Source organism: Bufo bufo, chromosome 5 (genome assembly GCF_905171765.1).
Source record: "Bufo bufo chromosome 5, aBufBuf1.1, whole genome shotgun sequence".
Classification (NCBI taxonomy): Eukaryota; Metazoa; Chordata; class Amphibia; order Anura; family Bufonidae; genus Bufo; species Bufo bufo.
The window spans coordinates 560,294,458-560,438,636 of record NC_053393.1 but is presented as its reverse complement, the minus strand read 5'-3'; the positions used below and the strand labels follow the sequence as shown (position 1 = coordinate 560,438,636).

The following is a 144,179-nucleotide window of genomic DNA, read 5'->3' as shown; positions in this document are numbered from 1 at the left end:
CACCAATGTAACGGATCACCTGGCACCCGGACTGAGTACCTCCGTTGACGGATGCGCCTAGCGTTTTCCTGAGGTTTCCAAGCACTCTGGCAGACACCACAATCACCGAACCGAAGCAGCATATAAATCCTCTTCAAGCCTCTGAATGCTGTAGGCAGTTGAATAGGAAACCATACGAATAGGTTTTCACTCCTAGCAGTCAAACTGGGACAGCATGCAATAAATCCTCCCCCAAGAATGAGACGACACTTCACCTTGAGGGTTAAAACAGGAACTGCCTTTATTTTAACACAAGCATTGCTTTATACACATCTTCCAACAATGTTACCACCCACAGGCCTTTATAAAAACAGCCAATCACATGCATTTACAGTATTCAACCTTCCCAGCAATTGTACACAAAATCCCCTTCCCTCTGTCTGTAACGCAATAAACAAAATGCAATGAGCATTGTCTGAGACGCAATTAACTAACACAATGAGTATTGTCTGAGACGCAATCCACAAAATACAATTACCAAACGTAATGGACTAACTTGAACCCTGGTCTAATTCGTGTGGGTGAGAGTTCAAGTTAGTCCAAGTCCTTTGTGAACAAATGAGGCCTGGCTGATGAGAGGGCCAATATTCCTGGGGCAAGAGGCGGGCACGCAGCCGCCTCCAAAAGCTCATGGCAAACTCTGGCAAAAAGGTGAGTTTGCTACAGTGATCAACATGGTAGGCTCAGAAAAGAACATCGAAAGTTGATAGAGCAGATATTCAATTGGATCGTGGACATCACGGGGACGTGCGACATGGTGGGGCAGTAAGTATGCACATGCCTACACAAACTGACTGACAGGGGTCAGCCCCCTTCAACTTCTGGGTCTACAAATTGGGCACATGGCCTGAGCTTGCCCTTTACGCCTTGGAGGTGCTGGCCTGCCCTGCAGCCGGTGTATTGTCTGAACGTGTGTTTAGCACGGCTGGAGGGAGTTATCACAGGTTATATTTCCCAATGTTTTGGGGTATACCCTAATTTAAAAAATAAAAAATAAAACCAAAAAGCAGTGTAGGCTACCTCCTCCTCCTCCACCGCTGCTTCGACCTACACCGCCACATCCACCGCCTCCTCAACCCCCTGCTCCATATGGACCTCGTCCTCCAAGATCAAGATTATTATATTTTATTTTTACGTATTTTATGTTATTTGAAGTCATTTCCCTATCCACATTTGTTTGCAGAGCACTTGCCATGCTCTTAACCACATTTTGCTGCCATTTGCAGCCCTCTAACCCTTTCCACGACTTTTTTACAGCCATTTTAGTGCTCAAAAGTTCGGGTCCCCATTGACTTCAGGGGTCAAGTTCGGGTCCCGAATTTAAACTTTTTTGTGAAGTTTGGCCAAACCCGTCGAACCCGAACATCCAGGTGTCCGCTCAACTCTACACATAACACATTTCACCACTACGTAATTTGGCCCATACCGCAAAAGGAGGAGTACATTCACCCATAAATTTTCCCCAAAAAAGCCAGTTTCACATAAAAAATTCACCAACACGTAATTCGGTCCATAACGCAAAAAGGCCTTCACCACATATAACTGCACCTCTGAACGGCAAATAGGCCCTAATTTTTTTCCACCTTTACATATACAAAAGGCTTTTCAACATATAAATGCAATGCTGGACGGAGAAAATATTTGTATTTCGCCACTAATACACGGCAAACAGGGGTGTAGAATATATCACTGCACCGCAGAACGGCAAATATATTTTTCTTTTGCCACTAATACACGGCAAAAACTTAACATATAACTGCACCGCACAAGGGCAAATAAGACATACTGTAGAAATATTTTCTTCTAATAAACCCTGGAAATGGCTGTAACACCCCTAATGTGGGTCCGCAGTCAGTGCAGCAAGGTGTAATAGGATTGGTCCTATTACCCAGGCTGTAACCTCCCCTACTGAACCCTGTTCTACAGAAATGCTGTGGAATGATTCCTCCCTATCCTTTCTCTACACCTTGAATAATCTTTCCCTGAACTTGTAAATCATTTTTTTTAGCACAATGAAGGTTTTACTATCACTGTCCCTAGCGCCTGCCTACGTCTCTCCCTGCACTAAGTACACTGGCAACTGGCAGAATCCAAGATGGCTGAGGCTATTTATAGGGCTGTGACATCACAGGGCTGGCTGGCTGCTGATTGGCTGCATGCATGGCATTATGGGTCATCCCGCCTTCCCAGAGTTCCTTTCTCGATGTCCTCACACGTGAAGCAGCCATTTTAGGAAAAAATGTGATTCGTTACCACGAAGCACAAAGGAATTCGGCTTCGGTGCAATTAAAATTTTTCCTGAAATTCGGAACAAATTCCACTTCGTCAGCTTCGATTCGCTCATCTCTAGTCTTGACTTCTGTGCCGGTCATCCCTCTACACTCCTCCATTAAAAGTAAAGTCATGGCATGAAATCTAATCACTTGACGTTAGCATGCAACATCTCCTGAAGCTCGTTAACATCACAAACAGTAGGACAAAATTGTCACCCAAATTGGGTGTGACGTTCGTCTCGGCCTCCCTTGACACACAGCTCTGTTCCATTCTGTCTGTTCATGTGCCACAAGCCAACTCCAGTGTAAGCCGCAGCCTCGCTCCCTAACAGCTTGTTTTACGACCCCTGGGCACTGTTGGTCATGACATACTCCAACCTGGCACAGGACAACAGAGAAAGAACATGTGCTCACCAAAGCGAAAGCACCAGCAAAGGGAGGTCCTCAAGCAACTGGGTAGCCAAAGGGTTAATGGAGAAGAGGCAAGGCACAGACTATACTGAATGTAAGGAAGATCTCCACCCGAGTGTCCAAGAAGTAACACGTAGACTATACTTAATGTAAAGAATACATATGGCCTTGCGGTTCGCCCGGCTGTCGTTTCATGGCGAACTTTGCTCGTTCACGATCCTCCAAACATGCGACCATATGGCGATGTCCGCCGGCGCCATATTCTTTTGCATTTCCCCGTGCATTTGACTCATGACACATCCATCAGGTGGGACAGGACAGCCAATTGAGACATTTCAGCACATGGATATACTCCCTACCTTATAACAGAACCCGATCTGGCAGCCATTTTACATTCTGTGTTTTGCCAGTGTAGGGAGAGATTGCTTTGTGGAGCAGGGACAGGCTGTTAGGGACACCAAACGCTAGATAATAGGGCCACAAAAGTTCTTTTAAGGACTGGTATAGGTGTGCTATCGATAGGTGTGATATACAGAGGGGTGTAATATACTTATAATATACTTTCTAACATAGAAAGCATATTATAGAGCATTTGTATTGTGCAGCAGCTGTGTGCGGTTCTGCTGCAATGCTATATAGAGGGACAAGCGCTATTGGAACAACTATTTGCAACGTGTGTAATATACCTGTTGCCCCAAAAAATACTGATTGACGGCTGCGATATACCTGTTGCCCCAAATAGGTGATAAACCTGTTCTGGCAAAAAAAAAATATTGAGGGGTGTGATATACCTGCTTCCACAAAATACTGATTAAGGGGTTTGATATACCTGTTTCCACCAAATATTGATTGAGGCCTGCGATATACCTGCTTCCAGAAAATACTGATTAAGGGGTTTGATATACCTGCTTCCACCAAATATTGATTGAGGCCTGCGATATACCTGCTTTCACAAGATACTGATTAAGGGGTTTGATATACCTGCTTCCACAAAATACTGAATGAGGGCTGCGGTATACATGCTTCCACAAATACTGCTCTAGGCACTTAGGCACAGGGTAATTTTGAAAATGACAGGCAGAGGAAGAGGCAGGCTGTTCTGCAGGGGTGGTAGGGGACAGGCAGGTGCACAAGGCCGGAGCCTAAGTGGGAAATTGGAGAAGGCGCGTGCGATTACTTCAAAGGACGCACCAGAGTTGGTTGAGTGGCTCATTCAGCCTTCCGCTTCTGCACCCTCCTTATCTTCTGTATCTGCACCCTCCTCACTCTCTGCTATGTGCACCCTCAAAGACACCACCATATCCCCTCCGCTCGAGTCAGAGGAATTATTTTCCCATTTATTCCCAGACCTTACCGATGCGCAGCAATTGTTGGCATCGGATGAGGAAGAGGAGGTAGCAACAGCCGCCACCCAGCGGTCTGACGGTAGTACCCAGATCAGCCCAAGGAGGGTGGTCCCAGCTGTTGCTGCCCACTGCGAGATCTCAAATGTCAGTGGTGGTGAAGGTGACGATGATGACATGTTGATGGACGTCATGTGGTTTGGCAGGCGCAGGACTATCAAGTGCCTTTTGCTCTGTGGCATTAGAATAATTTTGATATCTCTGACTTTTAGTCTAACCAGACTGTCTATTACTCTGTATTTCCTCTAGCGCCGTTCTATGGAAACAGTAGGTTTAAAGAGCACACCAAATGCTTGAAATAACTTCTTTATTAACTTCCATGTACAAAACACGTGTTGAAAAGATATCACAAAATGGCGGTATGCAGGTAGCAGTAACTATTTTCAGATTGGTTGAGTATGATTGTTGAGGAAGGGTTGAGACTAGAGTTGAGCGAACACCTGGATGTTCGGGTTCGAGAAGTTCGGCCGAACTTCCCGGAAATGTTCGGGTTCGGGATCCGAACCCGACCCGAACTTCGTCCCGAACCTGAACCCCATTGAAGTCAATGGGGACCCGAACTTTTCGGCACTAAAAAGGCTGTAAAACAGCCCAGGAAAGAGCTAGAGGGCTGCAAAAGGCAGCAACATGTAGGTAAATACCCTGCAAACAAATAGGGAAATGAATTAAAATAAAAAAAAAAATAATTAACCAATATCAATTGGACAGAGGTCCCATAGCAGAGAATCTGGCTTCACGTCAGCAGAGAATCAGTCTCTTCATGCCATAGCAGAGAATCTGGCTTCATGTCAGCAGAGAATCAGTCTTCATGTCATAGCAGAGAATCAGGCTTCACGTCACCCACCACTGGAACAGGCCACTGTCACATATTTAGGCCCAGGCACCCAGGCAGAGGAGAGAGGTCCCGTAACAGAGAATCTGGCTTCATGTCAGCAGAGAATCAGTCTTCATGTCATAGCAGAGAATCAGGCTTCACGTCACCCACCACTGGAACAGGCCACTGTCACATATTTAGGCCATGGCACCCAGGCACAGGAGAGAGGTCCCGTAACAGAGAATCTGGCTTCATGTCAGCAGAGAATCAGTCTTCATGTCATAGCAGAGAATCAGGCTTCACGTCACCCACCACTGGAACAGGCCACTGTCACATATTTAGGCCCCGGCACCCAGACAGAGGAGAGAGGTCCCGTAACAGAGAATCTGGCCTTATGTCAGCAGAGAATCAGTCTTCATGTCATAGCAGAGAATCAGGCTTCACGTCACCCACCACTGGAACAGGCCACTGTCACATATTTAGGCCCAGGCACCCAGGCAGAGGAGAGAGGTCCCGTAACAGAGAATCTGGCTTCATGTCAGCACAGAATCAGTCTTCATGTTATAGCAGAGAATCAGGCTTCACGTCACCCACCACTGGAACAGGCCACTGTCACATATTTAGGCCCAGGCACCCAGGCAGAGGAGAGAGGTCCCGTAACAGAGAATCTGGCTTCATGTCAGCACAGAATCAGTCTTCATGTTATAGCAGAGAATCAGGCTTCACGTCACCCACCACTGGAACAGGCCACTGTCACATATTTAGGCCCAGGCAGAGGAGAGAGGTCCCGTAACAGAGAATCTGGCTTCATGTCAGCAGAGAATCAGTCTTCATGTCATAGCAGAGAATCAGGCTTCACGTCACCCACCACTGGAACAGGCCACTGTCACATATTTAGGCCCCGGCACCCAGACAGAGGAGAGAGGTCCCGTAACAGAGAATCTGGCTTCATGTCAGCAGAGAATCAGTCTTCATGTCATAGCAGAGAATCAGGCTTCACGTCACCCACCACTGGAACAGGCCACTGTCACATATTTAGGCCCAGGCACCCAGGCAGAGGAGAGAGGTCCCGTAACAGAGAATCTGGCTTCATGTCAGCACAGAATCAGTCTTCATGTTATAGCAGAGAATCAGGCTTCACGTCACCCACCACTGGAACAGGCCACTGTCACATATTTAGGCCCAGGCACCCAGGCAGAGGAGAGAGGTCCCGTAACAGAGAATCTGGCTTCATGTCAGCACAGAATCAGTCTTCATGTTATAGCAGAGAATCAGGCTTCACATCACCCACCACTGAAACAGGCCACTGTCACATATTTAGGCCCAGGCACCCAGGCAGAGGAGAGAGGTCCCATAACAGAGAATCTGGCTTCATGTCACCAGAGAATCAGTCTTCATGTCATAGCAGAGAATCAGGCTTCACGTCACCCACCACTGGAACAGGCCACTGTCACATATTTAGGCCCCGGCACCCAGACAGAGGAGAGAGGTCCCGTAACAGAGAATCTGGCTTCATGTCAGCAGAGAATCAGTCTTCATGTCATAGCAGAGAATCAGGCTTCACGTCACCCACCACTGGAACAGGCCACTGTCACATATTTAGGCCCCGGCACCCAGACAGAGGAGAGAGGTCCCGTAACAGAGAATCTGGCTTCATGTCAGCAGAGAATCAGTCTTTATGTCATAGCAGAGAATCAGGCTTCACGTCACCCACCACTGGAACAGGCCACTGTCACATATTTAGCCCTAGGCACCCAGGCAGAGGAGAGAGGTCCCGTAACAGAGAATCTGGCTTCATGTCAGCACAGAATCAGTCTTCATGTTATAGCAGAGAATCAGGCTTCACGTCACCCACCACTGGAGCAGGCCACTGTCACATATTTAGGCCCAGGCACCCAGGCAGAGGAGAGAGGTCCCGTAACAGAGAATCTGGCTTCATGTCAGCACAGAATCAGTCTTCATGTTATAGCAGAGAATCAGGCTTCACGTCACCCACCACTGGAACAGGCCACTGTCACATATTTAGGCCCAGGCAGAGGAGAGAGGTCCCGTAACAGAGAATCTGGCTTCATGTCAGCAGAGAATCAGTCTTCATGTCATAGCAGAGAATCAGGCTTCACGTCACCCACCACTGGAACAGGCCACTGTCACATATTTAGGCCCCGGCACCCAGACAGAGGAGAGAGGTCCCGTAACAGAGAATCTGGCTTCATGTCAGCAGAGAATCAGTCTTCATGTCATAGCAGAGAATCAGGCTTCACGTCACCCACCACTGGAACAGGCCACTGTCACATATTTAGGCCCAGGCACCCAGGCAGAGGAGAGAGGTCCCGTAACAGAGAATCTGGCTTCATGTCAGCACAGAATCAGTCTTCATGTTATAGCAGAGAATCAGGCTTCACGTCACCCACCACTGGAACAGGCCACTGTCACATATTTAGGCCCAGGCACCCAGGCAGAGGAGAGAGGTCCCGTAACAGAGAATCTGGCTTCATGTCAGCACAGAATCAGTCTTCATGTTATAGCAGAGAATCAGGCTTCACATCACCCACCACTGAAACAGGCCACTGTCACATATTTAGGCCCAGGCACCCAGGCAGAGGAGAGAGGTCCCATAACAGAGAATCTGGCTTCATGTCACCAGAGAATCAGTCTTCATGTCATAGCAGAGAATCAGGCTTCACGTCACCCACCACTGGAACAGGCCACTGTCACATATTTAGGCCCCGGCACCCAGACAGAGGAGAGAGGTCCCGTAACAGAGAATCTGGCTTCATGTCAGCAGAGAATCAGTCTTCATGTCATAGCAGAGAATCAGGCTTCACGTCACCCACCACTGGAACAGGCCACTGTCACATATTTAGGCCCCGGCACCCAGACAGAGGAGAGAGGTCCCGTAACAGAGAATCTGGCTTCATGTCAGCAGAGAATCAGTCTTTATGTCATAGCAGAGAATCAGGCTTCACGTCACCCACCACTGGAACAGGCCACTGTCACATATTTAGCCCTAGGCACCCAAGCAGAGGAGAGAGGTCCCGTAACAGAGAATCTGGCTTCATGTCAGCACAGAATCAGTCTTCATGTTATAGCAGAGAATCAGGCTTCACGTCACCCACCACTGGAACAGGCCACTGTCACATATTTAGGCCCAGGCACCCAGGCAGAGGAGAGAGGTCCCGTAACAGAGAATCTGGCTTCATGTCAGCACAGAATCAGTCTTCATGTTATAGCAGAGAATCAGGCTTCACGTCACCCACCACTGAAACAGGCCACTGTCACATATTTAGGCCCAGGCACCCAGGCAGAAGAGAGAGGTCCCATAACAGAGAATCTGGCTTCATGTCAGCAGAGAATCAGTCTTCATGTCATAGCAGAGAATCAGGCTTCACGTCACCCACCACTGGAACAGGCCACTGTCACATATTTAGGCCCAGGCAGAGGAGAGAGGTCCCGTAACAGAGAATCTGGCTTCATGTCAGCAGAGAATCAGTCTTCATGTCATAGCAGAGAATCAGGCTTCACGTCACCCACCACTGGAACAGGCCACTGTCACATATTTAGGCCCCGGCACCCAGACAGAGGAGAGAGGTCCCGTAACAGAGAATCTGGCTTCATGTCAGCAGAGAATCAGTCTTCATGTCATAGCAGAGAATCAGGCTTCACGTCACCCACCACTGGAACAGGCCACTGTCACATATTTAGGCCCAGGCACCCAGGCAGAGGAGAGAGGTCCCGTAACAGAGAATCTGGCTTCATGTCAGCACAGAATCAGTCTTCATGTTATAGCAGAGAATCAGGCTTCACGTCACCCACCACTGGAACAGGCCACTGTCACATATTTAGGCCCAGGCACCCAGGCAGAGGAGAGAGGTCCCGTAACAGAGAATCTGGCTTCATGTCAGCACAGAATCAGTCTTCATGTTATAGCAGAGAATCAGGCTTCACATCACCCACCACTGAAACAGGCCACTGTCACATATTTAGGCCCAGGCACCCAGGCAGAGGAGAGAGGTCCCATAACAGAGAATCTGGCTTCATGTCAGCAGAGAATCAGTCTTCATGTCATAGCAGAGAATCAGGCTTCACGTCACCCACCACTGGAACAGGCCACTGTCACATATTTAGGCCCCGGCACCCAGACAGAGGAGAGAGGTCCCGTAACAGAGAATCTGGCTTCATGTCAGCAGAGAATCAGTCTTCATGTCATAGCAGAGAATCAGGCTTCACGTCACCCACCACTGGAACAGGCCACTGTCACATATTTAGGCCCCGGCACCCAGACAGAGGAGAGAGGTCCCGTAACAGAGAATCTGGCTTCATGTCAGCAGAGAATCAGTCTTCATGTCATAGCAGAGAATCAGGCTTCACGTCACCCACCACTGGAACAGGCCACTGTCACATATTTAGGCCCAGGCACCCAGGCAGAGGAGAGAGGTCCCGTAACAGAGAATCTGGCTTCATGTCAGCACAGAATCAGTCTTCATGTTATAGCAGAGAATCAGGCTTCACGTCACCCACCACTGGAACAGGCCACTGTCACATATTTAGGCCCAGGCACCCAGGCAGAGGAGAGAGGTCCCGTAACAGAGAATCTGGCTTCATGTCAGCACAGAATCAGTCTTCATGTTATAGCAGAGAATCAGGCTTCACATCACCCACCACTGGAACAGGCCACTGTCACATATTTAGGCCCAGGCACCCAGGCAGAGGAGAGAGGTCCCATAACAGAGAATCTGGCTTCATGTCAGCAGAGAATCAGTCTTCATGTCATAGCAGAGAATCAGGCATCACGTCACCCACCACTGGAACAGGCCACTGTCACATATTTAGGCCCCGGCACCCAGACAGAGGAGAGAGGTCCCGTAACAGAGAATCTGGCTTCATGTCAGCAGAGAATCAGTCTTCATGTCATAGCAGAGAATCAGGCTTCACGTCACCCACCACTGGAACAGGCCACTGTCACATATTTAGGCCCAGGCACCCAGGCAGAGGAGAGAGGTCCCGTAACAGAGAATCTGGCTTCATGTCAGCACAGAATCAGTCTTCATGTTATAGCAGAGAATCAGGCTTCACGTCACCCACCACTGGAACAGGCCACTGTCACATATTTAGGCCCAGGCACCCAGGCAGAGGAGAGAGGTCCCGTAACAGAGAATCTGGCTTCATGTCAGCACAGAATCAGTCTTCATGTTATAGCAGAGAATCAGGCTTCACATCACCCACCACTGAAACAGGCCACTGTCACATATTTAGGCCCAGGCACCCAGGCAGAGGAGAGAGGTCCCATAACAGAGAATCTGGCTTCATGTCAGCAGAGAATCAGTCTTCATGTCATAGCAGAGAATCAGGCTTCACGTCACCCACCACTGGAACAGGCCACTGTCACATATTTAGGCCCCGGCACCCAGACAGAGGAGAGAGGTCCCATAACAGAGAATCTGGCTTCATGTCAGCAGAGAATCAGTCTTCATGTCATAGCAGAGAATCAGGCTTCACGTCACCCACCACTGGAACAGGCCACTGTCACATATTTAGGCCCCGGCACCCAGACAGAGGAGAGAGGTCCCGTAACAGAGAATCTGGCTTCATGTCAGCAGAGAATCAGTCTTCATGTCATAGCAGAGAATCAGGCTTCACGTCACCCACCACTGGAACAGGCCACTGTCACATATTTAGGCCCAGGCACCCAGGCAGAGGAGAGAGGTCCCGTAACAGAGAATCTGGCTTCATGTCAGCAGAGAATCAGTCTTCATGTTATAGCAGAGAATCAGGCTTCACGTCACCCACCACTGGAACAGGCCACTGTCACATATTTAGGCCCAGGCACCCAGGCAGAGGAGAGAGGTCCCGTAACAGAGAATCTGGCTTCATGTCAGCACAGAATCAGTCTTCATGTTATAGCAGAGAATCAGGCTTCACATCACCCACCACTGAAACAGGCCACTGTCACATATTTAGGCCCAGGCACCCAGGCAGAGGAGAGAGGTCCCATAACAGAGAATCTGGCTTCATGTCAGCAGAGAATCAGTCTTCATGTCATAGCAGAGAATCAGGCTTCACGTCACCCACCACTGGAACAGGCCACTGTCACATATTTAGGCCCCGGCACCCAGACAGAGGAGAGAGGTCCCGTAACAGAGAATCTGGCTTCATGTCAGCAGAGAATCAGTCTTCATGTCATAGCAGAGAATCAGGCTTCACGTCACCCACCACTGGAACAGGCCACTGTCACATATTTAGGCCCAGGCAGAGGAGAGAGGTCCCGTAACAGAGAATCTGGCTTCATGTCAGCAGAGAATCAGTCTTCATGTCATAGCAGAGAATCAGGCTTCACGTCACCCACCACTGGAACAGGCCACTGTCACATATTTAGGCCCCGGCACCCAGACAGAGGAGAGAGGTCCCGTAACAGAGAATCTGGCTTCATGTCAGCAGAGAATCAGTCTTCATGTCATAGCAGAGAATCAGGCTTCACGTCACCCACCACTGGAACAGGCCACTGTCACATATTTAGGCCCAGGCACCCAGGCAGAGGAGAGAGGTCCCGTAACAGAGAATCTGGCTTCATGTCAGCACAGAATCAGTCTTCATGTTATAGCAGAGAATCAGGCTTCACGTCACCCACCACTGGAACAGGCCACTGTCACATATTTAGGCCCAGGCACCCAGGCAGAGGAGAGAGGTCCCGTAACAGAGAATCTGGCTTCATGTCAGCACAGAATCAGTCTTCATGTTATAGCAGAGAATCAGGCTTCACATCACCCACCACTGGAACAGGCCACTGTCACATATTTAGGCCCAGGCACCCAGGCAGAGGAGAGAGGTCCCATAACAGAGAATCTGGCTTCATGTCAGCAGAGAATCAGTCTTCATGTCATAGCAGAGAATCAGGCTTCACGTCACCCACCACTGGAACAGGCCACTGTCACATATTTAGGCCCCGGCACCCAGACAGAGGAGAGAGGTCCCGTAACAGAGAATCTGGCTTCATGTCAGCAGAGAATCAGTCTTCATGTCATAGCAGAGAATCAGGCTTCACGTCACCCACCACTGGAACAGGCCACTGTCACATATTTAGGCCCCGGCACCCAGACAGAGGAGAGAGGTCCCGTAACAGAGAATCTGGCTTCATGTCAGCAGAGAATCAGTCTTCATGTCATAGCAGAGAATCAGGCTTCACGTCACCCACCACTGGAACAGGCCACTGTCACATATTTAGGCCCAGGCACCCAGGCAGAGGAGAGAGGTCCCGTAACAGAGAATCTGGCTTCATGTCAGCACAGAATCAGTCTTCATGTTATAGCAGAGAATCAGGCTTCACGTCACCCACCACTGGAACAGGCCACTGTCACATATTTAGGCCCAGGCACCCAGGCAGAGGAGAGAGGTCCCGTAACAGAGAATCTGGCTTCATGTCAGCACAGAATCAGTCTTCATGTTATAGCAGAGAATCAGGCTTCACATCACCCACCACTGAAACAGGCCACTGTCACATATTTAGGCCCAGGCACCCAGGCAGAGGAGAGAGGTCCCATAACAGAGAATCTGGCTTCATGTCAGCAGAGAATCAGTCTTCATGTCATAGCAGAGAATCAGGCTTCACGTCACCCACCACTGGAACAGGCCACTGTCACATATTTAGGCCCCGGCACCCAGACAGAGGAGAGAGGTCCCGTAACAGAGAATCTGGCTTCATGTCAGCAGAGAATCAGTCTTCATGTCATAGCAGAGAATCAGGCTTCACGTCACCCACCACTGGAACAGGCCACTGTCACATATTTAGGCCCAGGCACCCAGGCAGAGGAGAGAGGTCCCGTAACAGAGAATCTGGCTTCATGTCAGCACAGAATCAGTCTTCATGTTATAGCAGAGAATCAGGCTTCACGTCACCCACCACTGGAACAGGCCACTGTCACATATTTAGGCCCAGGCACCCAGGCAGAGGAGAGAGGTCCCGTAACAGAGAATCTGGCTTCATGTCAGCAGAGAATCAGTCTTCATGTTATAGCAGAGAATCAGGCTTCACATCACCCACCACTGAAACAGGCCACTGTCACATATTTAGGCCCAGGCACCCAGGCAGAGGAGAGAGGTCCCATAACAGAGAATCTGGCTTCATGTCAGCAGAGAATCAGTCTTCATGTCATAGCAGAGAATCAGGCTTCACGTCACCCACCAATGGAACAGGCCACTGTCACATATTTAGGCCCCGGCACCCAGACAGAGGAGAGAGGTCCCGTAACAGAGAATCTGGCTTCATGTCAGCAGAGAATCAGTCTTCATGTCATAGCAGAGAATCAGGCTTCACGTCACCCACCACTGGAACAGGCCACTGTCACATATTTAGGCCCCGGCACCCAGACAGAGGAGAGAGGTCCCGTAACAGAGAATCTGGCTTCATGTCAGCAGAGAATCAGTCTTCATGTCATAGCAGAGAATCAGGCTTCACGTCACCCACCACTGGAACAGGCCACTGTCACATATTTAGGCCCAGGCACCCAGGCAGAGGAGAGAGGTCCCGTAACAGAGAATCTGGCTTCATGTCAGCACAGAATCAGTCTTCATGTTATAGCAGAGAATCAGGCTTCACGTCACCCACCACTGGAACAGGCCACTGTCACATATTTAGGCCCAGGCACCCAGGCAGAGGAGAGAGGTCCCGTAATAGAGAATCTGGCTTCATGTCAGCACAGAATCAGTCTTCATGTTATAGCAGAGAATCAGGCTTCACATCACCCACCACTGAAACAGGCCACTGTCACATATTTAGGCCCAGGCACCCAGGCAGAGGAGAGAGGTCCCATAACAGAGAATCTGGCTTCATGTCAGCAGAGAATCAGTCTTCATGTCATAGCAGAGAATCAGGCTTCACGTCACCCACCACTGGAACAGGCCACTGTCACATATTTAGGCCCCGGCACCCAGACAGAGGAGAGAGGTCCCGTAACAGAGAATCTGGCTTCATGTCAGCAGAGAATCAGTCTTCATGTCATAGCAGAGAATCAGGCTTCACGTCACCCACCACTGGAACAGGCCACTGTCACATATTTAGGCCCAGGCACCCAGGCAGAGGAGAGAGGTCCCGTAACAGAGAATCTGGCTTCATGTCAGCACAGAATCAGTCTTCATGTTATAGCAGAGAATCAGGCTTCACGTCACCCACCACTGGAACAGGCCACTGTCACATATTTAGGCCCAGGCACCCAGGCAGAGGAGAGAGGTCCCGTAACAGAGAATCTGGCTTCATGTCAGCACAGAATCAGTCTTCATGTTATAGCAGAGAATCAGGCTTCACGTCACCCACCACTGAAACAGGCCACTGTCACATATTTAGGCCCAGGCACCCAGGCAGAGGAGAGAGGTCCCATAACAGAGAATCTGGCTTCATGTCAGCAGAGAATCAGTCTTCATGTCATAGCAGAGAATCAGGCTTCACGTCACCCACCACTGGAACAAGCCACTGTCACATATTTAGGCCCCGGCACCCAGACAGAGGAGAGAGGTCCCGTAACAGAGAATCTGGCTTCATGTCAGCAGAGAATCAGTCTTCATGTCATAGCAGAGAATCAGGCTTCACGTCACCCACCACTGGAACAGGCCACTGTCACATATTTAGGCCCCGGCACCCAGACAGAGGAGAGAGGTCCCGTAACAGAGAATCTGGCTTCATGTCAGCAGAGAATCAGTCTTCATGTCATAGCAGAGAATCAGGCTTCACGTCACCCACCACTGGAACAGGCCACTGTCACATATTTAGGCCCAGGCACCCAGGCAGAGGAGAGAGGTCCCGTAACAGAGAATCTGGCTTCATGTCAGCACAGAATCAGTCTTCATGTTATAGCAGAGAATCAGGCTTCACGTCACCCACCACTGGAACAGGCCACTGTCACATATTTAGGCCCAGGCACCCAGGCAGAGGAGAGAGGTCCCGTAACAGAGAATCTGGCTTCATGTCAGCACAGAATCAGTCTTCATGTTATAGCAGAGAATCAGGCTTCACATCACCCACCACTGAAACAGGCCACTGTCACATATTTAGGCCCAGGCACCCAGGCAGAGGAGAGAGGTCCCATAACAGAGAATCTGGCTTCATGTCAGCAGAGAATCAGTCTTCATGTCATAGCAGAGAATCAGGCTTCACGTCACCCACCACTGGAACAGGCCACTGTCACATATTTAGGCCCCGGCACCCAGACAGAGGAGAGAGGTCCCGTAACAGAGAATCTGGCTTCATGTCAGCAGAGAATTAGTCTTCATGTCATAGCAGAGAATCAGGCTTCACGTCACCCACCACTGGAACAGGCCACTGTCACATATTTAGGCCTAGGCACCCAGGCAGAGGAGAGAGGTCCCGTAACAGAGAATCTGGCTTCATGTCAGCACAGAATCAGTCTTCATGTTATAGCAGAGAATCAGGCTTCACGTCACCCACCACTGGAACAGGCCACTGTCACATATTTAGGCCCAGGCACCCAGGCAGAGGAGAGAGGTCCCGTAACAGAGAATCTGGCTTCAGGTCAGCACAGAATCAGTCTTCATGTTATAGCAGAGAATCAGGCTTCACATCACCCACCACTGAAACAGGCCACTGTCACATATTTAGGCCCAGGCACCCAGGCAGAGGAGAGAGGTCCCATAACAGAGAATCTGCCTTCATGTCAGCAGAGAATCAGTCTTCATGTCATAGCAGAGAATCAGGCTTCACGTCACCCACCACTGGAACAGGCCACTGTCACATATTTAGGCCCCGGCACCCAGACAGAGGAGAGAGGTCCCGTAACAGAGAATCTGGCTTCATGTCAGCAGAGAATCAGTCTTCATGTCATAGCAGAGAATCAGGCTTCACGTCACCCACCACTGGAACAGGCCACTGTCACATATTTAGGCCCAGGCACCCAGGCAGAGGAGAGAGGTCCCGTAACAGAGAATCTGGCTTCATGTCAGCACAGAATCAGTCTTCATGTTATAGCAGAGAATCAGGCTTCACGTCGCCCACCACTGGAACAGGCCACTGTCACATATTTAGGCCCAGTTACCCAGGCAGAGGAGAGAGGTCCCGTAACAGAGAATCTGGCTTCATGTCAGCACAGAATCAGTCTTCATGTTATAGCAGAGAATCAGGCTTCACGTCACCCACCACTGGAACAGGCCACTGTCACATATTTAGCCCCAGGCACCCAGGCAGAGGAGAGAGGTCCCGTAACAGAGAATCTGGCTTCATGTCATAGCAGAGAATCAGGCTTCACGTCACCCACCACTGGAACAGGCCACTGTCACATATTTAGGCCCCGGCACCCAGACAGAGGAGAGGTTCATTCAACTTTGGGTTGCCCCGCAATATAATGGTAAAATGAAAATAAAAATAGGATTGAATGAGGAAGTGCCCTGGAGTAGAATAATATATGGTTAAGGGGAGGTAGTTAATATCTAATCTGCACAAGGGATGGACAGGTCCTGTGGGATCCATGCCTGGTTCATTTTTATGAACGTCAGCTTGTCCACATTGGCTGTAGACAGGCGGCTGCGTTTGTCTGTAATGACGCCCCCTGCCGTGCTGAATACACGTTCAGACAAAACGCTGGCCGCCGTGCAGGCCAGCACCTCCAAGGCATAAAAGGCTAGCTCTGGCCACGTGGACAATTTGGAGACCCAGAAGTTGAATGGGGCCGAACCATCAGTCAGTACGTGGAGGGGTGTGCACAGGTACTGTTCCACCATGTTAGTGAAATGTTGCCTCCTGCTAACACGGAACGGTATCAGGTGGTGGTGCAGTTAGCTGTGGCGTGGTGACAAAACTTTTCCACATCTCTGCCATGCTAACCCTGCCCTCAGAGGAGCTGGCCGTGACACAGCTGCGTTGGCGACCTCTTGCTCCTCCTCTGCCTTCGCCTTGGGCTTCCACTGGTTCCCCTGTGACATTTGGGAATGCTCTCAGTTGCGCGTCTATCAACGTGCGCTTGTACTCGCGCATCTTCCTATCACGCTCCAGTGTAGGAAGTAAGGTGGGCACATTGTCTTTGTACCGGGGATCCAGCAGGGTGGCAACCCAGTAGTCCGCACACGTTAAAATGTGGGCAACTCTGCTGTCGCTGCGCAGGCACTGCAGCATGTAGTCGCTCATGTGTGCCAGGCTGCCCAGAGGTAAGGACAAGCTGTCCTCTGTGGGAGGCGTATCGTCATCGTCCTGCGTTTCCCCCCAGCCACGCACCAGTGATGGGCCCGAGCTGCTTTGGGTGCCACCCCGCTGTGAACATGCTTCATCCTCATCCTACTCCACCTCCTCCTCATCCTCGTCCTCCTCGTCCTCCAGTAGTGGGCCCTGTCTGGCCACATTTGTACCTGGCCTCTGCTGTTGCAAAAAACCTCCCTCTGAGTCACTTCGAAGAGACTGGCCTGAAAGTGCTAAAAATGACCCCTCTTCCTCCTCTTCCTCCTGGGCCACCTCCTCTTCCATCATCGCCAGAAGTGTTTTCTCAAGGAGGCATAGAAGTGGTATTGTAACGCTGATAACGGCGTCATCGCCACTGGCCATGTTGGTGGAGTACTCGAAACAGCGCAACAGGGCACACAGGTCTTGCATGGAGGCCCAGTCATTGGTGGTGAAGTGGGTCTGATCCGCAGTGCGACTGACCCGTGCGTGCTGCAGCTGAAACTCCACTATGGCCTGCTGCTGCTCGCACAGTCTGTCCAGCGTGTGCAAGGTGGAGTTCCACCTGGTGGGCACGTCGCATATGAGGCGGTGAGCGGGAAGTCCGAAGTTACGCTGTAGCGCAGACAGGCGAGCAGCGGCAGGGTGTGAACGCCGGAAGCGCAAACAGACACTTTATGCAGCAGCTCTGACATGTCGGGGTAGTTGCGAATGAACTTCTGCACCACCAAATTCAGCACATGCGCCAGGCAAGGGATGTGCGTCAAACCGGCTAGTCCCAGAGCTGCAACGAGATTTCGCCCATTATCGCACACCACCAGGCCGGGCTTGAGGCTCACCGGCAGCAACCACTCGTCGGTCTGTTGTTCTATACCCCGCCACAACTCCTGTGCGGTGTGGGGCCTGTCCCCCAAACATATGAGTTTCAGAACGGCCTGCTGACGTTTACCCCGGGCTGTGCTGAAGTTGGTGGTGAAGGTGTGTGGCTGACTGGATGAGCAGGTGGAAGAAGAGGAGGAGGAAGCTGAGTAGGAGGAGGAGGAGACAGGAGGCAAAGAATGTTGCCCTGCGATCCTTGGCGGCAGAAGGACGTGCGCCAAACAGCTCTCCGCCTGGGGCCCAGCCGCCACTACATTTACCCAGTGTGCAGTTAGGGAGATATAGCGTCCCTGGCCGTGCTTACTGGTCCACGTATCTGTGGTTAGGTGGACCTTGCCACAGATGGCGTTGCGCAGTGCACACTTGATTTTATCGGATACTTGGTTGTGCAGGGAAGGCACGGCTCTCTTGGAGAAGTAGTGGCGGCTGGGAACAACGTACTGTGGGACAGCAAGTGACATGAGCTGTTTGAAGCTGTGTGTGTCCACCAGCCTAAATGACAGCATTTCATAGGCCAGTAGTTTAGAAATGCTGGCATTCAGGGCCAGGGATCGAGGGTGGCTAGGTGGGAATTTACGCTTTTTCTCAAATGTTTGTGAGATGGAGAGCTGAACGCTGCCGTGTGACATGGTTGAGATGCTTGGTGACGCAGGTGGTGGTGTTGGTGGTACATCCCATGTTTGCTGGGCGGCAGGTGCCAACGTTCCTCCAGAGGCGGAGGAAGAGGCCGAGGCGGCGGCAGCAGCAGAAGAGGCCGAGGCGGCAGCAGCAGAAGAGGTGGCAGGGGGAGCCTGAGTGAGTCCCTTGTTTTTAAGGTGTTTACTCCACTGCAGTTCATGCTTTGCATGCAGGTGCCTGGTCATGCAGGTTGTGCTAAGGTTCAGAACGTTAATGCCTCGCTTCAGGCTCTGATGGCACAGCGTGCAAACCACTCGGGTCTTGTCGTCAGCACATTGTTTGAAGAAGTGCCATGCCAGGGAACTTCTTGAAGCTGCCTTTGGGGTGCTCGGTCCCAGATGGCGGTGGTCAGTAGCAGGCGGAGTCTCTTGGCGGCGGGTGTTCTGCTTTTGCCCACTGCTCCCTCTTTTGCTACGCTGTTGGCTCGGTCTCACCACTGCCTCTTCCTCCGAACTGTGAAAGTCAGTGGCATGACCTTCATTCCATGTGGGGTCTAGGACCTCATCGTCCCCTGCATCGTCTTCCACCCAGTCTTGATCCCTGACCTCCTGTTCAGTCTGCACACTGCAGAAAGACGCAGCAGTTGGCACCTGTGTTTCGTCATCATCAGAGACGTGCTGAGGTGGTATTCCCATGTCCTCATCATCAGGAAACATAAGTGGTTGTGCGTTAGTGCATTCTATCTCTTTCACCCCTGGGGAAGGGCTAGGTGGATGCCCTTGGGAAACCCTGCCAGCAGAGTCTTCAAACAGCATAAGAGACTGCTGCATAACTTGAGGCTCAGACAGTTTCCCTGATATGCATGGGGGTGATGTGACAGACTGATGGGCTTGGTTTTCATGCGCCATCTGTGCGCTTTCTGCAGAAGACTGGGTGGGAGATAATGTGAACGTGCTGGATGCACTGTCGGCCACCCAATTGACTAATGCCTGTACCTGCTCAGGCCTTACCATCCTTAGAACGGCATTGGGCCCCACCAAATATCCCTGTAAATTCTGGCGGCTACTGGGACCTGAGGTACTTGGTACACTAGGACGTGTGGCTGTGGCAGAACGGCCACGTCCTCTCCCAGCACCAGAGGGTCCACTAACACCACCACGACCATGTCCACGTCCGCGTCCCTTACTAGATGTTTTCCTCATTGTTACCGTTCACCACAATAAGAAAAATATTATTCGGGCCAATGTATTGAATTCAAATTCAGGCCTTTTTTTTACAGACACCTAACACTATCTGGCTATCTATTTAGGTACCGTATTACACTAATACAGGCACAGCAGTAATGACAGATTTAGCTGAATATAAATTTGAGGCCTATTATTTAGGTGCTGGGTGACAGGTATAGGTTTACGGACAGAATTAGACTTGTATCTGCACGGTAGCGTGTGTGTTAAGTTTTTGAGAATGACACTATCAGCACCATGAATCTAATATACACTTTTAGGGATAGATTTAAAGTAGGCCTGTTACAGCAGAAACCACAAATTTTGAGAATTGCAAATTTGGGAATTATTTTTCAACCCAGAACAAAAACTGTGCTTTTACGGTCACTACAAATAACTTGACCAGCTAAAGCAGTAATGACAGATTTGGATGAATATAAATGTGAGGCCTATTTTTTAGGCGCTGGGTGACACAGGCTCAACTTGCCCCTCATGTAGTATATGGCCAAAAAATAACCACACTATTGATGGTTAAATGCACTTGATGAAAGCTTGACCCTGATGTAGGATATAGCAAAAAATAACCACACTATTGATGGTTAAATGGACTTGGTGGTAGCTTGTGCTGGCGCACCACAAGCCACAAAATGGCCGCCGATCACCCCAGAAAAAAGTGACTGAAAAACGCTCTGGGCAGCCTAAAAACACTGAGCAATTGAATATCAGCACTTCAATGATCCACAGCTGTAGATCGATCACTGAATGAAGTCTTTTGGAGGAGTTAATCTGCCTAATCTCGCCCTAACGTCGCAGTTGCAACCTCTCCCTACACTTGTATCAGCAGAGTGACGTGCAGCGCTACGTGACCCAAGCTTATATAGAGGCTGGGTCACATGCTGCACTGGCCAATCACAGCCATGCCAATAGTAGGCAAGGCTGTGATGGCCTCTTGGGGCAAGTAGCATGACGCTTGTTGATTGGCTGCTTTGCAGCCTTTCAAAAAGCGCCAAGAAAGCGCCGAACCCGAACCCGGACTTTTACGAAAATGTTCGGGTCCGTGTCACGGACACCCCAAAATTCGGTACGAACCCGAACTATACAGTTCGGGATATAAATATCAGTCAGCCCTGCACTCAGGGGTTGTTGGAGCCTGCAGCCCGGACCAGGAGGACCCCCCTAGAGACGAGCAACCCCCTGGAATACGAGCAACCCCTTGGAAGACGAGCAATAAGTATCATTAACCTCTAACTACCCTATCCCACCAACGAATATACCTGTAGCCCCTACAGACCCCTATATAACCCCTATTCATTAACCCTCCCTATACCACCAACCCTCCCTATACCACCAATGATTTAACCCTATACCAACCCTTATCATCTCTCTGCAACCCTATCCCACCAACGTACACTGATTTACCCCTATTTGCCCCATCCCACCAACTACCTGTAGCCCCTACCTACCCCTATTATAAATCCCTATACCATTAACCCCTCCCTGATAAACCCATTTCCCTGCTGTCCTACCATTAACCCCTACAATCCCACTGCTATCCACTGCTACTGTGGTATTTAATCCTTCATTGCCCTGTAGGGGTAGTTCCAGTGCAGGTTGGGTGGGTTACTAGTGTGTGTGTGTATTATAGATAGTGTGTGGGGTGGAATTTGGGATTGTGTAGTGGCATTTAGTACTGTATATTTAGTGCTGTATTTATTGCACTGTATTGTGTGTATTGAGTACTGTAGGTTGATAATAAATATCTTGTATTATTTGTATTATACCTACTGTGTAACGTGTGGTTATTAGCGGTAGCTAGCTCAGTTAGGCACTTGCAGCTAGTTTAGTGATTAGCGTAAGGCAAAGTGAAAGTGTTATTAATATAAAGGTATAAATAGGCGGAGTCATTACTAGACGACTCCTCCTATTTATGAATATTAATTATTATATTTGCATAAATATTGGTAATTAATATTCCCCCATTACAATGATCTTGTATGGTTGTATGCAATTTGGATTGCAATATGTTTGTATGGTATTTGTAGTAGTTCACAGTTTGCAACTGTAGCTGGAAATTTGCAATTTATATTTGTTCTTTGTAATTGAATTTGTATGGTTGCAATTGGTGGAACTGTAAGTAAACACACACATACATATATATATATACACTGCTCAAAAAAATAAAGGGAACACTTAAACAACACAATGTAACTCCAAGTCAATCGCACTTCTGTGAAATCAAACTGTCCACTTAGGAAGCAACACTGAGTGACAATCAATTTCACATGCTGTTGTGCAAATGGGATAGACAACAGGTGGAAATTATAGGGAATTAGCAAGACACCCCCAATAAAGGAGTGGTTCTGCAGGTGGTGACCACAGACAACTTCTCAGTTCCTATGCTTCCTGGCTGATGTTTTGGTCACTTTTGAATGCTGGCGGTGCTTTCACTCTAGTGGTAGCATGAGACGGAGTCTACAACCCACACAAGTGGCTCAGGTAGTGCAGCTTATCCAGGATGGCACATCAATGCGAGCTGTGGCAAGAAGGTTTTCTGTGTCTGTCAGCGTAGTGTCCAGAGCATGGAGGCGCTACCAGGAGATAGGCCAGTACATCAGGAGACGTAGAGGAGGCCGTAGGAGGGCAACAACCCAGCAGCAGGACCGCTACCTCTGCCTTTGTGCAAGGAGGAACAGGAGGAGCACTGCCAGAGCCCTGCAAAATGACCTCCAGCAGGCCACAAATGTGCATGTGTCTGCTCAAACAATCAGAAACAGACTCCATGAGGGTGATATGAGGGCCCGACGTCCACAGGTGGGGGTTGTGCTTACAGCCCAACACCGTGCAGGACGTTTGGCATTTGCCAGAGAACACCAAGATTGACAAATTCGCCACTGGCTCCCTGTGCTCTTCACAGATGAAAGCAGGTTCACACTGAGCACATGTGACAGACGTGACAGAGTCTGGAGACGCGGAGGAGAACGTTCTGCTGCCTGCAACATCCTCCAGCATGACCGTTTTGGCATTGGGTCAGTAATGGTGTGGGGTGGCATTTCTTTGTAGGGCCGCACAGCCCTCCATGTGCTCGCCAGAGGTAGCCTGACTGCCATTAGGTACCGAGATGAGATCCTCAGACCCCTTGTGAGACCATATGCTGGTGAGGTTGGCCCTGGGTTCCTCCTAATGCAAGACAATGCTAGACCTCATGTGGCTGGAGTGTGTCAGCAGTTCCTGCAAGACGAAGGCATTGATGCTATGGACTGGCCCGCCCGTTCCCCAGACCTGAATCCAATTGAGCACATCTGGGACATCATGTCTCGCTCTATCCACCAACGTCACGTTGCACCACAGACTGTCCAGGAGTTGGCAGATGCTTTAGTCCAGGTCTGGGAGGAGATCCCTCAGGAGATGGTCCGCCACCTCATCAGGAGCATGCACAGGCGTTGTAGGGAGGTCATACAGGCACGTGGAGGCCACACACACTACTGAGCCTCATTTTGACTTGTTTTAAGGACATTACATCAAAGTTGGATCAGCCTGTAGTGTGTTTTTCCACTTTAATTTTGAGTGTGACTCCAAATCCAGACCTCCATGGGTAGAAAAATTTGATTTCCATTTTTAAATTTTTGTGTGATTTTGTTGTCAGCACATTCAACTATGTAAAGAACAAAGTATTTCAAAAGAATATTTAATTAACTCAGATCTAGGATGTGTTATTTTTGTGTTCCCTTTATTTTTTGAACAGTGTATATATATAGTTCAGTATACAGTTCTAAACACAATACTAACAATATGAACATTATATAACTGTTTTAAATACCTATGTTGGCCTCTTGTTCCCATAAAACTCAGCTCTCAGTGGAGTGAATGTCTTTTCAGCTCCTGTCTCTGGTGAATAATGATTCTAGCAGCAGGAGCTAGGGGAATTCCCAGACAGGCTGTGTGTGAGGCTGGCTGTGATTGGTGAAAACTCTTGCTGTGTGAGAAGCTGGCTGTGATTAGTCTAGATTTCTGCCCAGCAACAACAGATTAACACTATACTTTCTGTTGTTTCTGCTGTGTCACTGAGTTTACCTTTCATTACAAAGTGAATCTTAAAGGCATATTATCTTTTTCTGCTTCTGTGAACACAAAATATAACAGTTATATGACATCCAAAACATGATGTCACAGTAAATAACTCTGCTTTTGTCTTTAACACATAAACATAGGAACTGTATTAAGGTTATTAGCAGGTCTAGCTGTATACACTGTGGTAATGTGAACAGTGCTGGAAGGTGTGTTGTCCCACTTCAGGTACCTGAGATGAGTGAGACAGATAAAATCCAGAGAGTGGCAGTAGTCTCAGCAAAGCATAGTTTGCTGAGACATTTTTGTATACATTTTCTGGGCTGGATTTTACTTGGACTGGTGGCTAGGCTTGGTAGAGGGAGTTGCCAGTCCACACCCTTCCAGTATGGGTTTTCCTTTCTACCTGAGGTGATCGTAGGGGAGGCCTGCTATAATCAGTAATGTGATACTGGAGCAGAGGCTCTGTGTGTGGTCTCAGTCAGGAGGACTGAGGGGCCACAAGGCTATGCGAAGCCTGATCTCTCCCCTGTGTGGACTGATGCTTGATGAGTGGAACCTGCTAAGGCTTGGAGCCTGAGACCCTGACACTAAGCAGTACTTAGAGGTGAGTCAGGGAAACCTATATGTTTAGGTAGAGCCCAGACGGGCAGGAGTTTATTTTTGGTTTGGTTTATGTTTTGTGGTGCTGGACCTTCACCTTACCCAGTGAATCATAACTGGGGTTGCCTATATTGCCGGAGTGTGATAAATAAAGCAACACTTGGACTTTAACCCTGTGGTCTGCAAGAGAATCTGTCATCGCCGCCCTACCTGAGAGTGTAACCCCTTACAACACATATAAGCTATATTAGCAACCTAGGACAGGTTCTAGCTGGCCAACTACAGGTGGGTGCCCACAAGAGAGTAAGAGGAGGGGATTTTAGAGGGAGAGACGGAGCAGCAGACAGGGAGGAGAAGAAGGAGAAGCAGGCAGAGCTCGCAGGGCACAGGAGGCAAAAAGCAGACTGCAAATGTATCTGGATTGAGCCATCCACAATGCACGGTCACATCTGGAGCTCCCAGGACGCCTGCACATGGCTCCACAGTGTGGGCTTTTTTGAAACGTGTCAGCTGCTGACAATAGTATTGCCATCTACAGCCTATGCTGTCAACGCATAAGTCGCGGTAAGCCCAACACTCACCTAGGGATGACCGCCTTAAGAAGGCACCTGGCCTCCCATCACCAAGCCCAGTGGGAGCAACGCCGTCAGAACCCACAAAGCCACACTACAGGCACTCCACGTCCTGCCTCTTCTCCTTCTCCTCTCTCCTCCCATTTGTCCTCCACTCCACCTTCCACCGTGCCATCGTCGTGTTCATCTGGCAGAAGGCAGGCTTCCATGGCCCAAATGTTTGAGCGTAAAAAGTTGATGATGCCGGATAACCCTCTTGCCCAACGGCTGACCGCTGGCTTGTCAGAACTCCTAGCCCGCCACCTACTATATAAACTGGTGGACTCGGAGGCCTTTAGAAAATTTGTGGCCATTGGTACAACGCAATGGAAGGTCCCCGGATGGAAATATTTCTCCCAAAAGGGCATCCCAGAGCTATATGGCCACGTTCAGGGGCAAGTGAATGTATCTCTGGCACACAGTGTCAGTGCCAAGATACATCTGACCACAGACAGGTGGTCTAGCAAACACGGGCAGGGAAGGTACATAACTTTTACTGCCCACTGGGTGAACCTTCTGACGGCCGTCAAACATGTAACCCATGGCACCCGTGTGGATTTGGTGTTACCGCCACGAATTGCATGCAGGCCTGCCTCTTCTTCTCCTACTCCATCCTCTGTCTCCACCTCGGCTGACTTCTCCTTTTCTACTGCTACGACCTCTTCCGCTGCACCCCCCAGCTCCCCAGAACCTATTTGACGTGCCAGGTGAGAAGTTGCCATGCTGTGCTGCGGCTGTTGTGCCTGGAAGCCAAGAGCCACACCGATCCTGCACTGCTTTCAGATGTGTGGTCACAGGCCGATCAGTGGCTAACCCCGCTCAATTTGACAGTTGGTAAAGTGGTGTGCGACAACGGTGCCAATCTGCTGAGCGCGCTGAAACAGGGCAAGATGACACACGTGCCGTCCATGGCACACGTCCTGAACTTAGTCGTACAGCGATTCGTTGCCAAATACCCCGGGGTCCAGGACGTCTTGCGGCAGGCCATTTTAGTAGATCTTACACGGCCATGGCTCGCCTTGCTGACATTCAGCGGCGGCACCACTTGCCCGTTAGAGGTCTGATTTGTTAATAGAAAATCGCGGCACACGGCTTTTCTCTGCAGTTCATGGCATTTTATTCATGCTACATCATACAAAATTCATGTTCCGGTAATATCTCTGAAGCGCAATTAATTATAAGTGTTAGATTAGGTGATATTTCAGCCTATCAAGGCCTTCCTCGGTGGTCTATTATCTTAGTGCGGCTTTAGTGGTGCTTTGGCGCTGGATCACCACTATAGCCGCACTAAGATAATAGACCGCCGAGGAAGACCTTGATAGGCCGAAACGTCCGGTCACCTAATCTAACACTTATAATCAATTGCACTTCAGAGATATTACTGGAACATGAATTTTGTATGATGTAGCATGAATAAAATGCCATGAACTGCAGACAAAAGCCGTGTGCCGCGATTTTCTATTAATTTACTACGACCGACGAGTCCTCGTGGCACCGACAACCACGGTGTGCGGTGCTCTACTTCAATAGCGCAGACGTCTGATTTGTGACAGCCCGACGCGATGGAACTCCACCTTGTATATGCTCGATAGGCTGCTCCAGCAGAAACGTGCCGTTAACGACTACCTGTACGAACTCTGCGGCAGGACAGGTTCTGGGGAGCTTGGTTTCTTTTCACCGCGCCAGTGGCTGTTCATGCGCGACGCATGCAGACTTCTGCGGCCATTTTATGAGATCACCAAACTGGTCAGTCGCAGCCAGGGCGCCATCAGTGACATTGTACCTTACACCTTCTTTCTGGAGCGTGCATTGCGTTGTGTCATTGATCAAGCCGTCGAGGAGCAGGAGCTTGAAGATGAGGAAGTCGCAATGCTGGATGAATTCCCAGGGGGGGCTACTTCATCTGAGACAAGTCAGCAGGAGTCTGAAGAGGAGTCAGAGGAAGATGGTGGCGGGGTGGAGGAGGAGGGGCAAGAAGAGCAGACCTTGAGGGGGACTTTAAACTTTTAGGGGATCCCTGGTGTTGTCCGTGGCTGGGGGGAGAAGACCGAGGATGACATTCTCCTGGACGATGAGCAGGAGCCAGGGCGCTCCACCTCTTCCAATTTAGTGCAAATGGAGGCCTTTTTGCTCCAGTACCCGCATATAAAAAGCATAAAGGGCAAGGACCTGTACTGGGTGGCAACGTACTTAGACCCCCGGTACAAACACAAAATGGCGGACATGTTACCAGCATCACAGAGGGCTGTCAGAATGCAGCATTCCCAGGGCTTGCTGCGAGAGATGCTGCATTCTGATGTTGCGGGCACTGGCAGAGGAATTTCCATCCACAGCTAAACAGTTGCGGGTACCAATCCTACGGCGCCTGCAAGAAGAAGGCGGTTTGAAGATGTGTTGGTCACTTCGGATATGAGATCATTCTTGCAGCCAAGCCATCGACAGCCGCCCTCCGGATCCCGCCTCAGGGAACGCCTAGACCGACAGGTGTCCGACTACATCGGGTTACCAGCTGATGTGGACGCTCTGAGAAGCGAGGAACCCCTGGACTACTGGGTGTGCAGGCTTGACCTGTGGCCAGAGCTGGCACAATTTGCCATGGAACTCTTGGCTTGCCCCTCATCAAATGTCCTGTCCGAAAGGACATTCAGCGCAGCAGGGGGGATCGTGACTGATAAGCGCATTCGCCTAGCTCATAACAGTGTGGACTACCTCACATTTCTAAAAATGAATGAGGCTTGGATCTTGTAGGAATTCAACACCTGTAATGACCACGTGTTATTGAATTTCCTCATGCCAGCCCACACGTATCTGTCACTACCCAGACTGAGTTTCCCTTTAAGACTCCAGATTTAAAAAAAACATATTTTTTGTGGAAATTTTTGTCATTGATCCCCCTCTAGTATATCACTGTCCATGTTGTGGGACTATTTGTGCACTTCTAGTAAGTATTTGGTGGCTGAAAATATGACCTGAAGGTTTTTCAGGTACGCCTGCCATTAAAGAGAATGGGGCCCGCCGCAAACGAGCGGTTCGTGAACATTTGATCGCGAACGCGTGTTCGGGAACCCTCCCGGCCGATGTTCGCCCATCACTAGTAAAGAAAATCGTCCAAGAAGTAACACACAGACTATACTGAATGTAAAGATCTCCACCTTCAGAGTGCCATATATTTGCCTTGCAATTATGTGTAAAACACCATGTTACATATGTAATTTGATATGTTGGGTGAGGCGTATACTGATGGAAAATGCCACAGAGAAGGTTTTGCACTGAGGAGGGTAATCGCCCGTTGCGCACAGGTCTGGTCATAGCTACGCTCCAGGACCCCATGCACAGTGGACAGCTAATCGGGGAGGGTGTTCACCAATACAATACTGATGACCTATCCTAAGGATAGATCATGAATAGCAGAAACACCAGCAACCCCTGGTGCTATATTTGTCTTATGCCACTTAGACAGTGCACCTAATCAGCCTGTTGCCTCTGACTGAGCCTGTGCGCTCTTTGAGAGACTGTAACAACTAAGCTCGGTGCCTGAGAGACTATAACCACTAAGCCCGGTGCCTATCATAGACTGGTGAAGTTTAAAAATCCTGAGCTGATTTAAATAAGAGAAATAAACGTCTGAAATCCGGAGGCAGGTTTGAAGTGTTCCTTTCATCAGCATAAATGCCTGGAAGTGTTAGACTGGTATACAACTGCTGCAATACCTGCTTGCTGTTTAAATGCTGAGCATATCTGCCTGCAGTGTGACATGTACCTGTAATGATGCTGATATGCCATGTTTTATATGTAATGTGTGCATCTTATACTGCTGGGGTGCTACTTCAATGGTGTTCCCCCCTCCCCCTCCAGGGGGATCGGGTCCCAGTGGTTAGGAATGATGAGTGGCATGTTGTGGCCCTAATAGTTTGTGTCACGGTGCTCCCACCTAGATACTGTTAGGTGTCAGGCTCTGTAGCAACAAAAGAGTTGTAGTTGGTGGAGTAAGTAGAGTCCAGACTTGGTGAAGTTTAACGATTTTTACTTGAATAAACTTGCAATAAACTTGTGTCATCCAAACAATACTTGACCTTCCTATTGGAACCAGCAGGCTAAGGGTTAACTGACAGGTGACCTTGAATACTTTGCTTTATCCCTCTCTCTGCTGTGCTAATCCCTGGCTTCAATCTGGTTCCTATCAGCTTCAGTTACTGTTTCTTGCGAGAGTGAGTTATTGTGTGACCCGCTTTACTGAGTAGGGGTCTTTGGCATCGTTTTCCCTCTCAGAGGTACTAAGTCCTTTTATATGTCAGAAATGTGCTGCTCTCTGAGCTACTTTCCCAAAGCTCCTGCAGCAGTGAGAGGAAACGCTCCCTCACCACACTGCTTCACTCTCTAGCTCCAACTCTCCACACAACTTCTCAACTTCTCCACTCTCAACTCCACTATCTTTTCCTCCTACCTCTTACTTTATAGGAAGCAGGACTAGCCCACTTCTGCTCCATTCTATCTAAAGATCTGTCTCTGCCAGATACACTGCCACCTGCTGGACAACCAGGCACATTACATGTCATAACAATACAGAAGTTACAGAGCAATGTCACCTCACAGCATCAGAAGACCTGGAATTAAATTAGGAAAACACCAACAACCATTAGGATTTATTGAATGGATACTCTGTCACGTATATATCAAAGGGGATTAATCAACTAAAGAAAGTGACTTTTTAAAATTACCTTTATTATATTAGAAAGGGTATAGGTATATATGTACCACTACAATGTACAAAAAGACATGCAAATACTTGAATTTCTTACAGGGAAGTCGTAACCCCCATGAAGACATTCATAGTCACAGGATAGAAGAAAGGGGTTTGAGGAGCAGACCAAGGTCTTATAGAGAGGGCATGGATAGACAAATCTCACCCTAGTTGCCCTACAGACTACTTAGCCCAGGGCGACCCCCTGATGGTGGAGGTTCCCTGTCCCCGAATCTAATACTATCCAGTCCCTGTTAAACCCTAAAAAGGGGAAGATAATTCAATAAAGAGTGTCAATGGTAATCCCAAAGAATGGGTACCACTGAAACACTCCAAATAGAGAAAAGAGATCCCGACGCGTTTCACCTAGAGCTTTCTAGGCTCATCAGGGGGTGATCTCAATTAAGTCATAGATATACAAATATGATACTGAATATGATACTTAGCTCCAAGCAGGATACAAATGGTTTTGTTGACCACCAGAAATAGTGCTGTCCTACTGTAGGTACCTGGAGAAGATATATATATATTCAATAAGAATAGAGCCGGCATCATCTAGAGAAGATATCTATTCATAGGAAGCCAAGGTACATCCAACCAAAGAGAAAAGCCTACTTACATGTGGACAAATGATACAGTCCCAAAACCAAATTGCTTGAGCCATAATGTGCCTGGCCGCAGTTGCGCTATTTATTCGAATTGGTGCGCTTGCCCAGAGCTGACGTCCGGACGCTGGAAAGTTCTTATACGTCACTTCCGGTTTTTTGGTGGAACGCATACTGAAACGCAGATTGCCTTCAAGAATGCCACGGACAGCGTAGCGATAATATATTCATTATTAGACCATGATCTTATTAACGAGGTAAGGATTGTAGATAAAGTCCATGTTTTAGCATTCGCTACTGAAAAAGGCCAGGAAAATAATAGGTCATGCACTGAAAAATGTCTCCCATAGTTATCATGGATGATCGCAAAAAGATAACATACACTTGGGTCACCTCCTTGATAACAACAAGAGAAGGGGAGAGGACACCAAATTGTAAAAGATATGGCAAACTAATATTTGTTCGCCAATTTCAGGATGCTTCACGCATCTACACTCACCTAAAGAATTATTAGGAACACCTGTTCTATTTCTCATGAATGCAATTATCTAGTCAACCAATCACATGGCAGTTGCTACAATGCATTTAGGGGGGTGCTCCTGGTCAAGACAATCTCCTGAACTCCAAACTGAATGTCAGAATGGGAAAGAAAGGGGATTTAAGCCATTTTGAGCGTGGCCTGGTTGTTGGTGCCAGACGGGCCGGTCTGAGTATTTCACAATCTGCTCAGTAACTGGGATTTTCACGCACAACCATTTCTAGGGTTTACAAAGAATGGTGTGAAAAGGGAAAAACACCCAGTATGCGGCCGTCCTGTGGGCGACAATGCCTTGTGGATGCTAGAGGTCAGAGGAGAATGGGCCGACTGATTCAAGCTGATAGAAGAGCAACGTTGACTGAAATAACCACTCGTTACAACCGAGGTATGCAGCAAAGCATTTGTGAAGCCACAACATGCACAACCTTGAGGCGGATGGGCTACAACAGCAGAAGACCCCACCGGGTACCACTCATCTCCACTACAAATAGGAAAAAGAGGCTACAATCTGCACGAGCTCACCAAAATTGGACTGTTGAAGACTGGAAAAATGTTGCCTGGTCTGATGAGTCTCGATTTCTGTTGAGACATTCAAATGGTAGAGTCCGAATTTGGCGTAAACAGAATGAGAACATGTATCCATCCTCTGATGGCGACTTCCAGCAGGATAATGCACCATGTCACAAAGCTCCAATCATTTCACATTGGTTTCTTGAACATGACAATGAGTTCACTGTACTAAAATGGCCCCACAGTCACCAGATCTCAACCCAATAGAGCATCTTTGGAATGTGGTGGAACGGGAGCTTCGTGCCCTGGATGTGCATCCCTCAAATCTCCATCAACTGCAAGATGCTATCCTATCAATATGGGCCAACATTTCTAAAGAATGCTATCAGCACCTTGTGGAATCAATGCCACGTAGAAGTAAGGCAGTTCTTAGGGGGGTCCAACACCGTATTAGTATGGGGGCACTAATAATGCTTTAGGTGAGTGTATATTGCCAGTCAAAGGGCCACAAATTTCTGAAGCGAGATATATATTAAATGGACCAGGGATTCAGATAAAACATGTGAAATTTAATCTTTCATTGAGCCCAAGGGGGGACTGGGACTGGAATCGATAGATCCATGTTGTTTCTTTTTGGAGGATCTTCTTGTCCCAGTCGCCCCTCCGTTCAGGAAGGGGGACCACCTCTAACACAGAAAAACGTGCAAAACCCACATCACCCATATGGTATTCATTAAAATGATGAGCCACAGGCGTGTCTTTTGATTTCTTTATATCAATAATATGTTCGCAGATCCTTCTTCGAAGTTCTCTTTTGGTTTTGCTGATATAGTCCATAGGACATGTACATTGACAGATGTATACTACACCTTTCGTTTTGCAATTCGCAAAGTCCCGGATAGAAAAGGGACGTTGTGTGACGGAACAAGTTACTGTCTTTGAGGTGTTAATAAAATTACAGGCTTTGCAGGATCCGCATTTAAAGACGCCCAAGGGCTTACGGTCTAGCCAAGTGCCCTCTCTTTTAGGACCCTCATAGTGACTATGAACTAGTCGATCCCGTAAGCTCCTGCCTTTCCGGTAGGTAACTTGGGGATATTCCTTAATCACCTGTGCTAGATCCGGGTCAATAGTGAGTATTGGCCAGTAAGTTCTCATAATAGATACTACTTCTCTGTTACCAGAGTCAAAGGTCGAAATCAGGTGTATCAGACCCTCGTCTGTCTTGTCCCTGGACTTTGGTATCAGAAGGTCCTCCCTCTTCCTAGACTCAGCAAACTGAAAAGACTCCTCCAGAAGGTTCAGTGGGTAACCTCTCTGTGTCAGTCTATTTTTTCGATTCTGAGTAAAAATTACCCCCAGAGGAACAATTTCTGCGGACCCGCAGATACTGTCCCCTGGAGATACCCCCTCTTCACGGCAGTGGGATGGTGACTATCCCAGTGAAGGATGCTTTTAGTAGCTGTCGGTTTCCGATGTACCGACGCGCTTAGGGTCCCCTCAGTTTTTCTCACAACCAGATCGAGGAACGTAATTTGTTCTGTTTGAGTTTCAAAGGTGAAGCTAAGACCGATATCATTTTGATTCAGGATATTGATGAACTTATGAAAGGCAGGTATACTGCCCTCCCAGATCAGAAAAACATCGTCGATGTAATGAGTCCAAAAGGCGATATTATCATTCCACCATTGGTGCTGATCTGGGAAGACGTATTTATCCTCCCACCAGCCCAGGAGGAGGTTGGCGTAAGTAGGGGCACATGAATTCCTCATCGCCGTCCCCCTGAGCTGGTGGTAGAAAGAGGCATTAAACAGAAAAAAATGATGGGTTAATGTACAGTCGTGGCCAAAAGTTTTGAGAATTACATAAATATTGGAAATTGGAAAAGTTGCTGCTTAAGTTTTTATAATAGCAATTTGCATATACTCCAGAATGTTATGAAGAGTGATCAGATGAATTGCATAGTCCTTCTATGCCATGAAAATTAAAGGGTTTCTATCACTTCATTTCACATATTTAGCTGTCAGACACTAGCGATCCGCTAGTGTCTGCTCTACCAAACCATCCTAATATAATAGGTTTTGGGGCAGTCGTTTTGCTAAAAAAAAGAACTTATATAGATATGCTAATGAGCCTCTAGGTGCTATGGGGGCGTCATTAGCACCTAGAGGCTCGGTCTACCTTCACAAACTGCCACCGCTTAGCGCGTCCCTCCAGCCCGCCCATCTCCTCCAGAATGCGATCCTCCCTGTGAACGTATGTATTCGGCGCATGCGCAGTAAATGTCTGACCGCTTCCCTGCTCAGACATCTCCACTGCGCCTGCGCCGATGACGTCATAGTGCTCCGAGGAACAGGCGCAGTGGAGATGTCCTATTGTCCCCATGTGTGTATTGGCGATTTCCCTTTGTCCTGAGAGATAATTGACTTACTTCTCAATTGTCTCCAGGACAGAGGGCTCTGTAAAACCGGTCTGGGCCGGATATCATGCTTATAGCCAGGCCCCAAAAATACTTTTACCAACTTTCGAACCCCTGGTCTGATTCATGCCCTTTTTTAATATGTTGTTCCCCTGAATGGATTGATTGTGAATATGTAATTTTTATGGGAATGTGATGTATAGTTTTAAAGTTATAGTATATGTGTAAAAACTGTATTTCTCTGCCTGTAATAATTACATTTCCCATTGGGTAGGGTAATTGTATCACAGGCAGGGGGGAGGATTTTGTGTGGGCTGTAACCCTTGTTTTATTGGCTACTGTAAGATAATGTGTGTGTCCCTCCCCTGCATGGGAGCACGTAATAAAAAGAGCTGCATCTGGCAGCTCAGGTAGTCTTCTTCTACCCTTCATCATGTTTCGGCTGGTGTTTGGGTATCTGTGATCGTTGTGGGATTTATACTGTTCCTGTGGATGCTGCATGTTACTCTGAGGGATTTTACCGAATTTCATCCGAATGGACAAGGGAATTACTGCAACCAAGGTCCGTTCGGCGAAAAGCAAACGAACTACACGCTACCCCTAATCGAGTTCGTTACACTCCAATTCCTCTATCATGCGGAATAGACGTGTAAAGTGATTCCTCGTCTATGCTAGCCAAGATACTGTTGGGGTTAATGGTCAAAGTTTCTATTTTACGAAGAAAATCCATCGTATCCCTAGTGAAAGATGGTAACGTCCAGACAAAGTCTTGGAGCCCCAGGGTCTCACCCCAACAGGCAGTACACTACAAAAATCCACCCCCCCCCCCCTTACCATCAGCCACTCCTCTTTCTTTGCCTGCCTCAACCTCTTCCTCATCTTCCTCTTTTTTGGCCAAAGGGCCGGTCTCCTACGATTTAAGGGATCGCAGCAGGAACAATTCACAGACCAATTGCAGGTAATCAATCTTTCGGATCATAGCCTGACGGTAGCTGAAATGAGCCTTCTACAGAGGGGACTGTCCTTTGTCTCCACGACAAAACATGACACTTTCACGTGGGTCAAGGATCTCAATCTATTCGGGAGAAAATTAAAATGGCACAAATATTTTAGAAACACCAACAAAAAAACGTGTCTGTATCTGGGAATTAATCTAGAGGATTTCCCTGATCTCCAAAATCTTATGGAGTTATGGGAAGAGGGTGTAAGAACACCAGGAAAGGGCCCTTTCACCAAATTACGCCCCCTGAGTACCAAAATGCCACCCCCTGTCAACACTGAACCTATTGACATCTTTCTACGTTTTGTAATCTCAGATATAGAACAATTGCAGACAAAGGAATTCCATCGTTCCAATTTATCTGTCTCCGAATTCCAAGCCCTAATGAAAAATTTGATTATAAAACTTTCTGACAAGGGTGGCAATTTGGTACTTCTAGATCATCCTAAGTACCAACAAATGTGTCTGGCATTATTAAATGACAAAAACAGCTATAAAAAAAATCCCTCAGATCCAACCGACATATTTCTTGCAGACCTGAACACAATTTTGGTTCAGGGTTTACAACAGGGAATCATCAATAAGACTGAATTTGACTATTTACTTAAAAAGCCCCTCAAACCGCAACCTTTTATTGTCTACCCAAGATACATAAAGGGGTACACCCTCTTAAGGGTCGTCCAATTGTATCCGGTATAGATTCCCTGACACACCATAGTGGAATCTATCTTGACAAGGTGCTCCAAGACTTTGTCTGGACGTTACCATCTTTCACTAGGGATACGATGGATTTTCTTTGTAAAATAGAAACTTTGACCATTAACCCCAACAGTATCTTGGCTAGCATAGACGTGGAATCACTTTACACGTCTATTCCGCATGATAGAGGAATTGGAGCTACTACCTATTTCCTAAATACCAGAGGGACTCAGTTTCACCTACATAATGAATTTATTTTACATCTCCTGGAATATACATTAACCCATAATTATTTTCTGTTTAATGGCTCTTTCTACCGCCAGCTCAGGGGGACGGCGATGGGGAATTCATGTGCCCCTACAGCTACTAACAGCATCCTTCACTGGGATAGTCACCATCCCACTGCCGTGAAGAGGGGAATCCCCAGGGGACAGTATCTGCGGGTCTGCAGAAATTGTTCCTCTGGGGGTAATTTTTACTCGGAATCTAAAAAATTTAAAAATAGACTGACACAGAGAGGTTACCCACTGAACCTTCTGGAGGAGTCTTTTCAGTTTGCTGAGTCTAGGAAGAGGGAGGACCTTCTGATACCAAAGTCCAGGGACAAGACAGACGAGGGTCTGATACGCCTGATTTCCACCTTTGACTCTGGTAATAGAGAAGTAGTATCTATTATGAGAACGTACTGGCCAATACTCACGATGGACCCGGATCTAGCACAGGTGATTAAGGAATATCCCCAAGTTACCTACCGGAAAGGCAGGAGCTTATGGGATCGACTAGTTCATAGTCACTATGAGGGTCCTAAAAGAGAGGGCACTTGGCTAGACCGTAAGCCCTTGGGCGTCTTTAAATGCGTATCCTGCAAAGCCTGTAATTTTATTAACACCTCAAAGACAGTAACTTGTTCCGTCACACAACGTCCCTTTTCTATCCGGGACTTTGCGAATTGCAAAACGAAAGGTGTAGTATACATCTGTCAATGTACATGTCCTATGGACTATATCAGCAAAACCAAAAGAGAACTTCGAAGAAGGATCTGCGAACATATTAATGATATAAAGAAATCAAAAGACACGCCTGTGGCTCATCATTTTAATGACTACCATATGGGTGATATGGGTTCTGCACGTTTTTCTGTGTTAGAGGTGGTCCCCCTTCCTGAACGGAGGGGCGACTGGGACAAGAAGATTCTCCAAAAAGAAACAGCATGGATATATCGATTCCAGTCCCAGTCCCCCCTTGGGCTCAATGAAAGATTAAATTTCACATGTTTTATCTGAATCCCTGGTCAGCTCTGGGCAAGCGCACCAATTCGAATAAATAGCGCAACTGCGGCCAGGCGCATTATGGCTCAAGCAATTTGGTTTTGGGACTGTATCATTTGTCCACATGTAAGTAGGCTTTTCTCTTTGATTGGATGTACCTTGGCTTCCTATGAATAGATATCTTCTCTAGATGATGCCGGCTCTATACTGATTGAATATACAGTACAGACCAAAAGTTTGGACACACCTTCTCATTCAAAGAGTTTTCTTTATTTTCATGACTATGAAAATTGTAGATTCACACTGAAGGCATCAAAACTATGAATTAACACATGTGGAATTATATACATAACAAACAAGTGTGAAACAACTGAAAATATGTCATATTCTAGGTTCTTCAAAGTAGCCACCTTTTGCTTTGATTACTGCTTTGCACACTCTTGGCATTCTCTTGATGAGCTTCAAGAGGTAGTCCCTGAAATGGTCTTCACTTCACAGGTGTGCCCTGTCAGGTTTAATAAGTGGGATTTCTTGCCTTATAAATGGGGTTGGGACCATCAGTGGTGTTGAGGAGAAGTCAGGTGGATACACAGCTGATAGTCCTACTGAATAGATTGTTCGAATTTGTTTTATGGCAAGAAAAAAGCAGCTAAGTAAAGAAAAACGAGTGGCCATCATTACTTTAAGAAATTAAGGTCAGTCAGTCAGCCGAAAAATTGGGAAAACTTTGAAAGTAAGGGCTATTTGACTATGAAGGAGAGTGATGGGGTGCTGCGCCAAATGACCTGGCCTCCACAGTCACCGGACCTGAACCCAATCGAGATGGTTTGGGGAGAGCTGGACCGCAGAGTGAAGGCAAAAGGGCCAACAAGTGCTAAGCATCTCTGGGAACTCCTTCAAGACTGTTGGAAGACCATTTCAGGGGACTACCTCTTGAAGCTCATCAAGAGAATGCCAAGAGTGTGCAAAGCAGTAATCAAAGCAAAAGGTGGCTACTTTGAAGAACCTAGAATATGACATATTTTCAGTTGTTTCACACTTGTTTGTTATGTATATAATTCCACATGTGTTAATTCATAGTTTTGATGCCTTCATAGTCATGAAAATAAAGAAAACTCTTGAATGAGAAGGTGTGTCCAAACTTTTGGTCTGTACTGTATATATCCTCTCCAGGTACCTACAGTAGGACAGCCCTATTTCTGGTGGTCAACAAAACCATTTGTATCCTGCTTGGAGCTAAGTATCATATTCAGTATCATATTTGTATATCTATGACTTAATTGAGATCACCCCCTGATGAGCCTAGAAAGCTCTAGGTGAAACGCGTCGGGGTCTCTTTTCTGTGTTTGGAGTGTTTCAGTGGTACCCATTCTTTGGGATTACCATTGACACTCTTTATTGAATTATCTTCCCCTTTTTAGGGTTTAACAGGGACTGGATAGTATTAGGTTCGGGGACAGGGAACCTCCACCATCAGGGGGTCGCCCTGGGCTAAGTAGTCTGTAGGGCAACTAGGGTGAGATTTGTCTATCCATGCCCTCTCTAGAAGACCTTGGTCTCCTCCTCAAACCCCTGTCTTCTATCCTGTGACTATGAATGTCTTCATGGGGGTTACGACTCCCTTGTAAGAAATGCAAGTATTTGCATGTCTTTTTGTACATTGTAGTGGTACATATATACCTATACCCTTTCTAATATAATAAAGGTAATTTTAAAAAGTCACTTTCTTTACTGGAATTAAATACACAGATGACATTCTCTGCTAGCCATTAGAGAGAGTAGCAAGGTGAAAGAATGGTAGTGCCCGCTCTGGGGTACTACACTACAAGGGAAGGTACTGCAGTCCTTACACCAGGGGCCCATTAAATGCAATCCCTTTCACACTGTCCGGTGCTTATTCTCCCACCACGCTGGTATGGGGCACATGATGTGGTCCGAGGCTGTAATGTGACGTCAGCTTGCAGCCTTCTGCACAGTTCTTTTCCTCTCTCAATTTAGGAGGACACACCTGGTGGCTACCCTCCCCACCTAGGTCTGTAGACATCTCTGACAGTTCCCTGCCTACCAGACTGTCAGGCCCTTTCCTGCTCAGGTTCAACAAACTTCCCCAGCTGCCTCCTGAACTTTGGTTCTGCCTCCCTTTTCTGGACTCTGCAGATGCACAGCACTTAGACATGGTGACAGACTCTTCATGCTTATTGAGGACATCTTCTCTGGGTGTTGGATATACTGCCCTAAAATCAGTGTCTGCACGGTAATTATAGGTGTTGGAAGCAACACTGAGGTTCTGCTGCCACCTAGTGACCAACTGTATTATTACTGCTAGATAATAGACCGCTACGTGTGGGTCACCTGATCACATTTGCATAAAATGCTTAACCCCCTTGTGACTGCCAACACGCCTTGTTTTGAGGTCACTAAGGGGCCTTAGGCCATACCACTGTGGAGCGGAGAGGAGGGACTCAGCTGGCACATGAGAGCTGGACTCCTGCTCTAACAGCCTGGATTGGCAGAAGCGCTGATCTGGGCCCTTAGATGCCGTGATCAATACGGATTGAGGCACCTAAGTGGTTTAGAGAGAAGGAGCTGTCTCTGTCTCCCATCCCAATCGCATGGCAGCCTAGGGCCTAATGAAGGCCCCAGGCATGCCTGCAGTAGATCCATATCAAGCTTCGCCTATCTGGAGCAGCCTGCTTGTGACAGTCAGTATAGCACTGACGGTATAATAGACCAGTAGAGAGTGCAGAGTATTATAGAAGAATCAAAAGATCGCCTGTTAAAGTCCCCATGTCGGACTAGTAAATAGTGAAAAATAGTTACACTAAGTTTTATAAAATAAAAAAGTAAAAAAAATACACCATGAGGGAAGAAGTAGAAAGATGGTCACATGACACTGGGAGGGAGGGAGAGAGGCTGACAGACAGCCTGGATCAGCCAATCAGGGGCAGCAGGCAGAGAGGTGCCTGTGCAGAGCGAGCGGGACATCATTCTGCATTGTACAGCAACTACAGACAAAAGCCACTGATACAATCTGATAGGGACAGTACAAGAAGATTATAGGGTGATAATATATATGTGGTATAGGGTGTAATCAGAGAAATAGAGTGAGGGAGTGACAGCTGGTCATTATCCGGTGTACTTCCTGGCAAGCTACGGTCAGCCCAGCTTCTGGTAACTAGTTCTACCTTACAGATTCCTGCAAATACAGGCATTTTTTAAAAGTTTCTTTCCCCTCTTCCATACAAATTACATTCTTTTAAGCCCTGAGGAATTGCCCCCACAGTTTCTATTTACTGTTTGTAATTGGGTATCTCAGTGTGTTATAGCCGCGTTACTGAACGTGTTGTATAATTACTGCAAGATAACTTGTAGATATAGCAGCAAATGCATTTCACATCAGTAATGCAAATTGTAACCGTGTTACTGAAGGCAACTGCATCACAGCATCTAGTTGAATGACTGCTTATCCTCACCAAAAATATTGCATGTGCTAGCAAAGGGCCGGTATTATTGGATCAGAGAGTGTAGTTCAAACACATTTCACTGCAGAAATTGCATTATTACCACTGTAAATTGTCAATACCAGTATGCAGTGTGTTTGTGGGAGGGGAGGGACATTTAATTGCACCTGTTTTTAAATTACCGGAAAAAAAAACACTTGCAATTTTGCATGTATAATTTAATAATTTGTCTAACAAATATGTGACTTTTCATTCATAGGCCTCAAAATAAAGTATCTGGAAAAAGGAAGAGTGCAAAATGAAAGACCCATGCCTCTTCCTCACAGATTCAGAATGTGGGTAGCAAAATGGGGCCCTAGTTGTGTTGGAGGTGGCGGTAGTGGCACCTGTAACCATGGTGGCCACAGTAGGAACAGTGGTAGCGACAGCGGCCCTCGGGGGGAAAAACAAGCAGGGAATCAGGAGCCAAGGAGCCCACAATGACCTATAACAATCCTATAAAAGTGGGGTTGGGGGCTATAACGATGATTGTGTGTTGGACAGGACCTGGGAGCCAGATTAGGGTGCTGAGGAGGAAGTGGCATCAGAGGAGAGTGGTAAAAGCAATAAAGAGCAGAGACAATGTACGGCCAAAACCTCCCCAACTCTACTCCTGTTGTGGTCAGCTCTAGAACTGGTGATGTCGCTAATATTGCACAACATGACCTGACTGATGGTCAGATCATATCATGTCCTTATCACAACTATTAAGGCTCTACATGAATGGCACTCACATGGTCCAGAGCGCGGTCATTAAATCTATTCTGATCTTCCAGTTAGATACATTGTTTCACTGTTGTTTCCTCTCCTGGTTTCTCACCTGTTTCACCTCTGGTGTATGACCTGTGATGACAGGAGCCGGGTTCGCCGCACTCAGAACTATTAGTAGATGGGCGGGTTGTGTTCTCATACATTTTTCTGTATCTCGTATCCTGAAAAGTTCCTCCCGGCTAATCCTGTGCTGACAAGTGACGGAAGATTTCCACCTTCACTTCCACATCAGGATGGTGGAGACCCAAACCACAACAGTAGTGCCGCTTATCTCTGCTCGGAGGGAAGAGTTTCAGCATTTTCAACACACCATTGCCTTGACCTCAAGATATCAATTTATAATTAGTAAGAGATTGTTAAAGAGGAGGGAATTAGAAAGAGTCCTGACCACAGGAACTTACAATCTATGACAGGAGATACAAGAGGTGGGGGTGGAGTAAGAGTCCTCATCATAGGAGCTTACAATCTTTAAGAGTAGATACAAGAGGTGGGGGTGGAGTAAGAGTCCTCATCATAGGAGCTTACAATCTATAAGAGTAGATACAAGAGGTGGGGGTGGAGTAAGAGTCCTCATCATAGGAGCTTACAATCTATAAGAGTAGGTACAAGAGGTGGGGGTGGAGTAAGAGTCCTCACCATAGGAGCTTACAATCTATAGGAGTAGGTACAAGAGGTGGGGGTGGAGTAAGAGTCCTCATCATAGGAGCTTGCAGTCTATAATAGAAGATACAAGAGGTGGGGGTGGAGTAAGAGTCCTCATCATAGGAGCTTGCAGTCTATAATAGAAGATACAAGAGGTGGGGGTGGAGTAAGAGTCCTCATCATAGGAGCTTACAATCTATAAGAGTAGATACAAGAGGTGGGGGTGGAGTAAGAGTCCTCATCATAGGAGCTTACAATCTATAAGAGTAGGTACAAGAGGTGGGGGTGGAGTAAGAGTCCTCACCATAGGAGCTTACAATCTATAGGAGTAGGTACAAGAGGTGGGGGTGGAGTAAGAGTCCTCATCATAGGAGCTTGCAGTCTATAATAGAAGATACAAGAGGTGGGGGTGGAGTAAGAGTCCTCATCATAGGAGCTTACAATCTATAGGAGTAGGTACAAGAGGTGGGGGTGGAGTAAGAGTCCTCATCATAGGAGCTTGCAGTCTATAAGAGTAGGTACAAGAGGTGGAGGTGGACTAAGAGTCCTCACCATAGGAGCTTACACTCTATAATAGAAGGTACAAGAGGTGGGGGTGGACTAAGAGTCCTGACCACAAGAAATAGACCCTAGTGGCAAGTGATTGGCTCCAGAATATTTCTCCTGGACCTTTGGGGCCTGCTGTGGCTTCAGAGTCTGGGTCCTTCGGAGGACTATCTGGTACATTGGTGGGTCACTCTGATCCTTCTTAGATTTATCAGAGGCCCCGCTGTTCCATGCAGAGACATATAGTAAAGTAAACCACAGATTGCACAGAATGTGGGACCTTAAGGAAAACCGATGACACGTCAGAGTGTACCATCATGTACCTACTATGGAAGGGCTGAACACAATGTGAACAAAGGCTTAGAGGTGCGATCGTCACTGCAGATCACCCTGGAAGTGATGTTTGCTCTTGGTGTATTGGTAGAATGAGAGCCATCTGATGCAAGACCCCCACACTCCGTGCACTATCCCTCTGCTGGGCTGTATAGGGGGAGCGGTCCCGGCCTGGGAATCAGCCTGTCCTACTCCTACTCAGCAGTGCAAAGTGTGACAGTATCCTGCTGGGGAGTGCAGGGTTAGCCAAGATTATTGGGGGAACTAGGTGAGGAGGAAAAGTTTTTTGTTCTTCCTGTGAAGGGGGCACATATCTGGTATAACTACTGTGAGGGGCACATATCTGGGCATAACTTCGGTGAGGGGGCACATAAAGTCCTGATCAAAAGTTTAAGACCACTTGAAAAATGGCAAAAAATCCTATGTATCATGGCTGGATCTTAACAAGGTTCCAAGTAGAGCTTCAACATGCAACAAGAAGAAATGGGAGGGAGACAAAACATTTTTTGAGCATTCAATTAATTGAAAATAACGATTAAACTGAAACAGGCTGTTTTTCAGCTGATCCAAATTTTAGGACCATATGCCTTTAAAAGGCCAAATCTGTGCAAAGATGTGGATTCATTGTCATTTCCTGTCAGGTAGTCACACGTTGTGATGGCAAAGGCAAAAAAACTCTCCCTTTTTGAACGTGGTCGGGTTGTTGAACTGCATAAGCAGGGTCTCTCACAGCGCGCCATCGCTGCTGAGGTGGGACGCAGTAAGACAGTCATTTGGAATTTCTTAAATGATCCTGAGGGTTATGGAACAAAAAAGTCAAGTGGAAGACCCCAAAAAAATGTCATCAGTACTGAGCCGGAGGATCCAATTGGCTGTCCGTCAAGACACTGGACGATCCTCGACCCAAATTAAGGCCCTTACTGGTGCTGACTGCAGCCCCATAACCATCAGACGGCATCTGAGACTGAAGGGCTTCAAAAACAAAAAACGTCTTCAAAGACCTCGTCTCCTTGAACGCTACAGAACTGCTCGTTTGGACTTTGCAAGAGAGCACCAAACATGGGACATTCAAAGGTGGAAGAAAGTTTTATTCTCTGATGAGAAAAACTTTAACCTTGATGGTCCTGATGGTTTCCAACGTTACTGGCATGACAAGCCGATCCCACCTGAGATGTTTTCTACGCCCCACAGTGGAGGGGGCGCCATAATGGTCTGGGGGGCTTCTTCCTTCAGTGGAACAATGGAGCTTAAAGAAGTGCAGGGGCGTCAAACGGCCGCTGGCTATGTCCAGATGTGGCAGAGAGCCTTCCTCATGACTGAGGGCCCTCGTCTGTGTGGTAACGACTGGGTTTTACAACAGGACAACGCTACAGTACACAATGCCCGCAGGACAAGGGACTTCTTCCTGGAGAATAACATCACTCTTTTGGCCCATCCTGCGTGTTCCCCTGATCTAAATCCAATTGAGAACCTTTGGGGATGGATGGCAAGGGAAGTTTACAAAAATGGACAACAGTTCCAGACAGTAGATGGCCTTCGTGCGGTCGTCTTCACCACTTGGAGAAATGTTCCTACTCACCTCATGGAAACGCTTGCATCAAGCAAGCATTACTGAGTTCATGTTTGGAAGTTGGATTTCTGTTTTGGGGGGTTTCGTTTTTTTTTGGAGGTGAGGTCCTAAACTTTTGGTCAGCCTGTTTCAGTTTAATCGTTATTTTTAATGAATTGAATGCTCAAAATATGTTTTGTCTCCCTCCCATTTCTTCTTGTTGAAGCTCTACTTGGAACCTTTTTAAGAACCAGACATGCTAAATAGGATTTTTTGCCATTTTTCAAGTGGTCTAAAACTTTTGATCAGGACTGTATCTGGGTATAGGTACTGTAAAGGGGGCACATATCTTGCCATAATTGCTGTGAGGGGGCATATATCTGGCCATAACTACTAGAATTAGAGGCGTAGCCTAGTATGAAAAATATTCTCATGCCGCACATGTTGTTCCTGTTTGTACTTTTCCAAAGCTGGGAGGTATGAGTAAATGACTTATGTCATGCCCCATAGTCATCACTGCTCATACAGTGCCTAGTCTCTGTGCGCCGTGTCTCTGATCATGCAGCGCCATGTCTCTACTCATAAAGCACTGTGTCTCTGCTCGTACAGTGTCTTATCTCTACTCGTACAGTGTTGTGTCTCTGCTTGTACAGTGCAGGGTCTCTGCTTGTACAGCACAATGTCTCTGTTTGCACAGCACAATGTCTCTGTTTGCACAGCACAATGTCTCTGTTTGCACAGCACAGTGTTTCTGCTCATACAGCGGCATGTCTCTGCTCGTACAGTGCCATGTCTCTGCTCATCTGGTGCCATGACTCTGCTCATACAGCTTGGCGTCTGTGCTCATACAGCTCCATGTCTCTGCTCGTACAGCTCCATGTCTCTGCTCGTAATGCTCTGTGTCTCTGCATGTACCGCGTCGTGTCTCTGCTTGTGCAGCTTGCATGCGTTGTGTCTCTGCTCATACAGCGCCGTGTCTCTGCTCGTACAGCAGCGTGTTTCTGCTCATACAGCAATGTGTCTCTGCTCGTACAGTGCTTTGTCTCTGCTCGTACCACGTTGTTATTCAGACACCACTAGAGGAAGCTCAGGAAATTACTAGATACAGATATATACAGCCATCACTAGAGGGAGCTCAGGAGATTACTACATACAGATATATACAGCCACCACTAGAGGGAGCTCAGGAGATTACTACATACAGATATATACAGCCACCACTAGAGGGAGCTCAGGAGATTACTACATACAGATATATACAGTCACCACTAGAGGAAGCTCAGGAGATTACTACATACAGATATATACATCCACCACTAGAGGGAGCTCAGGATATTACTACATACAGATATATACAGCCACCACTAGATAGAGCTCAGGAGATTACTACATATAGATATATACAACCACCACTAGAGGGAGCTCAGGAGATTACTACATACAGATATATACAGCCACCACTAGAGGGAGCTCAGAAGATTACTACATACAGATATATACAGCCACCACTAGAGGGAGCTCAGGAGATTACTACATACAGATATATACAGCCACCACTAGAGGGAGCTCAGGAGATTACTACATACAGATATATACAGCCACCACTAGAGGGAGCTCAGGAGATTACTACATACAGATATATACAGCCACCACTAGAGGGAGTACAGGAGATTACTACATACAGATATATACAACCACCACTAGAGGGAGCTCAGGAGATTACTACATACAGATGTATACAGCCACCACTAGAGGGAGCTCAGGAGATTACTACATACAGATATATACATCCACCACTAGAGGGAGCTCAGGATATTACTACATACAGATATATACAGCCACCACTAGAGGGAGCTCAGGAGATTACTACATACAGATATATACAGCCACCACTAGAGGGAGCTCATGAGATTACTACATTCAGATATATACAGCCACCACTAGAGGAAGCTCAGGAGATTACTACATACAGATATATACATCCACCACTAGAGGGAGCTCAGGATATTACTACATACAGATATATACAGCCACCACTAGATAGAGCTCAGGAGATTACTACATATAGATATATACAACCACCACTAGAGGGAGCTCAGGAGATTACTACATACAGATATATACAGCCACCACTAGAGGGAGCTCAGAAGATTACTACATACAGATATATACAGCCACCACTAGAGGGAGCTCAGGAGATTACTACATACAGATATATACAGCCACCACTAGAGGGAGTTCAGGAGATTACTACATACAGATATATACAGCCACCACTAGAGGGAGATCAGGAGATTACTACATACAGATATACACTCACCTAAAGAATTATTAGGAACACCTGTTCTATTTCTCATTAATGCAATTATCTAGTCAACCAATCACATGGCAGTTGCTTCGATGCATTTAGGGGGGGCTCCTGGTCAAGACAATCTCCTGAACTCCAAACTGAATGTCAGAATGGGAAAGAAAGGTGATTTAAGCCATTTTGAGCGTGGCATGGTTGTTGGTGCCAGACGGGCCGGTCTGAGTATTTCACAATCTGCTCAGTTACTGGGATTTTCACGCACAACCATTTCTAGGGTTTACAAAGAATGGTGTGAAAAGGGAAAAACATCCAGTATGCGGCCGTCCTGTGGGCGAAAATGCCTTGTGGATGCTGGAGGTCCGAGGAGAATGGGCCGACTGATTCAAGCTGATAGAAGAGCAACGTTGGCTGAAATAACCACTCGTTACAACCGAGGTCTGCAGCAAAGCATTTGTGAAGCCACAACACGCACAACCTTGAGGCGGATGGGCCACAACAGCAGAAGACCCCACCGGGTACCACTCATCTCCACTACAAATAGGAAAAAGAGGCTACAATTGGCACGAGCTCACCAAAATTGGACTGTTGAAGACTGGAAAAATGTTGCCTGGTCTGATGAGTCTCGATTTCTGTTGAGACATTCAAATGGTAGAGTCCGAATTTGGCGTAAACAGAATGAGAACATGTATCCATCCTCTGATGGCTACTTCCAGCAGGATAATGCACCATGTCACAAAGCTCCAATCATTTCACATTGGTTTCTTGAACATGACAATGAGTTCACTGCACTAAAATGGCCCCACAGTCACCAGATCTCAACCCAATAGAGCATCTTTGGGATGTGGTGGAACGGGAGCTTCGTGCCCTGGATGTGCATCCCTCAAATCTCCATCAACTGCAAGATGCTATCCTATCAATATGGGCCAACATTTCTAAAGAATGCTATCAGCACCTTGTGGAATCAATGCCACGTAGAATTAAGGCCGTTCTGAAGGCAAAAGGGGGTCCAACACCGTATTAGTATGGTGTTCCTAATAATTCTTTAGGTGAGTGTATATAGCCACCGCTAGAGGGAGCTCAGGAGATTACTGCATACAGATATATACAGCCACCACTAGAGGGAGCTCAGGAGATTACTGCATACAGATATATACAGCCACCACTAGAGGGAGCTCAGGAGATTACTACAAACAGATATATACAGCCACCACTAGAGGGAGCTCAGGAGATTACTACATACAGATATATACAGCCACCACTAGAGGGAGCTCAGGAGATTACTACATACAGATATATACAGCCACTACTAGAGGGAGCTCAGGAGGTTACTACATACAGATATATACAGCCACCACTAGAGGGAGCTCAGGAGGTTACTATATACAGATATATACAGTCACCACTAGAGGGAGCTCAAGAGATTACTACATACAGATATATACAGCCACCACTAGAGGAAGCTCAGGAGATTACTACATACAGATATATACAGCCACCACTAGAGGGAGCTCAAGAGGTTACTACATACAGTCACCACTAGAGGGAGGTCAGGAGATTACTGCATATAGATATATAGAGTCACGACTAAAGGGAGCTCAGGATATTACTACATGCAGATATATTCAGCCTCCACTAGAGGGAGCTCAGGAGATTACTACATACAGATATATACAGCCAATACTAGAAGGAGCCCAGGAGAATATACTCGTACTGAGTTGTTTTCTCTGCTCATACAGATCCGCGTCTCTGCTCGTATAGCGCCACGTCTCTGCTCGTACGGCGCCGCGTATCTGCTCGTACGGCGCCGCATCTCTGCTCGCACGGCGCCATGTCTCTGCTCATACAGCGGCCTGTCTCTGCTCATACAGCGCCTTGAATTTTTGAAGTACCTATATTCGCGAAATTCAAATATTCGTGATCAACACTATTAAACACAGCTAATAGACTGAAGATATTTGAATATTTAAAGGAGGTGGGGTTTTGAGAACTTGCTAGAAGAAGCAGCCATCTTAGAAGCTAGCTGGGACTGAGGAACTGTGTGTGAGCAGAGGATCTGATGGATCCAAGAGTGAGAAGACCCCTCAGTGACCACAGCTGCAGCTGAGTGAAGCTGATCGTTGTCCAAGACCCATATCCTGTCTAGGGAAAGGAGGATTGTTTCCAGGAAGGCTGATAAGATCTGAGGAACAAAGCTGCATACCCTGCGGAACCTCAAGTTATCAGCGGATAAAGAGCAGACCCGGGTCGGTAAGATCGTGCACGCACCTCACTACACTGCAGTGTTGGCACTAGTGATGAGCGGCAGGGGCAATATTCGAATTCACAATATTTTGCGAATATTTGGTCGAATATTCATCATATATTTGAGAATTCACGATTATTTCCTTGATTGCGTGTAATGCGTGAGCAATACCGGCGTGGGTCACTGTTGCTACATTTTTCAAGCTGCTAGAAGTTTCCTGAGACTGGAGACAATGGTCGGCACGGCAGAACATTACAATAGCTTTATATGCAGATAGAGTGCTCCAATATATTCGCAATTGCGCAAATCGGCAATTAACGATGCGCATATTTTTGTGCAATACGTGCAACTTCACATTTTAGCAGGTCTGACTACATATTACTGATTGGTGCACTAGGTATTGTTGTGACATCACAGCACTATGTCTGTAGCATGTATATATGGACAGCAGAACCTATCAGCTCCACTATATCAGGATAGAAACTACACTGACTATCTGTATTATATATATAATCTAACTAACTATCTAATGTAATGACACAGCACAGAGCTCAGCAATGTCACCGCTCTCTCTCTCAGATCTGCAGGATACAAGGGCTGCTGGGGAGGGTCTTATATAGTAAGGGGGAGGCAGCTTTCCTATTGGTTGCTAAGCTCAGACAAAGACATTGCAGCCTTCTCATTGGCCCACAAGCAAGAAGGGAGGTTACCGATGTAGAAAAAATCTAGAATATTCGTCAATACGAATATATAGCACTATATTCTAAATCTTCGTGAATTCTCGAAGTGGCAATATTCGCAATTAAAATTCATGATTCGAATATTCGCGCCCAACACTAGTTGGCACCTAGAGACTGTAGTTAGCTAGTTAGGGTCTCTGCTTTGTGTCAGACTTAAAGTGTTGCTGCTGTTACTACAAGGACTCCATTACCTAAAGGGACATTGCAAATTTGAGTACAGATAAACACCCCCACAAACTAAATGCAGTTCAGCGTTTTGCTCAAGAGTAATAATCGGACACGTGTTACCGGACTAGTTATGGGAGGGGGAATATTATAGAGCATGGTCAGATTGTGAACTGTTGTGTTGCACCGCAGGCTAGCCTGTACTAAGCACCCAAACAATTGTTTGTGTTTGCTTCAAGGTAATAATAGGTACGGAGATTTAGTTGTGCCTGCCAAGTAGGTAAATTACCACAAAATTTCCTCCGGCATCCATCAGGGGGTGCCATGTTGCACAGGGGTCTCAGCCTTTGGGCTGGGTGTATGTAAATTTAATTTATGTTTTCAACATTTGTGGCTGTGTTTATTATCACGTGTTAGTAAAATTCTGTTTTGCCAAAAGCTGGTGTCAGAGTTGCTTTCCTGGTGTCAGAGTTGCTTTCCGGTACACGGCTTACACTCGTACAGTGCTGTGTCTCTATTTGTACAATCCCGTGTCTCTGTGTCTCTACTCATACAGCTCCGTGTCTCTGCTCTTACAGCGCCATGTCTCTGTGACTCTACTCGTACAGCCCTATGTCTCTGCTCGTACAGTGCCATCTCTCTAGTCGTACAGCGCCATGTCTCTGCTCGTACAGTGCCATGTCTCTATTTATACAGCCCCGTGTCTTTGCTCGTACAGCGCAGTGTCTCTGCTCGTACAGCGCCCTATCTCTGCTCGTACAGTGCCGAGTCTCTGCTCGTACAGCGCCCTGTCTCTGCTCGTACAGCGCCATGTCTCTGCTCGTACAGGCCATGTCTCTGCTCGTACAGCGCCCTGTCTCTGCTCGGACCACGCCCTGTCTCTGCTCGTACAGCCCCGCGTCTCTGCTCGTACAGCATCCTGTCTCTGCTCGTACAGCCCTGTGTCTCTGCTCATACAGCGCCGTGTCTCTGCTCGTACAATGCCGTGTCTCTGCTCGCTCCTGGATGGTCAGGACACAAATATTTTGCTTTCACAGAATGTCTTTTGGCAGCCGGCACGTAATACAACTGCTGACATGTCTTCCTGCCGCTCAGACGTTCGCTCCCTGTTTATTTGGCTTCTTCCCTCCACATCTAAATGTCATGGCGTTCCCATGTAAATCCGAGGTGGGAGCGACGCACAGGAGCCATCAACCTTTCCGCTGACTTTCAGCAGTTCCAGAAGGAAAACCACCTACACTGTTTATAAACACGAGCACCTCACGAATACCCCGTATCTATCTATCTGTCTGTCTGTCTGTCTATCTTCTTATCATCTCCTATATCTATCTATCTATCTATCTATCTATCTATCTATCTATCTATTATCTATCTATCTATTATCTATCTATCTATCTATCTATCTATCTATTATCTATTATCTATCTATTATCTATTATCTATTATCTATCTATCTATCTGTCTTCTTATCATCTCCTATATCTATCTATCTATCATCTATCTATCTATCTATCTATCTATCTATTATCTATTATCTATCTATTATCTATTATCTATCTATCTATTATCGATCTATCTATCTATCTATCTATCTATCTATCTATCTATCTTCTTATCATCTCCTATATCTATCTATCTATCTATCTATCTATCTATTATCTATCTATCTATCTATCTATCTATTATCTATTATCTATCTATCTATCTATCTATCTATCTATTATCTATCTATCTATTATCTATCTATCTATCTATCTATTATCTATCTATCTATCTATCTATCTATTATCTATCTATTATCTATCTATTATCTATCTATCTATTATCTATTATCTATCTATCTATCTATCTATCTATTATCTATCTATCTATTATCTATCTATCTCCTATCTATCTATCTATCTATCTATCTATCTATCTATCTATCTATCTATCTATCTATCTATCTATCTATCTATCTTCTTATCATCTCCTATATCTATCTATCTATCTATCTATCTATCTATCTATCTATCTATCTATCTATCATCTATCTATCTATCTATCTATCTATCTATCTATCTATCTATCTATCTATTATCTATTAATCTATCTATCTATCTATCTATCTATTATCTATCTATCTATCTATCTATCTATCTATCTATTATCTATTATCTATCTATCTATCTATCTATCTATCTATTATCTATTATCTATCTCCTATCTATCTATTATCTGTCTATCTATATTATTATCATCTCCTATATCTATCTATCTATTATCTATTATCTATCTATTATCTATCTATTATCTATCTATTATCTATCTATTATCTATCTATCTATCTATCTATCTATCTATTATCTATCTATCTATTATCTATCTATTATCTATATATCTATCTATCTATCTATCTATCTATTATCTATATTATTATCATCTCCTATATCTATCTATCTATCTATCTATCTATCTATCTATCTGTCTGTCTGCCAAATAATTTTTTTCTTATTGTGGTGAACGGTAACAATGAGGAAAACATCTAGTAGCGGACGTGGACATGGTCGTGGTGGTGTTAGTGGACCCTCTGGTGCTGGGAGAGGACGTGGCCGTTCTGCCACAGCCACACGTCCTAGTGAACCAACTACCTCAGGTCCCAGTAGCCGCCAGAATTTACAGCGATATTTGGTGGGGCCCAATGCCGTGTTAAGGATGGTAAGGCCTGAGCAGGTACAGGCATTAGTCAATTGGGTGGCCGACAGTGGATCCAGCACGTTCACATTATCTCCCACCCAGTCTTCTGCAGAAAGCGCACAGATGGCGCATGAAAACCAAGCCCATCAGTCTGTCACATCACCCCCATGCATATCAGGGAAACTGTCTGAGCCTCAAGTTATGCAGCATCTCTTATGCTGTTTGAAGACTCTGCTGGCAGGGTTTCCCAAGGGCATCCACCTAGCCCTTCCCCAGCGGTGGAAGAGATAGAATGCACTGACGCACAACCACTTATGTTTCCTGTAGATGAGGACATGGGAATACCACCTCAGCACGTCTATGATGATGACGAAACACAGGTGCCAACTGCTGCGTCTTTCTGCAGTGTGCAGACTGAACAGGAGGTCAGGGAGGAAGACTGGGTGGATGACAATGCAGGGGACAATGAGGTCCTAGACCCCACATGGAATGAAGGTCGTGCCACTGACTTTCACAGTTTGGAGGAAGAGGCAGTGGTGAGACCGAGCCAACAGCGTAGCAAAAGAGGGAGCAGTGGGCAAAAGCAGAACACCCGCCGCCAACAGAGTTCGCCTGCTACTGGCCACCGCCACCTGGGACCGAGCGCCCGAAAGGCAGCTTCAAGGAGTTCCCTGGCATGGCACTTCTTCAAACAATGTGCTGACGACAAGACCCGAGTGGTTTGCACGCTGTGCCATCAGAGCCTGAAGCGAGGCATTAACGTTCTGAACCTTAGCACAACCTGCATGACCAGGCACCTGCATGCAAAGCATGAACTGCAGTGGAGTAAACACCTTAAAAACAAGGAAGTCACTCAGGCTCCCCCTGCTGCCTCTTCTGCTGCTGCCGCCTCGGCCTCTTCTGCCGCCGCCTCCTCGGCCTCTTCTGCTGCTGCTGCTGCCGCCGCCGCCGCCTCGGCCTCTTCTGCTGCTGTCGCCTCGGCCTCTTCTGCTGCTGCCGCCGCCTCGGCCTCTTCTGCTGCTGCTGCCGCCGCCTCGGCCTCTTCCTCCGCCTCTGGAGGAACGTTGGCACCTGCCGCCCAGCAAACATGGGATGTACCACCAACACCACCACCTGCGTCACCAAGCATCTCAACCATGTCACACGGCAGCGTTCAGCTCTCTATCTCACAAACATTTAAGAGAAAGCGTAAATTCCCACCTAGCCACCCTCGATCCCTGGCCCTGAATGCCAGCATTTCTAAACTACTGGCGTATGAAATGCTGTCATTTAGGCTGGTGGACACACACAGCTTCAAACAGCTCATGTCACTTGCTGTCCCACAGTATGTTGTTCCCAGCCGCCACTACTTCTCCAAGAGAGCCGTGCCTTCCCTGCACAAACAAGTGTCCGATAAAATCAAGTGTGCACTGCGCAACGCCATCTGTGGCAAGGTCCACCTAACCACAGATACGTGGACCAGTAAGCACGGCCAGGGACGCTATATCTCCCTAACTGCACACTGGGTAAATGTAGTGGCGGCTGGGCCCCAGGCGGAAAGCTGTTTGGCGCACGTCCTTCCGCCGCCAAGGATCGCAGGGCAACATTCTTTGCCTCCTGTCTCCTCCTCCTCCTACTCAGCTTCCTCCTCCTCTTCTTCCACCTGCTCATCCAGTCAGCCACACACCTTCACCACCAACTTCAGCACAGCCCGGGGTAAACGTCAGCAGGCAGTTCTGAAACTCATATGTTTGGGGGACAGGCCCCACACCGCACAGGAGTTGTGGCGGGGTATAGAACAACAGACCGACGAGTGGTTGCTGCCGGTGAGCCTCAAGCCCGGCCTGGTGGTGTGCGATAATGGGCGAAATCTCGTTGCAGCTCTGGGACTAGCCGGTTTGACGCACATCCCTTGCCTGGCGCATGTGCTGAATTTGGTGGTGCAGAAGTTCATTAACAACTACCCCGACATGTCAGAGCTGCTGCATAAAGTGCGGGCCGTCTGTTCGCGCTTCCGGCGTTCACTCCCTGCCGCTGCTCGCCTGTCTGCGCTACAGCGTAACTTCGGCCTTCCCGCTCACCGCCTCATATGCGACGTGCCCACCAGGTGGAACTCACATGCTGGACAGACTGTGCGAGCAGCAGCAGGCCATAGTGGAGTTGCAGCTGCAGCACGCACGGGTGAGTCGCATTGCGGAACAGACCCACTTCACCACCAATGACTGGGCCTCCATGCGAGACCTGTGTGCCCTGTTGCGTTGTTTCGAGTACTCCACCAACATGGCCAGTGGCGACGACGCCGTTATCAGCGTTACAATACCACTTCTATGTCTCCTTGAGAAAACACTTAGGGCGATGATGGAAGAGGAGGTGGCCCAGGAGGAAGAGGAGGAAGAGGGGTCATTTTTAGCACTTTAAGGCCAGTCTCTTCGAAGTGACTCAGAGGGAGGTTTTTTGCAACACCAGAGGCCAGGTACAAATGTGGCCAGACAGGGCCCACTACTGGAGGACGAGGAGGACGAGGATGAGGAGGAGGTGGAGGAGGATGAGGATGAAGCATGTTCACAGCGGGGTGGCACCCAACGCAGCTCGGGCCCATCACTGGTGCGTGGCTGGGGGGAAACGCAGGACGATGACGATACGCCTCCCACAGAGGACAGCTTGTCCTTACCTCTGGGCAGCCTGGCACACATGAGCGACTACATGCTGCAGTGCCTGCGCAACGACAGCAGAGTTGCCCACATTTTAACGTGTGCGGACTACTGGGTTGCCACCCTGCTGGATCCCCGGTACAAAGACAATGTGCCCACCTTACTTCCTGCACTGGAGCGTGATAGTAAGATGCGCGAGTACAAGCGCACGTTGGTAGACGCGCTACTGAGAGCATTCCCAAATGTCACAGGGGAACCAGTGGAAGCCCAAGGTGAAGGCAGAGGAGGAGCACGAGGTCGCCAACGCAGCTGTGTCACGCCCAGCTCCTCTGAGGGCAGGGTTAGCATGTCAGAGATGTGGAAAAGTTTTGTCACCACGCCACAGCTAACTGCACCACCACCTGATACGGAACGTGTTAGCAGGAGGCAACATTTCACTAACATGGTGGAACAGTACCTGTGCACACCCCTCCACGTACTGACTGATGGTTCGGCCCCATTCAACTTCTGGGTCTCCAAATTGTCCACGTGGCCAGAGCTAGCCTTTTATGCCTTGGAGGTGCTGGCCTGCCCGGCGGCCAGCGTTTTGTCTGAACGTGTATTCAGCACGGCAGGGGGCGTCATTACAGACAAACGCAGCCGCCTGTCTGCAGCCAATGTGGACAAGCTGACGTTCATAAAAATGAACCAGGCATGGATCCCACAGGACCTGTCCATCCCTTGGGCAGATTAGATATTAACTACCTCCCCTTAACAATATATTATTCTACTCCAGGGCACTTCCTCATTCAATACTATTTTTTTTTATTTTACCATTATATTGCGGGGCAACCCAAAGTTAAATGAACCTCTCCTCTGTCTGGGTGCCGGGGCCTAAATGTGTGACAGTGGCCTGTTCCAGTGGTGGGTGATGTGAAGCCTGATTCTCTGCTATGGGACCTCTCTCCAATTGATATTAGTTAATTGTTTTTTTTTTTTTTATTCATTTTCCTATCCACATTTGTTTGCAGAGGATTTACCTACATTTTGCTGCCTTTTGCAGCCCTCAAGCCCTTTTCTGGGCTATTTTACAGCCTTTTTAGTGCCGAAAAGTTTGGGTCCCCATTGACTTCAATGGGGTTCAGGTTTGGGGCGAAGTTCGGGTCGAGTTCGGATCCCGAACCCGAACATTTTCGGGAAGTTCGGCCGAACTTCTCGAACCCGAACATCCAGGTGTTCGCTCAACTCTAGTTACTGGCATTACAGTGATTGGCTGGCCGGAACGCGTCATCGGGTGCTATATAGCACCTGATAACACGTGGTTTGGCTCAGTCTTAGTCAGGGAGAGCTGTAGTGTAGGGAAGTGAATTTTATTTTTTGGTTAGGCAAGGTTGGTGTTAGAGACCCAAAAGTCCTTTTAAGGACTATTGTTGTATCCGACAGCAATATATATTTTTAGCGCAACCTGTGCTAAATAGCTCACAATTGTTTGGCCGCTGCAGACAGAGACATTACCTGCGCTACTCCTCTGTAACGTTTGCGCATCCCAAATAGCTGTAACATTCCCTGTAATTTTTTATTAGGCGGTGGTGACAGCGACATTACCTGCACTACATCTCCTGTATAACGTTTGCGCATCCTAAGAATATCTGTGACATCAAGTGCACTTTATTTGCGCATACACTTACAAAACCTGCGCTACTGTACGTGTGACATACTTGTAAGCAAATATACCATTTAATATGCAGAAGGTGAGCAGTAAGGGACGGGGCAGTGGCCGTGCTTCTGATGGTGCACTCAGAGGCCGTGGCCCTCTGCGCAGTGAAACTGTGCCTGCTGCAAGAGCACAAGAAACACGCTCATCCATGATACCTAGCTTCATGTCCCAGTTTGCAGGGCGGCGCAGGACACCACTCTCGAAGTCAGACCAGTGCGATCAGGTGGTCGGTTGGATTGCAGCAGATAATGAGTCCAGTCGGTTAAGCACCACCCTGTCTTCCACCAAGTCCAGTCTCAGTAGCCAAGAGTCTGGTCAACACAATCCTCACACTGATCCTCCTTCCTCCCACCATGGAGAGTCTTGCCAAACAAGTGATCCCACACTCGGATATTCCGAGGAGCTCTTTTCAGCGTCATTCCTTGATTTGGGCCTCTCGCCAAGCCTGCTTGAATAGGGACATGAGGAGATCGTGTGCCCTGATTCTCAAACTCTTGAGCATCCACAGTCACAAGAAGATGACGGTCCGAAAAGGCAATTGGATAATGATGATGAGACACAGTTGCCAATAAGTCAACCGCAATTACTGTCTCAAGAGGTTGATGATGAGGATGAGAAACAGTTGTCAATGAGTGAGGTTGTTGTTAGGTCAGCAAGTCAGGAGGGTGAGCAGAGTGAGGAAGTGGAAGAGGAGGTGGTGGACGATGAAGTCACTGACCCAAACTGGGAAGGTGAAAAGCCGAGCGAGGACAGCAGTACAGAGGGGGAGGGATCCACAGCACCGCAACAGGCTGGAAGAGGCAGTGGGGTGGCAAAAGGGAGAAGGCGGGCCACAGCAAACAGGCCCGCAACTGTTCCCCGGAGCACCCCCTTGCGGCAATCTCCCTTGCCAAGGGGTAGGTGTTCCGCAGTCTGGTGCTTTTTTGAGGAAAGTGCAGAAGATAAAAGAATTGTCATTTGCAACATACCAAATTGAGCAGGGGTGTGAATACTAGCAACCTCATCACCACCAGCATGATCCGCCACATGGCATCAAAGCACCCTAATAGGTGGGCCGAACGCCTGGGTCCACAATCAGTGTCTGTGGGTCACACCACTGCCTCCTCTACCGCTGTGTTACGTGCAGGTCAATCCCCTGTCCAAGACACAGGCCCGGATTCCTCCCGCCCTGCACCTGGACCTTCACAAGCACCATCAGCGACCACATCCACTTCTGTGTCCCAGTGCAGCGTACAGATGTCCATACCCAAGGCCTTAGAACAAAAACGCAAATAACCAGCCACCCACCCACAGGCCATAGCACTAAATGCGCACCTTTCCAAATTACTGGCCCTGGAAACGTTGCCATTTAGGCTCATGACACTGAGGCTTTTCACAGCCTGATGGCGGCGGCTATCCCTCGTTACTCAGTCCCCACCCGCCACTATTTTTCCCGGTGTGCCGTGCCCGCCTTACACCAGCATGTGTCCCGTAACATCACCCGTGCCCTGACAAACGCAGTTATTGGAAAGGTCCACTTAACGACTGACACATGGACAAGTGCTTTTGGCCAGGGATGCTACATTTCCCTGACGGCACACCGGGTGAACGATGTGGAGGCCAGGAGCGAGTTGTACCCTGTGATGGCAAAGGTGCTACCGACGCCAAGGATTGCGGGCCCTACTTCCATCAGGATTTCCGCAACCACCTACATTAGTGGCTGCAACCCCCCCTTCTCCTCCTCCGCCTCCTCCACTTCCACCTCTGAATTGTCATCTTGAAGCACCAGTCAGACATCAGTAAGTAGCTGGAAGCAGTGTAGCACTGCAGTGGGGAAGAGGCAACAGGCCGTGCTGAAACTAATTTGCATAGGTGAAACCACCGCAGAGCTGTGGCAGGGGATAAGGGACCAGACTGAGCTGTGGCTCTTGCCACTCAACCTACAACCAGGCATGGCTGTGTCTGATAATGGCTGTAACTTGGTGGCGCCTTTGGAGCTCGTCAATCTCACACACATACCATGCCTAGCCCACGTGTTCAACTTAGTGGTTCAGCGGTTTCTCAAAACCTACCCCAATTTGCCTGAGCTACTGGTGAAGGTGCGCCGCGTGTGTGCCCATTTCCGAAAGTCATCTACAGCTTCAGCCGGTCTGGCTATGCTGCAGCAGCACTTGCAATTGCCAGCTCACCGACGTTTGTGCGACGTGAGCACGTGCTGGAATGGTCCACATGTTGGCCAGGCTTTGTGAGCAGCAGAGGGCAGTGGTGGAATACCAGCTGAAACATGGTCGTCGCCTTTCCAGTTAGCTTCCGCTATTTACAATCGAGGAGTGGGCATGGATGTCTGACCTCTGTGAGGTTTTATGCAACTTTGAGGAATCAACACAGATGGTGAGCGGCGATAACGCTATTATAAGCGTCACCATCCCACTGCTGAGTCTACTGAAACGCTCGGTTGCCTCCGCTACAGAGGGTAGTACCCATGGAAGTTTTACTCCATCTGTTCAGCGTGGATGGGTAGAAGAGGAGGAAGAGGATGAGGAGATTGAGAGTCATCCTCCTGATGAGGTCTGTTGGGACTCTGGCACACATGGCTGACTTCATGTTAGGCTGCCTTTCCCGTGACCCTCGCGTTATACGCATTTTGGCCCACACCGATTGCTGGTTGTTCACCCTTCTCGACCCCCGCTACAAAGAGAACTTCTCATCTCTCATTCCTGTGGTGGAGAGGACGAGAAAAATGGTGCAATACCAGAAGGTCCTTGTGGAAAAACTGCTCCAAAAATTTATAGCTGACAATGTTGGCAGCAGAGTACGTAGTTCCTTGGGCAACCGAGGAGGGGAGACAAGGGGAACACACAGTAGTTCCAACAGAGGCAAGGCAACACTCTCCAAGGCCTGGGACAGTTTTATGACACCCCGCCAGCACCCTCACCCTGATGCGCGGCCTAGTGTCACAAGGAGGGAAACATTTTGGAAGATGGTGAAGGAGTACGTAGCAGACCGTGTCAGCGTCCTCAATGATCCCTCTGTGCCTTACAACTACTGGGTGTACAAGCTGGACACGTGGCACGAACTTGCGCTCTACGCCTTGGAGGTTCTGGCCTGCCGCCAGCGTTTTGTCAGAGCGGGTATTTAGTGCTGCTGGTGGCATTATAACTGATAAGCGCATCCGCCTGTCAACTGAAAATGCTGACCGGTTGACTCTTATCAAAATGAACAAGGCCTGGATTGCCCCCGACTTCTCTACTCCACCAGAGGAAAGCGGCTGAACATAAAGGCACTTTAAATGTGGCTTTTATGGTGTATTGAATACACTGTATTCCCATACACCCCCTTCCACCACTAAAAAGGCTATGTGGTTCAATCTTCCTTTTCTCCTCCTCCTCCTCCATCATATCAACATGTTTATTAGGCTGCCCTCGCCCATAAGGTTTTAGAGGGTCAGCTCAACAGCAGGCCCTCAACCATAATTTTTTCCATGGTCAGCTCGGCAACAGGCCCTCAACCATAATTTTTTCCATGGTCAGCTTGGTAGCAGGCCCTCACCCATAATGTTTTAGAGGGTCAGATCAGCAGCAGGTCCTCGCCCCTAATGCTTTAGATGGTGAGATAAGCAGGCCCTTGCTCCTAATGTTTTTGAGGGTCACCAGCAGGCCACCAATCATAATTTTTCAAGGGTGATATACAGGCTGTATCGGAGCGCCTCTTGCTTGTAATTTTTGGCAGCACTTGCACTTTATATACAAGTAAATATACAGGAAAGAATGTTTCCTAACAATTTTTCCTCTAAAATCGATTTTATCTTCGGTTTTGTGCGTATTATTGTCAGTCTGTATAAAGTGGCGTACTACTCGGACAACATGGTTCCCAGTAGCAACCTGGTCCAAGATGCATCCAGACATCCTCCCCATGCTGTTCCTAAACAATTTCGGTGGTGTTTCCATCAATTTCTGACCTTTTACTATGAACCAGACACCCTCCCCTTTTTTAATGCTTGGTTCTCTCATTGGGTGCACCCCTTGGGTGAACCCCTTTGGCGCTCGATCAACAGTAGTCGCCGACGTTCCAGTGACAGGTGGCAGGAGATCAGTGAGACTGGCAACATGTGGTTTGATCTGTTTTCCGTTTGGATCCAATGACGTCTGTGCTGTTTCTTGCCTCACCTTCTTCCCCCAGGTGTGGCTATTATGGTCATGTAACCTTCTCTATTTATTGTTGTTTATCCCACTATGCTGTGCGGTTTAAAGCTTCTGTTGGAGTTGTGGATAGTTGGTGTGTGGTTCTCGGCTGAGTTCCTGGTGCTGCCATAGCCACTTGAAGTTAAGTGTTTTCTTTCCATTTTGTATTTTGTTTGGGTTATTTTGTGTGTTGCATTTCCCTGTCATTTGTATTTAGGCCTGAGGGAGACTCCTGTTTATCCTTCCTTTTGGAGGAACAGGTTGTCTCAGTCCTGACATTAGTACCAGGTATCAGGTATTCCAGTGTATGAATGCACCTACCTCTGGGGTCTGTTCATACTAGTAGTTAGTCAGTACTTTGATTAGGGTTTTACTAGGAGGTGTCCATCTCCTTTCCCTAGTTTCCAGGCCTTATTCCCTCGCCCCTTTCCCTCCTATGTTCGAACGTAACAATCTATCTATTTCCTATCTATCTACAGTATCTATCTATCTGAAGATTGTTGTTTGGTTATTAAAACACACTTTATTTAATTTACTCCTTGGAAGTGGCATGGAATTTTTTTCTTTTTGGAAGTTGGATCGCTTCCACAGCCGCTGGCACCCTTCTACAAAGTTTTATGCTGTGCTGCTCACAACTTTTCTATCTATCTATCTATCTATCTATCTATCTATCTATCTATCTATCTATCTCATATCAAATCAAATCAAATAAGCTTTATTGGCAGTACTAAATACAGTACAGACCAAAAGTTTGGACACACCTTCTCATTCAAAGAGTTTTCTTTATTTTCATAACTATGAAGGCATCAAAACTATGAATTAACACATGTGGAATTATATACATAACAAACAAGTGTGAAACAACTGATAATATGTCATATTCTAGGTTCTTCAAAGTAGCCACCTTTTGCTTTGATTACTGCTTTGCACACTCTTGGCATTCTCTTGATGATCTTCAAGAGGTAGTCCCCTGAAATGGTCTTCCAACAGTCTTGAAGGAGTTCCCAGAGATGCTTAGCACTTGTTGGCCCTTTTGCCTTCACTCTGCGGTCCAGCTCACCCCAAACCATCTCGATTGGGTTCAGGTCCGGTGACTGCGGAGGCCAGGTCATCTGGCACAGCACCCCATCACTCTCCTTCATGGTCAAATAGCCCTTACTTTCAACGTTTTCCCAATTTTTCGGCTGACTGACTGACCTTCATTTCTTAAAGTAATGATGGCCACTCGTTTTTCTTTACTTAGCTGCTTTTTTCTTGCCATAATACAAATTCTAACAGTCTATTCAGTAGGACTATCAGCTGTGTATCCACCTGACTTCTCCTCAACGCAACTGATGGTCCCAACCCCATTTATAAGGCAAGAAATCCCACTTATTAAACCTGACAGGGCCCACCTGTGAAGTGAAAACCATTTCAGGGGACTACCTCTTGAAGCTCATCAAGAGAATGCCAAGAGTGTGCAAAGCAGTAATCAAAGCAAAAGGTGGCTACTTTGAAGAACCTGGAATATGACATATTTTCAGTTGTTTCACACTTGTTTGTTATGTATATAATTCCACATGTGTTAATTCATAGTTTTGATGCCTTCAGTGTGAATCTACAATTTTCATAGTCATGAAAATAAAGAAAACTCTTTGAATGAGAAGGTGTGTCCAAACTTTTGGTCTGTACTGTACATTTTAGCATTGCCAAAGCAAGTTGGAAATAATTGGGTTGGGTTGGGGGATGGGGACATATACAGGGTGGGGGTATAGGAGTCCATGGTATATCAGGCTCCTCTCAGTCTATGGCAGGCGGTAATATATTGTGCTGCTGTGGCCGCTGTGTTCTCCTCTTCCCACAGCAGTATGGAGAGTCTCTCTTCCTCCTCCATGGAGATGAAGTCTGGGCAGAGATCAGACAGTCTCCTGAAGTGAGTTTCCCTCACTGCTGAGTATTTGAGGCACCACAGCAGGAAATGAGCCTCATCCTCCATGGCATCCTGGTCGCACTGCTGGCACAGTCTGCTCTCCCTTGGCTTGTACCTCTGTCAGTGCTGCCCAGATTCGATGAGCAGTCTGTGGTCGCTCAGTCTGTACCAGCTCAGGAGCTGTCGGTCTCTTGGTTTTGGGGAGTTTCTCCAGATATGGGGCCAGTTTGTACTCCCTCTGCAGGCTCTGGTATACTGTCAGCTTCTGTGATGTTCGTATGTCGTTCCTCCAGACGCTAATATATTCTTCTTTGTACTTGTGTATCGTCCTCTGGATTTCGCCCTTTGTCAGGCTATATTGGTTGGTGGCTTGGGCCGGCTGGGTTCTGAATGATAACGCCCTCTTCTGGACAGCAAAATAAAGTGGGAATCTGCCCAGTTCTGCTCGACAGGCGCTGTTTGAGGTGCTCCTGTGGACCTGGAGAAGGTGTTTGCAGAGTTCTAGGTGGTATAGTTCTGTTGGCCCAGAGTCCCACTTTGCCCGGTCTGAGTATATGTCTGGGCCCCCGATTTCGCTGCCATACAGAAGGATTGGGGCGATGATGGTGTCAAGGATTTTAAGCCAGACGGTCACTGGTGCTTTAAGGTGATACAGACGCCTTCTGATGGCATAGAAGGTTTTGCTCGCCTTGTCTTTCAGTGTTTCCATGGTTTTCTTAAAACTCTCAGATTGGCTGATTTCTAGGCCCAGGTAGGTGTAGCTGTCGGTTTCTGAAAGTGGACAGTTGTTTAGCAGGAAGGGAGGACGCCCGGCTGCTTTCCGGTTTCTTTTCTGGAACACCATGTTGGTTTTCTTTGGATTGATGGGCAGTGCCCACGTGTTACTGAACTTCTCCAGGATTTTCAGATTATCTTGGAGACCTTTCTCAGTTGGCGATAGTAGCAGAAGATCATCTGCATAAAGGAGAAATTTCACCTTGGTGTCATGGAGGGTGAGACCTGGTGCTGTGGAGGACTCCAGAGCCACCGCCAGCTCATTGATGTAGATGTTAAACAGGGTTGGACTGAGGCTGCAGCCCTGTCTGACTCCTCGGCTCTGCCGTAAATAAGCCGTTCTCCTCCCATTTACCTTCACGCTGCATCTGTTCTCAGTGTAGGAACTTCTGATGACATCATATGTTTTTCCTCCTATTCCGCTTTTAAGAAGTTTCAGGAATAGGCCTGGATGGTAAACTGAGTCAAAGGCCTTCTTAAAGTCCACAAATGAGGCATAGATCTTTCCATGCTTTATATTGTGGACATGGCTCTTCATGAGGCTCTGCAGGGTGTAGACGTGGTCCGTGGTGCGGTGGTTTGGTATGAAGCCTGCTTGGCTTCTGCTGAGGATGCTGTGCTGGGTGAGGAAGCTGAGGATCCTCTTATTCAGGATACTGCTGAGGAGTTTTCCCAGGTTGCTGCTGACGCATATCCCTCGATAGTTGGCTGGGTCGTACCTGTCTCCGCCCTTGTGTATGGGGGTGATGATGCCCTGGTTCCAGCTCTGGGGGAAGTAGCCGGCACTCAGCACAACATTGTAGAGTTTTACTAATGCGGCCTGGATACCTGGCGGGCTGTATTTGATCATTTCTGGAAGGATCCCATCTGGGCCGCTGGCTTTTTTACTCCTTTTTACTTAGATCCTCTCTGTTATCTCCTGCAGCGTGATCGGTGTGTCTAGAGGGTTTTGGAAATCTTCGATTTTTTCTTCCATATCCTTTAGCTTTTTCATGATTTCTTTTTGTTCTGGGCTTTGGTCCTCCCTCGAGATGGCTTTGTAAAGATCCTTGAAGTACTGGAGCTAGATGTTGCCGTTTTGGATGTAGAGGTTGGTGTTCTTGCTGGTTTTGTCCATGTGCTTCCATAGTTCCCAGAAGGAGTTGTCCTGGAGAGCCTCTTGGAGTTGGAGGAGCTTGGTTGAGATATTGCCTTGCTTTTTCTTTCTGAGGGTATTTTTGTATTGCCTTTGTATGTTGTTGTAGGCTTCGCATCTTGGTGTTTCCTATTTGAGGCCATTCTTAGCACCTTCCTTATATCTTTACACTCCCGGTTGAACCAACTGTTGGGTTGTTGCTTTTTTGACCTTTTGTTGCATCTTTTGAGGTCAGACATTTCCGCCATGGTGTAAAGTATATTATTAAAGTCCCTTGCCGCGAGATTTACTTCTTCTGGGTTCAGCTCATACACTTTACTATGGAAGTTATGAAGCATCTCCTGGATCTCTGTTTATGGTCTCCATATACTTTGGGGCTGACATCTTGGACCATTTAAATGATGGAGGTAGGCTAAAGAGGCCGGTCTGCTGTGATGTTTGTGCCGGTGGTTTACTTGTGGATTTAATGTATAGGAGCAGTTGGTTGTGGTCTGACAGGTGTGTCTGTGGGGTGACTATGAAGCCACCAACATTTTTGGGGTCCATATCTGTGATGGCATAGTCTACCACACTGTTGCCTACATGGGAGTTTAGGGTATATTTACTGAGAGAGTCTCCCTTGGTGCGGCCATTGAGAATATGAAGTCCGAGGCTTCGACATAAGTTCAGCAATGTTCTGCCATTTTTGTTTACTGTGCTGTCATAGCTGCTCCTCTCGGTGTGCACTGAGCTGTCACAGTGTCTGCTCCGAATATATAGACATTTCCGTCAGTTGTCAGGTAGTCTCTCTCCCTCCCTGTTCTTGCATTGAGGTCTCCAAAGATGAGAACATTGCCCAGGGCCTGGAAATGGGCGGCTTCCCTCTGTAGGATCTAAAAGCTGTCGGGATTGAAGTATGGAGACTCTGGTGGAACATATCTATTTATTTCCTATCTATCTATCTATCTATCTATCTATCTATCTATCTATCTATCTATCTATCTATCATGGCTTGACAAAGGCTCCATAGAGAGAGCTGAAACGTTGCTTTCACATGGGTTAATAAACCACCCATTTCCTTCATGATTTTTTGAGTGCTGCCTTCCCTTTTTTCTATCTATCTATCTATCTATCTATCTATCTATCTATCTATCTATCTATCTATCTATCATCTCCTATATCTATCTATCTCAATATCTGAAATTGTTTCACATTAGTCAAATCCAGGGTAAATCTGATTTTTATACGAGGGGGGGTTAGGGGGGTGGATTTGTGGGTATCATTTCCGGATATTCTGCTGCTCACGCCTTTGTTGTTCTGACAGACATTCTCTGGGCTTTTATCTATGGATCTTAAATACTAAGTCTTTAGGAGAGAAGCTGCGGTAGAATCCTCCATACTGGAACGTGACGACGTGAATTCCCCCCCCCCCCGGACATGTGTTCTTCATTTGTAGCCTTCACAGAAATCGCTGCTTTTTGTGGCATTTCCAAATGAAAACCTCATGGCTGTAATTCTGGAACGGTGCAGAGAGCGCCGCGCTGGAGGATTCTTCGAGAGAATGGATTATAGGTTAGAAAATAAATCCATGAGAGTAGATCGGGGTCCCCAGAGCTCTGAGATATGGGCACACGGTGCCGCCACCTGTCCGAGTCCAATGCTGCAGTGTATCCATGCATTTACTATTAAAGGGGAGCAGTCACCGGGCTGCCCTCACTTATTACTCCTGATAAGTGCCCTAATAGCACACCTCTAGAGGGCGCCATTACTCTAAATACATTTTCCACAGTGCCAGTCAGGGGCAGATAAAGCTCCTCAGGTAAGACCTTCCCATCAGGATCAGAAAGGGGGGCACAATTCCTCTTGGGTCTAACGTCTTCTTTAGTACCAGGAAGACACCTTAACCATAAATCCCAGGGGGCGCTGGCACTTTGGACGGCAGATCTGTTACTTTGTATCACTGCATCTGTTTACACTTTGTATCTCTGTTTCTCTTTGTTTACCTTTTTCATCACCATGGCTACAGCAGATCAGAGGGCCATCGGTGCAGTTTTCATGTAGCTCATGCACATATTCGGAGGGGTAAACTGACCCTCCTTGGTCCGGTGCACAATGAGTAACAACCCCACCCGTCCCAGGCTATATATCATACTGGAGCCTTCTCATGCAGCAAAGAGGCCTCAGGCTCCAGGGCCCTGGGGTGACTGCCATCACCTCATGCATATTTATTATCCAAGTGATGCCAACGATTGGTGCATCTGCACCTCCTTCATGAAAATAAGGACATTTTGGATGCCTCCGTATCTGTTGAGACTGTAAGGGTGCACGATGCTGCCAAGCCTCAGTAACCTCATGCCAATTACTAATTTCCAGGCTGGATCCATTTTTTAAATCGAAACCACGGCAAGTACAGGTGCAGTCTAGAATCCAGCAGTAACCCACATGCCACTGCCAAGCTTGCATCATTTACGGGCATCCTTGTGTTAAAGGGGTTATCCAAGATTAAACAATGCTCCCCCATATGCCCGGGCCCCTCACACTGAATTTACTTACCTGCCTCCCCGCGCCGATTCTGGTCCCCGCATCCTGGCGGTGACGGGGACGAGCCTCCCTATCATCACGGGGAGCCAGGTAAGTAGATTCAGTGTCAGGGGCCCCGGCATATAGGGCACATTTTTTAAGTCCTGGATAACCCATTTAAGTTCTCCATATTGGACAGGTCCTACTTTCAGAAGGGACTCTTGGCAATCAGCTGGACACAAGCTGCCCCCCTGCTGGATCTCCAATGATCAGCTGTGATCTGTGGGGAAGCCTGGTGGTAAGGGTTCAGTTTGCCTGCAGTGCCCCCACTGGGGAAAGGAAGCATTACACAGCGCTCATTCATATCAACGCGGTAATACAGGACGGGTCCTCCGGAGCCAGAAGTGCTCATTGTAGTCTTCACTGTGGTCAAGAGATGAGGATCTTGAACCAAGAACGAAATATTAAAATAGAGTGTATGGAAATGAGTTGTATAACTCTGATAACACCTTAATATTCCGGATAACCCCTTTAAGCAATCTGGGCTAGACCTTCTGATACAGATCACAAGTTATCCAAATGGCTAGTGAGTATGGAAGAGGTTTGGACAATGACGTCGGCATCAGGGTGGACAATACCAAGGAGCAAAGATGGTGAAGAAAAGTTCCCTGCTCCCTTTATCCCACGATCATTAAAGGTAGCCATAGACTTAAGATCCCCCTCCATGATCACATCATCCTCCACAAATTCCTAAAATCCGGGGAATATGATTCTGGATGGACTGGGATCCCATTGATAGTTAGAATGGTGGAGATTAAGTCTATGGTGGACCGGTCAACATTAGCTGGACTTCTAAAAATAAAGAGATCTCAAAGCTAAAACCCAAGGAACACGGCAGCTTGGGTGACCCTTGATTCAAACTGTTGATGTTTGTCCAAGCTCAAGCCCTACAGATGAAATCTTCTATGTACAGATGCAGCAGAGCTAAACGTGTCAATGAGCTCTTAGGTGGCCCATGGGAGCTCTGACCTTTGATAAAACATTAGGTTAACAACCGAAAACATGAAGTAATATGGTGGTGACTGGTTCTAAATGACAAGCTCAGCTCTGCTACATCTGTGTATTTGTTGTTCCTGCCTGATTTGCTCATTGACAGCGCAGCTGTGCGCTCCTGAGTGCCCCGCTCTGCGCTCCATCTGGGGAGAAAGTCTACACACTTCTCAAAACAAATGTTCACTCTGGCGTAGTAAAAAAATAATTAGCAGCAAACACGCATGGCACGTAACCCTGAGATGTAGAAATAACGAAGGAAGGAATGCGAGCGGAGCCCGGAGCGCAGTGCACGCCGTCACACGGCAGACGGCCCGTCCATTGTACTGCCTGCATACTGTCAGCACTAAATCTGCACTCCGCCGAGGACTCTCCGAGTCAATGACACACTTGACTTTTGTAATTTCAGTTAAGAGTTGTGAACAATGGCTGCCGGGATTGTGTAGAAATATCTAAGGGTCACACGTAGCGTAAATGCTGCAGATTTTATGTATGGAAAATACAAAAGATAAATCTGTGAAGTAAATGTCTAGAACAAGCTCGGGTGTCACTCGCAGGTCGTGTAGTTGGCGGATTGGTGGACACAGAAGTCGGAGCTCCAGTATACAGTACAGCAGTCTTATAGAGCGGACACCTACACCGACCGCAGTCTTATTGAGCGGACACCTACACCGGCCACAGTCTTATAAAGCAGACACTTACACCGACCGCAGTCTTAGAGACCGGACACCTACACTAACTGCAGTCTTATAGAGCGGACACCTACACCGGCCGCAGTCTTATAAAGCAGACACCTACACCGACAGCAGTCTTATAGAGCAGACACCTACACCGGCCGCAGTCTTAGAGACCGGACACCTACACTAACTGCAGTCTTATAGAGCAGAGACCTACAATGACTGCAGTCTTATAAAGCAGACACTTACACCGACCGCAGTCTAAGGCTACTTTCACACTAGCGTTCAGGGCGGGTCCGTCTGATGTTTCATCAGACGGATCCGCTCCGATAATGCAGACGTTCGCATCCGTTCAGAACGGATCCGTCTGCATTAAAACTTAGAAAATTTTCTAAGTGTGAAAGTTGTCTGAGCGGATCCGTCCAGACTTTACATTGAAAGTCAATGGGGAACGGATCCGCTTGAAGATTGAGCCATATGGTGTCATCTTCAAGCGGATCCGTCCCCATTGACTTACATTGTAAGTCTGGACGGATCCGCTCGCCTCCGCACGGCCACGTGGACACCCGAACGCTGCAAGCAGCGTTCAGGTGTCCGCTCACTGAGCGCTGGCAGGCGGATGCATTCTCAGTGGATCCACCTCCATAGAGAATGCATTAGGGCCAGACGGATGCGTTCGGGACCAATCGTGAGCCCCTTCAAACGGAGCGCACGAGCGGACACCCGAACGCTAGTGTAAAAGTAGCCTTAGAGAGCGGACACCTACACTAACTGCAGTCTTATAAAGCAGACACCTACAACGACAGCAGTCTTACAGAACAAACATTCACACCGACCGCAGTCTTATAGAGCGGACACCTACACTAACTGCAGTCTTATAAAGCAGACACCTACACTGACCGCAGTCTTATAGAATAGAAGCAACGGAGCGGGGCGCAGCATAGCGCAGTGCTAGCTGACTTAGGGGGAAGACTGCAGGCTAGGAAAGGGTTAAGTTATGGTGGTATGTGAAGGGGTTGGTAGAGTGAAGTGGGGAGGAGCAGGGTTTTCGGCGGGAGGATATAAGATTGGGAGGTGGAGCTTAGGGTCAGTTCAGCCTTAACCAGCGTGAATTTCCCACCCTTTTGTTATGGTTTGGAGATTGGTGGTTGTAGTGGGGCTGCTGGAAATTGGATCCTGGGGAGCAATTCAATGGTTAAGAGGTGCAGGACATGTTGGAGCCTGCATCTCAGATGGTTTGTTAATGCCGAGGATGGGGCCCCTGTTTGGGCTACAAGGCCTACAGGGGGGGATGCTAGTATACTTCAAGGAGTTGGTGCCCTTGGGTCGGTGAGTGCGGCCAAGGGTAAGTCTTGAAGTGCGAAGTGAGGCGGTGAAGGAGGATACGGCTCGTTTGGGTTGCCCTCCAGGATCCTTGGTACGGTGCAGTAGGTGTGTGTAATATGCCTGATGTTATTATGGTTATTGTTATGATTATTATGGATGTTATATGGTGTACAATGTGGTTTTGTTATTTGTGAAATAATAAAGTAGGCAATCATGGTCATTTCACCAAGCAAGTAAGTGTTGGTGTGGTTATTTAAAGGGGATAGCAGGGTAGGTTTTGTAGCCGGAGGAGATTCTTCCATCCTATTAAGTCACAAACACTCACACCGACCACAGTATTATAGTACAAATGGACGGGCCCAGAAAAAGGGCCCATATATATATATGCATATATGTCAGGGCATATATACATATATATACTTAAATGTGACACTTCCCTCAACAGCGGACACCTACACTGATCACAGTGTTATAGAGCGGACACCTATACTGACTGCAGTTTCATAGAGAGGACAACTACACCAACCACAGTCTTACAGAGCAGACACCTACACCGACCACAGTCTTACAGAGCAGACACCTACACCGACCGCAGTCTTACAGAGCAGACACCTACACCGACCGCAGTCTTACAGAGCAGACCTCTACACCGACCGCAGTCTTATAGAGAGAACTCCTAGACCGACCGCAGTCTTGCAGAGAGGACACCTACACCGACCACAGTCTTACAGAGCAGACCTCTACACCGACCGCAGTCTTACAGAGCAGACCTCTACACCGACCGCAGTCTTATAGAGAGAACTCCTAGACCGACCGCAGTCTTGCAGAGAGGACAGCTACACCAACCACAGTTTTATAGAGCGGACACCTACACCAACCACAGTATTATAGAGCTGACACCTACACCGACCGCAGTGTAAAGAGCAGACATCTACACTGACTGCAGTCTTATAGAGCGGACACCTACACCGCCTGCAGTCTTATAGAGCGGACACCTATTACAACCACAGTTTTATAGAGCGGACATCTACACCGACCACAGTCTTATAGAACAAACACCTACACCGACTGCAGTCTTATAGAACAAACACCTACACCGACTGCAGTCTTATAGAGCGGAAACCTACACCGCCTGCAGTCTTATAGAGCGGACACCTACACTGACCGCAGTCTTATAGAGCATACAGCTACACCAACCGCAGTTTTATAGAGCGGACACCTACACTGACCGCAGTCTTATAGAACAAACACCCACACCTACATCGACCACAGTCTTATAGAGCGGACACCTACAATGACCGCAGTCTTATAGAGTGGACACCTATTACAACCACAGTTTTATAGAGCGGACACCTACACCGACCACAGTCTTATAGAGCGGACACCTACACCGACCACAGTCTTATAGAGCGGACACCTACACCGACCGCAGTCTTATAGAGCGTACAGCTACACCAACCGCAGTTTTATAGAGCGGACACCTACACTGACCGCAGTCTTATAGAACAAACACCCACACCTACATCGACCACAGTCTTATAGAGCGGACACCTACAACGACCGCAGTCTTATAGAGCTGACATCTACACCGACCGCATTCTTATAGAGCTGACACCTACACCGACCGCAGTCTTATAGAGCGGACACCTACACTAACCTCAGTCTCATAGAGGAGACACCTACCTCGACCGCAATCTTATAGAGCAGACACCTACATCGAGGTCAGTCTTCTAGAGTAGACTCCTACACCGACCGTAGTCTTATAGAGGGGACATCTACACCAACCTCAGTCTCATAGAGTGGACACCTACACCGACCTCAGTCTCATAGAGGGGACAACTACACCGACCACAGTCTTATAGAGCGGATATCTACATTGACCGTAGTTTTATAGAGCGGACACCTACATCGACCTCAACTCAAAGCTGGGCGCTTTGAGTTGAGGTCGATGTAGGTGTCCGCTCTATAAGACTTGGACGCCATGATTTTCCTATGATTATGCATCCATGAAAGTGGTGATCTGTCTCATACATTCATCACTGTCTCCCTCCACTCCGGTTCCAGTCAGCTTTGGCTTTCTTCCACTTGTTTGTCTCCTGACCTCATTCTCCTGATCTCCACTTATGACTAAATTTCATCTACCTCGTCCCTTGCTCTGTATCACTTGGATTGCCACCTGCTGACTTGTTATTGCAGCCGTTGGATGGTCAGCCATTGCTAACAACCTGGGGACTTCCTAAGGGACGACCATTGTAAAACTCTAAAGAACCCTAAGGAGTAGGGTCATAACTAGAAAGTACAGAGCCCTATACTAAACTTTAAATGAGTCTCCCTAAGCATTTACCATCACCCGCTCCCCACCAGTGCAAACACTTGGCCATCGTCTTCCCTCGAAGCCCAGAATCCTGCTCTGTGCCCTTCTCCCACCAGGCCCATGACACTTGCTTGTGGCTGTTGGAGTGTCTCCTATCCGAGTATGTTTTATTGCTGGCTGCTTGGATCCTGCATGTTGTGCCGTCGATATCCCCCATGTCGATTGTTGCTGGGATCATGTTTGCAAGGCTTGGGTGGCAGGTCCTGGTCTACTATGGTGGGGTAGAATGGGGCAGATTGTAGTGTGAAACCCAATACATATTGATTATTCACTGCAGGTGGCAGGGGAGCCTATAGGCCCCTGAACTACGGGGCCTGGTCGCAATTACCTATAGGCACTCCACTGCTAAGGAGTTATTGTGGACAGAGCCTTTAAATTTAACATTTCCCAGTCCTCCACATTGAAATGTGACAAGATTGACGTTTGCTCAGAAGCAGGATGGGAAATCATTCAAGACGTCAATCACACAGGCATTCCCTACCTCAGGAATTCCACTGTCTGCAGCAAATACGCAAAGCGTGACTCCCTTCAGTGGAAAATGGCTCGGGCCCTCGGCTTCCTCAGCCATGTGTCTCTCTTTATGTAACCACAATAATGAAAAATGGAAAAAAATATAAATGTCATCCCCAATAAATCTGATCCATAAAGAGAATAGAAAGCAGAAGTGAAGCTTTACAAGGTCTGCAAGTCAGATGCTGGGAACCCTGACAACTCTGCGAGCCCCTTCAGTCTCCCATCTCGTCGGGTAATTATGAAAAAATACGTTGATCTGCCAAATCTTAGTGAAGTTTTATAGCGATGCCCGAAATGAAAAACCAAGGAGGCTGCGGAATCGGGCAAGGAACAGATTTAGGACAAGTATGCAAGACATTAAGGAAAGCTTTAAATTGAAGAATGCAATCATGGTGTCAGATATCCGGAGGAGGGGGGGCGTGCTCACATGTGGCACGCGGGATATTTACCTGACCGGGATCAAAGGGAGACATTTAGGGCTTTGGACTTTAAATGAGATGGCGATTATGGATGATTTCTCATGTTCTAATGCATTGCAGGCCTTCACAGCAGTAAATGGGGAGCCACGCAGTGAAATATTATTTCCTCTCAGTGTTTAACATGATGCCAAACCAACATCCGAAAAGAAGACTGAGAATTTCTCCAGGATGAAATGTGAACCTAAAGACCAGTCTGAGAGAAGCCCCGACCTTTCCGCCACATATTTTCCATTCTTACAAAACAAGAAAGAAAAAAAAATGAAAGAAGAAAAAATGTCCAAGTCTCATTGTATTAAAGGGGACCCCCAATCATCCATGAATCCCCCAGTGAGGCTGCTTGTTCTCCTTCCCTGTATATAATATGTAGAAGATGCACCAACATTTACGACGCCCTGCAATATGTTTGTTTATACCAGTACATGCCCCATTTGTAGTCAGCAGTGCCCAGTCCTTGTTCACTAACCTGGCTGTTCATCTGTTGGACGCTGGGTTGGCAGAAGTCTCCCCCCTTATTGGCTAATGTTGTGAAACCTATTTTAAGTTGCCTCCACCTAAGCTGTGCCCACCTACCCCACTACTTGGGCTACTTCTATGGATTATGTGAATATCTGGACAAACTTGACAAATTTGCAGATGATCATACAGGCTGGCCATCTAATGTGTATCAGAGTGTCCCAACTCTTTCCCAAGAGAAGATGTTGAGGGACAGAAAGATTATTTCATGAGAGATAAGGCGCCATCAGAGGAGTCTGGAGAGGACAGAGGAATTTGGATGGGACAAAGGGGTCTTGAGAGGCCAGAGGAGTCTGGAGGGGCCAGAGGAGTCTGGAGGGGACAGAGGAGTCTAGCAGAGGACAGAGGAGTCTAGCAGAGGACAGAGGAGTCCATCAGAGGACAGAGGAGTCCAGCAGAGGACAGAGGAGTCTGGAGAGGACAGAGTATTCTAAATAGACGCTAGAAGAGTCTGGAGGGGATAGAGGAGGCTGGAGAGGACAGAAGAGTCTGGAAGAGAACAGATGACTCTAGAAGAGGACAGATGAGTCTGGAAGAGGATAGATGAGTCTGGAAGAGGATAGATGAGTCTGGAAGAGGATAGATGAGTCTGGAAGAGGACAGATGAGTCTGGAGGGGACAAAGAAGTCTGGAGGGGATCGAGGCATCGGAAGGAGGCAGAGTAGTCTGGAGGGGACAGAGGGGTCTGGATGAAGACAGAAGAGTTTGAATGGGGGCAGAGAGGTCAGGAGAATGGAACAGGTGAGTCTGGAGGGACAGAGGTTTTCAGAGGAATCAAGAAGAGACAGGAAGAGTCTGGAGGGCATTGCAGGGTTTGGAAGAGAACATAAAACTGTGGAGAGGATGAATGATCTAGAGGGGGCAGAGGAGTTTGGAGTGGGACAGAGTTGTCTGGGGAGCCCAGAAGAATCTGGAGAGGATAGAGGACTCTGGAGGAGACAAAGGAGTTTGGGGGGGGTGGAGTAGAGGTCAGGGGATGGGAATGGGTGAGTCTGGAGGGACAGTGGTGTTCAGAGGGGTCTGGAAGACACAGAAGTGTCTGGAGGAGACAGAGAAGTCTGGGAATGGGTGAGTCTGGAGAGGCAGTGGAGTTCAGAGGGGTCTGGAAGACACAGAAGTGTCTGGAGGAGACAGAGAACTCTGGAGGAGTTTGGAAAAGACTTAGGTATCTAGCAGGAGAGAGAGGCTACAGAGGAGTCTGAGAGAGGACAGAGGAGACTGGAAAAAGACACAGAAGTCTGGAAGGGGGAAAATAGTATAGAAGAGGACTGAGAAGACTGAAAGGGAAAAATGGGTCTGGGGGGAAAGAGGAGTCTGGAGAAGAGTATGGAGAGGACAGAGGAGTCTGGAGAAGGGTATGGAGAGGACAGAGGAGTCTGGGGAAGAGTATGGAGAGGACAGAGGGTCTGGAGAAGGGTATGGAGAAGACAGATGAGTCTGGAGGGGACAGAAGGACCTGGAGAGGACAGAGGAGTCTGGAGGTGGACAGGGGATTCTAATGGGGAGGGGGGGGGTAGAAGTGTCTGGAGGGAAAAGAGGAGTCTGGAGGAGGACATAAGGGTCTGATGGGAGACAAAGGAGTCTGTAAGGGAAAGGGATGTCTTGGGGGCACCAGGGGGCTCTGTCAGGGGTTTATTCCTTTCTTCTTATTAAAGGGGTTATCCAAGGCCTATAATGCCTCCCCAAAAGCCGGGGCGCTCACAGAGGTTGTGCTTACCTCGCTCCCTGGCACCCCCGTCTCTTCTGGCACAGCCGTCGCTGTATCTCCCTGTTGCACGGATGAAAACATCTGGCATCAGGGGCAGCCAATAGCAGGCCGCGACAGAGATGAGCCTCCCTAGCATCATGGGTAATGCTAGGGAGATTAGTTCCTGTTGCAGTCTGTTACTGGCTGCCTCTGACAGAGATGCAGCGGAGGCCGTGCCAGAAGAGACGTGGATGCAGGTAAGTGTGTGTAAAAGGGACACTTTAAACATCTGCCTATTTATCTAATGTATTTTCAATGTATGATATTTCCTTTTTATCAGGCTGGCATTGTCATTACACCCATTCGTCCCTAGGTGGTGCTGGTGCCACTCATTTATATAGCTTGGGAGAGAACAAGAAGTGAAGCAGTTAGTTCAGAGTGTAGTGAAGAAGAGGAGGAAAGCAAGTGTATGGAGGAGAGAAAAAGGCCTTATTCACGATGTAGCTGCAATTTCTTTACTCCGGGACTTGATCAATTCTGGAGAGGACATAGAAACATAGAAACATAGAATGTGTCGGCAGATAAGAACCATTTGGCCCATCTAGTCTGCCCAATATATCTGAATCCTATGAATAGTCCCTGGCCCTATCTTATATGAAGGATAGCCTTATGCCTATCCCATGCATGCTTAAACCCCTTCACTGTATTTGCAGCTACCACTTCTTCAGGAAGGCTATTCCATGCATCCACTACTCTCTCAGTAAAGTAATACTTCCTGATATTACTTTTAAACCTTTGCCCCTCTAATTTAAAACTGTGTCCTCTTGTGGTAGTTTTTCTTCTTTTAAATATGCTCTCTTCCTTTACCGAGTTGATTCCCTTTATGTATTTAAAAGTTTCTATCATATCCCCTCTGTCTCTTCTTTCTTCCAAGCTATACATATTAAGGTCCTTTCATCTTTCCTGGTAAGTTTTATCCTGCAATCCATGTACTAGTTTAGTAGCTCTTCTCTGAACTCTCTCTAGAGTATCTATATCCTTCTGGAGATATGGCCTCCAGTACTGCGCACAATACTCCAAGTGAGGTCTCACCAGTGTTCTGTACAGCGGCATAAGCACTTCACTCTTTCTACTGCTTATACCTCTCCCTATACATCCAAGCATTCTGCTGGCATTTCGTGCTGCTCTATTACATTGTCTTCCCACCTTTAAGTCTTCTGAAATAATTACTCCTAAATCCCTTTCCTCAGATACTGAGGTCAGGACTGTGTCAAATATTCTATATTCTGCCCTTGGGTTTTTACGCCCCAGGTGCATTATCTTGCACTTATCCACATTAAATTTCAGTTGCCAGAGTTCTGACCATTCTTCTGGTTTTCCTAAATCCTTTTCCATTTGGCGTTTCCCTCCAGGAACATCAACCCTGTTACATATCTTTGTGTCATCAGCAAAAAGACAAACCTTACCATCGAGGCCTTTTGCAATATCACTTATGAAGATATTAAACAAAATTGGTCCCAGTACAGATCCCTGTGGAACCCCACTGGTAACATGACCTTGTTTTGAATGTTCTCCATTGACTACAACCCTCTGTTGTCTGTCACTCAGCCACTGCCTAATCCACTCAACAATATGGGAGTCCATGCTCGATGACTGCAGTTTATTGATAAGTCTTCTATGTGGGACAGTGTCAAAAGCCTTACTAAAATCTAGATATGCGATGTCTACTGCACCCTCCACCGTCTATTATTTTAGTCACCCAGTCAAAAAAAATCTATAAGATTTGTTTGACATGATCTCCCTGAAGTAAACCCATGTTGTTTTTCATCTTGCAATCCATGGGATTTTAGATGTTCCACAATACTATCCTTTAATAGGGTTTCCATTAATTTGCCTACTATTGATGTCAGACTCACTGGTCTATAGTTGCTCGATTCCTCCCTACTACCTTTCTTGTGAATGGGCACGACATTTGCCAATTTCCAATCTTCCGGGACGACTCCTGTTACTAATGATTGGTTAAATAAATCTGTTAACGGTTTTGCCAGCTCACCACTAAGCTCTTTTAATAGCCAGCAGTGCATGGCTAGAGGACAAACTAAGAGTAGTTACAGCAGCTTAGCACTGGACAGTAAGTCTACATCTAAATATAAAGCAAGCCTAGTGAAGGTTAGAGCTGAGACTGGCCTATGGACTTTACAAGCACAATTGCCTGAGAGCAACTTTAGGAGTGTCGGGACACGAATGGATAATTGATGCGCAGAATTGTCCTTATTCACTAGAAGCCTTCTGGGATATAGTGAACCCAAATACTTCAGAAAAGCATCCTGCATATAATGTCGCAGAGAGTTTGCCTGCCACGAGGGAGAAACGCCCTTATTGGATAGCTCAAGATAAGTAGAAAACAGCACATTTAGTACCAGAGTGCTATAGAAAGTGGACTTAAAGTAAATCTAATTATTCTTTGACTGTAAAGCTAAAGTACTAGAGAACTCCTCAACTGACAATTGCCTAAACCTGATAAAAGGAATACTACTGAACATATTTATGAGTCATCACTCATGCCATACAAATGAACTGCATCTGTACTGACTACCTGAAGACAATTGATTCAGTAAATGTTCAACTGTTTGAATACAACCAACTCCTCATCATTTCTACTACTACACTCAACATTTGCACCTTACGGTGCTGGCATCACGAACACAGGGGCCCAGCCACCAAAGCACCTTAAACACCTATACCATCAAGGGCACCTCATCTTCCATCTGGCTGGTGTTTCCTGCAATAGAGAGTGCCCGGAGGATTTAGTGCTGTCTACCCATCCACTGCACTGCCGGCCCAGGGAGGCTCTGCTAACCGTGAGTACAAGCAACTACTACCCCCATTGGCCCACCGTAGCCTCACGTGTTTTCCCCTGTGGTCCGGCTTGCTGCATTTGAATTGGCGTCACGAACAGGATACAAACTCCTCTGTGCCTTATGAGAATAAGCGGCAGTCCACCTGTGCTCCCGGACTGCCGCTCTGTCCCCACTGACTATAATGGGGGGCGGGGGCAAAGTTCCAGCGGCAGCACAGCAGTGCATGGCTAGAGGCAGCCGGACTAAAAGTACTGGATGCAGTACTTTTAGTCCGGCTGCCTCTCGCCGTGTGCTGCCGTGCTGCTGCTGGAGCTCTGCCCCGCCATTATAGTCAATAGGGACGGAGCAGCAGTCCGGGGGCACACGTGGACTTGCGGAATGACAGATCCGACAGGCTGTTCACCCGCCAGAACAGCCTGCCGGTCTCCCCTGCCGCTAGTGTGAAACTAGCCTTAAATAGGCCGGTTGGACAATTGATCATAATGGAGCAAGAGACATTGGTTGCCAGAGGAACTCTCCCTTTTGTTTTGTTGTAGTGGCAGTTCCCCAAAACCACTAGAGAGCCCTCTGCCTATTTAAAAGACTCTACTAAGGACTCCAACATTTCTTCCAGAAAATATCCCAGTTGCACCTTGTTTTGTGCCTTTTATTTCCCTTTTTACCCCCTTCTCAGGTTGTCTGGGACTTTAAAAAACTAAAAAGTTTTATGCAACGTTCAAGAAATGGACCCACAAAGACTTTTCTGTGCCTTATCTTATGTAACACATATGCTCTTACAAATAAAAAACTGCACTTTCACCAATTGGATTAAAAATTACCCAAATCAGGGATGGACTTTGTCTCAGGACTATGTCATAGACTGCATTGCCCCAAATGTGAGATCACTGCCCATTTTGTCCCCATCAAGTAAAGAAGAAGAACAACACCCATTATTCCTTTTTGCTATCTTGTGCGATAATATGCAATACTTTTATGCACCTGATTTAACTTGAAAATGTGAACTATGGAAAATGTATATGTGATAAATTGTCTAATCTGTATTGTTGTGCATAACCCTTTTTATTACAGGAGGTTATCGGAGTGTCATAATAGTACATTGCAATGAATATATGCATATTTGTGTGTGTGGAGTGTATTTGGTGTATTTCAGGTGATGGAGTAGAGATCCACAGCTTCTATCAATGCAAACATCGAGGACGACTTATCTTTTAGCATTGAGGTATGCAGAGTCCCACATATGTGTGTAAAAGGGACACTTTAAACATCTGCCTATTTATCTAATGTATTTGCAATGTATGGTATTTCCTATTTATCAGGCTGGCATTGTTATTACACCCATTTGACCATAGGTGGTTCTGGCGCCACTCATTTATATAGCTTGGGGTGTGTCGAGCTTAGAACAGAGAGAACAGGAAGTGAAGCTGTTAGTTCAGAGTGTACTGAAGGAGAGGAGGAAAGCAAGTGTATGGAGGAGAGAAACAGGCCTTATTCACGATGTAGCTGCAATTTCTTTCCTCCAGGACCTGATCAATCCTGGAGAGGACAAACTAGGAGCTGATACAGCAGCCAAGCACCAGACAGTAAGTCTATGTCTAAATATAAAGCAAGCCTAGTGAAGGTTAGAGCTGAGTCTGGCCTATGGACTTCACAAGCACAAGTGCCTGAGAGAAACTTTAGGAGTGTCGGGACACGAATGGATAATTGATGCGCAGAATTGTCCTTATTCACTAGAAGCCTTTCGGGATATAGTGAACCCAAATACTTCAGGAGAGCTTCCTGCATATAATGTCGCAGAGAGTTTGCCTGCCACAAGGGAGAAACGCCCTTATTGGATAGCTCAAGATAAGTAGAAAAATTATGTTTAGTACCAGAGTGCTATGGAAAGTGGACTTAAAGTAAATGTAATTATCTTCGCCTGCAAAGCTAAAGTACTAGAGAACTCCTCAACTGACAATTGCCTAAACCTGATAAAAGGAATACTACTGAACCTATTTCTGAGTCATCACTCATGCCATACAAATGAACTGTATCTGTACTGACTACCTGAAGACAATTGATTCAGTAAATGTTCAACTGTTTGATTACAACCAACTCCTCATCATTTCTACTACTAAACACAACATTTGCACCTTACGGTGCTGGCGTCACAAACACATTGGCCCAGCCACCAAAGCACCTTAAACACCTATACCATCAAGGGCACCTCAAGTTCCATCTGGCTGGTGTTTCCTGGAAAAGAGAGAGTGCCCCGGAGGATTTAGTGCTGTCTCCCATCCACTGCACTGCCGGCCCAGGGAGGCTTTGCTAACCGAGAGTACAAACAACTACTACCCCCATCAGCCCACCGTGAGCCTCACGTGTTTTCACCTGCGGTCCGGCTCGCTGCATCTACAAGAGGGGCCCGGGCATATGCATAAAAACATGGTGAAGACCCTGACTGTAAACTGATCATGAATATCCACAAGGGGGATCCAGTTACGTCTCATTGATGTACAGTAAATGTCTCTCGTGTCTCTACTCCACACTACCATCTTAGTGATCACGGTGGTCCAATCAGGAATGTAGGGTCTGAATTTGATCACTATGGACAATTTCTAAAAGCAAATAGTATTTTTATGTTTCGATCTCCATGTGTGGAGCCCAATCCACTGGTGAATAAGTCCTAAAAGCTGCACTCTGTATCACATTAATGTAGAAAAATGCCTCTAAACCCATAAAACACTGAATATTCAGTCCCCGACCGCACTGGTAATTACAATCATGTGTCGCGCATACATAATACGTCCACCCTTACAGTGGAGCAGAACATGCCTCCCGAGTCTCAGACAATTAGAGCCTCCTCATTATTCAGATATCCATCTGAGTGGTTCCCCGGTTGGGTTCAGGCGCAGGACTCCATTTCACGATACGCAGCGGCCTCGCATTCTTTTACGAGCGGCTGTTGTATAACAACCTGTGTGACGTGATACAAAGTATCCGCATGGAAATAAACAAAACACGAATAATGAAACAAAGTATCGTCGAGGTCCTCCAGAAATTAATCAACGTCAGAAGCTGCGAAACCAATGATCCCCCAAATACCAGACAATTAAGAAAGGTAAATACAGCGGAGAATGTCATCTTAGAATTCATCTTAGCTGATTTTGCCCCCGGGTGGCCGCGGTCTCCTGGTTTCTGTATGAGGTTCTTAATTGGCCTTTGAAGTCTCAATTCCACTGCATGAAGAAGAAATCGGGGAGTCTCCTCCTATTAGTTCTCACAATGCGTCTAACATCACGTCCTCCGCCATGTTCTCTCTCTCCTCAGACTGTCTCTCCTTAGCGGGTGTCCCCTGAACAGGACTCTGAAAGCGGAAGTGAGAAGGTGGAAGAGGAGGAGCAGGAAGGTGTTCAGAGCAGAGAAGACCCCCATTTGGTGTACAGACCACCGAATCCATATAACTGCCTGTAACAATGCCATATAGTGCAAAATAATATACTGCACTGTCACAGAAAGTAAATAGAGTGCGCAAATAATGCTGCCAAATAGTAGCACAATACAATTATACCACCATATAGAGTTAAAAAATATCACCATACAGTGCTCAAATAATACAGCCATAGTGTGCGCAAATAATATCACCAGACAGTGCTCAGATAATACAGCCATAGTGTGCACAAATAATATCACCATACAGTGCTCAAATAATACAGCCATAGTGTGCACAAATAATATCACCATACAGAGCTCAGATAATACAGCCATAGTGTGCATAAATAATATCACCATACAGTGCTCAAATAATACAGCCATAGTGTGCACAAATAATATCACCATACAGTGCTCACATAATACAGCCATAGTGTGCGCAAATAATATCACCATACAGTGCTCAAATAATACAGCCATAGTGTGCACAGATAATATCACCATACAGTGCTCAAATAATACAGCCATAGTGTGCGCAACTAATATCACCATACAGTGCTCAAATAATACAGCCATAGTGTGCACAAATATCACCATACAGTGCTCAGATAATACAGCCATAGTGTGCACAAATAATATCACCATACAGTGCTCACATAATACAGCCATAGTATGCACAAATAATATCACCATACAGTGCTCAGATAATACAGCCATAGTGTGCACAAATAATATCACCATACAGTGCTCAAATAATACAGCCATAGTGTGCGCAAATAATATCACCATACAGTGCTCAAATAATACAGCCATAGTGTGCGCAAATAATATCACCATACAGAGCTCAGATAATACAGCCATAGTGTGCGCAAATAATACATCCATAGTGTGCACAGATAATATCACCATACAGTGCTCAAATAATACAGCCATAGTGTGCGCAAATAATATCACCATACAGTGCTCACATAATACAGCCATAGTGTGCACAGATAATATCACCATACAGTGCTCACATAATACAGCCATAGTGTGCACAAATAATATCACCATACAGTGCTCAAATAATACAGCCATAGTATGCACAACTAATATCACCATACAGTGCTCAAATAATACAGCCATAGTGTGCGCAAATAATATCACCATACAGTGCTCACATAATACAGCCATAGTGTGCGCAAATAATATCACCATACAGTGCTCAAATAATACAGCCATAGTGTGCACAGATAATATCACCATACAGTGCTCAAATAATACAGCCATAGTGTGCGCAAATAATATCACCATACAGTGATCAAATAATACAGCCATAGTGTGCACAGATAATATCACCATACAGTGCTCAAATAATACAGCCATAGTGTGCGCAAATAATATCACCATACAGTGCTCACATAATACAGCCATAGTGTGCACAGATAATATCACCATACAGTGCTCAAATAATACAGCCATAGTGTGCGCAAATAATATCACCATACAGTGCTCAAATAATACAGCCATAGTGTGCGCAAATAATATCACCATACAGTGCTCACATAATACAGCCATAGTGTGCGCAAATAATATCACCATACAGTGCTCAAATAATACAGCCATAGTGTGCACAGATAATATCACCATACAGTGCTCAAATAATACAGCCATAGTGTGCGCAAATAATATCACCATACAGTGATCAAATAATACAGCCATAGTGTGCACAGATAATATCACCATACAGTGCTCAAATAATACAGCCATAGTGTGCGCAAATAATATCACCATACAGTGCTCACATAATACAGCCATAGTGTGCACAGATAATATCACCATACAGTGCTCAAATAATACAGCCATAGTGTGCGCAAATAATATCACCATACAGTGCTCAAATAATACAGCCATAGTATGCACAAATAATATCACCATACAGTGCTCAAATAATACAGCTGTAGTGTGCACAGATAATATCACCATACAGTGCTCAAATAATACAGCCATAGTGTGCACAACTAATATCACCATACAGTGCTCAAATAATACAGCCATAGTGTGCACAGATAATATCACCATACAGTGCTCAAATAATACAGCTGTAGTGTGCACAGATAATATCACCATACAGTGCTCAAATAATACAGCCATAGTGTGCACAGATAATACTGTAATACAATGCACAAATACCACCATACAGTGCTCAAATAATACAGCCATAGTGTGCACAACTACTATCACCATACAGTGCTCAAATAATACAGCCATAGTGTGCGCAAATAATACTGTAATACAATGCACAAATACCACCATACAGTGCTAAAGTAATGCTGCAATAAAGTCCAGAAATAATGCCACCATGCGGTGCCTAAATAACACCACAATACACTGCACATATAATAATGTCATAAAGTGCACAAATAATACTACCATACAGTCACCATACACTCAGCGGCAGTGCTATACAATACCTGAATAATACTGATATACATTTATAATTACATTTTGAGGGCGACGCAGACAAACTGCTACAATGTAGGAAGCTTCGGAGGGTAACAGAGGGGGCATCTTTCTTCCAGGGGGGCACACAGACTGGCGGGCTCTGCAAGGACTGGTTTTCATCTTGCCGTGTTATAGCGTGACTGCATCCATCCATTACCCCGAGGACCTCCCGTGTCTCCACCGCTCTGCAGCGCATCTTTTATTAGTACTTTGAACACATTTGGAAGACAATATGGTGGTTGTATATCACGTATCCACCTCCCAGGCCGGGCACATGTGTGTGCAATGTCCCTATGATGAAACATTGCTTCTTTAAAGGGACACTGACAGGGCCAATAAGCACATTTAGGTATATATATATATGACAGTACAGGTCTTATCAAGTGTATTAGAATCATCTAAGTATCCCCCCTCCCCCCCGTCCGCCTTATAAATACAGTAATCTGAAGTTTTATAACCTGCTTGAACCGTGTTCAATCTGCCCAAGGGGCGGCGTTTCATCTCCACTTGCGCCCAGCCAGCCGCCCCCAACTGCCGTTTGAAGCTCCGCCCAGCTCATCAATATTCACTTCGCTGGGCGGCTACTCTGAAGCGCTGCTCTGAACTGTGCCCGGCGCATGCGCATAAAGCAGAGGCTGCATCGGCCTCTGGGAATCAGACTGTGATGTGTGCCGGGCGCATGCGCTGAAGATGGCCGGGGACAGTAGTAGCCGTCAGCGAAGTGAATATTGATGAGCTGGGCGGCGCTTCAAACGGCAGTTGGGGGCGGCTGGCTGGGCGCAAGCGGAGATGAAACGCCGCCCCTTGGGCAGATTGAAGACGGTTCAAGCAGGTTATAAAACTTCACATTACTGTATTTATAAGGCGGACGGGGGGGATACTGTACTGTCATATATATACCTAAATGTGCTTATTGGGCCTGTCAGTGTCCCTTTAATGCCACAACTGCCCCCGGCTCGTGTGACTGTACTGTAATTACACTGCCCCTCACAGTAGTTATGTCCAGATATGTGCCCCTCACAGTAGTTATGGCCAGATATGTGCCCCTCACAGTAGTTATGTCCAGATATGTGCCCCCTCACAGTAGTTATGTCCAGATATGTGCCCCTCACAGTAGTTATGTCCAGATATGTGCCCCTCACAGTAGTTATGGCCAGATATGTGCCCCTCACAGTAGTTATGGCCAGATATGTGCCCCTCACAGTAGTTATGGCCAGATATGTGCCCCTCACAGTAGTTATGTCCAGATATGTGCCCCCCTCACAGTAGGTATGTCCAGATATGTGCCCCTCACAGTAGTTATGTCCAGATATGTGCCCCTCACAGTAGTTATGGCCAGATATGTGCCCCTCACAGTAGTTATGGCCAGATATGTGCCCCCTCACAGTAGTTATGGCCAGATATGTGCCCCTCACAGTAGTTATGGCCAGATATGTGCCCCTCACAGTAGTTATGGCCAGATATGTGCCCCTCACAGTAGTTATGGCCAGATATGTGCCCCCTCACAGTAGTTATGGCCAGATATGTGCCCCCTCACAGTAGTTATGCCAGATTATGTCCCCGTTAACAGTAGTTATGGCCAGATATATGCCCCCTCACAGTAGTTATGTCCAGATATGTGCCCCCCTCACAGTAGTTATGTCCAGATATGTGCCCCTCACAGTAGTTATGTCCAGATATGTGCCCCTCACAGTAGTTATGCCCAGATATGTGCCCCCTCACAGTAGTTATGGCCAGATATGTGCCCCCTCACAGTAGTTATGTCCAGATATGTGCCCCCCTCACAGTAGTTATGTCCAGATATGTGCCCCCTCCCAGTAGTTATGTCCAGATATGTGTCCCCTACAAGTAGTTATGTCCAGATATGTGCCCCCTTACAGTAGTTATGTCCAGATATGTGTCCCCTACAAGTAGTTATGTCCAGATATGTGCCCCCTTACAGTAGTTATGTCCAGATATGTGCCCCCTCACTGTAGTTATGCCCAGATTAGTCCCCCTCACAGTAGTTATGTCCAGATATGTGCCCCCTTCACAGTAGTTATGTCCAGATATGTGCCCCCTCACTGTAGTTATGCCTAGATTAGTCCCCTCACAGTAGTTATGTCCAGATATGTGCCCCCTTACAGTAGTTATGTCCAGATATGTGCCCCCTCACTGTAGTTATGCCCAGATTAGTCCCCCTCACAGTAGTTATGTCCAGATATGTGCCCCCCTCACAGTAGTTATGTCCAGATATGTGCCCCCCTCACAGTAGTTATGTCCAGATATGTGCCCCTCACAGTAGTTATGTCCAGATATGTGTCCCCTCCCAGTAGTTATGTCCAGATATGTGCCCCCCTCACAGTAGTTATGTCCAGATATGTGCCCCTCACAGTAGTTATATCCAGATATGTGTCCCCTCCCAGTAGTTATGTCCAGATATGTGTCCCCTACAAGTAGTTATGTCCAGATATGTGCCCCCTTACAGTAGTTATGTCCAGATATGTGCCCCCTTCACAGTAGTTATGTCCAGATAATTACTTCAGGCCCCTAATTACTTCAGACCTCAGACCAGGCCCCTCATTACTTCAGACCCCAGACCAGGCCCCTAATTACTTCAGACTCCAGACCAGGCCCCTAATTACTTCAGACCCCAGACCAGGCCTCTAATTACTTCAGACCCCAGACCAGGCCCCTAATTACTTCAGATCTCAGACCAGGCCCCTAATTACTTCAGACCCCAGACCAGGCCCCTAATTACTTCAGATCTCAGACCAGGCCCCTAATTACTTCAGACCCCGGACCAGGCCCCTAATTACTTCAGATCTCAGACCAGGTCCCTAATTACTTCAGATCTCAGACCAGGTCCCTAATTGCTTCAGACCCCAAACAAAGCCCATAAATACTTCACATCACAGACCAGGCCTCTAATTACTTCAGATCTCAGACCAGGCCCCTAATTACTTCAGACCTCAGACCAGGCCCCTAATTACTTCAGACCCCAGACCAGGCCCCTAATTTCTTGAGATCTCGGACCAGGCCCCTAATTACTTCAGACCCCAGACCAGGCCCCTAATTACTTCAGATCTCAGACCAGGTCCCTAATTACTTCAGATCTCAGACCAGGCCCCTAATTACTTCAGACCCCAGACCAGGCCCCTAAATACTTCAGATCTCAGACCAGGCCCCTAATTACTTCAGACCCCAGACCAGGCCCCTAATTACTTCAGATCTCAGACCAGGTCCATAATTACTTCAGACCCCAGACCAGGCCCCTAATTACTTCAGATCTCAGACCAGGTCCATAATTACTTCAGACCTCAAACAAAGCCCCTAATTACTTCAGATCTCAGACCAGGCCTCTAATTACTTCAGATCTCAGACCAGGCCCCTAATTACTTCAGACCTCAGACCAGGCCCCTAATTACTTCAGACCCCAGACCAGGCCCCTAATTTCTTCAGATCTCAGACCAGGCCCCTAATTACTTCAGACCCCAGACCAGGCCCCTAATTACTTGAGATCTTAGACCAGGTCCCTAATTACTTCAGATCTCAGACCAGGCCCCTAATTACTTCAGTTCTCAGACCAGGCCCCTAAATACTTCAGACCTCAGACCAGGCCCCTAATTACTTCAGACCCCAGACCAGGCCCCGAAATTACTTCAGATCTCAGACCAGGCCCCTAATTACTTCAGATCTAAAAATGATCCCTAATTACTTAAGACCCCAAACCAGGCCCCTAATTACTTCAGATCTCAGACCAGGCCCCTAATTACTTCAGACCTCAGACCAGGCCCCAAATTACTTCAGACCCCAGACCAGGTCTCTAATTACTTCAGACTCCAGACCAGGCCCCTAATTACTTCAGATCTCAGACCAGGTCCCAAATTACTTCAGACCTCAGACCAGGTTCCTAATTACATCAGACCTGAGACCAGGCCCCTAATTACATCAGTTCTCAGACAAGGCCCCTAATTACTTCAGACCCCCAACCAGGCCCCTATTTACTTCAGATCTCAGACCAGGCCCCTTATTACTTCAGACCTCAGACCAGGCCCCTAATTACTTCAGACCCCAGACCAGGCCTCGAAATTACTTCAGATCTCAGACCAGGCCCCAAATTACTTCAGATCTAAGACCGATCACTAATTACTTCAGACCCCAAACCAGACCCCTAATTACTTCAGATCTCAGACCAGGCCCCTAATTACTTCAGGTCTCAGACCAAGCCCCTAATTACTTCAGGTCTCAGACCAGGCCCCAAATTACTTCAGACCCAAAACCAGGCCTCTAATTACTTCAGACCCCAGACTAGGCCCCTAATTACTTCAGATCTCAGACCAGGTCCCAAATTACTTCAGACCTCAGACTAGGCCCCTAATTACATCAGACCTGAGACCAGGCCCCTAATTACTTCAGTTCTCAGACAAGGCCCCTAATTACTTCAGACCCCCAACCAGGCCCCTATTTACTTCAGATCTCAGACCAGGCCCCTTATTACTTCAGACCTCAGACCAGGCCCCTAATTACTTCAGACCCCAGACCAGGCCTCGAAATTACTTCAGATCTCAGACCAGGCCACTAATTACTTCAGATCTCAGACCAGGCCCCAAATTACTTCAGATCTAAGACCGATCACTAATTACTTCAGACCCCAAACCAGACCCCTAATTACTTCAGATCTCAGACCAGGGCCCTAATTACTTCAGGTCTCAAACCAGACCCCTAATTACTTCAGATCTCAGACCAGGCCCCTAATTACTTCAGGTCTCAGACCAGGCCCCTAATTACTTCAGGTCTCAGACCAGGCCCCAAATTACTTCAGACCCAAGACCAGGCCTCTAATTACTTCAGACCCCAGACCAGGCCCCTAATTACTTCAGATCTCAGACCAGGTCCCAAATTACTTCAGACCTCAGACTAGGCCCCTAATTACATCAGACCTGAGACCAGGCCCCTAATTACTTCAGTTCTCAGACAAGGCCCCTAATTACTTCAGACCCCCAACCAGGCCCCTATTTACTTCAGATCTCAGACCAGGCCCCTTATTACTTCAGACCTCAGACCAGGCCCCTAATTATTTCAGACCCCAGACCAGGCCTCGAAATTACTTCAGATCTCAGACCAGGCCACTAATTACTTCAGATCTCAGACCAGGCCCCAAATTACTTCAGATCTAAGACCGATCACTAATTACTTCAGACCCCAAACCAGACCCCTAATTACTTCAGATCTCAGACCAGGGCCCTAATTACTTCAGGTCTCAGACCAGGCCCCTAATTACTTCAGGTCTCAGACCAGGCCCCAAATTACTTCAGAACCAAGACCCGTTACAAGGCCTCTAATTACTTCAGACCCCAGACCAGGCCCCTAATTACTTCAGATCTCAGACCAGGTCCCAAATTACTTCAGACCTCAGACTAGGCCCCTAATTACATCAGACCTGAGACCAGGCCCCTAATTACTTCAGTTCTCAGACAAGGCCCCTAATTACTTCAGACCCCAAACCAGGCCCCTATTTACTTCAGATCTCAGACCAGGCCCCTTATTACTTCAGACCTCAGACCAGGCCCCTAATTATTTCAGACCCCAGACCAGGCCCTGAAATTACTTCAGATCTCAGACCAGGCCCCTAATTACTTCAGGTCTCAGACCAGGCCCTAAATTACTTCAGATCTCAGACCAGGTCCCAAATTACTTCAGATCTCAGACCAGGCCCCTAATTACTTCAGTTCTCAGACAAGGCCCCTAATTATTTCAGACCCCAAACCAGGCCCCTAATTATTTCAGATCTCAGAGCAGGCCCCAAATTACTTCAGATCTCAGACCAGGCCCCTAATTACTTCAGACTAGTGTTGCCACCTTTCAAGACAAAAAAAATTACCGGCCAAGTTGACATATATAAAAAGGGGGCGTGGCGTGGCTTAACACAGGGTGTTATTTAAACAAGGATGGTTTGTTCCTTTTGACCTTCACAACTTAAAAAAATAAAATAAAACTAAATGTTTTTCAGTTTTCCTGTTTTTCCTGTTGATTGTTGTGCAGTGATTTATTATTGATGACTAGAGATGAGTGAATCAAAGTGGAATTCGTTTAGAATTTCAGGAAGAATTCGATTCGCAACTAATGCAAATTTCCTTTAGTAAAAAAAGAAAAATATGTACGCACTGCACTGTTGCAGTTATTTCTGGGGGAAACGTATTGTGGCGTATTACAGTAAAAAAAAAAATATATATATATATACACACTGCACTATTGCAGTTATTTCTGTTGAAAATGTATAGGGACGTATTACAGTAAAAAAAAGAAAAATATATACACACTGCACTGTTGCAGTTATTTCTGGTGAAAGCGTATAGGGGCGTAGTTCAGTGCAAGAAGAAAAATATATTCTCAGTTCACTTCTGCAGTTATTTATGTTGAAAGCGTATAGGGGCATATTACAGTAAAAAATATATATATACAGTACAGACCAAAAGTTTGGACACACCTTCTCATTCAAAGATTTTATTTTATTTTCATGACTATGAAGGCATCAAAACTATGAATTAACACATGTGGAATTATATACATAACAAACAAATGTGAAACAACTGAAAATATGTCATATTCTAGGTTCTTCAAAGTAGCCACCTTTTGCTTTGATTACTGCTTTGCACACTCTTGGCATTCTCTTGATGAGCTTCAAGAGGTAGTCTCCTGAAATGGTCTTCCAACAGTCTTGAAGGAATTCCCAGAGATGCTTAGCACTTGTTGGCCCTTTTGCCTTCACTCTGCGGTCCAGCTCACCCCAAACCATCTCGATTGGGTTCAGGTCCGGTGACTGTGGAGGCCAGGTCATCTGGTGCAGCACCCCATCACTCTCCTTCATGGTCAAATAGACCTTACTTTCAAAGTTTTCCCAATTTGTCGGCTGACTGACTGACCTTCATTTCTTAAAGTAATGATGGCCACTCGTTTTTCTTTACTTAGCTGCTTTTTTCTTGCCATAATACAAATTCTAACAGTCTATTCAGTAGGACTATCAGCTGTGTATCCACCTGACTTCTCCTCAACGCCACTGATGGTCCCAACCCCATTTATAAGGCAAGAAATCCCACTTATTAAACCTGACAGGGCACACCTGTGAAGTGAAGACCATTTCAGGGGACTACCACTTGAAGCTCATCAAGAGAATGCCAAGAGTGTGCAAAGCAGTAATCAAAGCAAAAGGTGGCTACTTTGAAGAACCTAGAATATGACATATTTTCAGTTGTTTCACACTTGTTTGTTATGTATATAATTCCACATGTGTTAATTCATAGTTTTGATGCCTTCATAGTCATGAAAATAAAGAAAACTCTTTAAATGAGAACGTGTGTCCAAACTTTTGGTCTGTACTGTATATATATGCACTGCACGGTTGCAGTTATTTCTGTTGAAAGCGTATAGGGGCGTATTACAGTAAAAAAAAAAAAAAAAAAAAAATATATATATATATATATACGCACTGCACTGTTGCAGTTATTTCTGTTGAAAGCGTATAGGGGCGTATTACAGTAAAAAATTATAAATATATACGTACTGCACTGTTGCAGTTATTTCTGTTGAAAGCGTATAGGGGCGTAAACTTTGACACAGTGAGAGGTTTTGTCTGGGAAAACTGGTATTTTCCTCCCAGCATGTGCTGCTGGGCTGATTTACAGCCAGGTGAGGTCAAATATGGGACCGGATTTTAGTGCCGGTCTGGGTTTTGGCAGCACCTGGCTGTCCTTAAATAGGCAGCTGGGCTCAGAAGCCAGGTCTGTGTGCTGGGATCTGGGAGCCTTGTGTCTGGATGAAGGCTTGCTACCTGTTTGGCGTGAAAGGTTGGTGCTGCTATGGTCAAGGACTCTTTGAGGCATAATTGCTGCATGGTGTAACTTAAAGAAATAAGATAATAACGCACTTAGTAAAGTAGATGTAAGCATTATATATGGACAAAGTCCTCACTCTGATATGATAAAATCTGAGACACTTAGCCAATATATTTTGATCAAAACACATCTGTGTCCGCCTACCAAGCGCCAAGGTGGTCTCAGGTCAGGCGGGTCCTACGCTAAACCTACCTACGTGCGACGTCTGCGCTCCTGAACATAGAAGCCCAACGGCTTAGGTAGATTTAGCGTAGGACCCGCCTGACCTGAGACCACCTTGGCGCTTGGCAGGCGGGCACAGATGTGTTTTGATCAAAATATATTGGCTAAGTGTCTCAGATTTTATCATATGGTGTGAATTACCACCCACACCGCAAGTTGACTTTTTGTGTGATTATGACTGCTTGTTTTGTCACTTGCCTAAAGTGTGAATAAAACACTGAACTGTTTGATCCAAAGAACTTGTTGTTGCCTCTATACTGCATCTGCTAATCCTGTCTACCAGAGCGAAACCCCACAATACGCACTGCACTGCTGCAGTGATTTCTGTTTAAAGCGTATAGGGGCATATCTCAGTACTTCAAGAAATATATATACGCACTTCAATCAGATTGTTTAATTTTTTTCTGGTCAAAGCGTATAGTGGCCGATTTCAGTCCAACAAGAAATATATATTCTCATTTCCCTGCTGCAGTTTTTTCTGGTGAAAGCGTATCGGGGCATATTTCAGTACTTCAAGAAAACTATATACACACTTCAATCAGATTGTTATACGCACTTCAATATTTAATTTTTTTCTGGTCAAAGCGTATAGTGGCGAATTTCAGTGCAACAAGAAATATATATTCTCAGTGCACTGCTGCAGTGATTTCTGTTGAAAGCGTATAGGGGTGAATTTCAGTACTTCAAGCAAACTATATACGCACTTCACTCTTAAATTTTTTTCTGGTCAAAGCGTATAGTGGCCAATTTCAGCGCAACAAGAAAAATATATACTCAGTGCATTTCAGTAGTTAATTCTGGTTAAAGCGTTTAGTGGACTATTTCAGTACAAAAAGAAAAAATACATTTGTCGCTTTTAGGGGCGCTTTAATTTCCATTTAATTTGTTTAGTTTAGCTACAAGTATGTCAGACAGAGAAGTTCCAGTCCCTGCATAGAGGAGTGGAAGAGGCCTGAATGTTTCTGGGGCAAGCAGAGGTCGCAGCAGAGTAAGGGGGCATGGCAGCAGGAGTCGCAGCGAGAGGCCTGAGCTCCCGGTGTCATCTAGTGGTCGTGTCTTCACCAGCAACCCAGCGGTTCTTGATTGGTTAGCACGGTCATCCACGTCATCCCAAGTGACATCAGACACCCCCAGCCAACAGTCGTGGGTTCGTCAGACACAACCCAGAGTTTTCTGTTCCCTCACCGCGAGAAGTACTACATGCTGTGGACTCAGCTCCACTTTTGACTGAGGAAGAACTACTTTATAGCGAGGACAAGCTACTAGAGGACAGTCAGCAGCTACTGCCCAGCCAAGATCTGGAGAAGACATCCGCCGTTTCCTCCAGAATGTTTGAACAACAATACGAACAGAGAAAGGCCATAAACGATTTCTTGATGATGCAAGCGGACAGGAGTACTCCTCTGTGTAACTTCGATGTCAGCCAGTGGCAGCTCATGCGTGACACCTGCCGTTTACTCAGGCCCTTTGAGGAGGCCACGTTATTTGTCAGTCGCCTGCTTCATGCCCTGGAACAGGTGCTGGTAACAATGGCTAGTCAGGGGAGAGGAGACGTGGCACCTCGAACTCATGGCCACATAAGCCCTGTGGGGGATGAACTGGAAGAGGAGAAGGAGGAGGACATTGGAGCACAAGCAATGTGTAGCCAAAGGGGTGGTTTTTCTACTCAGCTGACAGGTCAGGAGGAGCAGGAGCAGCCAGAGGAGCTACAGGGCGATGAAGATGAGGCAGGTGACCCAGACACACCGTGTGAGTATGCAGTGGAGATGGAGGCAGGGAGTCCCTCCGAGTCACTTGCACAAATGGCCCGATGCATGCTCACTTGCTTGCGTAGTGACAGCTGAATTGTCACTATTCGGCAGAGAGATGACTTCTGGCTCTCCACCTTGTTGGACCCTCGCTAGAATGGGGGCCTTTTTTACACCTGCTGAGACGGAGGACAAACTGAACTACTACAGAGACATCCTATGTAGTCATTTGGCCGCTGCCTATCTGCGCCATCGTCTATCCTCTCGCAGGTCTGACCAGGGGTCCCTCTGCGCTCACATTCCACTGCCATGGCTGCTGGGGAGTGGTGGGGTGGCAGGAGCAGTACCAGGTCCATTAGGCAGCCTGAGTCTACAGTCGCTGATGAGCAACTTTCTTCTCCCGCATAGTGAAGAAACTACTCACCAACAACAGCTAGACCTGGAGCAGACCCTGAACCAGCAGGTGGTGGCATACTTGGACAGTACTCGCCACCCCACATTGAAGATCCGCTGGACTACTGGGCAGCCAAACTGGATTTGTGGCTAGAGTTTGCCCTGGAAAAGCTATTCTGCCCGGCCAGTAGTGTGGCATCAGAGCGGGTGTTTAGTGCGGCGGGGGCCATAGTTACCCCAAGGAGAACTCGCCTGTCCAGCCAAAATGTGGAGAGACTGACCTTTGTCAAGATGAATCAGGCGTGGATCAGCCAAGATTTCCACCCACCAATGCCTGATGCATCAGACTAGATCATCCATGGTGCCACACCATCACTTTGATACAAGAGACCGGTTTTCTTCTGACTACCTGCCTCAGCTACTACTCTGATGCTGCAACCCGCTTGATGCCACACATCTGATGCCAAGTGCTCCTTATTTCACCCACCTTTGTCAGCTGGTACTGGTAATGCCACCCACCGCCCCACTTTGTTACCGGGTCACTTTGTGGTCTCCTGATGCTGCTGCCATCTCCACACTATGTCACCTTGCCACTTTGTTGCCTCCTGATGCTGCTGCCACCTCCAAACTATGTCACCTTGCCACTCTGTGGTCTCCTCATGTTGCTGCATTCTCCACACTATGTCACCTTCCCACTCTGTGGTCTCCGGATGCTGCCGCCATATCCACACTATGGCACCTTGCCACTCTGTTGCCTCCTGATGCTGCCACCACCTCCAAACTATGTCACCTTGCCACTCTGTGGTCTCCTCATGTTGCTGCCATCTCGACACATATAAAAACATAGAAACATAGAATGTGTCGGCAGATAAGAACCAGTCTGCCCAATATACTGAATACTATGGATAGCCCCTAGCCCTATAGTATATGAAGGATGGCCTTATGCCTATCCCATGCATGATTAAACTCCTTCACTGTATTTGCAGCTACCACTTCTGCAGGAAGGCTATTCCATGCATCCACTACTCTCTCAGTAAAGTAATACTTTCTGATATTACTTTTAAACCTTTGCCCCTCTAATTTAAAACTATGTCATCTTGTAGGAGTTTTTCTTCTTTTAAATCTTCTCTCCTCTTTTACCTTGTTGATTCCCTTTATGTATTTAGCAGTTTCTCTCATATCCCCTCTGTCTCGTCTTTCTTCCAAGCTATACATGTTAAGGTCCTTTAATCTTTCCTGGTAAGTTTTATCCTGCAATCCATGGACCAGTTTAGTAGCTCTTCTCTGAACTCTCTCCAAAGTATCAATATCCTTCTGGAGATATGGTCTCCAGTACTGCGCACAATACTCCAAATGAGGTCTCACTAGTGCTCTGTAGAGCGGCATGAGCACCTCCCTCTGTCTACTGGTAATGCCTCTCCCTATACACCCAAGCATTCTGCTAGCATCTCCTGCTGCTCTATAACATTGTCTGCCTACCTTTAAGTCTTCTGAAATAATGACCCCTAAATCCCTTTCCTCAGATACTGAGGTTAGGACTGTATCACTGATTTTATATTCTGCTCTGCACTATGTCACCTTGCCACTCTGTGGTCTCCTCATGCTACTGCCACCTCCAGACTCGGTCGTTGTGCCACTCTGTGGCCTCCTCATACTGCTGCCAACTCCAGACTCTGTGGTTGTGCCACTCGGTGACTTTCTCCTGATGCTGTCACCTCCAGATTCGGTCAGTGCGCCACTCTGTGGTCTACTCATGCTACTGCCACTTCCAGACTCGGTCGTTGTGCCACTCTGTGGCCTCCTCATACTGCTGCCAACTCCAGACTATGTCATTGAGCCAGTCAGTGGCCACCTCATACTGCTGCCAACTCCAGACTCTGTGGTTGTGCCACTCGGTGGCTTTCTCCTGATGCTGCTACCTCCAGATTCGGTCATTGTGCCACTCGGTGGCCTCCTCATTCTGCTGCCACCTCCAGTATCTGTCATTGTTCCACTCGGTGACCTCCTCATTCTGCTGGCAACTCCAGACCCTGTCATTGGGCCACTCTGCGGCCTCCTCATGCTGCTTCCACCTCAACACTATGTCACCTTGCCACTCTGTGGCCTCGTCATGCTTTGGCTGCCACCTCCAGACTATGTCACTGGGCCACTCTGCGGCCTCCTCATGCTGCTTCCACCTCACCACTATGTCTTTGGGCCACTCTGTGGACTTCTCATGCTGTTCTACCCTCCCCACTTTATGACTGGGCCACTATTTTGCCTTTCGGCCAGGCTGACATCATCATTTATTTGACCTTTCTTCTGATCTGTCAGAGGGAAGTGAAAATTAGACGCACAACGGATCCTGTCTGTGTAGCAGCTGTAAGGCCTGTATGGTCCCATCAGAATTGGCTTATGATTTGGTAGCCAAAAGCAGGAGTGGGTACAAAACACAGAAGACATGCAAATATTCCATTCACGTGTCATCTCTGTTTTGGATCCACTCCTGTTTTTTGTTGGCATTAGCAATACTGATGGATTACTGACCAAATGCTGACCGAATGAAGGCAGATGCTCCACAGACAGGATCCGTTTTTTGGGGGTTATTGTTCTGAAGGATCAGAGGAAGGGCAAAATAATCAGTGACGTCAACACAAACTTACTGCTGACCCCCTCTCCGCTCTGTCGGGGGCTCTACTTGTATAAGTGTTCAATAGAACAGGTTCTGTAGACATCTATGTGGAATCAGCTGACGACGGTGTAAAAGGAGTGCGCTTCTTCTTGGCGCTAACATCGACCTGTAAGGCTGAGTTCATACTTGAGTTATTTGGTCAGTTTAGGCCCCTTGACTGCCCAAATAAGTGAAGTGTGCAGTGATTCTAAGAGCGACGCCTGTCATCTGCCTGTCATACGGACTCACAGTATTATTTCACTACCACAGCAGTATCCCTATGTGTGTTACTGCAAGGCAAAGTGTTCTACACCGCTATACAGGCACAGTGTTCTACACCACTATACAGGCACAGTGTTCTACACCGCTATACAGGCACAGTGTTCTACACCGCTATACAGGCACAGTGTTCTACACCACTATAAAGGCACAGTGTTCTACACCGCTATACAGGCACAGTGTTCTACACCACTATAAAGGCACAGTGTTCTACACCGCTATACAGGCACAGTGTTCTACACCGCTATACAGGCACAGTGTTCTACACCGCTATGCAGGCACAGTGTTCTACACCTCTATACATGCACAGTGTTCTACACCACTATACAGGCACAGGGTTCTACACCGCTATACAGGCACAGTGTTCTACACCACTATACAGGCACAGTGTTCTACACCACTATACAGGCACAGTGTTCTACACCGCTATACAGGCACAGTGTTCTACACCACTATACAGGCACAGTGTTCTACACCACTATACAGGCACAGTGTTCTACACCACTATACAGGCACAGTGTTCTACACCGCTATACAGGCACAGTGTACTACACCACTATACAGGCACAGTGTACCACACCACTATGCAGGCACAGTGTTCTACACCCCTATGCAGGCACAGTGTTCTACACCTCTATACAGGCACAGTGTTCTACACCACTATACAGGCACAGTGTTCTACACCACTATACAGGCACATTGTTCTACACCGCTATACAGGCACAGTGTTCTACACCGCTATACAGGCACAGTGTTCTACACCGCTATACAGGCACAGTGTACTACACCTCTATACAGGCACAGTGTTCTACACCACTATACAGGCACAGTGTTCTACACCGCTATACAGGCACAGTGTTCTACACCGCTATACAGGCACAGTGTTCTACACCGCTATACAGGCACAGTGTTCTACACCTCTATACAGGCACAGTGTTCTACACCACTATACAGGCACAGTGTACTACACCTCTATACAGGCACAGTGTTCTACACAGCTATACAGGCACAGTGTTCTACACCTCTATACAGGCACAGTGTTCTACACCGCTATACAGGCACAGTGTTCTACACTGCTATACAGGCACAGTGTTCTACACCAGTATACAGGCACAGTGTACCACACCACTATACAGGCACAGTGTTCTACACCGCTATACAGGCACAGTGTTCTACACCGCTATACAGGCACAGGGTTCGAACCAAAAAAAATATTTGGCGAACTGGCGAATCAATATTTTTTTTTATTTGCTCATCTCTATTGATGACCTATCCTCAGGAGGGGTCATCAGTATCAGATCAGCGGGGGTCCGACTTCTATTCCCCAACGATCAGCTGTGCATCAAGTCCACTGCACCAGCACACAGTGTAATTACAATGCATTGAATGGGACGAGCAGACGATGTACCGGTCATGTGACTGTTCTGTAATTACACTGCACCACTGCTACAAGCAGACATCGTAGCGGTCATGTCACTGTTCTGTAATTACACTGCACCACTGCTACAAGCAGCGTCGTACCGGTCATGTGACTGTTCTGTAATTACACTGCACCACTGCTACAAGCAGATGACGTACCGGTTGTAATTTTTAATCAGATTACGTGGGAGATTGTAGGTTTCCTTAAAGGGGTATTCCGGTTACATTGTTGCCCCCTATTCACAAAATTTCTATGGGAGTTTAGGAGACAGTAGAGCACTGCACCCGGCTGTCTGCAGAACTCCCATAGAAATTAACGGAGCGGCAGCGTGCATCCCTGACCGGCCGCTCCGTTCATTTCAGGGGGGCTGCCGGGGGTAGGGGGTACCCGTTCTTGTGATTGGTGGGGGATCCCAGCGGTAGGACCCCCACTAATATAATAGTTGCTCCCTATCTACAACATAACTGGAATACCCCTTTGAAGTATCCCAGCAGTGGCACAGAGCAGGGTGGTAGGATCACATGGGGGCATGGATTCATGTAGAGCATGTCCAGGCTATTATGTGATATCAGTGGACATTACCGGAGGAGGATGTTTAAGAGGACAGGACTACAACTCCCAGCATGTACCTGTCTCTTGCATTGAATCTATGCTTCTTCACTCTCCTCATGATGTCATCACAGACACTGCACTGCTGAGCTCTATCCATCCAGCACTGATCACATGATAGTGACGTCATCACAGGTTTTCACTTCTTGGATAGCACCCGACGGTTTAGGGAGGGTGATGAGGGACTGATGGTTCCCCATCCCCTTCCTCGGGTTTAATAAGTAGTTAAGGGCCCCACCACAACCCTCAATGTTGGCCCGTCGGGCCGTAAAAGGTGTAAAAGGGGTAGTAAACTGGAGTGGGGTCGAAAGGGTTAAATGATGAGGGAGGTGGTGGGGCTACGGACCAGGAAGGGGAGGTGGCAATGGGAGGTGATATATGCTCCCCCCCTGCTCCTGGCCCTTCCTCTTTAAGTGAAGGCAAGCTGGTCCCGCCCTCCCTGATTGTTATGTTTTGTGTTTAAGTTTGGATGGTCATGTTGTTTTCTTTTGTTTGAGGTTCCTGGTTATGCACTGGAGTCGGAAGTCACAGCTGGCTGCAATTTAGAGAAAAGGAGCATGGTGGTAACAAACTTGGCGCACGTGCCCCCTAGGGTCCAGGGGTTGGCACACCGCACCGAAAGAATGGTTGGGGGAGGAGTTTAATTTGCCGTTGTAATGTTTCGCTGTGGCCGATCATCACCCAGTAAAACAAGTTAAAAGTAACAAACGGTGTGTGTGTCCTTTGTTATGGTTTGGGTGAATAACGGGGGCCCGTGGCAGCTCTCTCATCCTAACCCCTTTTCCTGAATACCAGCAGTCCTACACTGCTGAGCTCTATCCATCCAGCACTGATCACATGACGATGAGGTCATCACAGGTCCTTCAACAATTCCCTACACTGCTGAGCTCTATCCATCCAGCACTGATCACATGACGATGAGGTCATCACAGGTCCTTCAACAATTCCCTACACTGCTGAGCTCTATCCATCCAGCACTGATCACATGACGATGAGGTCATCACAGGTCCTTCAACAATTCCCTACACTGCTGAGCTCTATCCATCCAGCACTGATCACATGACGATGAGGTCATCACAGGTCCTTCAACAATTCCCTACACTGCTGAGCTCTGTCCCTCCAACACTGATCACATGATGGTGACATCATGACAGGTCCTTCACCACTTCTCTGTCGACAGGACTATATTTTTGGTCATGTATAATGGAAACAAACTGAACCGTTATTTGGCTCAATAGACGTGTATTAGGACGGAACAAAACGGAATACCTCGTTATTCCGTTCTAGAATTCCGTTATAACGGAACCTAAAACAGAATTCACTAACGGCGATGTGAACCCGCCCTCACCTGTAGTCCTAGACCAGACCAGAAGCACAGAGAGAAGAGGAGCTCAGCTGAATGATGCATACTAATCCAGGTGAGGCCTCATTTTTTGGATCTGCCGCTCTGTGTTTCCCTCCCTTTACATGGCTCCTGCTTTGCACCTTCTTACAGCACCATCAACAACAAGGGAACCCCAACCTACTGTACATCCGGCAGGAGACCCCAAACCAGGGTGTACGCAGCATTGAGGAAAGGTGTGCCCGTGCCCTCACTGTGTGTGCCCGGCCCAGGGAGAGCTGGAGTAGGATGGCCACTGTGAGTACTACTACCACCATCCTCCCCGCAGCCTTCACTAAAATCTCCTCGGCCTCATGCGTCCCCTGCGTGCCTCTCACCACACTATAAAATTAAGGTTTTTGGTGGTCACGGTCCTCAGGTGCCAGGGCATGGGGTGGGTCAGGCTCTGGTGTTTCCTGGGGTGAAGCTCCACAGATGTGGATTCGGTTGAACCTCGTTTCACATTCCTTTGAGATTGTTTCTCACAATCATATTTTGGAAGGGGAAGCGTCCGTACCCGTCACTCACATTCCGACCTTCCGTATTAGTGAGGAACACCGGCGCACACGTCCAGCTTCTCCATGCGATGATCACTTGGAAAAGCTACATCTGATACCTGCAGTCAGTGCATCTGAGGGCGATTTCCACAGCAGAAGGCGAAGCGCGTTGGTAGGAGACGCGACCATTGGAATAGGTGGTGAATCGCTGCACGTGTCTTCTCCAGCGGTGATGTCTAGAAGGACGTGCTGTGAACATAAGTCTATGATGACATCATCAGGACTTGCAGACAACGCTGCAGCCACCTACAGTGAGGCGACGAAACGGCAAAGCTTTGTTCATACGGCACATCCTCAGTAAAGCGTTTCCGACCCACCCAGAGCACCAGCCCATGTATCAGTGCACACAGCCCTCTCCTGTCCTGATGGTTTGTTACAATGTATCAGTGCAGGTAACAGGTCTCAGTCTGGAGTGCAGAGGATTGTGTAGACTGATCAGCAGCACACAGCCCTATCCTGTCCTGATGGTTTGTTACAATGTATCAGTGCAGGTGACAGGTCTCAGTCTGGAGTGCAGAGGATTGTGTAGACTGATCAGCAGCACACAGCCCTCTCCTGTCCTGATGGTTTGTTACAATGTATCAGTGCAGGTAACAGGTCTGTCTGGAGGGCAGAGGATTGTGTAGACTGATCAGCAGCACACAGCCCTCTCCTGTCCTGATGGTTTGTTACAATGTACCAGTGCGGGTGACACATCTCAGTCTGGAGGGTAGAGGATTGTGTAGACTGATCAGCAGCACACAGCCCTCTCCTGTCCTGATGGTTTGTTACAATGTATCAGTGCAGGTAACAGGCCTGTCTGGAGGGCAGAGGATTGTGTAGACTGATCAGCAGCACACAGCCCTCTCCTGTCCTGATGGTTTGTTACAATGTATCAGTGCAGGTGACAGGTCTCAGTCTGGAGTGCAGAGGATTGTGTAGACTGATCAGCAGCACACAGCCCTCTCCTGTCCTGATGGTTTGTTACAATGTATCAGTGCAGGTGACAGGTCTCAGTCTGGGATGCAGAGGATTGTGTAGACTGATCAGCAGCACACAGACCTCTCCTGTCCTGATGGTTTGTTACAATGTATCAGTGCAGGTGACATGCTGATCCTCAGTGACCTGCAGACGTTCACCTGGCGCGGCCGCAGCTTCCATGTCGTAACATTTATGTTGTTATTTCGCAGCAATGTGGAAACTCTGCTCAACTCGGCACAAATTAATCAATTGCAGGAAAAGGGCTTTTCCCAAAAAATCTCAGCCAGAAAGTCCCCGAAAGCAAAGGAAAAGAAAGTTCTATGGTGGAGGAGGCAATAACAAGCCATCGCTCTCACAGATCCACGGCCTGACTGATGGAGTCATGATAGCTGCTTCAGGAGAAGCTGAGGGTTCTGGGGGCAGCGGAGGACCCCCCAATATCTGAACCTCATTACTGCTTCTTACTGTATATAGGCTGATGACCTTTGGTGTATGAGGCCGTGTTCACACCTGCAGTGCTTGTCTATGCTGATGTCTCCAGGAACACTGCTACAGGTCTCCACTATTGCCAAAAGAAGAAGGTAAAATCCACATCCAGAAAGCAAAATGTCCAACATCCGGATAAAGACTAATTTATTTAACCTTGACCACAGTGGAAAGTTCTGCATCGTGTGAACGTGTCCTAAGACTCCCAGCACAACCAGAGCACTGCACGTGGCGGATGGACAAGATGCATTGGGGAGAAGATAAGTGATGTCACAGCACAGAGATAATAACCACAGTGATGTCACAGTACAGAGATAATACACACAGTGATGTCACAGTACAGAGATAATAAACACAGTGATGTCACAGTACAGAGATAATAAACACAGTGATGTCACATTACAGAGATAATAAACACAGTGATGTCACAGTACAGAGATAATAAACACAGTGATGTCACAGTACAGAGATAATAAACACAGTGATGTCACAGTACAGGGATAATAAACACAGTGATGTCACAGTACAGGGATAATACACACAGTGATGTCACAGTACAGAGATAATACACACAGTGATGTCACAGTACAGAGATAATAAACACAGTGATGTCACAGTACAGAGATAATAAACACAGTGATGTCACATTACAGAGATAATAAACACAGTGATGTCACAGTACAGAGGTAATAAACACAGTGATGTCACAGTACAGAGATAATAAACACAGTGATGTCACAGTACAGAGATAATACACACAGTGATGTCACAGTACAGGGATAATAAACACAGTGATGTCACAGTACAGAGATAATAAACACAGTGATGTCACAGTACAGAGATAATAAACACAGTGATGTCACAGTACAGGGATAATACACACAGTGATGTCACAGTACAGGGATAATAAACACAGTGATGTCACAGTACAGAGATAATAAACACAGTGATGTCACAGTACAGGGATAATAAACACAGTGATGTCACAGTACAGAGATAATAAACACAGTGATGTCACAGTACAGGATAATAAACACAGTGATGTCACAGTACAGGGAAAATAAACACAGTGATGTCACAGTACAGAGATAATATACACAGTGATGTCACAGTACAGAGATAATACACACAGTGATGTCACAGTACAGAGATAATACACACAGTGATGTCACAGTACAGAGATAATACACACAGTGATGTCACAGTACGGGGATAATAAACACAGTGATGTCACAGTACAGGGATAATACACACAGTGATGTCAAAGTACAGAGATAATACACACAGTGATGTCACAGTACAGGGATAATACACACAGTGATGTCACAGTACAGGGATAATACACACAGTGATGTCACAGTACAGAGATAATACACACAGTGATGTCACAGTACAGGGATAATACACACAGTGATGTCACAGTACAGGGATAATAAACACAGTGATGTCACAGTACAGAGATAATAAACACAGTGATGTCACAGTACAGAGATAATACACACAGTGATGTCACAGTACAGGGATAATACACACGGTGATGTCACAGTACAGAGATAATAAACACAGTGATGTCACAGTACAGAGATAATAAACACAGTGATGTCACAGTACAGAGATAATATACACAGTGATGTCACAGTACAGGGATAATATACACAGTGATGTCACATTACAGAGATAATAAACACAGTGATGTCACAGTACAGAGATAATAAACACAGTGATGTCACAGTACAGGGATAATACACACAGTGATGTCACAGTACAGGGATAATAACCACAGTGATGTCACAGAACAGGGATAATACACACAGTGATGTCACAGTACAGGGATAATAACCACAGTGATGTCACAGTACAGAGGTAATACACACAGTGATGTCACAGTACAGGGATAATACACACAGTGATGTCACAGTACAGAGGTAATACACACAGTGATGTCACAGTACAGGGATAATACACACAGTGATGTCACAGTACAGGGATAATAACCACAGTGATGTCACAGAACAGGGATAATACACACAGTGATGTCACAGTACAGGGATAATAACCACAGTGATGTCACAGTACAGGGATAATACACACAGTGATGTCACAGTACAGGGATAATACACACAGTGATGTCACAGTACAGAGATAATACACACAGTGATGTCACAGTACAGAGATAATACACACAGTGATGTCACAGTACAGAGATAATACACACAGTGATGTCACAGTACAGGGATAATACACACAGTGATGTCACAGTACAGAGGTAATACACACAGTGATGTCACAGTACAGGGATAATACACACAGTGATGTCACAGTACAGGGATAATAACCACAGTGATGTCACAGTACAGGGATAATACACACAGTGATGTCACAGTACAGGGATAATACACACAGTGATGTCACAGTACAGAGATAATACACACAGTGATGTCACAGTACAGAGATAATAAACACAGTGATGTCACAGTACAGAGATAATAAACACAGTGATGTCACAGTACAGGGAAAATAAACACAGTGATGTCACAGGACAGGGATAATATACACAGTGATGTCACAGTACAGGGATAATAAACACAGTGATGTCACAGTACAGAGATAATAAACACAGTGATGTCACAGTACAGGGATAATAATTACCGTGATGTCACAGTACAGAGATAATAAACACAGTGATGTCACAGTACAGAGATAATACACACAGTGATGTCACAGTACAGGGATAATACACACAGTGATGTCACAGTACAGGAATAATAAACACAGTGATGTCACAGTACAGAGATAATAAACACAGTGATGTCACAGTACAGAGATAATAATTACCGTGATGTCACAGTACAGAGATAATAAACACAGTGATGTCACAGTACAGAGATAATACACACAGTGATGTCACAGTACAGGGATAATACACACAGTGATGTCACAGTACAGAGATAATACACACAGTGATGTCACAGTACAGAGATAATAAACACAGTGATGTCACAGTACAGGGATAATACACACAGTGATGTCACAGTACAGAGATAATACACACAGTGATGTCACAGTACAGAGATAATACACACAGTGATGTCACAGTACAGAGATAATAAATACAGTGATGTCACAGTACAGAGACAATACACACAGTGATGTCACAGTACAGAGATAATACACACAGTGATGTCACAGTACAAGGATAATACACACAGTGATGTCACAGTACAGGCATAATACACACAGTGATGTCACAGTACAGAGATAATAAACACAGTGATGTCACAGTACAGGGATAATACACACAGTGATGTCACAGTACAGAGATAATACACACAGTGATGTCACAGTACAGAGATAATACACACAGTGATGTCACAGCACAGAGATAATAACCACAGTGATGTCACAGCACAGAGATAATAACCACAGTGATGTCACAGTACAGAGATAATACACACAGTGATGTCACAGTACAAGGATAATACACACAGTGATGTCACAGTACAGGCATAATACACACAGTGATGTCACAGTACAGAGATAATAAACACAGTGATGTCACAGTACAGGGATAATAAACACAGTGATGTCACAGTACAGGGATAATAACCACAGTGATGTCACAGTACAGGGATAATAAACACAGTGATGTCACAGTACAGAGATAATAAACACAGTGATGTCACAGTACAGAGATAATAAACACAGTGATGTCACAGTACAGGGATAATAAACACAGTGATGTCACAGTACAGAGATAATAACCACAGTGATGTCACAGCACAGAGATAATACACACAGTGATGTCACAGTACAGGGATAATATACACAGTGATGTCACAGTACAGAGATAATAAACACAGTGACGTCACAGTACAGAGATAATAAACACAGTGATGTCACAGTACAGGGATAATAAACACAGTGATGTCACAGTACAGAGATAATAAACACAGTGATGTCACAGTACAGAGATAATAAACACAGTGATGTCACAGTACAGGGATAATAAACACAGTGATGTCACAGTACAGGGATAATAAACACAGTGATGTCACAGTACAGGGATAATAAACACAGTGATGTCACAGTACAGGGATAATATACACAGTGATGTCACAGTACAGGGATAATACACACAGTGATGTCACAGTACAGGCATAATACACACAGTGATGTCACAGTACAGAGATAATACACACAGTGATGTCACAGTACAGGGATAATAAACACAGTGATGTCACAGTACAGGGATAATAACCACAGTGATGTCACAGTACAGAGATAATAAACACAGTGATGTCACAGTACAGAGATAATAAACACAGTGATGTCACAGTACAGAGATAATAACCACAGTGATGTCACAGTACAGGGATAATAAACACAGTGATGTCACAGTACAGAGATAATAAACACAGTGACGTCACAGTACAGAGATAATAAACACAGTGATGTCACAGTACAGGGATAATAAACACAGTGATGTCACAGTACAGAGATAATAAACACAGTGACGTCACAGTACAGAGATAATAAACACAGTGATGTCACAGTACAGGGATAATAAACACAGTGATGTCACAGTAGAGAGATAATAAACACAGTGATGTCACAGTACAGAGATAATACACACAGTGATGTCACAGTACAGAGATAATAAACACAGTGATGTCACAGTACAGGGATAATACACACAGTGATGTCACAGTACAGAGATAATACACACAGTGATGTCACAGTACAGGGATAATAAACACAGTGATGTCACAGTACAGGGATAATAAACACAGAGATGTCACAGTACAGGGATAATAAACACAGTGATGTCACAGTACAGGGATAATATACACAGTGATGTCACAGTACAGGGATAATACACACAGTGATGTCACAGTACAGGCATAATACACACAGTGATGTCACAGTACAGAGATAATACACACAGTGATGTCACAGTACAGGGATAATAAACACAGTGATGTCACAGGACAGGGATAATATACACAGTGATGTCACAGTACAGGGATAATAAACACAGTGATGTCACAGTACAGAGATAATAATTACCGTGATGTCACAGTACAGAGATAATAAACACAGTGATGTCTCAGTACAGAGATAATACACACAGTGATGTCACAGTACAGGGATAATACACACAGTGATGTCACAGTACAGAGATAATACACACAGTGATGTCACAGTACAGGGATAATACACACAGTGATGTCACAGCACAGAGATAATAACCACAGTGATGTCACAGCACAGAGATAATAACCACAGTGATGTCACAGTACAGAGATAATACACACAGTGATGTCACAGTACAGGGATAATACACACAGTGATGTCACAGTACAGGCATAATACACACAGTGATGTCACAGTACAGAGATAATAAACACAGTGATGTCACAGTACAGGGATAATAAACACAGTGATGTCACAGTACAGGGATAATAACCACAGTGATGTCACAGTACAGGGATAATAAACACAGTGATGTCACAGTACAGAGATAATAAACACAGTGATGTCACAGTACAGAGATAATAAACACAGTGATGTCACAGTACAGGGATAATAAACACAGTGTTGTCACAGTACAGAGATAATAACCACAGTGATGTCACAGCACAGAGTTAATACACACAGTGATGTCACAGTAAAGGGATAATACACACAGTGATGTCACAGTACAGGGATAATAAACACAGTGATGTCACAGTACAGGGATAATAAACACAGTGATGTCACAGTACAGAGATAATACACACAGTGATGTCACAGTACAGGGATAATAAACACAGTGATGTCACAGTACAGGGATAATAAACACAGTGATGTCACAGTACAGGGATAATACACACAGTGATGTCACAGTACAGGGATAATACACACAGTGATGTCACAGTACAGAGATAATACACACAGTGATGTCACAGTACAGGGATAATACACACAGTGATGTCACAGTACAGGGATAATACACACAGTGATGTCACAGTACAGAGATAATACACACAGTGATGTCACAGTACAGAGATAATATACACAGTGATGTCACAGTACAGGGATAATACACACAGTGATGTCACAGTACAGAGATAATAAACACAGTGATGTCACAGTACAGAGATAATAAATACAGTGATGTCACAGTACAGAGATAATAACCACAGTGATGTCACAGTACAGGGATAATAAACACAGTGATGTCACAGTACAGAGATAATAAACACAGTGATGTCACAGTACAGAGATAATAAACACAGTGATGTCACAGTACAGGGATAATAACCACAGTGATGTCACAGTACAGGGATAATAAACACAGTGATGTCACAGTACAGAGATAATAATCACAGTGATGTCACAGTACAGAGATAATAAACACAGTGATGTCACAGTACAGGGATAATAAACACAGTGATGTCACAGCACAGAGATAATAACCACAGTGATGTCACAGCACAGAGTTAATACACACAGTGATGTCACAGTACAGGGATAATACACACAGTGATGTCACAGTACAGAGATAATAAACACAGTGATGTCACAGTACAGAGATAATACACACAGTGATGTCACAGTACAGAGATAATATACACAGTGATGTCACAGTACAGAGATAATAACCACAGTGATGTCACAGTACAGAGATAATACACACAGTGATGTCACAGTACAGGGATAATAAACACAGTGATGTCACAGTACAGGGATAATAAACACAGTGATGTCACAGTACAGGGATAATACACACAGTGATGTCACAGTAAAGGGATAATAAACACAGTGATGTCACAGTACAGGGATAATAAACACAGTGATGTCACAGTACAGGGATAATACACACAGTGATGTCACAGTACAGAGATAATATACACAGTGATGTCACAGTACAGGGATAATACACACAGTGATGTCACAGTACAGGGATAATACACACAGTGATGTCACAGTACAGAGATAATACACACAGTGATGTCACAGTACAGGGATAATAAACACAGTGATGTCACAGTACAGAGATAATACACACAGTGATGTCACAGTACAGAGATAATATACACAGTGATGTCACAGTACAGAGATAATAAACACAGTGATGTCACAGTACAGAGATAATACACACAGTGATGTCACAGTACAGAGATAATACACACAGTGATGTCACAGTACAGAGATAATAAATACAGTGATGTCACAGTACAGAGACAATACACACAGTGATGTCACAGTACAGGGATAATAAACACAGTGATGTCACAGTACAGAGATAATACACACAGTGATGTCACAGTACAGAGATAATATACACAGTGATGTCACAGTACAGAGATAATAAATACAGTGATGTCACAGTACAGAGACAATACACACAGTGATGTCACAGTACAGGGATAATACACACAGTGATGTCACAGTACAGAGATAATAAACACAGTGATGTCACAGTACAGAGATAATATACACAGTGATGTCACAGTACAGAGATAATAAACACAGTGATGTCACAGTACAGAGACAATAAACACAGTGATGTCACAGTACAGACATAATACACACAGTGATGTCACATGGAGATAATAAACACAGTGATGTCACAGTACAGAGACAATAAACACATATGTCACAGTACAGAGATAATACACACAGTGATGTCACAGTACAGAGGTAATAAATACAGTGATGTCACAGTACAGGGATAATAAACACAGTGATGTCACAGTACAGGGATAATAAACACAGTGATGTCACAGTACAGGGATAATAAACACAGTGATGTCACAGTACAGACATAATACACACAGTGATGTCACATGGAGATAATAAACACAGTGATGTCACAGTACAGAGAGAATAAACACAGTGATGTCACAGTACAGACATAATACACACAGTGATGTCACATGGAGATAATAAACACAGTGATGTCACAGTACAGAGAGAATAAACACAGTGATGTCACAGTACAGGGATAATAAACACAGTGATGTCACAGTACAGGGATAATAAACACAGTGATGTCACAGTACAGACATAATACACACAGTGATGTCACATGGAGATAATAAACACAGTGATGTCACAGTACAGAGAGAATACACACAGTGATGTCACTGTACAGGGATAATAAACACAGTGATGTCACAGTACAGGGATAATAAACACAGTGATGTCACAGTACAGACATAATACACACAGTGATGTCACATGGAGATAATAAACACAGTGATGTCACAGTACAGAGAGAATAAACACAGTGATGTCACAGTACAGAGATAATACACACAGTGATGTCACAGTACAGAGGTAATAAATACAGTAATGTCACAGTACAGGGATAATAAACACAGTGATGTCACAGTACAGAGATAATACACACAGTGATGTCACAGTACAGAGATAATACACACAGTGATGTCACAGTACAGGGATAATAAACACAGTGATGTCACAGTACAGAGACAATAAACACAGTGATGTCACAGTACAGAGATAATACACACAGTGATGTCACAGTACAGGGATAATAAACACAGTGATGTCACAGTACAGAGATAATATACACAGTGATGTCACAGTACAGAGATAATAAACACAGTGATGTCACAGTACAGGGATAATACACACAGTGATGTCACAGTACAGAGATAATAAACACAGTGATGTCACAGTACAGAGACAATAAACACAGTGATGTCACAGTACAGGGATAATACACACAGTGATGTCACAGTACAGGGATAATAAACACAGTGATGTCACAGTACAGAGGTAATACACACAGTGATGTCACAGTACAGAGACAATAAACACAGTGATGTCACAGTACAGAGATAATACACACAGTGATGTCACAGTACAGGGATAATAAACACAGTGATGTCACAGTACAGAGATAACAAACACAGTGATATCACAGTACAGAGATAACAAACACAGTGATGTCACAGTACAGGATAATACACACAGTGATGTCACAGTACAGGGATAATAAACACAGTGATGTCACAGTACAGGGATAATAAACACAGTGATGTCACAGTACAGGGATAATAAACACAGTGATGTCACAGAACAGGGATAATAAACACAGTGATGTCACAGTACAGAGATAATAAACACAGTGATGTCACAGTACAGAGACAATAAACACAGTGATGTCACAGTACAGACATAATACACACAGTGATGTCACAGTACAGAGGTAATAAATACAGTAATGTCACAGTACAGGGATAATACACACAGTGATGTCACAGTACAGGGATAATAAACACAGTGATGTCACAGTACAGGGAAAATAAACACAGTGATGTCACAGTACAGGGATAATACACACAGTGATGTCACAGTACAGGAATAATAAACACAGTGATGTCACAGTACAGGAATAATAAACACAGTGATGTCACAGTACAGGGATAATACACACAGTGATGTCACAGTACAGGGATAATAAACACAGTGATGTCACAGTACATGGATAATAAACACAGTGATGTCACAGTACAGAGACAATAAACACAGTGATGTCACAGTACAGAGGTAATAAATACAGTAATGTCACAGTACAGGGATAATACACACAGTGATGTCACAGTACAGGGATAATAAATACAGTGATGTCACAGTACAGGGATAATAAACACATTGATGTCACAGTACAGGGATAATAAACACAGTGATGTCACAGTACAGAGATAATAAACACAGTGATGTAACAGTACAGAGACAATAAACACAGTGATGTCACATTACAGACATAATACACACAGTGATGTCACATGGAGATAATAAACACAGTGATGTCACAGTACAGAGACAATAAACACAGTGATGTCACAGTACAGAGATAATACACACAGTGATGTCACAGTACAGAGGTAATAAATACAGTGATGTCACAGTACAGAGATAATAAACACAGTGATGTCACAGTACAGGGATAATAAACACAGTGATGTCACAGTACAGATATAACAAACACAGTGATGTCACAGTACAGGGATAATAAACACAGTGATGTCACAGTACAGGGATAATAAACACAGTGATGTCACAGTACAGGCATAATACACACAGTGATGTCACAATACAGAGGTAATAAATACAGTAATGTCACAGTACAGGGATAATACACACAGTAATGTCACAGTACAGGGATAATAAACACAGTGATGTCACAGTACAGGGATAATAAACACAGTGATGTCACAGTACAGGGATAATAAACACAGTGATGTCACAGTACAGAGATAATACACACAGTGATGTCACAGTACAGGGATAATAAACACAGTGATGTCACAGTATAGAGACAATAAACACAGTGATGTCACAGTACAGAGATAATACACACAGTGATGTCACAGTACAGAGGTAATAAATACAGTAATGTCACAGTACAGGGATAATAAACACAGTGATGTCACAGTACAGAGATAATACACACAGTGATGTCACAGTACAGAGATAATACACACAGTGATGTCACAGTACAGGGATAATAAACACAGTGATGTCACAGTACAGATACAATAAACACAGTGATGTCACAGTACAGAGGTAATAAATACAGTGATGTCACAGTACAGAGATAATACACACAGTGATGTCACAGTACAGGGATAATAAACACAGTGATGTCACAGTACAGAGACAATAAACACAGTGATGTCACAGTACAGAGGTAATAAATACAGTGATGTCACAGTACAGAGATAATACACACAGTGATGTCACAGTACAGGGATAATAAACACAGTGATGTCACAGTACAGAGATAATAAACACAGTGATGTCACAGTACAGGGATAATACACACTGTGATGTCACAGTACAGAGATAATAAACAGAGTGATGTCACAGTACAGAGACAATAAACAGAGTGATGTCACAGTACAGAGATAATACACACAGTGATGTCACAGTACAGAGGTAATACACACAGTGATGTCACAGTACAGAGACAATAAACACAGTGATGTCACAGTACAGAGATAATACACACAGTGATGTCACAGTACAGGAATAATAAACACAGTGATGTCACAGTACAGAGATAACAAACACAGTGATGTCACAGTACAGGGATAATAAACACAGTGATGTCACAGTACAGGGATAATAAACACAGTGATGTCACAGTACAGAGACAATAAACACAGTGATGTCACAGTACAGACATAATACACACAGTGATGTCACAGTACAGAGGTAATAAATACAGTAATGTCACAGTACAGGGATAATACACACAGTGATGTCACAGTACAGGGATAATACACACAGTGATGTCACAGTACAGGGATAATACACACAGTGATGTCACAGTACAGGGATAATAAACACAGTGATGTCACAGTACAGGTATAATAAACACAGTGATGTCACAGTACAGAGGTAATAAACACAGTGATGTCACAGTACAGGGATAATACACACAGTGATGTCACAGTACAGGGATAATAAACACAGTGATGTCACAGTACAGAGATAATAAACACAGTGATGTCACAGTACAGGGATAATACACACAGTGATGTCACAGTACAGGGATAATAAACACAGTGATGTCACAGTACAGGGATAATAAACACAGTGATGTCACAGTACAGGGATAATAAACACAGTGATGTCACAGTACAGAGACAATAAACACAGTGATGTCACAGTACAGAGGTAATAAATACAGTAATGTCACAATACAGAGGTAATAAATACAGTGATGTCACAGTACAGAGATAATACACACAGTGATGTCACAGTACAGGGATAATAAACACAGTGATGTCACAGTACAGGGATAATACACACAGTGATGTCACAGTACAGAGATAATAAACACAGTGATGTCACAGTACAGGGATAATAAACACAGTGATGTCACAGTACAGGCATAATACACACAGTGATGTCACAATACAGAGGTAATAAATACAGTAATGTCACAGTACAGGGATAATACACACAGTAATGTCACAGTACAGGGATAATAAACACAGTGATGTCACAGTACAGGGATAATAAACACAGTGATGTCACAGTACAGGGATAATAAACACAGTGATGTCACAGTACAGAGATAATACACACAGTGATGTCACAGTACAGGGATAATAAACACAGTGATGTCACAGTATAGAGACAATAAACACAGTGATGTCACAGTACAGAGATAATACACACAGTGATGTCACAGTACAGAGGTAATAAATACAGTAATGTCACAGTACAGGGATAATAAACACAGTGATGTCACAGTACAGAGATAATACACACAGTGATGTCACAGTACAGAGATAATACACACAGTGATGTCACAGTACAGGGATAATAAACACAGTGATGTCACAGTACAGATACAATAAACACAGTGATGTCACAGTACAGAGATAATACACACAGTGATGTCACAGTACAGGGATAATAAACACAGTGATGTCACAGTACAGAGACAATAAACACAGTGATGTCACAGTACAGAGGTAATAAATACAGTGATGTCACAGTACAGAGATAATACACACAGTGATGTCACAGTACAGGGATAATAAACACAGTGATGTCACAGTACAGAGATAATAAACACAGTGATGTCACAGTACAGGGATAATACACACTGTGATGTCACAGTACAGAGATAATAAACACAGTGATGTCACAGTACAGAGACAATAAACAGAGTGATGTCACAGTACAGAGATAATACACACAGTGATGTCACAGTACAGAGGTAATACACACAGTGATGTCACAGTACAGAGACAATAAACACAGTGATGTCACAGTACAGAGATAATACACACAGTGATGTCACAGTACAGAGATAATAAACACAGTGATGTCACAGTACAGAGACAATAAACAGAGTGATGTCACAGTACAGAGATAATACACACAGTGATGTCACAGTACAGAGGTAATACACACAGTGATGTCACAGTACAGAGACAATAAACACAGTGATGTCACAGTACAGAGATAATACACACAGTGATGTCACAGTACAGGAATAATAAACACAGTGATGTCACAGTACAGAGATAACAAACACAGTGATGTCACAGTACAGGGATAATAAACACAGTGATGTCACAGTACAGGGATAATAAACACAGTGATGTCACAGTACAGAGACAATAAACACAGTGATGTCACAGTACAGACATAATACACACAGTGATGTCACAGTACAGAGGTAATAAATACAGTAATGTCACAGTACAGGGATAATACACACAGTGATGTCACAGTACAGGGATAATACACACAGTGATGTCACAGTACAGGGATAATACACACAGTGATGTCACAGTACAGGGATAATAAACACAGTGATGTCACAGTACAGGTATAATAAACACAGTGATGTTACAGTACAGGGATAATACACACAGTGATGTCACAGTACAGGGATAATAAACACAGTGATGTCACAGTACAGAGATAATAAACACAGTGATGTCACAGTACAGGGATAATACACACAGTGATGTCACAGTACAGGGATAATAAACACAGTGATGTCACAGTACAGGGATAATAAACACAGTGATGTCACAGTACAGGGATAATAAACACAGTGATGTCACAGTACAGAGACAATAAACACAGTGATGTCACAGTACAGAGGTAATAAATACAATAATGTCACAATACAGAGGTAATAAATACAGTGATGTCACAGTACAGAGATAATACACACAGTGATGTCACAGTACAGGGATAATAAACACAGTGATGTCACAGTACAGGGATAATACACACAGTGATGTCACAGTACAGAGATAATAAACACAGTGATGTCACAGTACAGGGATAATAAACACAGTGATGTCACAGTACAGGGATAATACACACTGTGATGTCACAGTACAGAGATAATAAACACAGTGATGTCACAGTACAGAGACAATAAACAGAGTGATGTCACAGTACAGAGATAATACACACAGTGATGTCACAGTACAGAGGTAATACACACAGTGATGTCACAGTACAGAGACAATAAACACAGTGATGTCACAGTACAGAGATAATACACACAGTGATGTCACAGTACAGGAATAATAAACACAGTGATGTCACAGTACAGAGATAACAAACACAGTGATGTCACAGTACAGGGATAATAAACACAGTGATGTCACAGTACAGAGACAATAAACACAGTTATGTCACAGTACAGACATAATACACACAGTGATGTCACAGTACAGAGGTAATAAATACAGTAATGTCACAGTACAGGGATAATACACACAGTGATGTCACAGTACAGGGATAATAAACACAGTGATGTCACAGTACAGGGATAATAAACACAGTGATGTCACAGTACAGGTATAATAAACACAGTGATATCACAGTACAGAGATAATAAACACAGTGATGTCACAGTACAGGGATAATAAACACAGTGATGTCACAGTACAGAGATAATAAACACAGTGATGTCACAGTACAGGGATAATACACACAGTGATGTCACAGTACAGGGATAATAAACACAGTGATGTCACAGTAAAGGGATAATAAACACAGTGATGTCACAGTACAGGGATAATACACACAGTGATGTCACAGTACAGGGCTAATAAACACAGTGATGTCACAGTACAGAGACAATAAACACAGTGATGTCACAGTACAGAGGTAATAAATACAGTGATGTCATAATACAGGGATAATACACACAGTGATGTCACAGTACAGGGATAATAAACACAGTGATGTCACAGTACAGGGATAATAAACACAGTGATGTCACAGTACAGGGATAATAAACACAGTGATGTCACAGTACAGATATAATAAACACAGTGATGTCACAGTACAGAGATAATACACACAGTGATGTCACAGTACAGGGATAATACACACAGTGATGTCACAGTACAGAGATAATAAACACAGTGATGTCACAGTACAGAGATAATAAACACAGTGATGTCACAGTACAGGGATAATAAACACAGTGATGTCACAGTACAGGGATAATAAACACAGTGATGTCACAGTACAGGGATAATAAACACAGTGATGTCACAGTACAGAGGTAATAAATACAGTGATGTCACAGTACAGAGATAATACACACAGTGATGTCACAGTAGTGTTGAGCGCGAATATTCGAATTGCGAATTTTTTTCTCGAATATCGCAATTTCGAGATTTCGCGAATATTTAGAATATCGTTCTATATATTCGCGAAATAGAATATTCGTTTTTTTTCTTTTTTTTTTTTATTATATTTTTTTCTTTCCCACTTCCCTAAAGTTGTTCTTACCTGTCCTTTGGATTCCTGGCTTCCTGGCTGCTCCAGTCAGTGGCGTTTTCAACTTACTGCTATATTCCATATTAGCTAAATTACAATCTAATCTATATGTGTATTTTACGAAATTTCGCAATAGTCGCAATTGCGATGCGAGTAAGATAACACGAAATATTCGCATGAAGATTTCAACTTAGCACTGCTATATTCCATATTAGGCTAGAATATGGAGTATAGCTGTGCTAAGTTGAAATCTTCATGCGAATATTTCGTGGTATATTAGTCGCATCGCAATTTCGACTTTTTCAAATGTTCTTAATATTGCTCTAACTTCGTCTTTTAGAAATTTCGTAATATTGCTCTAACTTCGTCTCTTAGAATATTACGAATATTCTAAAAGACGAAGTTAGAGCAATATTACGAAATTTCGTAAAATACACATATAGATTGTAATTTAGCTAATATAGTGCTATAATCCCTTTTTTTTCCTGTAATTTTTTTTGCCTCTTCTGAACTTAAGTTTTGTAAAATATGTACACTATTAAAAATTATTACTATAGCAGTATATTAGCTTAAATACAATCTATGTGTATTTTACGAAATTTCGTAATATTGCTCTAACTTCATCTTTTAGAATATTACGAATATTCTAAAAGACGAAGTTAGAGCAATATTAAGAACATTTGCAAAAGTCGAAATTGCGATGCGAGTAATATAACACGAAATAGTCGCATGAAGATTTCAATTTAGCACAGCTATATTCCATATTAGGCTAGAATATGGAATATAGCAGTGCTAAGTTTAAATCTTCATGCGACTATTTCGTGTTATATTACTCGCATCGCAATTTCGACTTTTGCAAATGTTCTTAATATTGCTCTAACTTCGTCTTTTAGAATATTCGTAATATACACATATTAGCCTAGCCATAGTCATTAGCATAGGAACGTTGCCTTATACTATCAAGATAAATTTTCGCAATATGCGAAAAATAATTTCGCGATAATTGGAATAATTGCGAATATTCGATTTCGACGAATATAACACGAATATTCATGCGAATATTCGCGAAATATCGCGAAACCGAATATGGCACCTCCCGCTCATCACTATGTCACAGTACAGGGATAATAAACACAGTGATGTCACAGTACAGGGATAATACACACAGTGATGTCACAGTACAGGGATAATAAACACAGTGATGTCACAGTACAGGGATAATAAACACAGTGATGTCACAGTACAGGGATAATAAACACAGTGATGTCACAGTACAGGGATAATAAACACAGTGATGTCACAGTACAGAGGTAATAAATACAGTGATGTCACAGTACAGAGATAATACACACAGTGATGTCACAGTACAGGGATAATAAACACAGTGATGTCACAGTACAGGGATAATAAACACAGTGATGTCACAGTACAGGGATAATAAACACAGTGATGTCACAGTACAGAGGTAATAAATACAGTGATGTCACAGTACAGAGATAATACACACAGTGATGTCACAGTACAGGGATAATAAACACAGTGATGTCACAGTACAGGGATAATACACACAGTGATGTCACAGTACAGGGATAATAAACACAGTGATGTCACAGTACAGAGATAATACACACAGTAATGTCACAGTACAGAGGTAATAAATACAGTGATGTCACAGTACAGAGATAATACACACAGTGATGTCACTGTACAGAGGTAATAAACACAGTGATGTCACAGTACAGGGATAATAAACACAGTGATGTCACAGTACAGGTATAATAAACACAGTGATGTCACAGTACAGAGATAATACACACAGTGATGTCACAGTACAGGGATAATACACACAGTGATGTCACAGTACAGAGATAATACACACAGTGATGTCACAGTACAGGGATAATACACACAGTGATGTCACAGTACAGAGATAATACACACAGTGATGTCACAGTACAGAGATAATACACACAGTGATGTCACAGTACAGAGATAATAAACACAGTAATGTCACAGTACAGAGATAATAAACACAGTGATGTCACAGTACAGAGGTAATAAATACAGTGATGTCACAGTACAGAGATAATAAACACAGTGATATCACAGTACAGGGATAATAAACACAGTGATGTCACAGTACAGAGATAATAAACACAGTGATGTCACAGTATAGGGATAGTAAACACAGTGATGTCACAGTACAGGGATAATAAACACAGTGATGTCACAGTACAGAGATAATACACACAGTGATGTCACAGTACAGGGATAATAAACACAGTGATGTCACAGTACAGGGATAATAAACACAGTGATGTCACAGTACAGAGATAATACACACAGTGATGTCACAGTACAGGGATAATAAACACAGTGATGTCACAGTACAGAGATAATACACACAGTGATGTCACAGTACAGGGATAATAAACACAGTGATGTCACAGTACAGGGATAATAAACACAGTGATGTCACAGTACAGAGATAATAAACACAGTGATGTCACAGTACAGAGATAATAAACACAGTGATGTCACAGTACAGGGATAATAAACACAGTGATGTCACAGTACAGGGATAATAAACACAGTGATGTCACAGTACAGGGATAATAAACACAGTGATGTCACATTACAGGGATAATACACACAGTGATGTCACAGTACAGGGATAATAAACACAGTGATGTCACAGTACAGAGATAATACACACAGTGATGTCACAGTACAGAGATGAGTTTATTGAGGAGCTTTTGTCCCGACTACCCCATAAACATGTACATTAGGCTCAGCATAGGGTGCAGCTGTAACAGTGCTGATATCAGCAGATCCTTCATCGCCGCTTATCTTCCAGGGAAACTAAAGATCAAGTGGGAAAAAGCCAATTAGACATTTTGTGACTTTCCAACCATTTGTCATAATTAAGAGGAACCACCAAGAATTCTTAAGTGTTTCAGAGTTTTTGAAGGATAAAATTATGGTCTTTATAACCAAAGAAGTGAAGGGTTTCAGATGCTGTTTGACGTCTCCGGTTTTGATTGATGTATTCACCCCGTGCATGACTAACCGTGGAGCAGAGCAGCCGCTGTATTTACGATCCCATCAGTATTCATTTTGTGGAGCTTTGCAGTCTCATTTTCATGGTTTCACGGATGCTTAGTTGGGTGGGTAAGACCAAGGCACAAAACTAATTGTCTTTAACGGGGCCAAAAGAATGAAAAAAGGAGGATTTTGTTCCATTGTGGAAAAAGTTTCTGTAAATAATGAGCTGCAGGTGTAATTCCAGCGCAGCGTAAAATAAACACAATGTGCAACCAGACCTTCAGATACGATTAAATGTGGAAATGAGATCCCAGCTTGTGCTGCGTCCTCTCGTGTTCCCAGGCCCGGGACGGCTTCATTGTATGTTACTTGGACGCAGTTTTCGCTCTGGCAGGGGTTGGCAAACACTGGGAACAGGAAAATTGTTAAACAGATTTAATGTAGAAAAGTGATTTGGAATTGAGTAAAGCACTGAAATGTCATGTCCAGCAATCTGTGAGAAGTCTCTATCCTCCTAGTGAGGACCATGTCAGGTTTATGCATTGTGTCCACAAGAAACCTTCTAGAACTGACACTGATGGACTGGACCATCATTGTTGACCAGGGGCAGGCAAGAGCTCTGAGGTCAAAGGGGACACCATCACCTTCACTAAGGTAGGTCAACTGCAAGAGGAAGTCTCTACCCTCCTGGTGAGGACCATGCCAGGTTTATGTATTGTGTCCACAAGAGACCTTCCATAACTGAAACTGATAGACTGGACCATCATTGCTGACCAGGGCAGACATGCAAAAGCTCTGAGATCAAAGTGGTCACCATCACCTTCACTAAAATAGGTGAACTCCAAGAGGTCCAGTTGGAGAGGAAGTCTCTACCCTCCTGGTGAGGACCGTGCCAGGTTTATGTATTGTGTCCACAAGAGACCTTCCATAACTGAAACTGATGGACTAGACTGTTATGATTGACCAGTGTCAGTCATGAAGGAGCTATGAGGGCAAAGGAATTTATTTGTGTAACACAAATTCATACAATGAGGCTATATAAAAAAAATAATAATACTAGAAGAACATAGAATTGATACACCACAACAAAAAGTAGATACAAAGAATACAAGTCGATTACCATTTGTTACAAAATATCATTCCCTTGTAAATAAAGTGAGGACAATAATAAACAAACATTGGAGCGTTTTCTCCAAATCCTACCCAGAGATTGAGGAATTAAAAACCACCCTATGATCTGCTATATAAGATCTGATAATATCAGGGATAAAACTGTGAGAGCAGACGTGGGTTGAATCAAAAGAGAGCTCAAACAATCTTATCCGCTCCTAAATGGAGAACATATCCTTGTCTTGGGAGCATCCATTGCTCCAGCATCATCACAGGGGAATATTTCATACATTCCGCGGACAGGAGAGAAATTTCATGCACAAGGATTCTTTACCTGTGATAGCACTTACAGTATGTAGTCTATATGCTGAAATGTCCACATGGACCTCTGTTTGTAGATGAGGCATCTACCTGTAGGAAAGACCGTTCTGCAAACATAAATCCACTATACACACAGGTAATCTGCTCCTCCCAATCCCTCACTATTTTCATCAGCAAAAACATAACACATCTTAACTGTGCTTCCAAATTATTGAGCAGGTACAACCACAGAGCTAGGGTAACAAGAGCAGGTACAACCACCACAGAGAGGGTGTAACAGGAGCAGGTACAAAAAGTATGGAGAGGGGGTAATAGGAGCAGATACAACCACAGAGAGGGGGGTAACAGGAGCAGGTACAACAACCACGGAGAGGGGGTAACAGGAGCAGGTACAACAATTAACGAGAGAGGGTAACAGGAGCAGGTACAATAACCATGAAGAGGGGGTAACAGGAGCAGGTACAACCAGGGGTGCACTTAACCTTTCTGCTGCCTAAGGCAAAAACTGAAAGGACATCCCCACTCCCTAATGTCCATTTATTAACCTAAACTCTTCCCTTCAGCCCCCTTCTTGCACCTTCCTGATGCTGCCTGAGGCGATCGCCTCCCTGGCCTCATTGATGGTGTATACCTACGTACAATAACCATGGACAGAAGGTAACAGGAGCAGGTACCAACCAGCACAGAGAGGGTGTAACAGGAGCAGGTACAACAACCACGGAGGGGAAGGGGGGTAACAGGTGCAGGTACAACAACCACAGAGAGGGTGTAACAGGAGCAGGTACAAAAAGTATGGAGAGGGGGTAATAGGAGCAGGTACAACCACAGAGAGGGGGGTAACAGGAGCAGGTACAACAACCACGGAGAGGGGGTAACAGGAGCAGGTACAACAATTAAAGAGAGAGGGTAACAGGAGCAGGTACAATAACCATGAAGAGGGGGTAACAGGAGCAGGTACAACCAGGGGTGCACTTAGCCTTTCTGCTGCCTAAGGCAAAAACTGAAAGGACATCCCCACTCCCTAATGTCCATTTATTAACCTAAACTCTTCCCTTCAGCCCCCTTCTTGCACCTTCCTGATGCTGCCTGAGGCGATCGCCTCCCTGGCCTCATTGGTGGTGTATACCTGCGTACAATAACCATGGTAAGAAGGTAACAGGAGCAGGTACAACCAGCACAGAGAGGATGTAACAGGAGCAGGTACAACAACCACAGAGAGGGGGTAAAAGAAGCCTGTACAACAACCATGGAGAGGGGGTAACAGGAGCAGGGACAACCAGCATAGAGAGGGGGTAACAGGAGCAGGTACAACAACCATGGAAAGAGGTTAACAGGAGCAGGTATAACCAGCACAGAGAGAGGGTAACAGGAGCAGGTACAACAACCATGGAGGGGAAGGGGGTAACAGGTGCAGGTACAACAACCACAGAGAGGGGGTAACAAGAGCAGGTACAATCAGGGGTGCACCTAGCCTTTCTGCTGCCTGAGGCAAAAACTAAAAGGAAGCCCCCACACCCAAATGCTAATTTCTTAACCTAACCCCTGCGCTTCAGCCCCCCTCTTGCCTCAACGTGATGCTACCTGAGGTGATCGCCTCACCTGGCCTTATTGCTGGTGTACCCCTGGATACAACAACAACGGAGAGGGGGTTACAGATACAACCAGCACAGAGAGGGGGTAACAGGAGCAGGTACAACAACCACTGAGAGGGGGTAACAGGAGCAGGTACAACAACCACGGAGAGGAGGTAACAGGAGCAGGTACAACAACCACAGAGAGGGGTAACAGCAGCAGGTACAACAACCACGGAGGGGGGGGGGGTAACAGGTGCAGATAGAACAACCACAGAGAGGGGGTAACAGGAGCAGGTACAACAACCACAGAGAGGGGGTAAAAGAAGCCTGTACAACAACCATGGAGAGGGGGTAACAGGAGCAGGGACAACCAGTACAGAGAGGGGGTAACAGGAGCAGGTACAACAACCATGGAAAGAGGTTAACAGGAGCAGGTATAACCAGCACAGAGAGGGGGTAACAGGAGCACATACAACAACCACGGAGGGGGGGGGGTAACAGGTGCAGATACAACAACCACAGAGACGGGGTAACAGGAGCAGGTACAACAACTACGGAGAGGGGTAACAGGAACAGGTACAACAACCACAAAGGGGGGGGTAACAGAAGCAGGTATAACAACCACAGAGAGGGGGTAACAGGAGCAGATACAACCAGGGGTGCACCTAGCCTTTCTGCTGCCTGAGGCGAAAACTAAAAGGAAGCCCCCACTCCCCAATGCCAATTTCTTAACCTAACCCCTGCGCTTCAGCCCCCCTCTTGCCTCAACGTGATGCTACCTTTAGCGATCGCCTCACCTGGCCTTATTGCTGGTGTACCCCTGGATACAACAACAACGGAGAGGGGGTTACAGATACAACCAGCACAGAGAGGGGGTAACAGGAGCAGGTACAACAACCACTGAGAGGGGGTAACAGGAGCAGGTACAACAACCACGGAGAGGAGGTAACAGGAGCAGGTACAACAACCACAGAGAGGGGTAACAGGAGCAGGTACAACAACCATGGAGAGGAGGTAACAGGAGCAGGTACAACAACCACATAGAGGGGGTAACAGAAACAATCTGTTATTGAAGCGGGAAGCTTTTTGGATACATGGACTGAAGACAATAGAACCGCGAGTACAAACTCAATAGTTGTTTGTAACTGCTGATCTTATTCAGATGGCTAACAATGATATTCTTTCTACAAAAACAATGGTACATAAGGACTTTATACCAGGACTGTTTTCACTGGGACACTGAATTATCTTCTATGGACTATATGAGTACATGTGTCATCCTGCTTTGTTTACTTGTCAGTATGGTAACGTGACGTCACTAATGGGTGCCGGGCGGGTTATTTAAACTTCCTATTCACTAGTGATTGTAATATGTCTGAGGAAGGCTCATCGAGACGAAACTCGTCACATAAGTAAGCTAATGTGGCAATAAATAGCACAATATATAATCCACCAGTGAGTGTATAGTGCAGATTATATCAGATTATGTGTGCAGCTGTTATTTAGTCACTGTATGTTGGTATATGAGAACTGTATAGAGGTATTTACGTATCGTATAGGGCTGTTATTAGGTTACTGTAACTATGAGACAAGAAATATATAAGTAGCAGAGTCCAGCTTCTCCAAGAGTGATACTCTTTATTCAAATGAAAAATGTGCAAATAAAATCCATACGCTCCATAGAGCGTCTACGCGTTTCAGACCTCCTTAGCCAGGTCCTTACTCATGACTGAGCTGTATCCCCACTTTCAACCTTTAAATAACGCTCTAGCACTATGTCACTCGCAGGTGGGAAGGTTGCAATTAAGTGGGATGAAACACACATGCAATAGGTACGTCACTATAAGCCACAGATAGCTAATGAATCCAAAACAGAAAAGAATAAAACGCATTTCTACAGAGTTCCTGCTTCCGCTCCAGTCTGTGCCTTCCGGAGTGTTGTCTATTCAGGTGAAAGCAGCCAAATTACATTTGGATTTGTTATTTTAGCGCTGTATGTTGGTATATGAGCACTGTATGGGAGTTAATAGCTTTCTGCATTTATGGAGCTGTTATTTGAGCATTGCATGTTGGCGTATGGACACTGTATGGCGGTACTTCAGTAGCATGTGCAGTACTTTATTTTTGCAGTTTATGGAGTTGCTTTAGTGCTACTGTTATTTAGACAAATATAATACAGTCCTGATCAAAAGTTTTAAAAAAATCATATTTTACATTCTTGGATCTTAACAAGGTTCCAAGTAGAGCTTCAACATGTAACAAGAAGAAATGGGAGGGAGACAAAACATTTTTTGAGCATTCAATTAATTGAAAATAACGATTAAGCTGAAACAGGCTGTTTTTCAGCTGATCCAAAGTTTAGAACCACATGCCTTTAAAGGGCCAAATCTGTGCAAAGATGTGGATTCATTGTCATTTTCTGTCAGGTAGTCACATGTTGTGATGGCAAAGGCAAAAAAACTCTCCCTTTTTGAACGTGGTTGGGTTGTTGAACTGCATAAGCAGGGTCTCTCACAGCCGCCATCACTGCTGAGGTGGGACGCAGGAAGACAGTCATTTGGAATTTCTTAAATGATCCTGAGGGTTATGGAACAAAAAAGTCAAGTGGAAGACCCAAAAAAATTCCATCAGCACTGAGCCGGAGGATCCAATTGGCTGTCCGTCAAGACACTGGACGATCCTCGACCCAAATTAAGGCCCTTACTGGTGCTGACTGCAGCCCCATAACCATCAGACGGCATCGGAGACTGAAGGGCTTCAAAAACAAAAAACATCTTCAAAGACCTCGTCTCCTTGAACGCCACAGAACTGCTCGTTTGGACTTTGCAAGAGAGCACCAAACATGGGACATTCAAAGGTGGAAGAAAGTTTTATTCTCTGATGAGAAAAAATGTAACCTTGATGGTCCTGATGGTTACCGACGTTACTGGCATGACAAGTAGATCCCACCTGAGATGTTTTCTACACGCCACAGTGGAGGGGCGCCATAATGGTCTGGGGTGCTTTTTCCTTCATTGGAACAATGGAGCTTCAGGAAGTACAGGGGCGTCAAACAGCCGCTGGCTATGTCCAGATGTTGCAGAGAGCATTCCTCGTGACTGAGGGCCCTCGTCTGTGTGGTAACAGGACAACGCTACAGTACACAATGCCCGCAGGACAAGGGACTTCTTCTAGGAGAATAACATCACTCTTTTGGCCCATCCTGCGTGTTCCCCTGATCTAAATCCAATTGAGAACCTTTGGGGATGGATGGCAAGGGAAGTTTACAAAAATGGACAACAGTTCCAGACAGTAGATGGCCTTCGTGCGGCCGTCTTCACCACTGGGAGAAATGTTCCCACTCACCTCATGGAAACGCTTGCATCAAGCATGCCGAAACAATAACGGCGGAGCTACTCATTACTGAGGTCATGTTTGGAGGTTGGATTTCTGTTTTGGGGGGTTTAGTTTTTTTTTGGAGCTGTGGTCCTAAACTTTTGATCAGCTGAAAAACAGCCTGTTTCAGTTTATTCGTTGTTTTCATTAAATTGAATGCTCAAAAAATGTTCTGTCTCACTCCCATCTCTTCTTGTTGCATGTTGAAGCTCTACTTGGAACCTTGTTAAGATCCAGACATGCTACATAGGATTTTTTGCCATTTTTCAAGTGGTCTTAAACTTTTGATCAGGACTGTATGTACTGCAGTAATGGTGCCATATGCTGGTTATAATCGGCACCGTAGGGCACAGCGATTAGCACCGGCCATGATCCGATGGTGTCACAGTTTGGACCACCCGAGAATTCTTTGACTCTTTGGCAAAACAACGAAATGTGACGATGGTCCCCACGCCTCGTATAAAACCAGCGAGGAGCTCGTCTCCGGAGCCATTCCTTCTCCTCACCCTCTGTTTCTCCTTTCAGTGTCTCATTAAAATTACTGAAAATATCAATATTTTGGATCAGACGTAATGACTGCACCCTGTACCCTGTAAATATTTTGGATCAGACGTAATGACTGCACCCTGTACCCTGTATAATGTGCTCATGGCCGCCAGGTTGGTACAGTACATCCTTCACCTGGGGCAGAACTGCTACCCTCATTATTTAATAAGTGGATTGCTTAGTTCTGGGATTATGATGGAATGCGGTTTCATGTTGGGAACACGAAGCGTCGTCATCGCCCTTCATAAAATATTTCCACACAATTGTAGCCGTAATGTGCAAATAAATTCCAAACTTGCCGCAGAAAGAGACTCCGAGCAGCAGCAAGTCACGAGAATTAGTTCTGGAAAATGTGTTAAATGTGTAAACTGCAGAGAGTAATCCGGAGAGGACATGAATGGAAAATGATTGCGGGTGAGTCAGGGCTGGAGGCTCGGGAGCCGGGCACACAATGCAGCATTAAGGTCATTGCTTCAAAGGAGTCTGGGAATGCATGCAGAAAGCAACATGGCAGAGCCTCGTCAGGAAGATTTACTGGTGCAATAACCCATTAGATACAGGGGCAGGCTGGGGAGACTCTCATTGTCTGCTCCATGGATCTTCTGGGATTTCACAGTCTACTGTCTTATCAAGTGACAAGGACATATGCTATGGATATGACCCCCCCCCCCCCCCCTCCCAACCCTGGAGAGTGGATGTAAGGTGAACCCCAGGACTAAGCCCTCCTATAGACATTGTCCCATGATGCATCAGCTCCAGAATTAGAAGACAGAAACCAGGTCTCTCTGGTTTGGTTGAATGATTGAAACTGCAATGTGTTTGTATAATGGATGGGGAATTCTTCCGTAAAATTATACATTTTCTAATAAGACACAAATCCTATTAATCTATTTTTGCACAGTGAAGAGGATAGCAAGAGAGGATAACCTGCAAGTGCAAATGAGTAACCTAACTACCTAGCCATAATCAACTCAGGGGTGGAAATAGAGACAGTGCACGGGGGTGAGAGGGGTCAACTCAGGCCATAGAGGGTAAGTAAGAATTCCTGTACACAGTGCAGCCCAGGCCACGGGATCCACATGTGGATGGCAGCGTCTTACCACGTGTTAAGTGCATGTGCGGTCCGGCACTCTCCAGGTGTCCGTCAAAGATTGCAAGATTCATGCCCTTTGAATCTAGACCACCAGTTATTTTATCACTAACCCCTTCAATGCCCTAGACCACCAGAGATGTTACCAGCAACCCCTTTATTATTCTATATCACCATGGATATTACCATTAACCTCTCCATGCATAGTCCACCAGGGATGATACTGATGGCTGCAGAACAAAATATGGAATATCTGACTGCAAAATACCATTTTATTCATTTCAAACATGAGAAGATGTAAATTGTAGCGGTGAAAGGTGTTGGATAAGGGCTTACCAGCAGTTCTTGCACAGGGACTCTTTGTTTAGATTGGTCTCCATTGTCATGTATATGATGTGTATACTGTTTTGGACCCCACCTTGCATTTATGTAAACCAGTACATATGTTCCTAGACTGTAATAATAACTGTTGTCATTAGAAGTCACTGTTATAGCAGAAGCTAAGCTAGAAGGAAGTTATATAAGAGCTGAAAGCAGGAAGTGAGTGAATGTGTGGCTGAGGCCACGTGGTATGCAGAGTCTAATATTAATAAGGAGAGAAGAGAACTGGCCTGGAGGCATGTAGCCACTCCAAAAGAAGGAGCCTGACAAAGGGAACCCCATAGGAGTCTGTAAGGAATACAGCCATGGCAGTAAGCTCAGTCCCTGTGAAATACACCTGAGGAGATGGGAGGCTATGATGTGTGAGGACAATAACTATAAGGACAGTTGGTGTGTAGGTCACTGTGAAATATGTTTTCTGATGTCTTGTAGATACAGTATGCTGTGATGTGTGAGGATTTTAGCTCTAGGGTAGGTAGCATATATTTCTCCTATGGATGACCAGTTTTTGTGTGGAGCTGCAGATAGTGGTTTTGACACCAGGGGCGTGATCTGAGGTTAGACAGTATGGGGTGCCTTGAGAAACTGTTGTTGGTTCTGCATGTCTGAGAAGTTTCCATTGCTAAGCTGGAGGTCTGAGTGACTTGTTCATGGCAGGTGTGTTAGAGGGCTTGAGGGGACTTGTCCATCTTGACACTGTTGGTGGTATAGAGGTCCAGAATGCTGCATAGTATGCCTGAGGGGCCCCATTGACTTATAATGGGGTTCACTGGGTTTCTGGTATGGTATTTGACATTGTATTAGAAAACTGGAGCTGTATCTGGAGGTATTAAAGGAGCCTCCATTGCAGATGTAAACCTAGTTTTAAAGGGGTTGTCTCATCTTAGACATTGGTGGCATATTTCTAGGATATGATGGTGTAGGTCCCACCTCAAGACCTGAACCTATCTCCAGAACAGGACCTCTGAAGTCTGCAGGGAGCAGCTGTACATGTATGCACTCCATTGATTTCTATTGGACTTGCGAAATATAGTCCAACATGCTTGCTCAGCTATTTTCAGAACTACAATAAAAATTATTGGAAAGAACGCTGACCTTAAGCAGTATGCTCTCCTTAACTTTCGGGGGCCTGTTCTGGAGATAGGTGCAGGTCTAAGAGGTGGGACCGCATCTACAGTATCTGACTTTCATGGCATACCCTAGTGATATGTCATCAAAGTATGACAGAACCCTATTAAAGGACCATATACAGTCAGTTCCATAAATATTGGGACATTGACACAATTCTAACATTTTTGGCTCTATACAACACCACAATGGATTTATAATGAAACGAACTAGATGTGCTTTAACTGCAGACTGTCAGCTTTAATTTGAGGGTATTTACACCCAAATCAGTTGAACGGTGTAGGAATTACAACAGTTTGCATATGTGCCCCCCACTTGTTAAGGGACCAAAAGTAATGGGACAATTGGCTTCTCAGCTGTTCCATGGTCAGGTGTGTGTTATTCCCTCATTATCCCATTTACAATGAGCAGATAAAAGGTCCAGAGGTCATTTCCAGTCGGCTATTTGCATTTGGAATCTGTTGCTGTCAACTCTCAAGATGAGATCCAAAGAGCTGTCACTATCAGTGAAGCCATCATTAGGCTGAAAAAACACAACAAACCCATCAGAGAGATAGCAAAAACATTAGGCCTGGCCAAAACAACTGTTTGGAACATTCTTAAAAAGAAGGAACGCATCGGTCAGCTCAGCAACACCAAAAGACCCGAAAGACCACGGAAAACAACTGTGGTGGATGAGCGAAGAATTATTTCCCTGGGGAACAACAGTTGGCCAGATCAAGAACACTCTCCAGGAGGTAGGTGTATGTGTGTCAAAGTCAACAATCAAGAGAAGACTTCACCAGAGTGAATACAGAGGGTTCACCACAAGATGTAAACCATTGGTGAGCCTCAAAAACAGGAAGGCCAGATTAGAGTTTGCCAAATAACATCTAAAAAAGCCTTCACAGTTCTGGAACAACATCCTATGGACAGATGAGACCAAGATCAACTTGTACCAGAGTGATGGGAAGAGAAGAGTATGGAGAAGGAAAGGAACTGCTCATGATCCTAAGCATACCACCTCATCAGTGAAGCATGGTGGTGGTAGTGTCATGGCGTGGATATGTATGGCTGCCAATGGAACTGGTTCTCTTGTATTTATTGATGATGTGAGTGCTGACAAAAGCGGCACGATGAATTCTGAAGTGTTTCGGGCAATATTATCTGCTCCTATTCAGCCAATTGCTTCAGAACTCATTGGACGGCTCTTCATAGTGCAGATGGACAATGACCCAGGGCATAATGCAAAAGCAACCAAAGAGGTTTTTAAGGGAAAGAAGTTAAATGTTATGCAATGGCCAAGTCACACACCTGACCTGAATCCGATTAAGCATGCATTTCACTCGCTGAAGACAAAACTGAAGGAAAAATGCCCCAAGAACAAGCAGGAACTGAAGACAGTTGCAGTAGAGGCCTGGCAGAGCATCATCAGGGATGAAACCCAGCGTCTGGTGATGTCTATGCGTTCCAGACTTCAGGCTGTAATTGACTGCAAAGGATTTGCAACCAAGTATTAAGAAGTGAAAGTTTGATTTATGATTATTATTCTGTCCCATTACTTCTGGTCCCTTAACAAGTGGGAGGCACATATGCAAACTGTTGTAATTCCTACACCGTTCACCTGATTTGGATGTAAATACCCTCAAATTAAAGCTGACAGTCTGCAGGTAAAGCACATCTTGTCCGTTTCATTTCAAATCCATTGTGGTGGTGTATAGAGCCAAAATTTTTAGAATTGTGTTGATGTCCCAATATTTATGGACCTGACTGTATTGCGAACTGTAACCATCAAGATGTTCCCCTGTCATCTGCAAAGCAAAGGTAAAGCCAACTGTTCAGCTATTACGATCTATAAAGTGTGAAGATGGTGTCACGAGGGTATCGAGAACCACGCCTGACTCCGTTATACCCGGGGTCAGGAAGTCGCAGCGGTTGGCTGCACGCTCTATTTAAGATAGGGCTGTTTTCCTTATGGTAGCTTTCTGGGTTTGCTTTGCAAACCCTTTTGGCTCACTCAGGGATCCGTAGCTCCTTCTCCTCAGCTGTTCCTTGTCCAGCACTCCCAACCTCCTTATATTCCTCTCTCACACTTCTCTGGTTGCCAGAGATAGAGCTTCCTGCCTGGACATCTATTCTGACCTTCTGGAGCTGTGTTGCTGCGTTCTCTGGTAGTTGGTCCAGAACGCTACCCTCCGGATCCCTGTTGGACCTTTTTGGTCTATTGTGGTCGCCCACCTGGGTGTATGTGTTTGTCTGTTTTGTCTGTCCTCTCCCTGGTGTTTCCCTCTTAGTGATAGTGATGCTGACTAGCGATCACTATCTAGGGCTCATATTAGGGAAAGCCAGGGTTTAGGCACGTGATCGCCGCACGGGTGAGGAACCCGTCTAGGGACGTCAGGGCAGTCAGGTGCCAGCCGCAATGTGAGTTAGGGGTCACCACCTTTCCCTCTCCCTTGGGCAGGGCTTTCCCTATTTTCCTCCCTGTGCGTGACGTCGGTCATTACAGATGGATTCTGATAAAACTATCCTGGTCAATGAATGAACTGAAGACTTGTCTGAAATGTTTGTGAAAGACTTAGCTCATTTTATCTGATAGAACGAACAAAGACTTATTGGAATTGTTTGTACAAGTTATTGCCCAATTTATTTGAAAGAATCGTTAACAGCTGAAAATAAATAAGGACTTGTTTGGAAATGTTTGTGACAGAAAGTTAGGCATTGTCTGCCAAGGTTATCTTGGGATTTTAATTTATTGCGGATCTGGTAATTGGCATCTTCAAGGTCCGGAATGATAACAGATAAACAAGATATACACAGTGACCCTCATAGATTGAATATGCTGGCTGCATTGCAATAGTGTCACCGCCACTTCTGTGAGAAGGTCTGACAGACGTCCTTTTCTACCTCTTGCATGATGTTCTTTGTTTTGGTTTCACTTTGTCATCTCATTTCCTTCTCCCAGGTGTCACCTATTTAGACGAATCCTCTTTCCTTTATATACCCTCCCATACTGCCTCACTTTGCGGTTTATACTACTTATACCTGGATTGAAGTGTTCACTGCTGGAGACTTCTGTTCCTGCTTGTTCAGATAAGTCCTTTCATGTATTGTGTTTCCTTGCTGGCTTGATTCTAGGTGACCCTGACTCCCTCCGTATTAAGTGCAGGGAGCCGGTGGTCGTGTCCCCTCACTATTATAGGGTTTTCAGATGTCACACAGTCTAGGTACGAGGGCATGCAATTGTCTACCTCTGAGACCCTTGTATGTGCTTAGCATTCAGGGTGAGCTCTTAGGGTTTTATAGGGGTCACCTTTATGCTCCTTAGTTTGGGATCAAGCCAGTCGGATGTTTATCCATAACTTCCAGCTATCAGCAACATCATCCGTAACATTATAAACCACCTTCCGTCTTGATCTTCCTCAGACTTGGAAGATCCATAATGTTTTTCACAGGTCCCTATTAAAACCTTATGTCCAACCCACTGTACCCTCCTCTTTGCCTCCTCCTCCGATTTTTGTTGATGGTAATCTTGAATTCCAGGTCTCTAGGATTGTGGATTCTCGCATTATCCGCGGTTCTCTCCAATACCTTGTTCATTGGGAGGGTTATGGTCCTGAGGAGAGGATATGGGTCCCAGTGGCGGAAATTAAGGCCACTCGTCTCATCAAGGCTTTCCATAGGTCTCATCCTGAGAAGGTGGGTTCTGAGTGTCCGGAGTCCACCCGTAGAGGGAGGGGTACTGTCACCGCCACTTCTGTGAGAAGGTCTGACAGACGTCCCTTTCTACCTCTTGCATGATGTTCTTTGTTTTGGTTTCGCTTTGTCATCTCATTTCCTTCTCCCAGGTGTCACCTATTTAGACTAATCCTCTTTCCTTTATATTCCCTCCCATACTGCCTCACTTTGCGGTTTATACTACTTCCTGGATTGAAGTGTTCACTGCTGGAGACTTCTGTTCCTGCTTGTTCAGATAAGTCCTTTCATGTATTGTGTTTCCTTGCTGGCTTGATTCTAGGTGACCCTGACTCCCTCCGTATTAAGTGCAGGGAGCCGGTGGTCGTGTCCCCTCACTATTATAGGGTTTTCAGATGTCACACAGTCTAGGTATGAGGGCATGCAATTGTCTACCTCTGAGACCCTTGTATGTGCTTAGCAGTCAGGGTGAGCTCTTAGGGTTTTATAGGGGTCATCTTTATGCTCCTTAGTTTGGGATCAAGCCATTCGGATGTTTATCCATAACTTCCAGCTATCAGCAACATCATCCGTGACAACTAGCAGGTGAAGCCCTTTGATGAATTGCTGTAAGATGATATTACTTGATCGGTGATGGAAGTTCTCTATCCTTTGTTGATACTTAACCTATAAAAGAAAGGACATAATATGTATACTTTATTGTTGTTATATTTAATAAAAATCATATTATTAACCTTCATTTGAAGTGTAGTTGCAGTTAAGAGTCTCTCTTTAAAGGGACTCTGTCACCACTTTCTAACCCCCCCTTTTAAAAGTATTGTTATCTCCATGGCGCCCCTGTGATTACAAAGGTGTTGTTAGAAGATATATTCGCCGTCTCCTTTTGATAAAAAGAGCTTTTATCTAACCTGTCAATCTTCTTGATAAGGTGCCCAGGGCGTTTCTGTTGGTCTCAAGCTGCCGCCCGCCGCCGCCGCCGTTGGTGCCCAGCTCCTCCCCTGATGCTTTCAGCGCCGCCTAAATGTAATGAAATACGCCTCCGGCTCTCGCTCAGTGCCCCCTCCTCCTTTTCAAAGATCCCGCGCGTGCGCACAGGCCTGTGCCTGATGCGCCCGTGCGGACATTTACAATCAGCCTCATTGAGCGAAGTGCGCATGCGCGCACTTCGCTCAACCTCCTCATCAGACGAGCACTGCAGCCAGGAGGGGGCACTGAGCGAGAGCCGGAGGCGTATTTCATTACATTCAGGCGGCGCTGAAAGCATCAGGGGAGGAGCTGGGCACCAACGGCGGCGGCGGCGGGCGGCAGCTTGAGACCAACAGAAACGCCCTGGGCACCTTATCAAGAAGATTGACAGGTTAGATAAAAGCTCTTTTTATCAAAAGGAGACGGCAAATTTATCTTCTAACAACACCTTTGTAATCACAGGGGCGCCATGGAGATAACAATACTTTTAAAAGGGGGGGTTAGAAAGTGGTGACAGAGTCCCTTTAAAGATTATCCAAATCTGAAGTCTTACTCTTTTCAGCAAAATAATTGACAAACCTCTTACATTTTTTTATTCAAACAGAAAAACACCCTTAAAAAGTCTTCTGTGTAAGGCGAAACATCAGTCACCTGGGTGAGGAGGAAACCAGTGACCCCATGCTGACTTCCATTTTGCTGGATGGATGAGAAGCGATCTATCCAGGATGGGCTGTTGCGTCCTAACAAGCGTGGGACGTCTGTGCCGTCTCCAGTCCCTGACCTCTCCCATACTGTCCCCCCTCTGAATGCCCCTGGTGCAGTATGATGGTCTTTGTTTTATCATGGAGGATCCTTCACCTTCACTCACTTTTTCTCCTCTTCAGCCATAGCGTGAGGGAAACTTTACGATTCATTGGCAGGGGTTAGGTCAGGAGGAATGTGTCTGCATTTTGGGGAAGTAATGTTGGGCATTCAGTTTCCAAATGATCAAAATTCTTTTTTTTATTGCATACTGAAAGTGTCAAATGCCTGTAAAGAAATGCGCAGCCGAGCATCTTCTGTCAATTATTCGGGCTTTATTGAGTGTTAAAGACTAGATTTTCTGACAGAGCCAGCTTCTAAGTGTCTCGGCAATTCAGAACATATGGTCCGGGAGGAGGTGACTGCCGTCTCTCACTGTCTTCAAAGCATCTCCATGTCTCAAACAAAGGTATCTTTTCTTTGCAGGGGAGCATCTTAGGATTTCGGGGTCTTGGTGCAAAAGCAATACATGGGTCTGCCACCTAACCGCCAATGATGTCACTATTGGTATATTACATATTGTTACATATATTATATACTGTATGATGTTTACACATTGGAGGACATTTAATCAGGTTACAATCAGAAGCTATGTATAACTCCGAGGTGATGTCTAGAGGGTAGATTGGAAGGATAAAGATCCTTTTGTTTCAATCAAATGCAAAAATGTAGACCTGAGGGTAGACCTTTAGTTTAAAACGGCCAATAGACGTATGATTGCGGCTGGAATTTTGTCCTAGCCAATTCGATGTCCTCCACATGTTAGTCAGTGGGTAAATATGGTATAACAAGGAAGGCCGAAGGAAGGTTAGGGAAAATGAAATGATGAGAGGCATGAACTGATAGGGATGAACTGAGGTAACATCCTTCTGGGTATCAGTAGGTTCATTCTTCTTAAGAGCTATAACCTTGCTGTATCTGGGTCTGATAATCAGAATAAAGCTTCATCTCTGGAAAAGAACCGAGGATTGCTGCCATCGACATTCATCATTTTCATCATCACGTGTATTAATAACATTTTGGTGCCATGACAAGTGACCAGAAGAAGCTGTGAAGATTTGTGACCCAGAAGTGCTGTGACCCAAAGTCTGGTGGTGACTTAGAAGTCTGCTTCAGCAAGAGGCCACCAAGAAGGGAGTTTTTGACCCCATAACCCAACAAGACTGGAGGACTCTGGTGCCAGAAAGGCTAGTGAGTATTCTCTACTTAATTGCTGTACGACTTCTATTTTAGTGTGGCTAGTGGGGAAGGTCGTATGAATGGAGTTATCGTTAATGAGCGGCTCATAAATTACATAAAAAGGACCATATGAGATCCCTCAGGAATGGAAAACTTCATGGGATAAGATTAAATGTTTTCTGGATAGGGAAGTGTTTGATAGGAAAAGTAAAGAGAAAAGGAATGATAGTGCAAGGTTTATTGTCCTGTCGTGTGAAGTTGATGGAGATTGTGGCACAAAGAGATCAGAAGCTTAAAGTAGAGGCAGAAGGATTGGGATGATGAAATGGCTGAACTGAGATTGCATGCTGTGATAACTGGGGAGGCTCTGATTGAGAAAGCGATACTTTGTGAGCAGTTTTCTAGTGTTAATGAGGAATTATCAGTAAAAATACAGAGTGTAGAGAAGGAACTGGTGGAATGCAAACCTCCAACTAATATTGCATTTGATAAATTGTCTGACTAATGTAGATCAATGTTAACATCAAGAAGTGTTAGTAACAGTCTCATTTATCCTTGGGGCGATCTACATAATGTTAAGAATATTCCAGAAGCTCCTACAACTGTATGAAATGCTGACGATTCAGGTGAAGTGCAGCTGATTACCAAACATTTAAAGCCATGGGAAATGGATGCAATTGTTAAAGAAATCGGGCAGGTCCCAAGGCCTGAGATCAGCAGGTTCATGAGACGGTTTTGTGATTTGCAGAGAGTTGTAGAGACTTATAACTTGAATGTGGATGACATGGATAGAGTGTTACGAAATGGATTGTGGATTACACAAAACTGTGGGCAGCAAAGAAAAGTAGAGGACCTTCTTAAAGAACTGTTGAAGGCATTGGACGGAGTGGCTTCAAATATATCTTTGTCTGGAAAAGTTAAGCACATGAAGCAGGAGTGTCCCTATGAGTTGTCCAATAGAACTGCTACTGTCGTGGAATATGTGCTTAGTGGAGATCCTGGCTTTGAACATGGTGGCTTGGTTCATAGAGTTATGGTGTTGGAAGCTTTGGATGATGACGTTAGAGACGGAATTGTGTCTGAAACTCCAGATCCAAGCGATCTAAACAATATATTATGAAGAGCCGGTAATTTATGGCAGAGGAGGAACAGAGAGGGTGGCAGAGGAGGAACAGAGAGGGTGGCAGAGGAGGAACAGAGAGGCTAGCAGAGGAGGAACAGAGAGGGTGGAAGAGGAGGAACAGAGAGGGTGGCAGAGGAGGAACAGAGAGGGTAGGAGAGGAGAAACAGAGAGGGTGGCAGAGGAGGAACAGAGAGGGTAGCAGAGGAGGAACAGAGAGGGTGGCAGAGGAGGAACAGAGAGGGTGGCAGAGGAGGAACAGAGAGGGTGGCAGAGGAGGAACAGAGAGGCTAGCAGAGGAGGAACAGAGAGGGTGGAAGAGGAGGAACAGAGAGGGTGGCAGAGGAGGAACAGAGAGGGTAGGAGAGGAGAAACAGAGAGGGTGGCAGAGGAGGAACAGAGAGGGTAGCAGAGGAGGAACAGAGAGGGTGGCAGAGGAAGAACAGAGAGGGTGGCAGAGGAGGAACAGGGAGGCTAGCAGAGGAGGAACAGAGAGGGTGGCAGAGGAGGAACAGAGAGGGTGGCAGAGGAGGAACAGAGAGGGTAGCAGAGGAAGAATAGAGAGGGTGGCAGAGGAGGAACAGAGAGGGTGGCAGAGGAGGAACAGAGAGGCTAGCAGAGGAGGAACAGAGAGGGTGGAAGAGGAGGAACAGAGAGGGTGGCAGAGGAGGAACAGAGAGGGTAGGAGAGGAGAAATAGAGAGGGTGGCAGAGGAAGAACAGAGAGGGTGGCAGAGGAGGAACAGAGAGGGTGGCAGAGGAGGAACAGAGAGGGTGGCAGAGGAGGAACAGAGAGGGTAGCAGAGGAGGAACAGAGAGGGTAGCAGAGGAGGAACAGAGAGGGTGGTAGAGGAGGAACAGAGAGGGTGGTAGAGGAGGAACAGAGAGGGTGGCAGAGGAGGAACAGAGAGGGTAGCAGAGGAGGAACAGAGAGGGTGGCAGAGGAGGAACAGAGAGGGTAGCAGAGGAGGAACAGAGAGGCTAGCAGAGGAGGAACAGAGAGGGTAGCAGAGGAGGAACAGAGAGGGTGGCAGAGGAGGAACAGAGAGGGTAGCAGAGGAGGAACAGAGAGGCTAGCAGAGGAGGAACAGAGAGGGTGGAAGAGGAGGAACAGAGAGGGTGGCAGAGGAGGAACAGAGAGGGTAGGAGAGGAGAAATAGAGAGGGTGGCAGAGGAGGAACAGAGAGGGTGGCAGAGGAGGAACAGAGAGGGTAGCAGAGGAGGAACAGAGAGGGTAGCAGAGGAGGAACAGAGAGGGTGGCAGAGGAGGAACAGAGAGGGTAGCAGAGGAGGAACAGAGAGGGTAGCAGAGGAGGAACAGAGAGGGTGGCAGAGGAGGAACAGAGAGGGTGGCAGAGGACGCAGCCAGAATATTCAGAGTGGAGGGGCAGAACAGGAAATAAAATGTTGATTTCCGCAGACCCCATATAGGAAATGGTTCCATGAATCAGAGCAGACAGAGAGATAGGGGGCAATATAATAGAGACAAGGTCCACAGAGCTACATAGATACCATCTCATGTAATGAAACACGAGAGAGACAAATTGCAAGTAGAATAGAATTCAGTAAAACTTGAAAGAGACAAAAGTTACAAGAAGAGTTGAGTAGGGTTAAAAGGGAACTGGATCAATTAAAAAGTGTCAAATGCTCATCTCTTACCCCAACTCTTATCTGAATTCATGCCCCTTCCCCCATAACCATATAACAATTGTGGTTTTACATTTTTTCTTTCTTTTTAATAGTGTAAAATATAATTTTAATAGTAGACAAGTCTGTGTGTCAGTGTGAGACATGGATAGTTCTCATGTGATCTGACAATAGAAAATGTATAGTGTAATGTCACTGGAGATTCCTTTTTCTCCATGGTTTGGAAATGCAAATAGGAGGAGAGGAATGAGGTGTGACCTGGGGCGTAGCTATAGGGGAAGCAGGGGAAGCGGCTGCTTTGGGGCCCTGACCCAGAAGGGGCCCATCCAGGAGGAGAGGAATGAGGAGTGACCTGTCAGAATCAGGTAGTAATGAGGACCAATGTGTGCGGTGTAAACCTTGTTAAAATGTACCCCAAGTATTGTCTTTCAGGTTGCGAAGATGGGGTTGAAAAAAGAGAGAGAAAAAAAGAGAAGACGGAAAGAAGAAAGAATATATATTTTTTTGGGTGTAAAAAATCGGCAAGTGGGGGAGTGGACTCCAAAAACAAAAGCAATAATTGAAGAAAATCAAGAAGTATTGTGACGACAGAAGTCTGGAACTACCTACCGCCTGCTATTTATGTATCAACTATAGGATGAACTGAAGATAATTCATCCGTTCACATCTTACCAGTAATGATTATGTCCTGTTTTGTTCATATTTCCTGCTATATTTTCATTATTATTACATGTTTATTATTTACTTTTCCAGAGAGTTGCCCAAAGACAAAGACAAGCTGTTTGACATCTGTTTTCCAAGCCCATGTGATTGGTTTTGGGAAGCTACACAACGGCTCAAATTCAGGAAGGTATAAAAGAGGGATCTGGGCACGGATATGGAATCAGGACTCGGTTTGGGCAGGTCCATGTGGTATAGCAGCAAGAAGCAAGTACTTAGAGGGGATGTAAACACTCTAGCGGAAGTGAAGGTTGATATTCAGGACATTCACACAATTGCCGCAGATTTGCAGGGTATTCAGAAGTAGTGATGAGCGGCAGGGGCAATATTCGAATGTGCAATATTTCACAAATATTTTGTAGAATATTCATCATATATTCGTGAATTTGCGAATTCCAGATTATGTTCTTGATTGCGAAAATCGACAACGTATTATTCGCGTAATGCGCCTGAAATACCGGCGCGGGGTAGGCAACGTTTCTATTGGTTGCTGGGGATGTTGCTAAGCTGTGACGAAGCCTGCTCATTGGCCCACAAGCCATAAGAAGGGAGGGATGATCACCTGATGTGTACTGTGTTAAAAAAAACTATAAAAAAAAACTGAATATTCGTCATTACGAATATATAACACCATATTCTAAATATTAGCAAATTCTCGAAGTGCCGATATTCGCGAAAAAGAAATTAGCTTTTCGAATATTCGTGCTCAGCACTATTCAGAAGACTGTGAATGAACTGAATGATTCACTTAGTCATAATAATGTGCCCAAAGATATGGCTTGTGGTATGATAGGGAACCGGTTGAGTAAAACACCTACGTCTAAGACTTCAGGAAATAAAGCGAGGAGAGGGCCACAGAATCGTGGACTCGGTCTATGAAAGAAAAATGGACTGTTGATCTTCCATATGGACTACGCCACCAACCCGTGTTTACAAAGGAGGGCCAAGTATGGAAATCAATACGACCCCAACTGTTGTGACAAATGATAGCAGGCCTGGTTCCTGGACAACAGGAGAGCTGGAATATGTGGGTGGCGGTGCCGCGACGCATGCTGGAAGCCGTCTAATCCAACTGCAAACTCTGGATGGAAGCAAATAATTCATGGAGATGGACTCGAAGTCTGTGCATTAGGGGTGGATGTCGTCTTCACAAGGCAAGGACAAATACAGGGTGGTGTGCGAATGGGACACATGTGGACTGGTGACAATCGGAGGAGAAGACATACGAGCCAACATCAAATTAAATCAAATATCTATGGACATTGTTCAGAGGTGACTGGGAAGCAATGGTTTTCCCAATGTATAAGAAAATACCACCACTTACAATTGAATTGGGCACATTATTTAAAGGGATTCTCCAGGAATTAAGAAAATGAAAACACACAAATATTACTTTATTATAAATATTTTCCCAAATACCTTTCATTAGTTATAATGGCTTGTTTTGTCTAGGGAGCAATGGTTAGGAGAAACAAAATGGCCGCCGTCCTGTTAGCACACACAGAACCTGTCCTAATCACACAGCAGGACAAGTTACTGCGTTGGCCCCGAAGCAATGAAAAGGGGGGTTGTTGATGGAGAAATAAATTGAGTCCAGACCTTGTGATGAAGTTCAATAACAGTTTTACTTTCAATAAACGTTTCTCCAACATTTTCAGGCTTTGTCTTGGTTCCAGCAGGTGTTAGCATTAACTGTGGCAGGCAAACTCCTCTATGCTACATCTGTTGCTCTCTGGCTCTGCTGTGCTTACAGGGTAGCTGAATAACTTGGCTTTAGCTGTATGCTGCAACTTCGCTCTGTAGTCTGACTCTAGCTTTGCCCAGGGAAAACTTTACTCCTGGCTTCACAGAGGCTCCACATCCAGCAGAGCCAAAGGTGCTCTAGCTGGCCTAGACAGGGCTATTCCAAAAGTGATGTGCACCTGCTTCCAGCTAGCAGGGGTAAGCTAAACTGACTCTAACTAGAACTTCACCCTCCCTGCAGCACCCATATTGCCCCTAGTATATATAATGACCCTCCTATAGTGTCCCCAGTGTCTATAATGCCCCCATAGTGGCCCCACAGTGCTCTCTGTAAATAAAATGACCTGCAATAGTTCCCTCCAGGAAAAATATTGCCCCCAATAGTGCCCCCAAGTAAAAATATTGCCCCCAATAGTGCCTTCCAGTAACAATATTGCCCCAAATAGTGCCCACTAGTAAAAAATATTGTGCCCAATAGTGGCCTCCAGTAAAAATATACCCATTTTGAACGGCTGTAAGACGGGCGCACTCTTGTCTCAGTGGCCGTTTGAACCATTGATTTCAAAGGGGTTCGTCTGGCTGTGAAAAAGGGCAAAAAGTAGGGCATGTCCTATTTTCTGACGCCCGCTATTCTCTGGCCGCCCGTGTGACTAGTCCCGGAGACTGGTTCTTCCATTTTTCCTGTTCGTGTGAATGGAGCCTTAGAATTTTTTCTCCTCTGTGACTGATGCATTTCCTCCTCTGTAGGCTCCGTACACACATGAGCAGATGTTTGTGATGTAAACTTACAGAAATGAATCCTCATCCGCACGCTGCGGAACACAGAATAAATCTGCCGCGTTCCGGTCACGTGCGGACGTCCCCTCATTTCTGTCATCTGTGGCATTTTCGCTCATCTGCTCAGTTTTGACCGTCTGTGACACGACCTACCTGCCTTGGGTTCATGATCATATGCCATTTATTAACCATTTATTATCACTTTTGTCTTGAGTTAATCTTCCCTTCTGATTCTATGACCCCGGCTATGTCTTATTAATGTTTTATGTTGTGTTTTATGTTTCTTTTCTCCTGTTAACTGCAGGTTTTTGGAGCCTTTTATTAGCTGAACATTTTATCGACATGAAGTCACTGCATCATTTGCAGCCTTAGATTTCTATCTGTAACACGGATCCCGCCATTATCCCGGCGATTGCTCCACTACAGTTAATGTCCTAAATTTTTTTTTTTTATTCAATAAGTTGTTTTAATTAAAGCAACAAATAAAAAACGTAAAAAACATTCGTAGTTTTTGCTCGGAGAATTCCTGTCCTCGCGCACTAATTGGGTTCAGGTTAATGACCGCCATGGGCAGTGGTCAGTGCACATACTA

At 45.7% G+C, this 144,179-nt stretch overlaps 1 pseudogene; it reads left to right on the top strand.

The window, feature by feature from the left end:
- The first annotated feature begins 75,919 nt into the window (after positions 1-75,919).
- Positions 75,920-140,304, top strand: LOC121002661 (annotated as a pseudogene).
- Positions 140,305-144,179: the final 3,875 nt, after the last annotated feature.